Source organism: Leucoraja erinacea, chromosome 8, assembly GCF_028641065.1.
Source record: "Leucoraja erinacea ecotype New England chromosome 8, Leri_hhj_1, whole genome shotgun sequence".
Taxonomy (NCBI): Eukaryota; Metazoa; Chordata; class Chondrichthyes; order Rajiformes; family Rajidae; genus Leucoraja; species Leucoraja erinaceus.
In genome coordinates, this window is record NC_073384.1 from 15,131,801 (window position 1) to 15,238,480 (window position 106,680).

A 106,680-nucleotide genomic window follows, 5' to 3' on the forward strand; every position below is an offset into this window, starting at 1 on the left:
TTTGGTCCAGGAAGGCAGAGGGGGGCGCTGAGCGAGGTGGCCAAAAATGACGGCCGTAGGAGGCGGCGTTCTCTCGGAAATCACACCATAGCGAGCCAAAAGCGGTCAAGATCAGACTTTTAGTAATATAGACTAAGTGGAGCGCTAACATGGGTGTTGTGGGTCAAAGGGACTAGTTTCCAGAGGGCTAGTATGGACATTGTGGGCCGAATGGATTCTTGGGCTGAGGGCTCAGCCACCCAAGCCTGTGTGCTGGCAGCACACTCACTCACGGCTGGTGGGCTGCCAGTTGACTCACGGCTATTCCTTGAAATTCCATTTCTTTTTTTTTTTAACTCAACATTTATTGACATAACAAAATACACATACAGACCAAACAAACAAAGAAACACACAAAAGACAATCGCAAGATGACAAAATACAAATCACCAAACCTCTATTAGCATCGCATCAGATCCTCTTAACATTCTATCACAGAAGCATCTTATTCACAGGCACCAGAGCAAGCTCATCAATTCATATCTTTAATCATTTTTGGCATTTGTAATATTACCGGTTTCCATATAATATTAAAGGCATCAGTCCTCAACTGGAGTTTAGCAGTTATACTTTCCATCAAGTATACATTTTTCAATCTTTCCCTCCACTGTTGAACATTTGGTGGCATTTCCTTTCTCCATAGTATCAACCAAAGATCCTAGAGGCTCCTCTAGGATCTTTGGTATCAACAGCATCACCCCAAGCAAATATTTCTGATTTTGAATATCTGTCGCTGCTGGGGTATCTCCTAATATGAAACAATAAAATGGTACCTAATATGGTACCAAAAAATTCCTTCCCAGCCTGCCTGAATGACTACCGTCCGGTGGCCCTTACCTCGGTAGTCATGAAATGCTTTGAGAGGCTGGTGAAGAATCACATCTGCGCCTTCCTCCCTCGGAACATGGACCCGTTGCAGTTTGCATACCGTCCGAACAGGTCCATGGACGATGCGGTCTCCCAGGTCTTGCACACCGCTCTCTCCCCATCTGGACAGCCAGAAGGGGGGCTACGTGAGGATGCTGTTCATAGACTACAGTTCAGCCTTCAACACGATAGTCCCCACCAGACTGGCCGGGAAGCTACTGGAATTGGGGCTCAACACCTCCCTGTGTGCCTGGGTCCTGGACTTTCTCACCGCCAGGCCCCAGGTAGTCAAGATGGGAGGGAATACATCTAAGTCCCTCACCCTGAGCACAGGATCGCCCCAGGGTTGCGTCCTCAGCCCCCTATTGTACTCCCTGTACACACATGACTGTGTGGCTAGGTTCAGCTCCAATTCAATAATTAAGTTTGCTGATGACACTGTAGTGGTGGGCCTGATCTCAGACAATGATGAGAAGGCCTACCGGGAGGAGGTGGCTGATCTAGCACTCTGGTGCCAGGAGAACAGCCTCCGCTTGAACATCAAAAAAACGAAGGAGCTGATCATGGGCTTTAGGAGGGCACATCATCCGAGGACGTACACTCCATTGAGTATAAATGGGGATCCTGTGGATAGGGTGAACTGTTTTAAATATCTGGGAGTCCACATCTCTGAGGATATTACATGGTCATCACACGCCTCAGCACTGGTGAGTAAGGCAAGGCAGCGTCTTTACCACCTCAGGCAATTGAGGAAATTCAGAGTGTCTCCGAGTATTCTACAGTGCTTCTACGCAGCGGCGGTGGAAAGCATCTTGTCCGGGAACATTACCATCTGGTTCGGGAATTGCTCTGCCAAGGACAAGAAGGCCATGCAGAGAGTAGTGCGTTCGGCCAAACGCACTGTGGGAACTTCACTCACCCCCCTGCAGGAACTATACAACAGGAGGTGCAACTCCAGAGCAAACAAAATCATGAGAGACCTCTTCCACCCCATGCAACGGTCTGTTCCAGCCGCCACGGTCAGGCAAACGCCTCCGTTACCATGCAGTGAGAACGGAGAGGTTGAGAAGGAGTTTCTTCCCAGAGGCAATTCGGACTGTAAACGCCTTTCTCACCAGGGACTAACTCTACAGAACGTTTTTCCTTCTATTATTTATTATGTAAAAGAATATGTGTGTTATGATTGTGTTTATAATTTGTTTGGTTGTTTTGTTGTTTGTCTTTTGCACAAAAGTCCGCGAGCATTGCCACTTTCATTTCACTGCACATCGCGTATGTGTATGTGACAAATAAACTTGACTTGACTTGACTTGACTTGACAAGCCAGTTCCAAAGGTAGATCCACTCCCAGAATTAATTTAATCTCTACCTGGATGTCTCCCCAGTATTGGTACAATTTGGGACAATCCCAAAAAACATGTGTGTGATCACCAATCTTCCCACATTGTCTCCAGCATAAATTTGAAGTGTTACTGTATCTTGCCAGCACTAGAGGGGTCCTAAATACTCTCATTTTAATTTTCCAATCAAACTCCCTCCAAGAGGTGCTGCTTGTCAGCCTATGGCCCAAGAGACATGTCCTTTCCCTTATTTCATCTATAATAATAATGGTAATTTCCAATTCCCATTTCTTTGTTTCTATAGTATTTCCTTTTGTATAGTCTTGAAGCCGATATAAATGGGATATCAAATTATTTTGTAACACTCCCTCTGTAGTCATCAAGAAAGTATTTTCCAAATTTGAAGGTAATCTACATATCTGCTCCCAATCTACATGTGTCTGTATGTAGTGCCGAATTTGGAGGAACCTAAAGAAATCCAACCCTGACAGTCCAAATTCATTCTGCAAGTGTTCATAAGATTTCAAGACTCCCCCACAAAAAAGCTGGTCCACAGTGCCCTTTATCTGTCCAGTTTCTAAATCCCTTATCAGTTTTGCTGGGTGTAAAATTAGGACTAGCAGCTATCTTCATTGCTCTAGATATTGAATTAAAAATATTTAATTGCTTTCTGATAGCTAACCATGTTTTCATTGTGAATTTAATCCAATCGTTATCTACTTTTAATTTCTTCCAATTAACTTGAGTTAGAAATGGGAGCCCAGCCAGGGGAATACTAGGACATGCATTTTGTTCTATTTTCACCCATCCCATTTCCTCGTCGTTCGTTAACGATGCTATCAAGGTTCTCAGCTGCGCTGCCCAATAATAATATTTAAAGTTGGGCATATTTAGGTCCCATTTTTGTTTTGATAACAACAGTGTCTTAAGTCTGTCTCTGGGTCTCTTATTTTGCCACACAAATCTTGTTAACTCTTTGTCCAACGCCCTAAATGCTGCGCCTAGGACCCCTACTGGTAAAGATTGAAATAAGAAAAGCAGTCGGGGCAAAATGCTCCATTTCAAGCAGGGTGCAAGGCCACCAAATTCAATTGCAGTTTCTTACCACTTCAAGCAGGGTATAAGGCCACCAGATTCAAGCGCAGCTTCATACCATTTCAAGCAGGGTGCAAGGCCACTAAAGACAGCGAGTCTTGCCCTCTCCCTCCTCCATCTTGCAGCGACTGAGCCAAGCCCACACTTCTGGGTGTTATAGTCCCTCCCCCCACCAGAACAGGCATAGCTTTCATGGCGTGGTTGACGGGAGAGAGAATCACAAACATTTTAAACACAACTCTTTTATTTTTCATCGATGGGAAAAATCTTTGGCGCCTGTTGAGCGGAGGGGAACTCTGAGTATGATGGCCAAAAATCACAGCCGTACGTGGTAGCATTTTTTTCTAAAATCAATATAAAGCGCAAACAGGAAGTGGTCAAGATTAGACTTTTAATTATATAGAAGGCAAGGAAACTAATTAGGCAAGGCAACTTTATTTATGCAAGGCAACTTCAATTATGCAACACAGTTTTAGCATTTCCAAACCAAAGGCAACACAGCCTTAGCATTTTCAAACCAAAGGCAACACAGCTTTAGCATTTCCAAACCAAAGGCAACAGCTTTAGAATTTCCAAACCAAAGACAACACAGCTTTAGCATTTCCAATCCAAAGGCAACACAGCTTTAGCATTTCTAAACCAAAGGCAAATCCTCTTGTCCTGCGCAGGGGAGGGGGATTCTGAGTAAGATGGCCAAATATCGCAGCTGTAAGTGGCAGCGTTTTTTCTAAAATCGATATACAGAACAACAGGAAGTGGTCAATATCAGACTTTTAGTAATATAGATTATACAACTGAGAGGGAAAGATAGATCAGCCATGATTGAGTGGCGTACACTTGATGGGCCGAATGGCCTAATTCTGCTCCTATAACTTATGAACCAGATGCTTTGCTCGGCCTTTTCAGAGGAACTGAAGAGTTAATCATTTTGCTGTGTTCCAGAGTCAGCCTGGGTAAGGACAGCAGATTTCCTCTGTTGTTTGGGCATTAATGAATTTTGTGGGGGTTATCAAAATCTGTGCAAGTTTCTTTGACTAAGACTACATCAAGACTAAGACTGTTAGTTTCTAATTAATACCAGATTACTTAATTGAATGAATTTAATTCTACAATGGTCATGGTGAGATTTGAACTCTTACCTCTGGATTGTTTGTCCAGGTATCCGAATTATGAGAACGGTAACTCAGCTATTATGCCACCGCTGAACTTGTAGTACCATACCAATATTATTTTTATTTCTGGCTTCCAGCATCTGTTTTTATGTTGTGGTGACAAATATGTGACTGCCACTAATAAATTCAATATGAAATTTAGGGGAAACTTTACTGAGAAAGACGTGAAAAGGCAGAACTCAAAACCACAAGAAAAAAAATTAAGGCTTTTGGCATTTGTATACTCAGTGGGAAAATAGCCATCAGGCTCGGACAAAACTCTGAACATTAATAACCCATTATCTGTTATTTGCACGTTATCAGTTTATTTATTCATGTTTTTTGTAGCCAATGCCTACTATGTTCTGTTGTGCTGAAGCAAAGCAAGAATTTCATTGTCCTATCAGTGACACATGACAATAAACTCACTTGAACTTGAACTTGAGATTAGTGAACAATAGTGAGAAGAATGGGAGTACATGGGGATAGCTAAGACAAAATTATGAGGACATCATTGTGCAACAGTTGGACCACGTGATGTCTTTCTGTGCTGTAAAGTCCCATGTATTAAATGGAAGGAACTAATACGACACAGTGACTTAGTACACAGATACAGTTTCCACTGACATTTATGATAATCTTGAATATACTGTGTGAAGAAGTGTTAGAAGCAAATTCAGAAAGGGAAGCTGGTGTGGAGGGGCCGCCAAAAACTAAAGGGGACTCAGCGTCGGGGGGCTAAGAAGGAATTAACCCATTTTGTAACTTTTTCGGTGCCTTTGTGGTGGCTCTTTTGTGTACTTTGTATGCAAAAACAAAGACTTTCACTGTACCTAGGTACAATAAAGTAAAATCATCATCAGAAATATCAGAAGATAATGTTTTCCTACCTGTAAAAAACAGGACTATCGAAGAAGAACTTCGAAGAAGACTAAGTGGCTTCCTATTTTAAAGAGCAAGAATGGGTTAACATGTAAACATCTTTATGTGTAATTCAATGAAACCATTCTTCCTGACAATGCCAGCACCCATTGTCCAGCCCCAAATACCTTGAACAGAGGGGGCAGCCAAGAGTCAAGCACATTGATGAGGTCCTGATGAATAAATAAGGAGAAACTATTATCATCGATGAAATAGTCAGTAACAGACACAAATATTTGGTGATTACAAAAGAACCAAGAATAAAATGAGGTATAAATTTTTAAATAGTAAGTTGATGTCATCTGGAATCTACCAATGGATGTTGGCTGCACGTTCAGCAGTAACACTGAAAAGGGAATTAAATAAGTACTTGAAGTGGAAACAAATTACGGAGCTATGGAGAAAAAACATAGCAGCACAGTGTGAGTTGTGAATTGTTCCACCAGAGGCCAGTGAAGGTACCATGAGCACTGGTCTGTACTGTTTTGTTACAGTAATTTCTGTTGAATAACTTCGACCTGGAGATTGGGCCTGCAAGTCTGTTCGTTTCTCGGCTTGGTCTTAAGACGTTGTAACTCAGCACTCCCCAATTTCTGGTTCAATATCTTTCATGTCAAGCTGAATAACCTTGCAACCCACCTCCCCGCATTAGTCAACTGCAGTAAATAAATCATAGAACTTCTTTAATCTTTGCCAAAAAAACAAATGGAAATCCACCGACTTTCAGCCACGAGGAAAGTGAACTTTGCGACAACTAGGTTTAAATTGTATTAATATTTACACTTATTAGGATATACAAACTACTGTATGAATGAATTAATGCCTTCATGCTCTAGGTCAAACAGCTGCAGCTGTATAAAACTTGGGTCAGGCTGCACTTTGAATACTGTGTATAGTTATGGTTGCCACACTACGGGAAGGATGTGGTACATCAGAAACAGTGTAGAGGATATTCACCAGGATGTTGCCTGGAATGGAGGATCATTCATACAAGGAGAGATCAGTAGGCTGGGTTTATTCTCACTGGAACGTAGAAGGCTGTGGGTTCCCTTGTAGAGATTTATAAAACTATGAGGGACACAGCATCAAGTTTGAATATTTGAAAAATGTCAAGAATTTAGTTTGAAGATAGACACAAAAAGCTGGAGTAACTCAGCGGGACAGACAGCATCTCTGGAGAAAAGGAATGGGTGCCGTTTCGGGTCGAGACCCTTCTTCAGACAATTTAGATCACTAATTTTACTGTTGATAAGCTCACAATTTAGCAAAAATTTCAGGAAGTGGTATAATTACGGCAGGTACGGGATACTGAGTTGGATGATCAGCCATGATCATATTGAATGGCGGTGCAGGCTCGAAGGGCAGAATGGCCTACTCCTGCACCTAATTTCTATGTTTCTATTGTTTTTCACAGTTAGAATCCAAGGAATTGGTTGTCTTCATTCCTTCTGAAGTGGGGATGGGGGGGCTTGACATTGTTTCATGATTGTTTCCTGACATGAAACAGCACCTATCCATGTTCTCTGGAGATGCTGCCTGACTCATTGAGTTACGCCAGCACTTTGTGTTCTAGCAAGATTCCCGCATCTACAGTTTCTTGCAACTTGTTATGGGGAGAAGGCAGGAGAATGGGGTTAGGAGGGAGAGATACATCAGCCATGATTGAATGGCAGAGTAGACTTGATGAGCCGAATGGCCCAATTCTACTCCTATTCCTTATGACCTTATGTCCATGAATACTTGCTGCCCTGATGATTCTCAGGATTTTGGTCATGTTCTTTCTCGACCTGGTCCTGGATGCCTGTCCACTTGATACAACCAGTAGGTTGTGGGCCGAGCATCGAAAATGTGACTAGAATTTAACTTTTGTGACTCACGTCTCGGAACTACATTAAATTTTGCACAGATGTAGATAAAATATAATGTAGAAGGAAGTCATAACTTGTCAGTGCCAAAAGTTGCACATAAACTAATTAGAAAATGAGATTGTAAAAGTAAGCACCATCTAGTGTCCAATGCCCATATTACACCATGGGGGAGCCAAATTCCGTGCTGCTGTCTATTTAAACCATATATTATTATATCATATATATATATAGTATCTTGCTTGCGGCACCGCCCCCTCCCCCCCCCCCCGCTCTCGATTAAAGCAGATGCATTGGGGGGGACAGACCCAACGAGTCTGCACTTGGTCTAGTATTATATAAAAATAATATGATGAATATAATTGTGTGTATTTTGAATGAGACTGCCGTAGAGGTCCGGCTCCTGAGCCAGCATAATTAATGGGTGAGGGCAGTTCCTGTGGGTTCCCCCGTTTAAGGAACCCCACTGACTGCCAGTGTGCAGAGTGGGGGTCACGGCCATAGTGGGACTGGGGCAGTGCCAGGCTGGGGGGCAGTGCCAGGCTGGGGGACAGACCTGTAAGAGTAAAAAGTCTTTATGTGTGTGTGTAAAAAGAGTATGTGTGTGTGTATGTATGTGTGGATGGATGTGTGTGTGTGTGTGGATGTATGTGTGTGTGTGGGTGTGTATGTATGTGTGGATGTATGTATGCGTGGATGCATGTATGGATGGATGTGTGGATAGATGAGTGTATGTGTAGATGGATGTGTGAGTGGATGTGTAGGTGGATGGATATATGTGTGGATGGACGGATTTATGGGTGTATGTGTGGATGTATGTGTGGGTGGATGTATGTGTGGATGGGTGGATGGATGGGTGGACTGTCGCACTGTCATTCACCAGCATGCCATAATCACAAGTTATTCACTCATTTTTTAAATAATTCAACACAATAAAAATAACACTCCCCATTAAAAAACTTTATATAATCATTTATTTCCCCAATATTTTGGTTTACATTTCATCTAATCTTCATCTGAATATTCTTCATCAGATTCCAAATCGTTTGTAGTAAGAACATTTCTGCAGTCAAAACACTTACATAATTCTGTACATAGCACACCATGCTGTTGATATGAGCATCTTCCTTTCCTTGTACTTGGCTTCTCACAGCTTGTTTTCTTGCATGAACAGTATGTTAATTCTAGCAACGTGCTTGGGGCTGGAGGCCAATCAGCCAAGTCAATGTCCCATTTACCACCTACAATTCTCCACCCATGTTCCTTTGGACTGGGAATTTGTGGAAACTGTTCCAGACATTTTGAATGTACAGCAGCCTGGTAAAGGGATGAAAAGTTAAATAAATCAACATCCTCAAATATATATTTTCATTGTTCAAATCATATGACCATAAATAAAGAAATGTTGTTTGAGTCATTACCTTTCTTCCTTCACGACCTTGCTGTAGTTTGATTTATTGTTGTTGCAGAAGTGGCGATAGCACTTGGCATGGTAAAGGGCCTGTCCCACGATGCGAGTTCACCCAAGAGCTCTCCCGAGTTTAAAAAAAATCAAACTCGTGGTACCTCATCACGAGTATTTTTTTACTCTTGGAAATTTTTCACACTGTTGAAAAAACTTCACGAGTTTCCGCGTTTCCCGAGTACCTGTCGTTAGCACTACGAGCCGCTACAAGACATCCACGAGCTCCGACGTACCCGCTACGTACATTCTACGTAGTTACCATGAGTTTGATTTTTTTTTTAAACTCGGGAGAGCTCTTGGGTAAACTCGCATCGTGGGACAGGCCCTTAACCCGGGATACACTGCTGCCTTCTAATAACAGAAGATAAAATGTGTCAGGGAGTATTTTGATGTTTTATATTATGTAAGACAATATCAACATATCATGTACGCATGAAATATACATGTCCGCATGTCCAGGTAGATGGCATGGCAAGTCAGCAAATGATCAAATTAGTGTTCATTATGTGGCACAGTGCCTACAGTGCATGTCCACACAAAACATTTTAGTGTGTGAATGTGCATGGGGCTCTGAAGAGTGGCGGGGCAGAGGCTACAGAATAGATACAGAAAGAAAACATCTCATAGTGCATGGACTTCAATTCCATATAACCATATAACAATTACAGCACGGAAACAGGCCATCTCAGCCCTACAAGTCCGTGCCGAACAATTATTTCCCCTAGTCCCATCCACCTGCACTCAGACCATACCCTCCATTCCTTTCCCATCCATATACCTATCCAATTTATTTTTAAATGATAAAATCGAACCTGCCTCCACCGCTTCCACTGGAAGCTCATTCCACACAGCTACCACTCTCTTGAGTAAAGAAGTTCCCCCTCATGTTACCCCTAAACTTCTGTCCCTTAATTCTGAAGTCATGTCCCCTTGTTTGAATCTTCCCTACTCTCAATGGGAAAAGCTTGTCCACGTCAACTCTGTCTATTCCTCTCATCATTTTAAAGACCTCTATCAAGTCCCCCCTTAACCTTCTGCGCTCCAGAGAATAAAGACCTAACTTATTCAACCTTTCTCTGTAACGTAGTTGCTGAAACCCAGGCAACATTCTAGTAAATCTCCTCTGTACTCTCTCTTTTTGTTGACATCCTTCTATAATTGTGCGACCAAAATTGTACACCATACTCCAGAATTGGCCTCACCAATGCCTTGTACAATTTTAACATTACATCCCAACTTCATTAAATGTCAACCTCTTCTAATGTTAATGAGACTTACTGTAAGTTACTACCGTAGATAAATTAGTTCAAGTTCACATACACCAATTGATTTCAACATAAACATCCACCATTTCTGAGCATTTCTCACAGCGATGGAAGCAAATAAAGGCAGTAAATCTTCCTTTATTCTCTCGTGGTCAGTGCCTTAAAACCTCTGCAGTCGCCGCTTCGGACGGCACTATGTAAACCGCCCAGACGGGTGGACAAAGACCTGAGAAAACAAGGAGACAAAGGGTTTAAGATAAGGAGAGAAGAGGCATGAATTGTGAGGCCAGAGGCAGGGATGCAAGTGGGAGATTAACCTGCAGAGTTCAACTGGAGATACACGCCTGTGTTTGACATAATCAAACCATGCACAATACAAAAGAACTCTGCCTGTAATGGACAAGTGTTCAGGTCTCACAACCTGTTGACTTACTTGTGGCCAGTATAGTTATCATTGCACATAACATTGCTCAGTGAAAGCACAAGCTTCAAGGTCAGAGCTAGTTGCTTCAAACTGTTTTTGTTGCAAAGAACCAGATAACAGCGGAATGCAGAAGGAAGCCAGTTAGCGGTCACTGGATCTTTTGAAGAGCAATCCATTGGTCCTAATCATTTTCCCACTTATCTGTGCAATTTCATTCAGAAGGCCACTTACTGTATCAATATCCTCTATCAGGCAGTGAATTAAAAATGCTAGCCACGCTCTGCCTAATAGATGGTGAGTATTCTAAGATTTGGTACATAATCAAATGCTTTTTGCAAGTCCACAAACACCATCAGCTGCACTGCACTTGTCCATCCTGTTACCTCAGAGAACTGAACCTAATTAAACTAGGTTGCCATTAACAACCTTATGCTGATTTAATTATACTTGCTTGTCCAAGACAGTATTAGTTTTCATCCAGACAGTTGTTTCTGTAAAGCTTTCCTATCACTTAGATTGAACTATAATTGCTCAGTTAATCCTTATCAACCTCTTCCAACAGAAGATAGCGGACAGGAAGAAACAGATTTTGAAGCAGAAATATTGTGACTGCTGGGGTGCTAGTCACAAACTTGGTTGTGGGAGTTCAGCTGAGTATTACTGACTAAGTTGAAGGGATGGAATCCATCCAAGTTTGTAGGTGATAAAAAGTCTGGTGGGAAAGCAAAATATATGGATGCAAAGAGCATGCAAAGGAATACAGACTGGTTAAATTGGGCAAGATGGAATATTAATATGAGAATTTTGAGGATATTCACTTTGGTCGGTGGGGGGCGCTGCAAGTCGGTTGCCCTGCCAGCAGCGTGTTCGTTATTTCGACTTTTTTTGTTTTTTTTGGTGTGTCTAATGTTAGTTTAGGTGTCTCTTGGTGAGTCTTGTGTGGGGATTGGTGGGGGGGGGAAAAGGGGGGAACCGTTTTTGGTCGCCTCCTCGACGGAGAGGTGACTTTTTCCATGTCGCCTCCCTCGCGGCCTAACAGCTTGGATTGGAGCGGCCTTTCCCGGAGTCGGGCCCGAAGCATCAGCAGCAGGCACAGCGTGGACATTTCCATCATGGAGCGGGCGAACCCTTGCGGGGGGTCGCCAGAGAGGAGTGCAGACAACTGGGAATAGAAAGACAATATGAGTTGGTCTTTGTTACAAGAGGGATGAAGTACAAAGTCTTGCTGCAATGGTGCAGGATTTTGATGAGAGTTTCATTTTCTGCATCTAAAGTAGGATGTACTTGCCCTGAAGGCAGTACTTGCCCTGTTAAGCCCGTCCCACTTTCACAACCTAATTGGCGACCTCTGCCGAGTTTGCCCTTGACTCATACTCACAGCATGGTCACCACAAGGTCGTAGGTCACTCTTCCTCATGCTCGTGAGTGGTCTCCGCGTACTCATGGCCTCAAATAGGTCGCGGGGCTTTTTCCAGCCTGATAAAAAATGTCCACGAGTAAAAAAAAGGTTGGCATGGAAAAAATTGATATTTTGTACTCGTAGGTAGGTCGTAGTAGATTGTGATGGTAGTCGTAGGTAGTCGTAGGTCGGTAATTGGCCCGAGAAAAAAAAATGCAAACATGACATCATTTTATCATGTGATCATTTTCCACTCGTAGCTAGTCGTAGTTGGTCTTAGGTGTGGAAAACTGAGGTCGAGGGGGTTCGTAAGAGGTCGTAGACATAGTCGTAGGAAGTCGTAGACATAGTCGTAGGTGGGCTTTTACTTCGGAGAGCCAACACGACCTTGACATTTTTTGACATTGACACTAGTCTAGAGTCTTCTAAACTTGTGGATTAGGTCATCCAAGTGGGACAGGCCCATTAATCAATTGCTAAGAGGACAATTTTTGAGAAGACTGATGAAGAATGGCCTTTACTCGCTGCAGCTTAGAATAACAATAGACAATAGGTGCAGGAGTAGGCCATTCGGCCCTTCGAGCCAGCACCGCTATTCAATGTGATCATGGCTGATCATCCCCAATCAGTACCCTGTTCCTGCCTTCTCCCCATATCCCTTGACTCCGCTATCTTTAAGAGCCCTATCTAGCTCACTCTTGAAAGTATCCAGAGAACCGGCCTCCACCGCCCTCTCAGGCAGAGAATTCCACAGACTCACAACTCTCTGTGAGAAAAAGTGTTTCCTCGTATCCGTTCTAAATGGCTTACCCCTTATTCTTAAACTGAGGCCCCTATTTCTGGACTCCCCAACATCGGGAACCTGTTTCCTGCCTCTAGTGTGTCCAAACCCTTAACAATCTTATATGTTTCAATAAGATATCCTCTCATCCTTCTAAACTCCAGAGTGTACAAGCCCAGCCGCTCCATTCTCTCAGCATTTGACAGTCCCAGCTTCCTGGGAATTAACCTTGTAAACCTACCCCGCACTCCCTCAATAGCAAGAATGTCCTTCCTCAAATTAGGGGACCAAAACGGCACACAACACTCCAGGTGTGGTCTCACTAGTGCCCTGTACAACTGCAGAATGACCTCTTTGCTCCTATACTCGACTCCTCTTGTTATAAAGGCCAACACGCCATTCACTTTCTTCACTGCCTGCATGCTTATCTTCATAGACTGATGAACAAGGACCCCCAGATCCCATTGTACTTCCCCTTTTCCCGACTTGACGTCATTTAATCTGCCTTCCTGGTTTTGATACCAAAGTGGATAACCTCACATTTATCCACATTAAACTTTATCTGCCATGCATCTGCCCACTCCCCCAACTTGTCCAAGTCACCCTGCATTCTCAACATCCACTTCCATTGAGGCATGCACATTTCTAAGAGGTATTGACAGGCTACTGTGAGAGGTCGATTCCTCTAGCTGGAAAATCTAAAACGAGGGAGAAGTCAGGCATTTATTATTAAGCAGAGAGTGAAAAGAAGAAATATTTTTACATTGCAAGTGGTAAGTCTTTGCGATTTTCTCCATTAGCTATTGGACTTAGTGCTTTGTGAAGCAGGGAATTTGCACTACAGCAGCCATGGTATTGAAAAGTAGAGTAGCCTGCAGGGGTCATTGCCCTACTGCTCAGGTTCTTGTTATGATATATTCTCATTTGCAATTCTCTTGTCCTTTGAGACAACATCTGTATCTGTGGAGAAAGATTGTGGCAGTACTTTTGCAACTTCTAACCTTAATTCCCTTCTGACCTTGGATGTATCCCAGCTAGACAGGATGACATCCACTTTAATACTCAAATCCTTTCTTTTTTGTGTCTTGTCCACATTGTAGCAATCTTTTCATTTACAATAGCTTTGGCAAAGTGATCTTCGTGGGTGGGTGATACTTCGAATTCCAATCCTGCTTCTGCCACTACCAATGGATCTCCATTTTTAACCCATCATTCCCACTAACCTTCTAACCTTTCAAGTTATTATGCCTCCAACAGACTTTCAGATTTCTTTTTATGTTGACCGCAAATCTATTCTTGAGCTCCCATTTTTGTCCTCATTTGCTTTTTCACGTGTTTTCCATGTTCAGTCTGATTTCCCGCTTTGTCCACAATGACGATATGTTTCCTATCTTCAGCTGAAATGGCCGGTATTTTATTCACAAGAGCCACTGCTTTGGTGACTTAAGCGCAGTATGCCTTGGTTGGTCAGGTTTAAAAGGTACTGAGGCTGTCATGGGTGTCAAGCAAGAAAATCCAGCATATATGTAATGGTGCAAAGGTAAGGTTATTACTAGCTGTATTACAGTGGACAGGTGAGTTGGAGCACAGTATGGTAATGCAAAACTGACAAAACTGGCTGGAATCTATTACATTCTGCAGATTAGAGAAATGCAGGCCATCATGACACGTTGATCAGAAAGATTAGCAGGTGTCAAGTGAATCATAGTACCTGTAGTGCATAGACATATAAAAGCCAAGTAACCTCGGTCTCTTCAAATGATACAACGATAAAACCAAAGTTGAGAGATTTATATTTTCTACAAAACATTCATACATTTAAAAACAAACACTGACACAAGAAATCATATGGCACACGATATAGTTAAGTTCAATGCAAATTATAATATTGGTTCCCTGCTTATGAATTTTATCCCTCAGGAAATGAACTCCAGCACTTTATTTTCATGGTTTTTAACTGGCATCAAATTATTTGTACATCGACACCTTTGATATCTTTTTTCCAGCCCCATTCAGACATTTCTTTCCCCAAGTATGTTGTATCAATCTTCCCACCAATATATAGCAATTCATACATTGGACTTAATTTGCCCCTCTCTCTCTGTCTCTACCCCCTCTCTACCACCCCTCCCTCTCTAGACGTTCCTGCGAGTTGGGGGCTATGCGTCAGTGGATAGGGCAGGTTAGTGTAGAAATAGCAAGGTCTATGACAGAAATATTTCAAATGTCATTAGAACCGGGAATAGTGCCGGAGGATTGGCGTACTGCGCATGTTGTTCCATTGTTTAAAAAGGGTTCTAAGAGTAAACTTAGCATTTATAGACCTGTTAGTTTGACGTCAGTGGTGGGCAAATTAATGGAAAGGATAATATATATAAGCATCTGGATAAACAGGGTCTGATTAGGAACAGTCAACATGGATTTGTGCCTGGAAGGTCATGTTTGACTAATCTTCTTAAATTTTTTGAAGCGGTTACTCGGGAAATTGATGAGGGTAAAGCAGTGGATGTTGTATATATGGACTTCAGTAAGGCCTTTGACAAGGTTCCTCATGGAAGAAGGTTAAGAAGGTTCAATTGTTGGGTATTAATTGGGGAGTAGCAAGATGGATTCAACAGTGGCTGAATGGGAGATGCCAGAGAGTAATGGTGGATGGCTGTTTGTCAGGTTGGAGGCCAGTGACTAGTAGGGTGCCACAGGGATCTGTGTTGGGTCCACTGTTGTTTGCCATGTACATCAATGATCTGGATGATGGTGTGGTAAATTGGATTAGTAAGTATGCAGATGATACTAAGATAGGTGGTGTGGATAATGAAGTAGATTTTCAAAGTCTACATAGAGATTTATGCCAGTTGGAAGAGTGGGCTGAAAGATGGCAGATGGAGTTTAATGCTGATAAGTGTGAGGTGCTACATCTTGGCAGGACAAATCAAAATAGGACGTACATATTAAATGGTAGGGAATTGAGGAATGCAGTTGAACAGAGGGATCTAGAAATAACTGTGCACAGTTCCCTGAAGGTGGAATCTCATGAAGATAGGGTGGTAAAGAAAGCTTTTGGTGTGCTGGCCTTTATAAATCAGAGCATTGAGTATAGAAGTTGGGATGTAATGTTAAAATTGTACAAGGCATTGGTGAGGCCAATTCTGGAGTATGGTGTACAATTTTGGTCGCCTAATTATAGGAAGGATGTCAACAAAATAGAGAGAGTACAGAAGAGATTTACTAGAATGTTGCCTGGGTTTCAGCAACTAAGTTACAGAGAAAGGTTGAACAAGTTAGGTCTTTATTCTTTGGAGTGCAGAAGGTTAAGGGGGGACTTGATAGAGGTCTTTAAAATGATGAGAGGGATAGACAGAGTTGACGAGGATTAGCTTTTCCCACTGAGAGTAGGGAAGATTCAAACAAGAGGACATGACTTGAGAATTAAGGGACAGAAGTTTAGGGGTAACATGAGGGGGAACTTCTTTACTCAGAGAGTGGTAGGTGTGTGGAATGAACTTCCAGTGAAGGTGGTGGAGGCAGGTTCGATTTTATAATTTAAAAATAAATTGGATAGTTATATGGACGGGAAAGGAATGGAGGGTTATGGTCTGAATGCAGGTAGATGGGACTAGGGGAGAATACGTGTTTGGCACGGACTAGAAGGGCCGAGATGGCCTGTTTCCGTGCTGTAATTGTTATATGGTTATAAGGTGGGTGGTTAGTGTGTGTGTATGTGTGTGTGGGGGGGGGGGGGGGGGGGGGGGGGGGGGGGGTGTGTGTGGGGGGGGGGGGGGGTGTTAGTGTGTGTGTGTCGCAGCAGGCCCCCCCCCCACAACCGCACGTTGAGGGGACGGGACCCAACGGGTCCCACTTGGTCTAGTATATTATATAATTGTGTTTTGTACAATATTTCTTAAGTGTTATCTGTCCCATGAACTTGTTGTTATCCACAAATTTTTGAAGTGTATTTTCAAGTCCAAATTACATACAGCAGGGGTTCCAGCTCAAATCGTTCCAGAATATCACTCCTCACATTTTCCCAGATAGTGGAGCAGCTGTTAACCCCTTCTCTTGTTTGCTGTTCTATATTTAGGATACTATTTAATCTGCTATGTGTCATCCGACTCCAGAGGTATTGACAGGCCACTTTCTTTGGCGTGCAGATTATGCACAATCTTGTCCAGTCTTTCAAAGCATTATATCGAATTATCGTATCCATGGAGCTTTTTTTACAAGTATCTTGTTGGTTAAGCATGTCCCTTTTGACTTCCAACAAAGGGCCAAATGGCCTCCTCCTGCACCTATTTTCTATGTTTCTATTACATTTTTGGCCTGGAGTCAATCCTATAAAAATCACTGATCTTATTTATAGATTCATACTCGTGTATGTGGTGGTTATTTTGTCCTGATTTCGATTGCTCCCATGATAGCAATTCCATTTTACTGCCCTTTGCCTGGTAATTGTTTTCCCTATCCCAAAGAGACACAACATTTCAAAGGGAAGACCAACATTTATAACTCATCAGAAAATGAAACAGTCAGTGTGTGACTGCAACAAGACCGTTGCAACATTCTGGGATGGGCTGATTAGTAGTATAAATGCTATTGTGTTAGAGCAATTTCCAACAAGGCTATGTGTAACCACCTACCTTTGCAGTTCATTGGCATTACCATTGCCAAATCTCCCACCATCAACGAGTCACCACTGATTAGAAACTCAACAGGTCCAGCCACAAACAGCATGGCTGCAAGAAAATATCGGAGGCAGGTTATCCTGTTCTGAATAATTCAACTTCTGCCATCCTAGAGCCTATCTACCAATTCAGTTATGTTTAGTTTAACATCTACAAGTATGATGGAATACACATAACTTGTGGGATGTGTGTTGCTCCTACAACAATGAAGGTGGTTGACACCATTGGGGAAATGGAATGCAATTGATTGGCACCAACCTAAACATTTACTTCCAAGATTGCATAGTGGCTACAGTGTATACCTTAAACAAAATGTTCTTACCTAGGGTTTCCTAATAGCAGCCCCAAATGCATCATTTCTTACATCAAGGTAATCGAAGGCAGCAGGTGTGTGGAAACATCACCTGCAAGTTCCCTTCCAAGTTGCACACCATCCTGACTTAGACATAAAAACCTCAGTTTCTGCATCTTACACTTTAAACTCCTTGCTCAATGGTATTCACAAAACATCGAGGTAACTCAACCCCATTTTCTCTAGGGCATTAGGAATATTCAATATATGCTAGTTATGCCAATGATTCCCATGTTTCAAAATTGAATAAAATGACAGATCTGTGTCCACTATTACACAACTTAATGGCGAGGAGCAGGTTTGTGCCCATCAGTGCTATACTGTGTTATAAAACATCAGATTAGTTTCCACTAGTGTGTGGCGCTGTATAACATATGACCCATGTCCACCAGTACAGTACACCAAGACCGACATTTGGGTATGAAACTGGATCTGGACTTCTGTACAGAAGATCAAACTAGCTTCTAGTTATTTCATAATAGGCCCCAGTGCTGAATGGGTAAATTAACCTATCCTATCTGAAGAAGGGTTTCGGCCCGAAACGTTGTTTATTTCCTTCGCTCCTGGATGCTGCTGCACCCGCTGAGTTTCTCCAGCATTTTAGTGTACGTTCGATTTTTCAGCATCTGTAGTTCCTTCTTAAACACTATCCTATCTAGTTCCCTTTTGAAATCTCTAAATAATTATTTTCCACCACAATTAAAATTCCAGATCATAACTAGTTAAAATTGTCCCTTTGTCAAGGTGCCGCATGACTGGAAGGATAGATCGAATGGGATCCAGGGAGAGCTAACTAATTGGACACATAATTGGCTTGATGGTAGAAAGTAGATGCTAATGGTGGCAGGTTTTTTTTTCTTACTGGAGACCTGTGATCAGTAGTGTCACTCAGGGATCGCTGCTAGGCCCATTGCTGTTGGTCATCCATATCACGATTTAGACAAAATGTAGAAGGCATGATTAGTATGTATGCAGATGTCACTTAAATATATAGTAGAGACAGTAAAGAACGGTAATAAGAATTACAGTGGGATATTAATCAATTGGATGTGGATCAAGGCATGGCAAATGGCGAACAAATCAAACAAGTGAGATGAGTTCCATATTGGGAAGTCAAGCAAATCTTCTGAAAGTGAGCAGACCAGAATTGCAAGTAATATTTGAATTGTGGCCTAATTTGTGCTTTCAAGTTAGAAGTATCTACACCACCTGAACTTTAAAGTTCAACAATCTCCCACTTTTGTATTCAGTGTGTCATTTTATGAAGCCCTCTATATGCCTTTAATAATCATTTTCAACCTGCCCTGTCATTTAAAAAAATTTGTATGGGTCTGTACATCTACTTTAGGGTATAGTGTCTACCCTATACTACTTTAGGGTATAGGGTTTCTTTACTCCCTTTAGAACTGACATTTTGCCCATTCCATCTATTTCTGTGAATGTGCATCACTTTATGGGTTGTTTTGATTTTATTGTACTTTACTACCATTATACTGTCTCTAATTAGAAGAGATTCCCTACCCACGTCTTTGTTCTTTCTAAATGCCTTACATCTTTCAGTACTTAACTGCCGGTCCATTTCTTTAAATAGCCACGTTTCAGTTATCCACATCTGGCTGCTTACTTTGAATTATTGCTTCCAGTTCCTGTTTTGTTTTGGAATCTGCACACATTGTTACACACGCTATTTAATGTTTTAATTAATTCTTTCACAAAATTCAATTTTATGTCATTTCATGGTAATTATATATTATTATAATTATAACTGTCACTCCTGCCTTGATCTCTTCAGCCACAAGCGATACTACTCCAGCCGAGGTTTGGAGCAAGCAGCCAACAACTTGGATGCATCATCCATGGTCAGTCATGACCGAGGGGGGCCTACGACAAACTATATATAACTATGTTTTTTTGGCATTACCTTCAGTCTCATCCTTAATTCTTATTGTTTATGACTCAAGTTATTTTCTTCAGATTTTCACCAATCACTCTGCAACCTGTGCATCCCTACCCTGAACAAGTCTTAACCAGAACACTATTTAGCCTTTGTTAGAATACTGATTTATTTACTGTTACAAGGAACCTGATGATACAAATCTTTTCTGGCTCAGTGATAGTGTATGACCAATGGTTACTAGTAAGATAGGTTCAGGTGGTGTAGATACTTCTAACTTTAAAGATACAACCATATAGTAAATATAACAACTCTTGCTTACATCAGTCTTTTATTCATGCATTCCACTTCCAATTATGAAATCAAACTCCCAAAATAGTTAGTTGAAATAATCGATGTAATCTCTGTTCCACGTCGCTTGAGATGTTTAGGTTGATTATCGTCACATGTACTGAGTTACAGTGAAAAGCTGTTTTGCATGTTATCCAAACAGATCAGATATACCATACATAAATCCAATCAAGTCAAACTCAAGTACAATAGATAGAGCAAAGGGAAAGCTACAGAGTGCAGAATATAGTTCGCAGTATTGTCGTTCTTCAGTTCCATAGACAAAATCCAATGTCCACAATGGGGTAGAGGTGAATCTGAAGGACTGTTCAGAAGACTGATAACATAGGGGAAGAAGCTGTAGATGTCTGTAAGAGTCATTGGAGACCTGCAGAATTACCTCGGTTTCCTCTGGAAGTAGAAGTGTTGGTGTTCTTTCTTCACTGTCGCATCAATGTAGTTGGTCCATAACAGATTGTTGGTAATATTAACGACAAGGAACTTGAAGTTCCCAATCATTTCCACCCATTAATGCCGATTGATGCATGTATCCACTAAGCGTCTTGAAGTCGATAATGAACTCCTTTGTCTTGCTGACATTGAGGGGGAGGTTATTATCCTTACTCAATGTTACTAAGTTCTATCTCCTTTCAGTACTCCATCTCGTAATTGTTCGTGATTCGGCCCATCTCAGGGGTGTCATCCGCAAACTTTTATATGGATTTAAAGCCGAATTTGGCTAGAATTTGGTATGGAGAATAGAATATTAAGTACACATTCTTGTGGTGCACCGTGTTGAGTATTATTGTAGAGGAGCTGTTGTTACCAATCCTTACTGATTGCAGTCTGTGGGTCAAAAAGTCGAAGGACCAGTGGCAAAGGAGGGTGCAGATTCCTTGGTCCAGGAATTTGGAGATGCTTTTGGATGGCATTATGGTATTAAAGGGTTAACACCTTCCGGTTTCTCAGCGTCCTTATCTCTGCTGATATCTCCTGGACAGACAACATGACAGCGGTCATCAAGAAGGCTCAGCAGCGGCTGCACTTCCTGAGGGTTCTCAGGAAGGACAACCTGGACTCTAACCTACTGCTGACCTTCTACCGCTCGTCCATCGAGAGCCTGCTGACATACTGCATTACAGCATGGTACGGCAGCTGCACTATGGCAGACAGGGAGAGGCTTCAGAGGGTAACTAGGACAGCACAGAAGATCATTGGTTGCCCTCTCCGCTCCCTGATGGATATTTACACCTCCCGCTGCCTTAGCAGGGCAAAGAATATCATCAAGGACAGCTCCCATCCTGCATTTGGACTGTTCGACCTGCTGCCCTCTGGAAGGCGCTATAGGTGCATCAAATCTAGAACAAATAGACTCAGGAATAGTTGTTTTCCGAAAGTCATAACTACTCTAAATTCACACATGCACTGACTTCACAGCCCAACACCCGGACTTCCATCTATTCTATCCACGTACTGAAATTTGGAACTGTAATGTGTATTGTAACTGTAATTTTTAATATTTTTTAAATTAAATTTTTTTTTTAATATAACCTTTAAACATCTGCCTAAGAATACTACCTATTCATCCTTCACCATTTTGCCTTTATAGATATGTATATAGCGCCGCAGAATTGTGCACCTATCCCCCCCCCCCTTTTTGTCTTGTTTTCTGTTTCTTGTTTTCTGTACTAAATTATATGTATGCACTGAGTCCGAGCTGCTTTTAATTTCATTGTACATGTATAGTGACAATAAATGGCATATCTATATATCTATATCTATCTTAAAGATGAAGCTACAGTCGATAAATAGGATTCCTTGTTGTCTAGGCGTTTCAGAAATGGGTTTTATGTCAGGGAGATGATGTCTACTGTTGACCTGTTGCGACGGCAAACAAACTGTAGTGGATCAAGGCTGCTGGAAGACTGGAGTTAATATGCGCCATGACCAGTCTCCCAATGTACTTCATGCTGCTGGATGTCAGTCACTGGACGGTAGTAATTAAGGCACGCAACCTTACTTTACTTTTGCATTAGGATGATAGTGGACTTCTTGAAGCAAGTGGGGTCATCAGAAGATTGAGAGCTTAAAGACATCTCAAGATGTCTCAGATTCTTACGTCTGCCACAGTAACCGTTGGTACAGGCACACCCATGATTGGCAGGAAGGTGGCATTCCTCCACCAACCTTCTGCTCAAAGTGGGCATAGAATGCATTGAGCTCATCAGGAAGGGACGCATTATTGCCTGTGATACTGCCCACCTTTGCTTTGTAGCCCATTATAGTGTACAAGCCTTGCCACAATCTATGGGTAACCATGTCATTGCCTCAGGACTCCAATGTGGTCTGAAATTCCTTCCTGGCATCCTTAATGGCTTTGCAAAGGTTGTAGATACATTTCTTATACCGCTTGGGATTGTTTGACTTGAATGCTGCAGACTTGGAATTCACTTGTGAGTGGACCTCATGAAGCCTGTAACAATAGTGGCATATTCATCTAGGTTAACTGCAGAGTTCTTGAATATGAACCAGTCCACCAACTCACAGCAGTCACAAAGGATCTCACCTGGTTCCTCGGACCAGCACCGTATGCTTTCTGTACTGGATTCTCTCGCTTCATGTTCTGCTTATGAGCAGGGAGTTTTATAAGAGTTCTGCTTATAAGCACAGCCAGGTGATCAAGTCAGTATGTAGTTCCTGTAATCTCTGATTAACTGTATTAATCAGAGCTATGGTTTTGAAACCTGATCCCTATTTTCAGATACTTCCTTACTAAAACCTCTTTTACCTATAATTGGTTACAACATAAACCACTTCTTCCTCTACCTTTTCAAGTTAATTTTAACATTGCCCCAGGACATCTCTTAACTGTATTCCCATGAGTGAATAGAGCTAAGGGCATTACCAGAGCCCCCGCACACCCACAATTTGGACTGTTTATACTGCTTAACTCTGGGAGGAGGTACCGCAGCATGAAGAGCGGGGCAACCAGGTTCTGCAACAGCTTCATCCCCCAGGCCATAAGATTACTGAACAATCAACAAAACCGAGGGTAGAACTTTTTAAATATCGACACTTTTTAAAAACTTTTTATATATATTTATTTTACAGAACCATGCACATGAGGCATTTTTATGGACGCACCTAGCACTTTTTACTATTACCTGATTTTGGAGAGTCAAATGCAACAAAATTTCGTTCAAGGTGCACTGTGTCTAGGTGTATATCTGAATGACAATAAAGTTTTCATTCATTCATTCATGAACACTCTCCATGACAGATATATCATCAATTCACCGAATTGAATAATTCTCAATTCATCCTGCTCTCCTCCCCCACCCCCACCATCCATCCATCATCAAGGATCTTCACCATCAGCACCATGCCCTCTTTTCACTGCTACTATCGGGCAGAAGATACAGAGGACTGAAGTTGCCCCACCACCAAGTTCGGGAACAGCTATTTTCTTACAAAGGTTAGGTTCTTGAATCGACCTGCACAACTTCCATCCTCCATTAGCAATGGTGCACCATGGACCACCTCTTGTTAGAGCATGACTTTTATTTCCTCATCTTGTTTTGTACTGATGTCTTTTTTCCCCCCAGTCTTTTTTCTTTAAACTGGCAGAATCTCTGTAATTTTCATTCATCATTTATTTTTCTGTGTGTTGTTGGAGTCTCTCCCACTGATGCTGCTGCAAGCAACGATACGATATAACTTTATTTATCCCAGGAGGGAAATTCATCTGCCAACAGTCATAAAAGCACAAAATACATGAAACATGAAATTAAAGTGACGAATGGAAAAGATTGGGGATGTGCAAAGATTGGTGGGGGGGGGGGGGAAAGGAGAGTCAGTCTCAGTTTACCGACTCCTTATTGGACAATTGTGACCCTTTGTTTATTTTGCACAACTTCAATCACAAACCACCAATGTCAGAAAAGTTTTAAGATTAAATCAACCCTTGATTTTAAACATAATTTGATGACTTCTGGATTGTAATAATAATAATAATAATAAATTTTATTGTCATTGCCCATCAGTGCAACGAGATTTAGTATGCAGCTTCCAACCGATGTCAAAAAATAAAATAAATAAATAAACGGTGCGAAGTGACCATCTGAGGGAGACAGTCCAGATGGTCAGCTCTCATAGAAATGTGACCTATCCATGCTTACATACAAATCTCTGGTGATAGATGCCCTAGCCCACATAGGATTTTGCTAGGCCCTAGCCCACTTAAGGGCCTGTCCCACTTTCACGACCTTATTCACGAACTCTGCCAAATTTGCCCTTGACTCGTACTCGCAGCATGGTCATCACGAGGTCGTAGGTAGGTCGTGATGCTAGTCGTAGGTACTCGTGGCATCAAATAGGTCGGGGCGTTTTTCTAGCCTGATTTAAAATGTCCACGAGTAAAAAAGGTCGTGAATTAGGTTGTGAAAGTGGGACAGGCCCTTTAGGTATGCTGCTGCTGCTGGCACCAACGATGGCTGCCACGGTGTACTGCTCCTTGCTGTTTTGTATGTGTTTGTTCGTTTGTGTCGTCTGTGAAAACCCTACCAAGATTACTTTCACGAGAGAGGTACTCATTAACATCGGACATACATACCTCCAAACATCGTTCCGGATTTCTCTCACTGGCTGGATTATTTGGACATACTCGTCGGCGGGGCTGCAGCTGCGTTCCAGGTTTTGAGATTGGGGAGGACCCGTGGGAAGCGCTCGGGAGCACTCACCCAACTCCGGCGACGAGGATCACGCACACCACTCCCGAGCATATTCCTGGCAAACGTACGTTCTCTCAATAACAAAGTGGACGAACTGCAACTTCTGTGCCGGACAAACAAGGACTTCTCTCGAGCCGCTGCCCTGTGTTTCACCGAGACCTGGCTGTGTGAGTCGACCCCGGACAGCGCGCTGCAACTGGCTGGCTTCCAACTTCACAGAGTGGTTCGCGAAGTGGAGGCAGCGGGGAAATCAAGAGGCGGTGGAATTTGCTTCTATACCAACCAGGACTGGTGCAGTGACATCACGGTAATGTCAAACCTCTCCTCTCCCAACCTAGAATCCTTCTTTATAAACTGCAAACCCTTCTAATCTCTGAGGGAATTTAACTCCTTTATTCTCGCTGGAGTTACATCTCCCCCATGCCTGCGTACGTGAGGCGCAAGCGCAACTCGCTGACCAGGTAATGAGGGTAGAGAGTGATTTCCGAACTCCATGGTCATTGTTTTGGGGGACATTAACAAAGCTAACCTCAGCCGTGACCTGCCAAAGTACAGACTTCAGGTTACCTGCCCCACCAGAGGGGAGAGAACACTTGCCCTCTGTTACACGTCAATCAAAAACATATATCGCTCGGGTGGGTTCCGGGCGGGTCTGGGTCTCTCTGATCCAAACTCCAAACTCTCCAAGTTGACTGTGCCTGAACGCCCCTGTCGGTGGATCACCAGCTTCCTGACAGACAGGAAGCAGCATGTGAGGCTGGGAGAGCATATCTCGGACCTCCACTGACTCCTCTGTCAAGCTTCTCAAGTTTGCAGATGACACAACCCCGATTGGACTGATCCAGGATGGGGAGGAATCTGCCTACAGGCTGAAGTGACACAGCTGGCGTCCTGGTACCTTTGTAACAACCCGGAGCTCAATGATCTTAAGACAGTGAAATTGATTGTAGACTTTAGGAGAGCTCCCCCTCCCCTCACCCCACTCACCATCAACAACACCACAGTCACATCTGTGGAGTATTTTAACTTCCTGGGAACCATCATCCCCAAGGACTTTAAATGGGGGGGGGGCACCATCGACTCGACAGTCAAAAAGGCACAACCGAGGATGTACTTCCTGCAGAGTTGAGGCAATGTCGGTCCAATTTTATACGGCAATCGTAGAGTCTGTCCTCACCTTCTCCATCATGGTCTGGTTTGGTTCAGCCACCAAACACAACATTCGGAGGCTGCAGCGAATAGTTCGATCAGCTGAGATGGTTATTGGCTGCAACCTTCCCTCCATTGACGAACTGTACACTGTAAGGGCCAGGAAGCGAGCGGGTAAGATCATCTCTGACCCCTCTCACCCAGGCCATAAACCCTCTGGAAGGCGACTCGGGACTGTCAAAGCTGCCACAGCCAAACATAAAAACTGCTTTTTTCCATGAGTAGTAGCTCAATAACCAAAAATATGTACTCCTTTTGCCCTGGTATTTTAGTTAATTCCCATGATTAATCGATAATGATTTATTATTAATGTTTTATGTGTCATTCCTAACTGTTACTGTATGTCATGTTGTCACTTGCGGGCGGAGCACTAAGGCAAATTCTTTGTATGTGAATACATGGCCAGTAAACTTATTCATTCAACTGTTGTTACCACCAATCACGAGATTTGAAGACATCCAATGACTGCTGCTGCTGGTAGTTACGTAGGATATGTAACTAGTATTAAATACAGATCAAGGGTTTGAAAAACATTGAGAATCTAGTGTGGGTCAAGAACTAAAGTTCAGTTTGCATGAGAATCAATGAAAAGCCGGAAGATTAACCAAGTGAAAATCTGAGAGGGACCAGAGTTTCCCTTAATTTAGAGCCTAGGAGTTGGTGAATACCACAGGAAAACAAGGCAATATGGTTCAAGCAATGTAGGCACAATGACCTGTAGATGCTGGTTTACAAAAATAGACACAAGGTGCTGGAGTAACTCAGCAGGTCAGGCAGCACCCGCTGAGCTAGTCCAGCACTTTCTGTCATTTATAGTTCAAAGCACTATTTATAATTGTGCTAAGAAATACAATGATATTGCAAAAAAAAAGTTCTAACAAACCCTGGAATAAAAAAGCAACCACAACAGTCTAAAAAGAAAAAATCATAGTATTACAAGCATAGCTTGTTACAAATGTGGAGTTTCCATTCCAAGGAGCAGATTGCTAAGAATGAGAGACGAGAGAACAAAAGCTATTCAATAGACATTTGATTAAGAAATGGGAATCATTTTCTGTTAAGTCATGAAAGGGTAGGCATCGCTTCTCTCAGGATGAGCTGAACCTGAACCGGTAAAACGAATGAAAGAATATTACAGTGATACATTTCTCCTCAATTTTAAATCCAGCACAGTGTGATGCAGTTACTTTTGTTTGCTGAATGCCTCAATCCATATGTAGGAATAAAAATGCACAACTTTCTCATGAACTAAGCCTAAGAACATGTGATCAGTAGAAGTAGAAAAAAAATTATACTAACTCACCAGCGACATTATAATGTCAGGGCAAAAGTTCACGTTGAGGCAGAGATAAGTAGAGCCATTTCTTGCAATACCTGGTCCTAGGAATGATCGTTGTGACAGTGTAATATGAGCTACATTCTGTATCCACATTGTTTTGTATCTGCCCAGGATGTGTTTGATGGGACAATGTACCCTGCACTTAACAAGTGCTGTAACTTCCTTGCATTCACTCAATGACAGTAATATGATGCGCACATAATTCTAAGTTATATGTTTGTTGTACTCTGAGATCTCACTTGGTATACCCTGTACAGTTGCGACCGACATATGATTAAAAAATCTCAAGGCATGATGCAGGATGAAAAAAACAACTATTTATAGCAAGACTGAAAACATCATATTTTCTACCCTTTAAGAAATAATTAAGAGGGCACAGGTTTCAGGAGAGATGGGAAATGTTTGAGAGGGGCAATTTCTTCATGCAGACGGTTATATTTAAACAAGTACATAGGTTAGGTATGTTACCTTCAGCGGCGCTGCAGATCTGTTGCTGCCTGTGTGCGCGACTTTGGCGCCTTTGAGAGGAGGGTGGGTTTAAAATGCCTTGTTTCTCCAGCCTGTTCAAATTGATTTCTGTCAGGCTGTTTAGCTGCTAAAGTATAATCGCTTCGACTGCCGTTTTATTAAGCTTCTTTTAAACTGCACTGAATATTTTACGAACAGGAGTAAATTAAAAATAATCTTCTACCGTCAACGCCGACAACGGGGATGGATTTCATGTACGGGACAGGTAAAGTAAAGCCGTTTATTTTATATATAAACTTGCTTCTAAGGCTCAAAATCAAAATTTCACGTTGCGAAAATGTCATTATGTAAATATACGAACCGGCAGTATTTTTCCTGCCATTATGAGGTTTAAATTCACCGCAAATGCAACGTTCCAATCAATCGCATTCCACAAAAACCCACTCGCAAGATGATTTAAATGGCCATTAATTTACGGGAATTAAACACTAAATTCCTTCCATTTGGCCTATAAATTCATGACAATTAGATTTAAAAATCATGTTATATTGTGTTATTGTGTGAATGTTATTTGAACACTTAGGCTATTTGAAAATGTTAACTTTTTTGTAAGAAATGGATAGATGTTTAGATCTAGTAATTGAATTTTGTAATTAGCTACAATTGGGTAACTAACTCATTATATGCTTTAATTTCAGGTTATCCAAGTAAGATTGTTTCATATTTGTTTCAGAATGCTTCAATCTATAATAACTGAAAATGTCATTCAGTTCTCTTAATTTTTAAGAAAGTTATGGGCTTTTGACTGTCCTTGATCACAGCTTTTGTGTTAAGTCAATGGAAAAGCAATAGGGAACAAGATGCTAATTTCAGAGTATGAAAATGGCCATCACTTTTTTAATACTGAAGATACGAAAGTGAATTAGGTGTCAAATTAAACTTCTTTTTATGCTTTATCTGGGGATAAATTGCAGACTTGATTTTTAAAATCTCAAAATGTTGTAACATTGCTACAGAGGTAGGAAAGGTTGAGAAGGATATGGGCCAAATGCAGGCAAATGGGATCAGCTTGATTAAGCAACTTGGTCGGCATGGAAGAGTTGGGCCTTTTTTCTGTGCAAAGAAGTGGCTGAAGAGTGATTTAATAGTTTTCATTAAAATTATGAAAGGGTTAGGAAGATACAGAGTATGCAGAAGAATAAAACTGAGGCCACCAAGAAGGTCATGCTGAAATGACCTTTGTACCCAGAATATAACAAACATATAAAAACACCTGGAATGAATAAAAATGACAGAGATGTATTTAAGGGGAAGCTAGGCAAACATACAAGTTTTGAAAATGAAAGGTTATGGTGATAATTTGGATTTGAAATGCTAGGAAAAGGGTTTAGTGGTGCTGAACACTGGGTGGACCATTTGGCCTGATTGGTTTGTTTCTGTTTTGTACATTCTATGTACTATTAATTTGCCTTGTCAATAGAAAATGCTTTTGTTACTAACTTTGTGGAAGAAGGAAAATATAATAAATAATCTTTCATTTTATCAATCTTAAAGCTGTACAGTGCATTCAAATAGTTTATTTCCTGGCAAATCACAAATGTGAATACAATCCCGTGAAGACTACAAAATGCCCCAGTCCAAATGTATTTCCTTGGATGTTATCTTCCATTTGAAGATCCAAAAGTCTAGTAAAATGAGCTAGTGTCTAACTTGATTAGTATCTTTCTCAGAATGTTAAAATGCAAAATTATCTATTTACATTATTAAATGTAACTGAATAAATCCTTCAATATATATTTAAAAATGCAGATATAGTAGTTAAAAAGTGTCTTACCTGCTGGTACAGCAGTTGGTAAAGAAACTTAAAACAAAATAAAATCATGCAATAGCATGAAAAGTGTAAGGCACATACATCTGCCTGGCAAAGACTGACTGCAATTGTGAATGTATTAATCTAATCTCCAGAACAGATCCAGAACTGCAGCTTCTCCTGACCAGATTGCAGATCTTTGTGAAATGTCCAATATAAAGGATGCACAGAAGCCCCATTAAAGTAGCAAGATGTAATCATCCATAAATGTCTTTCAACCATGTGTCGTCATCTTCGTTACGTACATGGTTAGTTCCTTCCACTTCAGATGGAGTCACATACTCTGTAGATGGACCTCTGCCTCCAGTCTTCAGGCCAAATTTTCGTTTCAATAAATGGAACTGATCCTTGACATAGTTATAAAAGTCATACTCATACCGCATTCTTTGGAACAACACTTTAAGAGCTTCCTGTGATGGTTTTTGTTTCTTCACAGTGATTGTCCCATTTCCAAGTTTTCTGTACTCTGTGATGGAAGCATAAATATTTTCAGTTGTTCTAAGAAAAAGACAACTCGCATTTATTAAAAATATTGCAATAAATATAGCATTTCTATACTGGAATTGTTACGTTAAATTATTTCTTTGCCAATTGAATGATTTCCAGATTTCAATTTTTTATTTCTTGAAATAAAGCAAATGTACCTCAAAGCACGTGGAAGAATTTCCAAAGTTACATTTGTGTACATTTTGATGATAATGTCACATAATGCATTGTACAATGTGACCAACATATACATGTTGTAGGTATAATAAGATGTACCAAAGAGGAAGTGATGATATAACAGCTAGAAGGAGGAGGGGAAGAGTGGCAGGTAGGGAAAAAGAATAACGTAGGTTGAGAAAATGGTTGCATTTGTATAATGAATTTAAGTTTTTTTAATATTCTAAAACACCTCAAGAGCAAAATTAAAATATTGTGATACTAAAGAGGAAGATATTGATGGAAAGAATGAAAGTTTGGCCAAGTATATTTTAGGAATATCTTAAAAGAATAGAAAGAATGGAGAATAAATTCCATTGTAAGAGGCCCAAATGCCTGAAGGCATGGCAAGATGAAGTATGAGAGAAATGATTTCAGAGGATCCAGACTTACAGGGAGTTAAAGTTGGGGAAGGTTCTTGTTTTTGGGTGCCAACAAGACTTTGGACAAGCAATAAGATAGGGTTGAAGTGAGTGAGAGATGGAAGATGAAGGGATCAGTTTTGGATGAAGGATAGAGAATCAGGACAAAGGTGGAATTATAGGTGACAGGATGACATTGATAAGTTGGGAAGATGGACTGAGAAATGGCAGATGGAATTGTATCTTGATGTGGGTAATGTGAACCACTTTGGAAGGACTATCATTTATATAAGCATTTGAAAAGAAAATCCGATTTGGGATAGTTAGCATGGTTTTGTATATGGGAGACCATGTCTCACATATCTGATCGAGCTTTTTGAAATAATCAAAAAGGTGGACAAGGGCTAGCCTTTGATAAGGTTCTGCAAGGTAGGCTGCTTTGGAAGGTTAGATTGGATGGGATCCAGAGAAAGCTAAAGAAAGAAATCCAGAAAGACTGGATACAGATTTGGCTTCGAGAAAGGAAGGTGATGGTGGAAGGTTGAAGGTGATGGTGGAAGGTTGATCAGTTGGGCAAGTGGACTGAGAAATGGTTAATGGAGTTTAATACAGATAACTGTGAGACGTTGCATTTTGGGAAGTCAAACCATGGCAAGACCTTCACTGTGAATAGCAGAGCCCTAGGGAGTGTTGTAGAGCAGAGGGATCCAGGAGTGTCGGTACGTAGTTCCCTGAAGGTGGCGTCACAGGTCAAGATGGCTTTTAGTAAATTGGCCTTCATCAGTCAGGGTATTGAGTACGGAAGTTGGGATGTAATACTTCAATTGTAAAAAGTGTTGGTGAAGCCGCATTTGGAGTATTCTGGTCAGTTGTGGTCACCTTGCTATAGGAAAGATGTTATTAAGCTGGAAAGAGAAAATTCACAAGGATATTGCCAGGACTTGAGGGTCTGAGCTAACGGGAGAGGTTGGGCAGGCTAGCACTTCATTCCTTGGTGCAGGAGGAGAAGCAGTGATCTTATAGATATGTATACAATCATGAGGGGAATAGACAAAGTGAATGTGGAGTCTTTTACCAAGAGTTGGGGAAAAAAAGTTTAAGGCGAGAGGGGAAAGATTTAATAGGAACCTGAGGGCAAGTATTTCCACACACAGATGATGGTGATTATATGGAACGACGACCTGCCAAATGAAGCAGTGAAGGGAGGTACTATAACAATACTTTTAAAACATTTACATTTGCACATGTATATAGATGGAAAAGATTTAGAGTGATATGGGCAAAAAGCAGGTAGATGGCACTAGCGTAGATGGGGCATCTTGGTCGGCATGGAAAACAGGGCCTGTTTCATGCTGTATGATTATTATTAGTAAGGAGAGGGCATACACAATGAATAGTTGGGCTCTCAGGAGGATTGAGGAACAACTGAACCTTTGTGTACAAGTCCACGCATCTCTGAAGGTAGTAGCATAGGAAGATAAGGTGGTGAAGGCTGCATGCATGATACTTGTCTTTAAGAGCAGGGAGGTTATGGTGCAACTTTATAAAATATAGGTCAGGTCATAGCTGTAATACTGTGAGCAGTTCTGGTTGCCACACTCATGTGTGAGGACATGTGTAGGAAGGAACTGCAGATGCTGGTATAAACCGATGTTAGACACAAAAAGCTGGAGTAACTCAGCAGATCAGACAGCATCTCTGGAGAAAAGGAATAGATGATGTTTCAGCTTGAGACCCTTCTTCGGACACCTGTCTGTCCGAGTTACTCCAGCTTTTGTGTCTGTGTAAGGAGGACATGATTGTTTCTGGATGAGCTGGGTTCGTTTTTCTTGGAGTGGAAGAGGCTGAGAGGGGACCTGAGGACCAGAATATAAGGGGTAAAATGAGCGTAGATAGGACATTTTCTCTTGCATGGCAGTTTTATCGAAAACTAGGCATAGGTTCAAGGAAGGTTGAAACAAGAGGTTTAGAGGGGGGGAATAACAACATTTACTAAGCCATTGACCAAGTGCTGGTAAATTAATATAAATAGATATTCGATTGTTGGCATGGACACAGTGGCTGAAAGGCCTGTTTTAGCCTGTATGACTAACAAGACCCAATAGAAGAAACATGAGACCAACACAAATGTCATTAGCTGTCCAGTTGATGTTTTCAGATTCTTAAGTGGTTCATTAACCATGTTATGATTTTGACCAATTTTTCAGCTGATGGGTATAAAGTTGATCTTTGCTATGGCACATTACCTACCGCCCCTTCAGACATCATTAGGTGGCCAGGCATTCTGCTGTGCGAGCAACTTCCTAACCGTTTGCTCTCTTGTGAAGATGCTCTTTAGTTCTTATGACCAATATTTTCTTTGTTATCAGATAAGGTTTGTCTGATTGTGCTGAGCAACTTCATTCAAGAGCTACCTAATAATCCGATGGAATCTTGTGAATGACAGAATACAAGGCTCTTTGGCACACCTATGACAAATCTAACTTTTCAACTAGAGTTGTCAACTGTAATCTAATTTCTCTGCCTTTTAATATTTCGTTCAATTATTCACCTTTTCAAATGCATCCAAATTCCAAATATTATAGATATTTAAATGGAGATGCAAGAAACTGCAGATGCTGGAAACTTAAGCAAAAATACTGGAGATGCTGGAGGAACTCATTGCTTCAGACAGCTTCTGCGGAGAGAACGGATAAACGACTGCATCAGTCTGAAGAAGGGTTTTGGCCCGAAACGTTGCCTATTTCCTTCGCTCCACAGATGCTGCTGCACTCGCTGAGTTTCTCCAGCATTTTTGTGTACCTATGGATAAACGACTATGATAAAACGACATTTTGGGTTGGGACCCTTCCTCAGACTGATTGGAGTGGGGAGGGGGGGGGGGGGGAGAAAGCTGGAAAAGAGGTAGGGGTGGGGCACAGCCTGGCAAGTGATGGGTGGATACAGGTGAAGGGGGTGTGATTAGCAGATGGGTGGAATAAGTGAAAAAGGCTGGAAGTGAAAAAGAACAAAAGGTGTCAGATGTGGTAAGAGAAGGAATGAAATGTAAAGTCAGAGGGAGGGATATGGGTGGAAGAGTAGAAAGTGGGGGAGGGGGAAATCAAAGGGAAATGTGGGACTTGGGGATGGGAGATGAATCTTATGATGTTGGGTATGGGGTAGTAGAACTGGGGTAGTGGAACAATGTAGTGGAGGGGGCAGGGAAAAGTAGGTGGGGTATTGCTTGAAATTGGGGAATCTATGGTCATATAATTGGGAAGGAAGCTACCAAAGCAGAATATGAGAGGCTGTTCTTCCAGTTTGCATGTGGCCTCACTCTGGCAATGGAGGAGGCCAAGGACAATATGGGAATGGGAATTGTAGTTGGAGTTAAAATGGTAACTGGGCGCTCCAACTAGCAGAGTGCAAGTATTTGGTGCAAAAGTTGCCTGGTCTAACCCAGTGGTTCCCAACCTTTTTTAGCTCATGGCCTCCTTGGGCTCTTAAATTTTTCTGTGCCCTCTTCATTGAACCTGTGGCCTCCTAAATCCCCCAAAATGTCTGTGCCCCCCCCTGAAATTTGCAATGGCCCCAGGTTGGGAATCACTGGTCTAATTGATGTAAAGAAGAACACATCAGGAGCACCGAATGTAGTAGACTAAGTTGTAAGATGACCACGTGAACCTCTGTCTCACCTGGAAGAACTGCTGCAGTCTCTGGATGGAAGTGGGAGAAGAGGTGAGGGGATAGTTGTTACATCTCTTGTGGGGAAAGGGCCTGGGGAGGGACTGCGTTTGGGTGTGATGGGATGAGTGAACCAAGGAGTTGTGGTTTTTATGGAAAAAAAACAAGTAGGGATGGGAAGATATTTGACTGTTGATGGGATCACATTAATGTGGTGGAAATGTTAGAAAATGATGTGTTGGAAGCAGAAACTGACGGGGTGAAAGGTGAGGACCATGGAAACTCTAAACTTGCTCCATCTGAGGGGATGGGGCAATAAGAGCAGAACTGCAGGATATGGAGAAGACACGTGAATGTCTTATTCAGGTCCTCGAGTGGAAAGCCTTGCCTTGGAAATAGATGTGACAGTGACAGAGAAATTGAGAGTGAGGAGTGGCTTCCTTGTAAGAGGCAGGGTGGGAGCTCATGTGGTAAAGGTCGGTTATTTGTTATGGAGGCAGAGATCGAGAAAGGTGTCAAAGATAGTCCAAGTGAATTGAATTTGAGGGCAGGGTGAAGTTAGTAATAAATTTGATGAAATCAATGAGTTCTGTACGGGTGCAGGAGGCAGCCCGTTTCAGTTGTTGATGTAGCAGAGAATGAGTTGGGGTATGTTTGTAACAAGGACTATTCAACGTAACCAACAAAGAGACAGGTTTAGCTGGCGCCACATGTGAGTGTCATGACCATAGCGTTGAATTGAAAAAAGTGAGAGCTGTCAAAAGAAAAGTTGTTAAGACATGGACAAATTCTGCCTTGGCAGGAGAGTGTTAGTTGAGGAGAATTGATTGGGTCTCTGTTCAAGGAAGAATTGGAGGGTCCAAGGTCTTCCTGGTGGGGAATGTAGGTTAAAGGGAGGAGATGGGGGCCTTAGAATTGAAAGCTATTGAAGTGGCAAAGACATGTGAGGTGTCTTAGATGAATGTCTGATGAGACCAGAAAATGGGGGACAAGATAAAAATAGAGTTATTTGGAGATGAGCCTTCTACTTTCCTCTCCTTCATATGCTCATTTACCATCTCCATTCCCACATTTTCCTTTTATTACCCCTCCCCTTCCCATCCCATCCCGTTCCATCTATATCACGAGTTTACATTTCACTCCTCCTCTTCTTTGCTTAGCTGACAAGCTTTTTGATTCCCTTTCATCTCTAGCAGTTGGCACTTACAACACTTATCTGCCAGTAACCCCCCCAACTAATATCAAGCTATCACTTGGCACGTTTTGACCCATCCCACCTCTCTTTTCCAACTTTCCCCCCACAATTTCACTGAGTCTGAAGATGGATCCCGACATGGAATGTCATCTGTCCATTCCCTCCACAGGTTTTGCATGACTTACTGCATGACACCACCAGTTGGATTGCAACCTTGTCGTGGTCAGGGAGCTTGTGTGTCTCAGTGACCCCTAGAGCTATGCCCATGGGAGATTTGTCTCCTGTTAGGGTCTCCCATGCTGGACAGATCGAAGGGTAGAGGCGAGACGAAGCACGATCCACTAGTCCTCCAGGTTGGAGGTTGAGCACAGGGCTAACAACCCTGTCTTGTAAAACAAATGTGTTACGGAAACAGCAACTGAAGGAATCAACAGAAGTGGAGGACCTTCGATGCTGCCTTACATGCCAGGAGGCATAATAGGCAGTAAGTAGGTAAGTAAATAAGTAAGTACTGCATGACACCAGCATTTTGTTTTTGATAAACATTTATATAGTCTCTTTCCATTTTCATATTTCAAATGTTTGCTGCATCAAATAAACCTAATTTCATTAATAGGGAACATAGCTATTACTGATCAATCAACTAATGATAACCATCTACTGTTTATCATGAAATCTTTCATAATTGGGAAGTGAACAGACTGTTCTGTCACAGCACTCTCATTCCTGTGGGCTCCTTTCCAATCCTCTACTTTTCATATTCTTGCACTTATCTGCAATAATTTGCTGTTTGAGCTCACTTCCAGTGATCTGCATGCTATTAACATGACCAGTGCACTTATCTGGAATCTATGAGTTCCAATCCAAAACAAAGAAGACATGAAAAATAAATGGCTTATTCACTTGAAGAATCCATTACTCGGATTGTATTTTTCCGCGGGTGTTTCTAAAGTAGATAGCGCAACCTTTAACAGTTAAACCTGGATCTCTGATATGTTGTCACTGCATGTGGACTTGTACAGTTACAATGGATAAACTTGTGCCTACTGAACAACATGTTGCCTCTGCTATCAGGTGACTGCAATGGCAACCTTTCTGTTCATCTTCCCTTAAATCAAGTGACAGTGAAAGCAGTCTGCTTGATTGTTCAAACTAGCTGACACTGCTGCAGCCTTTTACTGCTGATGTGAGAAAAACTGCCTGGACTCTTGAAACTTATTCCATGCAGCGAGGCAAGCTTATTATGTGAGGCAACAGTTTGACTATCCTCAATGAGCAACAATGCTCCAATTTGCATGGAGAACATACCGCTACAGTGCTTGCATAATGGCACAGATCACTGTAATTACAGTGTGTTGGAATCTATAGAGTTTGAAATCGCTGGACAAAACCACATCATTAACAGTGCAGTAACTGCACTGATCACAATTTTCCGCTTGTATTTCAACTTAGCTGTTCTGCTAAATCCTTTCAAGAAAAAGTTACTATTTTAATGTATGATTTCCAAAATTACACCAGTTGTGGACCAGTAAGAGACAGGATCCACAGGTGCCTCCATTTGTAAATAACAATTTCTTAGCCAAAAAAAGGAAAAACATGCAGATGGTATTTAGAAGTTTCCACTATTGCATGGAAACAAACCCTGCCACGATTCTTTGATTCAGAAGGTAGTGGGTTTAAATCCCACCAGATCTTAAATACTATGGCCTTAGTGCAAAGCTGAAGTGTTGCATTATGAAATGCTGTACAGCTGGTATTGGTCAACAGTCATTATTCAAATAAAACCATTAAACTGGTTAATTTGGTCTTTAATCTCATTTTGTAAACTGGTTGATGTATTCGCCCACATAACAATATCAGCTGCATTAACATGCAACTCAATATTAATACAAATTCTTTTCTTCATAAGGTGAAGATAAGAGAGGCCATTTGGCTCATCTACTTCATCCTTAGAGAAAGGTTCAAGACCATTGCAAGTCAATACTTAAGTGGAGTTAGAATGATTCTTGAACTTCTGTCTCCACTTCATCCACAGAGGGCTTTCAGGAATTGAATGCGGAAAGTGTTTCTCAACAATAATCCCGATATTGTCATTCAACAGTTTGCATCTGTGCCCTCCTGCTTTGCATTTGTAATTTAACCTGTAACAATGCTCAGGATTAATCTTTTCCATGTCAGTTAGTGTCTTCTATACCTCAATAATTTGCCTACTTTCAAAGGCTGAAGGGTCCAGTTTTTCCAACCTTTGCTTATAACTCAGTCCTTTGACACCAGGGATCAGCCTCATGGCGCTTCTCTGCGTCGCTTCCATGGCTTGGAGATTTCCCTTGTGCCTTGATAAACCGAAAATAAGACAATCACAAAAAAAAATTAAAGGGCTGGTTAGTGTGGAATCCTCTGCCCTAGAGTTTTGATAAAGCAGAGTTCACAAATCCCTTAAAGGGAACTAAATAGTCGATTGCTCTGAAAAGAGGAAAGAAAAGGCACAGAGAATAGGAGAATATAGTAAATCCAGGGACTAAGGATACTGCAACCTGTGCAGATGTTAATAGGTTTAATGCCCACTGACAACCTGGCAATGAGGACTAGCTGAGCCAAGAACATTAATACATTTAAGGGAAAGACATGATAAAGAAAGAGATAAGTAAATGGTGTAAGACTTTTCTTTTTGACTAGCCTGGCAATGTCGCTCACATCTGAAGGCCAGTCATCCCGCCCAATTCCTTGCCATTATTATTCTATCTATGTTTCATCATTGGAGCGCAGCAGTGAAGTATTTATTTCCAGCATTTGTTCTGGGAATCTGAGCACCAAATATATACCAGTTTACACATGCACAGATTCAGTGACTCCATTTATTTTAATGGGAAACATCAACTCTGAAGGAAATGGCCATCAGATAATGGGTGAGTTAATTAAAATAAATCAATAATTTATTTAAATGTATTTTCTAATGTTTTTAAAAGTTGTAATTCTTAAAAAAATACTTTAATAATATTTTAATATTTTTCATTATTTGGCAAGGACGCATTTTTTTTCATCAGGGATATCCGCAAACATTTCAAATTATGCACTGCTTGACTGCAAAATTATTTCTAGGGACAGGCCTTGTAATTAAAGTGGTAATTCTCTGCACTTAACTTGATCAGCAGCCAGTTTGGGTTACCACGGCAGGTGAGTAATATGTGGCAAGCTTGTGCATCTTGCTGCCCACTGAGGTGGGCTGGACCAAACCAAAGCATCCATGGGCTGCATGTTGTGCACAATTAAAATCAAAGACATTGATGATTTAAATGAACCTGCCAGTGGAGGTGGGCAGGGCCTTAGCTCAGTATCAGCATCAAGTCTAAGTGGGTCAAGTAATTGGACATTCCTTGAAACTATGTTATCCTCTGCTGTTAATTCTTGAAGTAGCAATAATGTTTTGAATAAAAGATTAAACTGAATGTTAAGTCAAATGTAATGTTCATCTTACTGACAAAACATTGAAGTTGTGCATCTGTTGGCCAGCTGTTGCTATACAAGTAATAAAAGCAAGAGAGAACAGAAACTTGGATGGTGTCACTTTCAGATCCTGTTAATGTTTCAGAGAGAAGGCACACAAACAGCACAAACTTGGAAAGGTTCTAACATAACGTCAAATACCACAAGAGTTGTACACATTCCCGTAAGAATCAAGGAACAACCAGGGTGTATAATTATATTATCACCAGGCCATTTATCCAAATATTCCAATTTTTAATTAGAGCAGTTTGGGTATTTGAAAATCAGTCTGAGCTGAGGGAGAGGTTCACCTGCACCTCCTCCAACCTCATTTACCCAATCCGCTGTTCCAGGTGTCAACTTCTCTACATCGGCGAGACCAAGCGCAGGTTCGGCGATCGCTTCGCTGAACTCTTCCGCTCAGTCCGTCTTAACCAACCTGATTGCCCGGTTGCTCAGCACTTCGACTCCCCCTCCCATTTCTGTCCTGGGCCTCCTCCATTGCCAGAGTGAGGCCCAGTGCAAATTGGAAGAACAGCACCTCATATTTCGCTTGGGTAGCTTACACCCCAGCGGTATGATCATTGACTTCTCTAATTTTAGATAGCCCTTGCCTTCTCCCTCCTTCCCCTCCCCCTTCCCAGTTCTCCCACAAGTCCAGTCTCCGCCTACTTCCTTTCTTTTTCCCACCCCCCCGCCCCCACCGACATCAGTCTGAAGAAGGGTCTCGACCCGAAACGTCGCCAATTCCTTTTCTCCATGGATGCTGCCTTACCCGCTGAGTTTCTCCAGCATTTTTTGTCTACCATCACTGTTCTTGTTGATCCACATTGGTTCCCAGCATTACCTCACATTTAAGATTCTCAATCTTGTTTACAAATTCCTCCAAGGTTTTTACACTCCAAATCTCTGATTTCCACCAGATACCCATTTAAGGGCATGAAGATATGGACTGTAAACTGGACAGTTACGGGGTGGGAGACAATAATGGATATATGAGGAATTAAGGTAGAGTGCAAGAGAATGGAGTTGCAGCGGTGTAGCTGGGGCGAAGGGGAGGGCAGAGAAGTTAGACAAAGTTTGAGGGAGGGTTTGTGGTTAATGCAAGTTCTCAGTTATGTTAGCTTAAAGATATCTACGAGTTCAAGGTGGCCACAAGGACTAACAGAGGTGAGGATTGAAAAATATATATATTTTTTTGCCCATGGCTACAATTTATTGCCCATCCCTAAACACCCTTGAGAAGTTGGTGATGAGCCACTTCCTTGAACTTTGTTAAAGGCCTGTAACAAGGTTCCCCATAAACGGTCGGCCACTTATGTACATGGAAGTACCTTCCTAGAGGGCAGTGGATCTCTGAAATTCTGTGGTATTGGAGGCTGGATCATTAGATATATTTAAGCTGGTGACAGGCAAATATTTGCAAGATCGAGGACTTGAGGTTAATGGACACCGCTATTTTTGTGATGGTACGCGCCAGCACACCGCACTAATACTTCCAAAAAGCTAAAAACGACCTTTTCTAATGTTTTTAAGTCATCAAAATTAACGCGCTAAAAACTTTAAAAAAAATAAAATTGATTAGTTAAATTTGGCAGTTAAAGTCCCAAAACAGCTCAAGCAGCTTACAGGACAATGTTCTGCCATAGACACCAACAGCAAGGAACAATATGCAATCTGGCACCACTTTATCTATGAAAAAAACCCACTCGTTATGGGAAACTGGCATAGAAGAGCTGAGGCTAGCAAAGATCAGCCAATGGATCAGCGAATGGCCGAGCAAGTGTGAGGGGCATGGTGGCTGACTCCTGCCCCTATTTTCTTGCGTCTGATAGCTGGAACTATCACATAAACAAATTTGCCAATTATTTTCAGTTGTGAGATGGGCATTACAGGCAAGGCCAGCAACACTGTCCAAACCTTGGTGCCTTTGAGGAAGATATCTTGTTGTCTGCCTGATCTGCTACCTGATGCTGCCTGATCCACTGAGTTACTCTAGAACTTTGTGTCTATCTTTGGTATAAACCAGTTCCTTCCTACACATCTTGTTGGACTACTGTAGGAACTGCAAATGCTGGTTTACACCAAAGATAGACACAAAATGCTGGAGTAACTCAGCGGAATAGGCAGCATCACTGGAGAGAAGGAATGGGTGACTTTTCAGTCAAGACTGGAAATGCCACCTATCATTCTCTCCAGAGATGCTGCCTGTCCCACTGAGTTACTCCAGCATTTTGTGACTTCCTTTGATGAATTATTGCTTTCTTTCTGATGATCATACCCCCATTAAGCTACAGGACAGGAAGTTCAAGAATATGCACCCAGCACATAAAATGTTTCGATATTAAGGGGAGCGTGTAATGCAGGATGAGTGAAAGGAAGTGGCAATGAGGCAATTTACCAGCTATTATATAACTGAAGAGCAGAGCATGACCAAATGGGCTACTCTTGCTTCTATGTTTCCTAAAAATTATTATTTTAAAACCAAATCCCAATAACTTTGAACTGTCCACTGCTCATTGAGCTTCCCTTGATTTCACTCCAGGTAGGCGGAAGAAGAACCCTTCTAAACTTTCGAATTTGAGCTATGGTTTCTTTAATTTTTTAGTAATATTTACTCAAAATTGTTAAGCTTTACCGATAAACTACTTGCGGGAAGGCCTCCCGGGAAATTGCGCGTAAAATAAAATGACATAGATCCAACTATCCAGTCTATGACTTTATCTGGATCCAAGACAACATTTCTGCTCTCCTTGTATCTGATCCCATGCCACCAAGTAAATGTCTTGAAATTACAAGCCAGCAATCTTCAATGACATTTAACGCAACTCCTTTTAAAGCTGCAACCAATCTCAAATCCACCACCATTCTATGTTAACACCGGCTCCAAAATGCTGCAAGTGAGGACAAAGTTCTTTCTAATTTTGAACTACAATCGACTCTTTCAGATTTTGGGTTGGTACTCACTGTCCCCGAAAAACAAAGCTTGCTTCAACTTTGTACTTTCATTACATCCTCATGTAAAGTAATCCACCCACAGTCCTGAAATCCCATTGGATCGGCATGTGGCTTACTTTTTACCATTGTTATCTGCAGGATTGCTCTCTGTCTACCCGTGAGGTTGACCATGTATCACTCAGAGTGTGGCTAGAGCCAAGGTCAAAGGAAGCTAAACCATACAAGCTAAGAGCCCGAGCTCTGGTTGCAGACCTGGTCAACAGAGCAACACAAGCTTAAATTCACCGGGATCTGGTTCCTGTGCTCCCTTTAAACTTACCGATTCAGTGAAAAAATTATACGTGTAACATGTTATAAAAAGTGTGAAGTAAAGGTGTGTTTTGATAATAGAAGTAACATTTAATAGTCTGGAGAAGTCCTCAGGGTGCAGGATTATCAGAGTTTTTATGTAATAAATTCTTTCAGCATATTATTTTATATATAAACTAGTTCCCCAGGTCTTGTCACCCTTCAATTAATGTTTTCTAATGCATTTTACATTTTTTGGCGTTACTTATATTTCTCTATCTCCACTGTAAATATCATTTCTGACAGAAAGCCTTTGCTTCTGCGTAGGCTCACCAACTTAATACATACTGTACCAGTACTGTACCAATGCCATAGTGTCAAACAGAAACCTTACTGTAGTTAACGTGAAGCATGGCACAAGTTCTTCTAAACTTCAAAAAAAGAGGAAAAATAAACATTCTATCTGTGGCATGTTCTATAAACTATAGTATGGGTTTATAAAAAGTACTTGTTAAGTTTTAGCAAGAGACAACATAAACTTACATTCTTTCCAGAACTATTAACACAATTTCTCCTCAGGCACAAATATCAGCTTCTTGATATTTCCAAACCTGGAACTATTGCCTCTAATATAACATTTAGGTATGATTTACGATGGCACAAGAACTGCCTCATGCAAGTCAATGTACAATGATTCATGAGATATCTGATAAACTGGAAGCCTTTCTTTCACATATAACTCACTTAAAAAGGCCAACAAACGCAAGATGTACTGCCTTACAATTATGCAGAAAAACACAAGACATGATCTTTGGCTACTTTTACAATTTTAGTTTAGAGATACAGCGAGGAAATGGGCCCTTCGGCCCACCGGGACCTGCCGACCAGCGATCCCCGCATATTAACACTATCCTACACACACCAGGGACAATTTTTACATTTACCAGGCCAATTTACCTACATACCGGTACGTCTTTGGAGTGTGAGAGGAAACCGAAGATCTCTGAGAAAACCCACGCAGGTCACGGGGAGAATGTACAAACTCTATACAGACAGCACCCGTAGTCGGCATCGAACCCGGGTCTCTGGCGTTGAAAGGCAACAACTCTACCGCTGCGCCACCGTGCAGCCCTTGCATAATTAAGGGACACGGGGCGGTCAAAGCTCATCTTTTGATTCTCTATACAGAGACATTTAATCATGATGAATGAAGGCGCATACTGAATTTTCCTTCAATAGCTTAAACCCCAGATCAGATTGGGCTATTGTGGTCAATTCTTGCATTCTAAAACTTTTGAAGTTTAGAAAAAAGTTTAAAAAGTTAAATCAACTAATTCTGAAAAGGATGTTGTTGTCGAGACATTCTCACATGTCAAATTCAGACCATCCTATTATAATATTGGACTTCCTTTTCCAAGAACACCACCTCTCCAACTCAATGACTGCTCTCCTACTTTGCTTGGGAGCTGCTTGATCATCTGGTGTCTACCTTGGTCTGATTTATGCTCCTGTGAACAGCCATGCAACATTAAAGAAATGCTTAAGATTTCCGGTGCCAAAAGTGTTATGAAAATGTAGATTATCATCAACAATTATCCTGAGCGAGAGAGAGAACAAAAGTTGTCTTTTGCTCAAACTTTTTTTTAACTCCACAATTAGCATCAATTTGGGTCGGCTGGGAATATATCACATAAATGAACTTGCCATTTATTCTTAATTTTCATTTTAGGGCTCTGGTTGTCCATGTTCAGCTTGCAGACTCTTGCAACTCAAGTCAACTACTTGGCTCATCATTTCTCATTGTTGAAAACTGATATTTTAAAATATGATATGCATTCTTCTCAACAGTATAAAACCCTCACAAATTATTCTCAAATTTTCCAGGCAAAGAGTGAAAATTGATAAAGAGCTAGTGTGTAGATTTGCAACATTTGCACAGAACCAATTCTACATCAAATAAACATCTGTGTAGGAACATTCAAGTTTAGTGAGATGTGTTAGATAAAAACAGTGACAAGATTACCTGTACTGTGATAAAGAGTACTGGCATCTTTAAAGTAATGAGGTAAGAGTCGCTCCAGTAAAAGAAGGACGTCTTCAAGCTCTTCTAGAATTCCTACAAGTAGGTAATTCTGATTCATGTTCTCTTTGGCTCTCTGCAGAGCCCATCCCCCTGGGTCCCTACAAAAGGATGTAATGACATTGAATTAAAGCATAAAGAGGACAGTGCATTAAGATTGAATATTAGTTTGAAAATTGAGTCACTGTAATTAACAAAACAAAAAAAGTACAAACAGGCTATACTGCCCATGTCTCCATCATGGTGATTTTTTTTTTGCAGGTAAAAAGTTATGTATATTCCTGAAAATCCACAGGTTGACCTTTTAAGTCAAGAGAGTTTATTGTCATGTGTCCCTGATAGGACAATGAAATTCTTGCTTTGCTTCAGCACAACAGAACCCACTGGTTTGACTACAAAACAAATCAGTGTGTCCATATAATGGAATGAAAATTTTAGATTGCAAGATTTGGTCAGATGGAATTCATAGATAAATCATGGAAATCTTAGTCAAAAACAACAGAAACAACCCTTCAGTCAATCAAGCTGCCCATAATGCAAAGATTTGAAAGGTCTGGATAGAGTGGATGTGGAGAGGATGTTTCTACGACCAGTGGACATAGCCTTAGAATAAAACGGATGTACCTTTAGGAAGGAGATGAGGAATTTCTTTAGTCAGAAGGTGGTGAATCGTTGGAATTCATTGCCACAGAAGGCTGTGGAGGCCTTCAATAGATATATTTTAAGGCAGAGGTTGATATATTCTTGATTAGTATGGGTGTCAGGGATTATGGAGAAAGCAGGAGAATGGGATTGAGAGGGAAAGATAGATCAGTCATTGAATAATGGAGTAGATATAGTGAGCCAAGTGGCCTAATTTTACCCCTATCACTAATGAACATGAACATTTACATAAATGTTACATTCATGCCTTGGAGGGCATCTACTACATGCGGTGCCTCAGGAAGGCCGTCAGCACCTCACACCCTTGTAATAGTCTGTTCGAACTCCTACCTTCCGGCAGACGTTACAAGGCCTGCTACGCCCGCACCTCCAGACTCAGGAACAGCTTCATCCCCAGAGCTATCGCTGCTCTGAACCGGCCCTGCTGAATCCCCACCCCCCACCCCCATAAACTGTATTCATGCACATCGACCCGGCACAGACATATTTGCACTGTTTTACTGTTCTTTTTTAAAATATAAATCATGTTTCTTGGGGTACCTAAATTTTATTAGTTGTTTAAGTTATGAATATCGGATGGAAGCTGCATACCAAATCTCGTTGCACCTATGTGCAATGACAATAAAATATATTAGTATTATTATTATTATTATTATTATTATGCTATGACATTCTACCCTACACAATCTTAAATTCATCGTCATTTATAGGGAACTTTATAAATTTTCTTCAGAAAATGTAAATAACATTTATAGATAATAGTCAACTATTATCAACTACCTTAATCGGTATTTCTTCTTGCACCTTCAGTACCCTCCTCGAGAACACTTCACTCATTTCAACTTGCCAATATCAATCAATCAGTATTATTCTTTGGGATCCCTGCCTCAATCTATTGTGACCCATTTATTCAACCATCATAGTTAATCAATCTAAGCGGTGGGAAGGTTTGTTAATAATAAACATTTTAAAAATACTGAATTTGTCTCACCTGCATTTGGGATGCTGCCCACAAAAATATGGGATAATGTAGAATACTCTTGGGTTGTTGCATTCAGCGTAATTTTCTAAAATGCAATCATTGATATCCTACAGAGAAAGGAGAAAGGGTTACAGATGAAGCAATGCAGAATCATTGAATAACACACATCGCAGGTCAATGCCATTAAGTGTCTTGCCTCAGTGGTGGTTTGGGGGGATAGTTATCAAATTGACCTATTTTCTAGCACTTCCCCAATGTACTGCAAATTCTTCCCGTCAATCTGTTTTGAATTGTTTTCATAACCCTTTCAGGCACTGCATTCTAAATCACAGTAAAATGCAGGGCTAAAATTATTTATTTGTGTCACCTCTGATTTCTCAGCAAGTATCTCCGAATTGAGCGTGGTTTGTAATTCTCCTCTGACCAGAAAGTTTCCCTAAATTACCAAAAGCATTCACAATGTCATACTTTTCCTCTTACAACTCCAGCTTCCCCAAACCTTCGACATCCTTTCTGAAGGCTAGAACTGACCACAACATTCTGTTAGAGGCCAATATACACTTTGGCTACAACAGCAACTTCTTTTAAATAACAAAACTGGTTTCTTTACTGACCATATACAAATGTAATTTTTTTAAAGTGCCGGTACATATCTATATTGACTTAAATGTCTGAAAGATTTTCATTGAGTTTTGAATTTTGAATCCTTTATAAAATAATTATTAGATATATAAAATACACAGTAATGTTGAAGGGAATGAGTACTTGTATCTTATCTTACTGCCGTGAAAGCATTCAAATCACGATTAGAAGTGAAATATATATTTAAAAAAATATTTGTTCAAAGGATGTGGGCATCGTTGGCATGATAATCAGCAATATATTCCCCATACTTGAACAGAGTGCCTATTGACTACACAGTCAACCAATGCACTGCAGGTCGGATGGAGCCTATGGCTTCAGTCACATCAAAGAAAAGTGATTGTACATAAACAGTCAATTTATTCAGTAAACAGTCTATTTAAAGAGTGAAGGAAATGGAACATGACAAACTACAGTAGTCTATCTCAATAAAAGAGGTTATTTCATCGGAAAAATGCAGCGTAATTATGTGCATGAATCTGCAATATGGTCATTAACAGACAGGGAGTACTCAACAGGGAGTGGTATTATCACTGTATGCAGCTACACTGCAATTCTCTTCTGAACACAAGTGATAGGAGCAGGAGTAGGCCATCTAGTCCTTCACACCTATTGCACCTTTCAACAAGAGCTAATCTTCTAACTCAGTGTCAAATTCAAGCACATTTACCATATCCCGTTTCCTTAATTCCCAGAAATATATCAATTTCCATTTTGAATGGTATAATGAGTGAATCTCTATGGTGCTCAGAGTAAATTAACCCTAATCACACAAAACAATCTCCAAAATGGCTTTTTCCATTGTTGATCTAGAAAAGCATGTTTTTCTAGATCTAGAAAAGTATATATTCCATTAAATCACCATCCTTTTTACCAGGCCAGACTTGAATGTCCAATTTATATAGAAACCCAATCTCGCCCACGTCACCCTTATAAGGGGCTCCAATTTCTGTCACACTCTATATTACAACTACAGCTCGATGATCTATATTTGCTTTTTTTTCCATACAAAGTTTAACCTAAATGGTTAAGTCCAGGTAAAAACATAGAAAATAGGTGCAGGAGTAGGCCATTCGGCCCTTCGAGCCTGCGCCGCCATTCAATATGTTCATGGCTGATCATCCAACTAAGTATCCTGTACCTGCCTTCTCTCCATACCCCCTGATACTTTTAGCCACAAGGGCCACATCTAACTCCCTCTTAAATATAGCCAATGAACTGGCCTCAACTACCTTCTGTGGCAGAGAATTCCAGAGATTCATCACTCTCTGTGTGAAATTTTTTTTCCTCATCTTGGTCCTAAAAGATTTCCCCCTTATCCTTAAACTGTGACCCCTTGTTCTGGACTTCCCTAACATCGGGAACAATCTTCTTGCATCTAGCCTGTCCAACCCCTTAAGAATTTTGTGAGTTTCTATAAGATCCCCCCTCAATCTTCTAAATTCTAGCGAGTACAAGATGAGTCTATCCAGTCTTTCATCATATGAAAGTCCTGACATCCCAGGATTCAGTCTGGTGAACCTTCTCTGTACTCCCTCTATGGCAAGAATGTCTTTCCTCAGATTAGGAGCAAAACAAGACGCAATACTCCAGGTTTGGTCTGACCAAGACCCTGTACAACTGCAAGAACCTCCCTGATCCTATACTCAAATCCTTTTGCTATGAATGCTAACATACCATTCGCTTTCTTCACTGCCTGCTGCACCTGCATGCCTACTTTTAATAACTGGTGTACCATGACACCCAGGTCTCGTTGCATCTCCCCTTTTCCTAATCGGCCACCATTCAGATAATACTTTCCTGTTTTTGCTGCCAAAGTGGATAACCTCACATTTATCCACATTATACTGCATCTGCCATGCATTTGCCCACTCACCCAGCCTATCCAAGTCACCTTGCAGCCTCCTAGCATCCTCCTCACAGCTAAGACTGCCCCCCAGCTTCGTGTCATCCGCAAACTTGGAGATGTTGCATTCAATTCCCTCGTCCAAATCATTAATATATATTGTAAATAGCTGGGGTCCCAGCACTGAGCCTTGCGGTACCCCACTAGTCACTGCCTGCCATTGTGAAAAGGACCCATTTACTCCTACTCTTTGCTTCCTGTCTGCCAGCCAGTTCTCTATCCACATCAATACTGAACCCCCAATACCGTGTGCTTTAAGTTTGTATACTAATATCTTATGTGGGACCTTGTCGAAAGCCTTCTGAAAGTCCAGATATAACACATTCACTGGTTCTCCCTTATCCACTCTACTAGTTACATCCTCGAAAAATTCTATAAGATTCGTCAGACATGATTTACCTTTCATAAATCCATGCTGACTTTGTCCAATAATTTCACCACTTTCCAAATGTGCTGCTATCCCATCTTTAATAACTGATTCTAGCAGTTTCCCCAATACCGATGTTAGACTAACTGGTCTGTAATTCCCCGTTTTCTCTCTCCCTCCCTTTTTAAAAAGTGGGGTTACATTAGCTACCCGCTAATCCTCAGGAACTACTCCAGAATCTAAAGAGTTTTGAAAGATTATCACTAATGCATCCACTATTTCTGGGACTACTTCTTTACGTACTCTGGGATGCAGCCTATCTGGCCCTGGGGATTTATCGGCCTTTAATTCATTCAATTTACCTAACACCACTTCCCGGCTAACCTGGATTTCACTCAGTTCCTCCATCACATTTGACCCCCGGTCCCCTGCTATTTCCGGCAGATTATTTATGTCTTCCTTAGTGAAGACAGAACCAAAGTAGTTATTCAATTGGTCTGCCATGTCCTTGTTCCCCATGATCAATTCACCTGTTTCTGACTGCAAGGGACCTACATTTGTTTTAACTAATCTTTTTCTCTTCACATATCTATAAACACTTTTGCAGTCAGTTTTTATGTTCCCTGCCAGTTTTCTTTCATAATCTATTTTCCCTTTCCTAATTAAGCCTTTTGTCCTTCTCTGCTGGACTCTGAATTTCTCCCAGTCCTCTGGTTGGCTGCTTTTTCTGGCTAATTTGTATGCTTCATCTGTTGTTTTGATACTATCCCTGATTTCCACCGTCAACCCTTTAAGAATCAATTGCCAGTCTATCTTCGCCAATTCACGTCTCATACCTTCAAAGTTACCTTTCTTTAAGTTCCGGACCCTTGTTTCTGAATTAACAATGTCACTCTCCATCCTAATGAAGAACTCAACCATATTATGGTCACTCTTGCCCAAGGGGGCACGCACAACAAGACTGCTAACTAACCCTTCCTCATTACTCAATACCCAGTCTAGAATAGCCTGCTCTCTCGTTGGTTCCTCTACACGTTGGTTTAGAAAACAATCCCACATACATTCCAAGAAATCCTCTTCCTCAGCACCCTTGCCAATTTGATTCACCCAATCTATATGTAGATTGAAGTCACCCATTATAACTGTTTTACCTTTGTTGCACGCATTTCTAATTTCCTGTTTGATGCAATCCCCAACTCCACTACTACTGTTAGGTGGCCTGTACACAACTCCCACTAGTGTTTTCTGCCCCTTAGTGTTTCGCAGCTCTACCCATATCGATTCCACATCCTCCAAGCTAATGTCCTTCCTTTCTATTGCGTTAATCTCCTCTCTAACCAGCAACGCTACCCCACCTCCTTTTCCTTTCTGTCTATCCCTCCTGAATATTGAATATCCCTGGATGTTCAGCTCCCAGCCTTGGTCACCCTGGAGCCATGTCTCTGTGATCCCAACTATATCATAGTCATTAATAGCTATCTGCACATTCAACTCATCCACCTTATTACGAATGCTCCTTGCATTGAGACACAAAGCCTTCAGGCTTGTTTTTACAACACTCTTACCCCTTATACAATTATGTTGAAAAGTGGCCCTTTTTGATTTTTGCCCTGGATTTGTCTGCCTGCCACTTTTACTTTTCACCTTGCTACCTATTGTTTCTACCCTCATTTTACACCCCTCTGTCTCTACACTCACACATTTAAGAAACCCTTTCCCTTTAACTCTATCCTCGACTCTCCCATTTGACACCCCACCCCCCTTATTCAGTTTAAAACCACCCGTGTAGCAGTGGCAAACCTGCCTGCCAGAATGCTGGTCCCCCACCTGTTAAGATACAATCTGTCCCTTTTGTACAGTTCCCCCTTACTCCAAAACAGATCCCAGTGATCTAAGAATCTAAATCCCTCCCCCGTGCACCAGTTCCTCAGCTACACATTCAGGTCCCGTATCTCCCTGTTCCTGCTCTCAGCACGAGGAACTGGAAGCAAACCGGAGATAACAACCCTGGAGGTTCTGCTTTTCAGCATTTTTCCGAGCTCTCTGAAGTCACGTGGCAGAATATTCATCCCCTTCTTTCCGACATCGTTTGTGCCGACATGCACTACCACTTCCCTACATTTTGAGAACTTAAACCTCCTCAAAAGAGGGATCAACCATGGTTATAAAGTGCTGAACATATGCGATTCAGTAGACTAGAATACGAACAAAGGGCACAAAGTGTCGGACACTGGCTGAGGAAGGGTCTTCACCTGAAACGTCCATGTTCTCAAGGGATGCTGCCTGATCGCTGAGTTACTCTAGCATTTTATGTCTTTTTTTGGTAAACCAGCATCTGCAGTTCCTTGTTTCCACATTAGAACAAATGGCCTTGTATTAAGATATGGGCATACAAACAGGTGCAGGCCATTCAACTGCTTGAGACTGCCATCATATCATCTCATGACTTCTCTGCATTCAAACCCTTTTATGGGCCTGTCCCACTTAGGCAACTTTTTAGGTGACTGCAGGTGGTTGCCGGGGAGTCGCCTTCATGGTCGTGAGGAATTCCCGCATTCTGGAAACTAGTGCCGGTCTCATTATGGTCGCCGCAAATGTTTCAAGAATGAGGCCGCCATGGAGATTAGCGAGAATTCTTGTGCCGTAGGTGGGTCGCCAGGAGGTCAAAGGTTCTCGTAGGTTGTAGCCAGTGCTGACCGGTGAATATCATTGGCTCATTGGGGAAAAAAAATGTTAGCAGTAGTTTTCAGAACCAAGGATAACCGACCGGTAATATTAAATGTCCGCCAAGCTTCATAGCCTTGTATCTCTGGCTTCTTAAAAGTTGTCTGGCTTCTTAAAAGTTGTCTCCACTCCTTTTTCCTTCTTCTCCCTCCTCCCCCCACCTCTTTTTTAAAGGACTTACCGTACACTGTGCTTTAGCCGTATTAATTATAGCTCCAACCTTCCAGTTCATCGCTGTGTGTCTGTATCGCCTTGTCTTTGCACAGTGTGAATTTTACTCAGACAGTGCTCCCCCCACTTGCCCTGTCCTTGCCTGCATAACAGGCTGCTGAAGGAAGCGATGTGTGTGTGTGTGTGTGTGTGTGTGTGTGTGTGTGTGTGTGTGTGTGTGTGTGTGTGTGTGTGGCCTGAAAAATTGTCTGTGGGACAGGCCCATTACCATTCACTTCCCCACTTTTGTTGAGACTGCTACTAAATTTGTGGTTAGTCCCTTGAAAGTATCAACTGATCCTTTGCATGCACAGTCTTTTCAGGAGAGAGTTCTTCAGATTATCTGAATGGTGTCAGATGAGGAAAATGGGAGGTGCAACAAGACCTGGGTGTGCTGGTAAATCAGTCACTGAAAGTAAGCATGTAAGTACAGCAACTGTGAAGAAAGCTAATGGCATGTTGGCCTTCATTGCGAGAGGATTTGAGTTTAGGAGCAAGGAGGTTGTACTGCAGTTTTACAAGGCCCTGGTGAGACTGCATCTGGAGTATTGTGTTCAATTTTGGTCTCCTAATTTGAGGAAGGACATTATTGCTTTTGAGAGAGTGCAGAATAGGTTCACCAGGTTAATTCCCAGGATGGCGGGACTGACATATAATGAAAGAATGGGTCGACTGGGCTTGTATTCACTGGAATTTAGAAGGATGAGATGGAATCTTATAGAAACATAAAAATCTTAAAGTATTGGACAGGCTAGATGCAGAAAAAATGGTCCCGATATTGGGGGAGTCCAGAACCAGGGGTCACAGTTTAAGTTTAAGAATAAGGGGTAGGCCAATTAGGACTGAAATGAGGAAAAACCTTTTCACCTGGAGAGTTGTGAATCTGTGGAATTCTCTGCCACAGGAGGCACTGAAGGCCAATTCACTAGATGTTTTCAAGAGAGGGTTAGATTGACCTTTTAGGGCTAAAGGAATCAAGGGATATGGGGGAAAAGCAGGAACGGGGTACTAATTTTAGATGATCAGCCATGATCATATTGAATGGCAGTGCTGGCTCGAAGAGCCGAATGTCCTACTCCTGAACCCATTTTCGTTGTTTTCTATGCTTCTATTTCAATAATATTAAAGAACTTTAAGATTAAAGGTTTTTAGCATATGCCCTTTTAGGAATTTTTACAATAGCGGCTAAAAGATTTAATAGAAGTTCAGGAGGAACGTGCAGTCGCTACTAAGCCCACGGCTCCACTCCCAAGAATTGTTTGCAAGTCAGAAACGTGGCTGCATATGAAGTTGAAGCACAGTATAAGCGCTGGTCTCCCAAATGCTAAATTGTATGAATGGGCTCCACACAAATCGGGCATCCGTAAATTGGGGCGGATCTGTACTGCAAATTAGAGACTGCTGTAATGAGGAAGAAGTGGAGGAATTTGGGTTATTTTCATCAAGGGCAGGGGGATGAGATTACAAGAACAAGTGATATTGGGAAAGTAAATTGGGCAAATAAGTTGTACCGTGAGTGATTAATATGGGGAAAGCATGTCTTATCAAATGAAATTGAAACATCTTTTTTATTTTAATAGCTCCAACAACCCCTTCCCCCTCAGAAACATTCAGAAATGGGGAATGAACCCAAGTTGGTAACCACAAAAGGCAAGATAAGCTGAATAGCTTCCTGTTTCACCAAACCAGTTTATTTGCTGAAAAAAGTTACAAAGTGCTGTCCTGTGGGTTGGACAGCATCTCTGGAGAACATAGATAAGTGACTTCACCTACCCATGTTCTCCACAGATGCTGTCGGTGTCTGACCCGCTAAGTTACTTCAGCACTTGATGCTTTTCTTTTGTAAACTATCATTTGCAGTTCCTTGTATGTCCCGTTTATTAAGTGGGTTGCTATTAGTCTCCAACCTATGTGGCGATAAATGAGACATGCTTCAAGTTCAAATCTCATATTAGAATCATTGGCGCAGCAGTAGAGTTGCTGTCAGAGACCCGGGTTCAATCCCAACCACGGATGATAACTGTCCGGAGTTTGGACGTTCTCCCCGTGTTCGCGTGGGTTTTCTCCGAGACCTTCGGTTTCCTCCCACACTCCAAAGATGTACAGGTTTGTAGGTTAATTGGCTTGGTATGAATGTAAGTGTGTGTAGGACGACATTAGTGTGCGGGGATCGCTGGTTGGTGCAGACTAAGTGGGCTGAAGAGCCAGTTTCCACGCTGTATCGCTAAACTAGACTAGAATTTTGAGTTCATGCATGAAGGCTTGCACGACAGTACAGCATAAAAGGAAAGATACACTGCTAGTGCATTTTTCAGACGAGACAGAACATCTATACTCTCAGGTATTCGTAAAATATTCTATGGTACAATTCTAAGAACAGCTGACTTTCCCCAATTGTCCTGCCCACTAACTTCTCCAACAAACTTGGTATAATAGATTATATTACTATCTGATGACCACTGATGGAACTTCACCATGCGTGAGTTAGCTGTCACACTTCATACTGTGACTGCACGTTGAAAATACCTTGTTGGTTGGAATGCCCCTTGGGAGATCCCGAGGCTGTGAAGGGTATTGTAGTCGTAGAGCTTTCAGTCTCTTCAAAAAGTTGGCAATGAGTTTTGCTGTTTTAGATGACTACACACAAAATATGAATTGGCAATATTTTTTGCTGTTTTAGATAATTTCATACAAAATACAAATCTATCAACTTGGTAAGCTGCAACAGAATTAAAGCAAGAAAATCCCGTGACAGAAACAAACTTACCAGGTATCGTTCTTCATCTTTCATCCCTGGTGTTCGAATTTGATGATTTAGTTCAGATCGCCAATCCCCAAAACGTCGAAAGAAATAGTTTGACACAAACCGATTAATTGGATCCCTGATTATGTTGATATGTACAGGCTGCTCCAATCCAAATCTAAAATCAGAAATGTGCATCATAATTGACAGAACTAACACAAGCCTTACAAGTCTTATATGTCATCTAAAATCAGAACAAACACTTAATTGCATCTACTGTAATTCCTTGTGAACTACTGTGCATAAATTTAATACATTGGTGTAACAACCAAATCCCTATTAACCTTCTCACAATCAAAAATGTATTCTATAATTGGTGCTATCAAAACTCTCAATGAAAGAACAATAAGTGTCTCATTAGAAATACTATTTTCATTAGAATCAAGCTACAAATATTCCTAGTATATCATCTTGAACCTAGAAGATGTGATTGAATAAAGAATATAGTGCATTATCTTACAATGCTCGAAAGATATAATGATCGGCAGCTCAGCAACCGAAATACTGCGACCCATGCAATGTCATTATTTTTGGACTTAAAGCACAATAGGATGTTACTTGGCCCACTGTGCCCAGATTAAAACTTCCATTCTGTTGCCACGATATAGCATGTTTTGCATTGTCAAATTATTTATCCAAATTCCTTTTGAAAATGATAAAACAACTTCTACCTTGCTTTCACGCCATGTGTTCTAGATCTTACGTATTTTTGGCAAGTACCTGAAGATTTTGTTTTAGATTTGTATGTATGTCGAACAAATGGAGGATGATTGATGAAATGTGCTTCTTGTTGACGGTAACACAGCTGCAGAAAAAGTCTCTCTCAATAGACTTTTAAGACATATTGCGCATTCAATTTCTTTGAAATGTCACACAAGTGTCACGTGATAACAAATACTGCTTCAGCACAAAATAGTCAACATTATACTTTTTTAAATGAACATTTATGAAGGATCAAATTTCAAGTTGGAATTTCCTGCCTCAATTTCATAAACATGTGGACCTATGAAAATGAAGCCGTTTCATTCCTTTAGCTTAGTGGGAGCATGTTCATTTCTAAGTCAGTAGGTCATGGATTTGAGCTCCACTACTAATACTGGAACACAAAATTCCGCCTACTCAGAGGCCACATCATCATTCTGGTGAAAAGTCTCCTGCCTTCTCAAAGGATCCTGGCATTATTTAAAAAAGGACTGTGTGTTATCATGTGTTTCATTGTAACTTGCATATCCACGGTGCAGTTATATAACAATAAGGATCCAAGTGGTACGTGCAGCTGAATCTCAACGGAACTGTGGTTAATTTACCTTCACCTCAGGCCAGAAAGTGACTGGATTTACTGACTTGATTGCCATTTGTTGAATTGGCAGCTGGAATCTTCCAGGTGTTGCCTCAGCAACCGCCCTCTGGAAGTCACCCAGAGTACACTGAGATTTTTCAGCAAATCACACCCGTTGAACTGAGTGGTAAAGAGTTTCTGGTTAAGTGAGAGCCCTGGGAAGCAATAGGCTCTTGAGTTTAGTCTTGGTCTCGGGTCGGAGGAAAGGGTGGAATATTATCACATTAAATTCTGCTCTCAGAATTCGCCACGATTGACATTCGTGAAAAAGTTGACTTTTGCTTTCTAGTTAACATGCATCAATCAGCAAAGACAGATTTTTTTTCCATGATGAGGCTTCTTACAAAAATGCTTTATGGTTATTTGCTCCTGATATTATTGTCCTTATACGGTCCTTGCACCGTTGTGAAAGGGCTCCTTTTGTAACAAAACAAAAACTCCCTCATAACTACAGCTCTCATTACCAGCATTATCAATAAAAACTCAGCACCCATCCCATCTCCTTTCAATAACTTGCAAAACCCAGGTAAATGGCGAAGATAAAAGTAAACAGTCACATAAAGCATTCACGTTTCATCTAAAAATTGATGTCTCCATTCTGCTATCAGAGAGGGGGAATAAAAAGTATCAAAAAAATCCTAACATATCCATTCTTAATTCTATCGCTTTCCACCTTATTGTCGATCTTCCCACTCTTCCTTTCTCCAACCAATGAGGAAACAGGCTCCAATCCAATGTCACCTTTACACGTTTCTGGCTTCTGCTGGGCTCTGTGGCTCTCTTGTTCACTTCATTTGTTACACTCCTTTTCTAACCTGTGTCCATTATTTCTCCTCTATTTAGCCTGTGCACCTTGCTGCATTAAAAGCCAGCTTCTTTATAGCCTACTTGTCCAGGAATATTTTGTACGTATAGATAATATTTCTGTACAGATTATGGATTATGGATTCATCATAAGGAGCACTGTGAACAATCTCCATACTGCATATAAAAATATAGAAAAAGCTTAACAATATAAAAAAGGACAAGTAGTGTTTCAAAGATTGAATAGACTGGGGCTCTTTTTTTTTTAATTGAAAAGGAATGAACCAAAAGGGATCTTGAAATGTGTGAAACTCCTTTGGAAGTATTGACATGGAGAACATGTATGCATTGGCTGTGGAATTCAAAATTAAGAGTTATAAATACCAGATAGTCAGTAGAAAATGCAATAGGAAAGTAGGCAGAAACATCACACAGATGAGCCTCATAACTTCATAACACAAAGTGCCAAAACAATAAGCAGTGACCTATAGTGCCCTCCATAATGTTTGGGACGAAGACCCATCAATTATTTATTTGCCTCGGTACTCCACAATTTGAGATTTGTAAAAGAAAAATCACATGTGGTTAAAGTGCACATTGTCAGATTTTAATAAGGGCCATTTTTATACATTTTAGTTTCACCATTTAGAAATTACAGCAGTGTTTATGCATAGTCCCCCCATTTCAGGGCACCATAATGTTCGGGACACAGCAATGTCATGTAAATGAAAGTATTTAGTACTAATACCATGTTTAGTATTTTGCTGCATATCCTTTGCATGCAATAACTGCTTGAAGTCTGTGATTCATGGATATGACCAGTTGCTGGGTGTCTTATCTGATGATGTTCTACCAGGACTGTATCACAGCCATCTTTAGCTTATGCTTGTTTTGGGGGCTAGTCCCCTTCCGTTTTCTCTTCAGCATATAAAAGGCATGCTCAATTGGGTTCAGACCGGGTGATTGACGTGGCCACTCAAGAATTAACCATTTTTTAGCTTTGAAAAACTCCTTTGATTTGGCCACTCAAGAATTAACCATTTTTTAGTTTTGAAAAACTCCTTTGTTGCTTTAGCAGTATGTTTGGGATCATTGTCTTGCTGTAGAATGAACTGCCAGCCAATGAGTTTTGAGGCATTAGGTTGAACTTGAGCAGATAGTATGTGTCTATACACTTTAGAATTCATTATGCTACAACCATTAGCAGTTGTATCATCAATGAAGATAAATGAGCCAGTACCTTCAGCAGCCATACATGTCCAGGCCATAACACCCCCACCACCGTGTTTCACAGATGAGGTGGTATGCTTTGGATCTTGGGCAGTTCCTTCTCTCCCCCATACTTTGCTCTTGCCATCGCTCTGATACAAGTTAATCTTCATCTCATCTGTACACAAGACCTTTTACCAGAACTGCATTTGCTCTTTTAAGTACTTCTTGGCAAACTGTAACCTGGCCATCCTATTTTAGTGGCTAACCAGTGGTTTGCATCTTGCAGTGTAGCCTTTGTATTTCTATTTGTGAAGTCTTCTGCGGACAGTGGTCATTGGCAAATCCACACCTGACTCCTGAAGAGTGTTTCTGATCTGCCGGAAAGGTGTTTGGAGATTTTTCTTTATTATAGAGAGAATTCTTTTATCATCAGCTGTGGAGGTCTTCCTTGGCCTGCAAGTCCCTTTGCAATTAGTAAGCTCACCAGTGCTCTCTTACTTTTTTTTTTTTTATTTATTTTTTATTAGAAGTACAATGAGTTACAGTAATACACACCACATATATCTTATTACATTTGTTGTACCCCTTCATTTTTTGAGCTTTAAGCAAGATAGAAATAAAAGAAGTGAGGAAAGTGAGAAAGTCGTGAAAGTGCAGGGAAGTGTTGGAAAAAGAAAGCCCATTAGAGAGAGAGTTAGAGAAGAAAGTTAAGAAATAGACCCTAGAAAAGAAAGAAAGAGAAACAATTGCTCTATTATAAAAAAACTCCGCAAAAAGCGATATACCAACCATATTTTTCACCCCCCGTTACCAGATCCTGGCACCATTTATTTTTTAAATTACTATTGCACCTTATGCTTGTAGTAAGTTCATAAATGCAGACCACGTCTTTTGGAAGTGGTCTGCTTTGCCTGCGAGGAGGAGTCTCATATCTTCCAGGTGTAATGTTTCGAACATGTTTGAAATCCACATTTTTATTGTTGGTATAGGAGCGTTTTTCCAGAATTTGAGTATAAGCTTTTTTTCCCGTTATTAGCCCGTAATTAGATAAACACTTACTATATGTGCATAAATGCTCGATCAACGTAAGACATACTCTAATTCAATTCAAAACATTACATAGACTATACTATTCAAAAACCAAAATAAATAAACTTTCCCTAATGTCTCACCCATTTGTGATAAATGTCAGTCTCAAGAAGCTACCATGGCGCACTCTTTTGTTTTTTGTATAAAAATCCAAAAATTCTGGAACAAAATACTTGAAATCTTCACAAAACTATTTAAAATAAAACTGATACCAAAAGCAGAATGGATTATTTTTGGAATAATGGAAGGTAGCCCTAAACTAAACGCGTTTCAAAATAATTTATTTAATTACGGGCTCTCTTTCTTCTTAATGATGTTTTAAACAGTTAATTTTGGTATGTTTAAGGTTTGGATGATGTCTCCAACAGTTTTATTCTTGTTTCTCAGTCTCATAATGGCTTCTTTGACTTTCATTGGCACAACTTTGGTCCTCATGATGATAAACGCCAATCAAAGTTTCTAAAGGTGATGGAAAGACTGGAGGAAAGACTGGGTGCTGAGAGCTCTTTTAAACCTGCATTATGGAGGCAGTTAAACACACCTGAGCAACGCCTGTGAAGCCATGTGTCCCAAATATTATGGTGCCCTGAAATGGGAGGACTATATATAAACACAGCTGTAATTTCTACATGGTGAAACCAAAATGTATAAAAATGGCCTTTAATAAAATCTGACAATGTGCACTTTAAACACATGTGATTTTTTTTCTATTACAAATCTCAAATTGTGGAGTACAGAGGAAAATAAATAAATTATGGGTCTTTGTCCCAAACATTATGGAGGGCACTGTATTTCATGGAAATATGAAGTGTCTCAGAACGATACTGTCAACTTCTAAAAATAGATATTGAATGCACAAACTTCTGACTCAGAGGAAAGAAAACTACCAACTAGCCAAAACTGACACTTTCGTGATACCAGAAGATTAACTGTTTGTTAGGAGTCCACATCACTTGTGGAATTTTGTTCAGAAAAATCCATTATTATTAGAATTTTTTTTATAACTATGCCAAACATAGAAAACAGTTGGCTTGTTTTTTTACCTTGTAAAGTTGAGGAAATGGACATGTCGTGTGTACAAGTATGGTTGTTCTCCAATGCTGATGTTATTTACTAATTCCATCTGCAAAATTAAAAGACAGTCATTATGATACCATTCAGCTCCTAACCAAGCGCTCGCAACTTTCCTACAGCTTTTGCAATAATTTCATCACTAGCTTTCAGGACTGTGAGAAACACATTGGGAATACAGTTGCAGATACATGTAACTTGTCCTTTGGCACTTTCCTTGTTTCTCCTAACCCACTTGCCCAAATGACCCATTCCTTAGCCCATAACTCTCAACTTTGTTTTCTGAATTCCTCAATTCTATTTCTAATAATTTGCTGACCACACAACTTCCTTTTCCTGGAACCCATCACATATGTATTGTTAACTCCACTTCCCGATTCCTCTATATTTCAAATTGCGAAAGATTGCGCAACCGTATCCTGCCCACAAAAATTCAAGTAAATTTAAATCTAGAAATTACCACCCAAACAGGTGACTTTTAATAATCATAAGTACTGTTGATAGAGCATGATTGATGAACAATATTTCCTGCTCAGCTTAGTCCAGTTTGGATTTTGTTGGGACCACTTAACTCCAAATCACACTGCAGCATTGGTCCAAATACTTGCTACATTCCAGAGATGAGGTGAGATGAACTGCTCGAGATATCACAAAAGGCTGTCAAAACTGAGATCAATGAGCTTCAAGAGGAAAGTACACCAATGGACTATTTCCTTCACTCCATAGATGCTGCCTCACCCGCTAAGTTTCTCCAGCATTTTTGTCTACCCCATCCATCCCATACTGAACCCCTTCATTCAACATCACTGACATCCCCCGTGCTCTCCCCTCACAATTTTACCTACTCCAACCAACACGTACTAATTCACCTACCTCAATCCATCCATTCTGCACCGACTGCCTTCTAACCCCCACCACCCCCACCCCTGCCATCTATCCACCCCGCACTGATTCACACACACCCCTCCCTGACCCTATTGTCCTGGAAATTGTTTTGGAGCGAACATTGACTATGTTTGATAATGGAATGCAATCAAATGTGTTTTAATTTCCAGTGTTATTATTGTTTTAATCCATAAAGATGGATTAATTATATTGTGAACACGTGGAAACATTAAAACCGCAGTGTTCAATTGTCACTGCTACCGTTGACACATTATTACAGAATTCATTCAGAAGAGATAATATATATAAGCATCTGGATAAACAGGGTCTGATTAGGAACAGTCAACATGGATTTGTGCCTGGAAGGTCATGACTAATCTTCTTGAATTTTTTGAAGATGTTACTAGGGAAATTGATGAAGGTAAAGCAGTGGATGTTGTCTATATGGACTTTAGTAAGGCCTTTGACAAGGTTCCTCATGGAAGGTTGATTAAGAAGGTTCAACTGTTGGGTATAAATGCAGGAATAGCAAGATGGATTCAACAGTGGCTGAATGGGAGAAGCCAGAGGGTAATGGTGGATGGTTGTTTATCGGGTTGGAGGCAGGTGACTAGTGGGGTGTCTCAGGGATCTGTGTTGGGTCCTTTGTTGTTTGTCATGTACATCAATGATCTGGATGAAGGTGTGGTAAATTGGATTAGTAAGTATGCAGATGATACCAAGATAGGGGGTGTTGTGGATAATGAAGTGGATTTCCAAAGTCTACAGAGTGATTTAGGCCATTTGGAAAAATGGGCTGAAAGATGGCAGATGGAGTTTAATGCTGATAAATGTGAGGTGCTACACCTTGGCAGGACAAATCAAAATAGGACGTACATGGTAAATGGTAGGGAATTGAAGAATACAGTTGAACAGAGGAATCTGGGTATAACCGTGCATAGTTCCTTGAAGGTGGAATCTCATATAGATAGGGTGGTAAAGAAAGCTTTTGGTATGTTAGCCTTTATAAATCAGAGCATTGAGTATAGAAGCTGGGATGTAATGTTAAAATTGTACAAGGCATTGGTGAGACCAAATCTGGAGTATGGTGTACAATTTTGGTTGCCCAATTATAGGAAGGATGTCAACAAAATAGAGAGAGTACAGAGGAGATTTACTAGAATGTTGCCTGGGTTTCAACAACTAAGTAACAGAGATAGGTTGAATAAGTTAGGTCTTTATTCTCTGGAGCGCAGAAGGTTAAGGGGGGACTTGATAGAGGTCTTTAAAATGATGAGAGGGATAGACAGAGTTGATGTGGACAAGCTTTTCCCTTAGAATAGGGAAGATTCAAACAAGAGGACATGAGTTCAGAATTAAGGGACAGAAGTTTAGGGGTAACATGAGGTAACATGTTAACATAAGTCCGGGTAACATAAGGGGGAACTTCTTTACTCAGAGAGTGGTAGCGGTGTGGAATGAACTTCCAGTGGAAGTGGTGGAGGCAGGTTCGTTGGTATCATTTAAAAATAAATTGGATAGGCATATGGATGAGAAGGGAATGGGGGGTTATGGTATGAGTGCAGGCAGGTGGGACTAAGGGAAAAAAAGTTGTGTCGGCACAGACTTGTAGGGCCGAGATGGCCTGTTTCCGTGCTGTAATTGTTATATGGTTATTGGTTATTTTAACGGCAAATCAATGCTCTTAATATGGAATATCAGTACTGTAGTTATTTAATGAGCAACATTCACAACTATAAGTACGCATATATGTTACCATGGTCCAGGATTTATTGACACAGGTTGATCATACGTTGAATAATTCAACCACATTTTTGTTAGAAAGTGGAAAGAACTAATAGAAATTGTATTAATTGCAATGTGTAAAAAGAGTTGAGATACTGTCTTATAATTTTGCTGCATGTCATTGTGGGATATATCATGTCTTGATTGGTGAATGTTTAGTTTGTGACTTTATTTGAAGCAGAAATAATATATGAATGCTTCATTGAGTATAATTCCGACTGGTAACTATGCACTTCGTCCGAGCACATTATCGCACGCGTCATGCAAGCCATCTTAAATGACCACCTAAACTGTCATTTGGCAACCTAAAAAACTGCCCAGGTTGCCCGGCTGACAACAGGGAAAAAAGTTAAGCGAGAGCCCTGAAGGTAGATGCTGGTGGCTGTATAAGATCAATCATTCTAGTCCCAGGACATTGCTGTTGGAGCTCCTCAAGGCTGAGTATTAGGCCCAAGCCAGTAACTTCATTAATCACCATTCTTCTATGTTAAAGTCAGAAGTGGGGTTGTTGACTGAAGGCACAGTGGTTAATTCTATTCACAATTTACCAGAAACTGAAGTAGTCCACAGCTGTTTGCAGCAAGCCTGGACAACAACCAGGCATGATCTGATAGGTGGCAATCACACATCATGTAACATTCACGCCACTAAAAAGCCAGACTACAATCAACTTCACCAACAGGAAAGAATCCAAAGACCGTTTGGTGACATTCAATGTTACTATATTGATATGCTCTTTTATTATCCTTGGGATTCTGACACTTGTGGATTTTGGACATTTTCGGACAAAAAGATTTTTAGCGTAGATGGACGGGCGGCACATCCTCAACATTCCCGGGTGACCGGGAGACTCCATAACCAGTTAGTTTGGAGGGATTGATCGGGGTCCAGGGGGTTTAATTCTTAGTCCCCTACTGTCGGCGACTCCCAACCTCGCGGAGCTGGGGGCTCCGTCCAGGCCGCAGGGCGGCGCCGGTTGGAGCTCCGACCCCGGCAACTCTACCCCTGGCTGCGAGGCGCTCCAAATCCAGCGCCGCCCGCGGCCGGACGTCCCAGCTCCGAGAATGTCGGGAGTCGGCGGCAAAGTGCTGGGAGAAACCAGCGGGGAGCGGGCAATGCCTTACCGGGTCGCCGTGCGGCAAGCTCCGGCGCGCTGTGGCGCCGACACACAACATCGCGGAGCATCGCTGGTTCCTGCCGCGGAGCTTTTGTCAGGCAACTCTACCCCTGGCTGCGCGGCTCCAAATCCAGCGACGCTCCGCGATGTTGTGTGTCGGCGGCCACAGCGCTCCGGAGCTTGCACGGCGACCCGGTAAGGCATTGCCCGCTCCCAGCGCTGCGACGCTGCCGACTCCCGACATTCGCGGAGCTGGGGCGTCCGGCCGCGGGCCGCGCTGGATTTGAGCGCCTCGCAGCCAGGGGTAGAGTTGCCGGGGTCGGAGCTACAACTGGCGCCGCCCGCCGCCCCAACGGCCACAGCGCTGCACAGCTTACTGCACGGCGACCCGGTAAGGCATTGACCGCTCCCCGCCTCTCCGACCAGGTAGGGGACTAAGAATCAAAGCTCCCTTCTTCCCCCTTCACATAAAAAGCCCTCCAAACTAACTGGACTAACATTTGCAATGATTTACAGATAAGCGTCTCCCGGTCTCCAGGGAGGAGGCAGCCACTACAGTAGTACAGACCTGGGTTGCTCGTGGGTCGTTTTGGGTCACGTTTGGCGCCAAACGCGAGCTTTGGTGCGCAGACGACATCTGGAAAAAATGGCCGGTTTTCGGAGCTTTTCGGTTTCTGGAACACCGGATAAAAGGTTGTGCACCTGTATATTGATATGCTCTAATTATCAATATTCTGAGGGGGTGATTGTCAAACAAAAATTCAGCTGGACGTCACATCCTCAACATTTATTTCCTCACCAGCATTTGATTCAGTGTGTGCCACCTGTAAAATGCACTGCAGGTATTCACCCAGGCTGCAGCAACAGCACCTCCTAAAATTGAGGAATCTACTAATAATGCAGGCTAATGCCCCTATCCCACTTAGGAAACCTGAACAGAAACCTCTGGAAACTTTGCGCCCTTGTGTGCGGTAAGGGGATCAGGGGCAGTCTCCCTACCTGCTTCCATAGGGCAGACCTGAAGGGAACACGGTAACCTTGGGTGGGGCGCAAACTCCAGAGGTTTCCGTTCAGGTTTCCTATGGGATCAGGGGCATGGGCATCACATACTGGAAACTGGTGGTTTGCAGGCACTCGAATCCTGACCGAAAACGCGTGGCCCACTCCTGGTTCAAACTAAATACTGGAATTTGCTTTCATAAGTTTCTAAGATGCAGTAGTTTGGGAAGATGGCTTATCACAAACTTCTCAAGTACAATAATTACTGTGCTTGCTGGTAGTATCTACACTCTGAAAAAAACTGAGTACATTTAACAAAAAAATATTCTCAATCTATCTGCATGCCTGACATAGTTAATCACACTGTGTTCCTAAACTGCTCCATGGGTGTCCAGCTGGATGGGACCCAAGTTGTCTGGTTCCATTGTTCCTTTCCAACAGATGCAGTTGTTTTTTAAGAATCATCAGTAATAATTTCTCTCATTCCTTCATTGTTATCTCTACCATTTTCCAAGGATTAGCACTGGCCCTTTCCTTCTTCTCGTATACATATTGTATCACGACAATCTATGAAAACAGAGCACCAGTTTCCACATGGACCTGGTGTTGCTGAGCCCCATCTCTCAGATTGCTTGTCAACTTGAAACTGGAAATAGAAACTTCCTCCTCTAAACACTGGGATGGCCAAAGCCAGTTTTAATCTCCCTCTCACCACCATTTAATTGTTCTGTCACTTGTAGCTATGGTGTCAGCTACCAATGACCTAAACACAGAATTCCCCCAAACTTCACTGCTTTCTCTCTTTTTCCTCCATTCGTAAGCGATCCTGGAATTTGGTGCCATTTACAGTAAGAAATACTGACATTTCATCTGGAACTGTTAGTATTTCTCAGCATGTTCAGGCATGTTCTAAAATGCTTTTTGTTTAATGGTTCACGTATTTTCCTTTTATGTTTCTGCTATACTTAATCATAGCAACATAGAAAATAGGTGCAGGACGAGGCCAAAAGACAATAGACAATGGACAATTGGTGCAGGAGCAGGGCATTTGGCCCTTCGACCCAGCAGTGCCATTCAATGTGATCATGGCTGATCATCCCCAATCAGTACCCCGTTCCTGCCTTCTCCCCATATCCCCTCCTGCCTCTAGTGTGTCCAAGTCCTTAAAAATCTCATATGTTTAAATGAGATCCCCTGTAAACCTTCTAAACGCCAGAGTGTACAAGCCCAGATGCTCCATTCTCTCAGCATATGACAGTCCCGCCATCCCGGGAATTAACCTTGTAAACCTATGCTGCACTCCCTCAATAGCAAGAATGTCCTTCCTCAAATTAGGGGACCAAAACTGCATGCAATACACCAGGTGTGGTCTCACTAGGGCTCTGTACAACTGCAGGCCATATCCCTTGATTGCACTAATAGAAACATAGAAAAGAGGGCAATCATAAGCAGTTATTTACTATTTAACTTAAAATACGAGCTCAAGCATTTCACATTCTTTAAAAAATAGACAAGATGAAAAAACAGATCTAATTCAATGAGTCAAATGGCCAAATATTTTGCACATTTTGCTTTGGCGGCCAAAAATAAGCTTTCCTATTGGTTCCGATACTCATCTCACCTTCCATGATTTTTTAGATGCTTGCCTCAAAGGCAGGACACATTCCTTGAGATGGCTATTATTAAAAGCTCCTCACTTAAAAGCAGCAGACAACCCACCAGTTACCAATCGCAGATACCCAGCTGAAGCATGTGGAGAACATGGGATCTCTTGTAATAAGGTGGATGAGTTGAATGTGCAGATAGCTATTAATGACTATGATATAGTTGGGATCACGGAGACATGGCTCCAGGGTGACCAAGGCTGGGAGCTGAACATCCAGGGATATTCAATATTCAGGAGGGATAGAGAGAAAGGAAAAGGAGGTGGGGTAGCGTTGCTAGTTAGAGAGCAGATTAACGCAATGGAAAGGAAGGACATTAGTTTGGAGGATGTGGAATCGGTATGGGTAGAGCTGCAAAACACTAAGGGGCAGAAAACGCTGGTGGGTGTTGTGTACAGGCCACCTAACAGTAGTAGTGAAGTTGGAGATGGTATCAAACAGGAAATTAGAAATGAGTGCGACAAAGGCAAAACAGTTATAATGGGTGACTTCAATCTACATATAGATTGGGTGAATCAAATTGGCAGGGGTGCTGAGGAAGAGGATTTCTTGGAATGTATGCGGGATAGTTATCTAAATGAACATGTAGAGGAACCAACGAGAGGGCAGGCTATTTTAGACTGGGTATTGAGTAATGAGGAAGGGTTAGTTAGCAGTCTTGTTGTATGTGCCCCCTTGGGCAAGAGTGACCATAATATGGTTGAGTTCTTCATTAGGATGGGGAGTGACATTGTTAATTCAGAAACAATGGTTCTGAACTTAAAGAAAGGTAACTTTGAGGGTATGAGAAGTGAATTGGCCAAGATTGACTGGCAATTAATTCTAAATGGGTTGACGGTGGATATGCAATGGAAGACATTTAAAGACTGCATGGATGAACTACAAAAATTGTTCATCCCAGTTTGGCAAAAGAATAAATCAGGGAAGGTAGTGCATCCGTGGATAACAAGGGAAATCAGGGATAGTATCAAAACAAAAAGATGATGCGTACAAATTAGCCAGAAAAAGCAGCCTACCAGAGGACTGGGAGAAATTCAGAGTCCAGCAGAGGACAAAAGGCTTAATTAGGAAAGGAAAAATAGATTATGAAAGAAAACTGGCAGGGAACATAAAAACTGACTGCAAAAGTATTAACATTTATAGATATGTGAAAAGAAAGAGATTAGTTAAAACAAATGTAGGTCCCTTGCAGTCAGAAACAGGTGAGTTGATCATGGGGAACAAGGATATGGCGGACCAATTGAATAACTACTTTGGTTCCGTCTTCACTAAGGAAGACATAAATAATCTGCCGGAAATAGCAGGGGACCGCGGGTCAAAGGAGTTGGAGGAATTGAGTGAAATCCAGGTTAGTCGGGAAGTGGTGTTGGGTAAATTGAATGGATTAAAGGCCGATAAATCCCCAGGGCCAGATAGGCTGCATCCCAGAGTACTTAAGGAAGTAGCTCCAGAAATAGTGGATGCATTAGTAATAATCTTTCAAAACTCTTTAGATTCTGGAGTAGTTCCTGAGGATTGGCGGGTAGCAAACGTAACCCCACAAGGGAGGGAGAGAGAAAACGGGGAATTACAGACCAGTTAGTCTAACATCGGTAGTGGGGAAACTGCTAGTCAGTTATTAAAGATGGGATAGCAGCACATTTGGAAAGTGGTGAAATCATTGGACAAAGTCAGCATGGATTTACGAAAGGTAAATCATGTCTGACGAATCTTATAGAATTTTTCGAGGATGTAACTAGTAGCGTGGATAGGGGAGAACCAGTGGATGTGGTGTATCTGGACTTCCAGAAGGCTTTCAACAAGGTCCCACATAAGAGATTAGTATACAACCTTAAAGCACACGGCATTGGGGGTTCAGTATTGATGTGGATAGAGAACTGGCTGGCAAACAGGAAGCAAAGAGTATGAGTAAACGGGTCCTTTTCACAATGGCAGGCAGTGACTAGTGGGGTACCGCAAGGCTCAGTGCTGGGACCCCAGCTATTTACAATATATATTAATGATCTGGATCTCCAAGTTTGCAGATGACACTAAGCTGGGGGGCAGTGTTAGCTGTGAGGAGGATGCTAGGAGACTGCAAGGTGACTTGGATAGGCTGGGTGAGTGGGCAAATGTTTGGCAGATGTAGTATAATGTGGATAAATGTGAGGTTATCCATTTTAGTGGCAAAAACAGGAAAGCAGACTATTATCTAAATGGTGGCCGACTAGGAAAAGGGGAGATGCAGCGAGACCTGGGTGTCATGGTACACCAGTCATTGAAAGTAGGCATGCAGGTGCAGCAGGCAGTGAAGAAAGCAAATGGAATGTTAGCTTTCATAGCAAAAGGATTTGAGTATAGGAGCAGGGAGGTTCTACTGCAGTTGTACAGGGTCTTGGTGAGACCACACCTGGAGTATTGCGTACAGTTTTGGTCTTCAAATCTGAGGAAGGACACTATTGCCCTAGAGGGAGTGCAGAGAAGGTTCACCAGACTGATTCCTGGGATGTCAGGACTGTCTTATGAAGAAAGACTGGATAGACTTGGTCTATACTCTCTAGAATTTAGGAGATTGAGAGGGGATCTTATAGACACTTACAAAATTCTTAAGGGGTTGGACAGGCTAGATGCAGGAAGATTGCTCCCGATGTTGGGGAAGTCCAGGACAAGGGGTCACAGCTTAAGGATAAGGGGGAAATCCTTTAAAACCGAGATGAGAAGAACTTTTTTCACACAGCGAGTGGTGAATCTCTGGAACTGTCTGCCACAGAGGGTAGTCGAGGCCAGTTCATTGGCTATATTTAAGAGGGAGTTAGATGTGGCCCTTGTGGCTAAGGGGATCAGAGGGTATGGAGAGAAGGCAGGTACGGGATACTGAGTTGGATGATCAGCCATGATCATATTGAATGGCAGTGCAGGCTCGAAGGGCCGAATGGCCTACTCCTGCACCTAATTTCTATGTTTCTATGTAATGCTCTTCAGTGTTAAGCGGATATTAAAAACAAATGGCAAGTTATTGAAACGAGATAAGCAAGGAACCACTGCATAATGCCTGAGGAACTGCACCCCGTTTATACACATTATACACCTTGAGGAATCCAATATCGAAACAAGATGTTGGATCTCAGCAACACCATGCTCCTGTGCAAACTGGTGCTCCGTTTACATAGATTGTCATGGGGCAATATGTATACTGCCAGCGAAAAGTGCCAAATAGATTCAGAAATTCCATTCGTAAGTAGTTCTGGAATTTGGTGCCACTTACCGTAAGAAATACTGGCATTTCATCTGGAACTGCTGGCATTTCTCAGCACATTCAGACATGTTCTAAAATGTTTTTTGTTTAATAGTTCATACATCTTTTAAGTCTCTAGTGTACATAATAATAAGCAATTATTTAGCTAAAATAATTATATTTTACACGAGGCTCAAGTCTTGCATTTCACATCCATTAAAAATATTGAAAATGGAAAATAGATCCAATCGATTAAATTAAATGTCCAATATCTTGCATATTTAGTGATATAATTAAGCGCCACCACTATTCCTTTGCTGTAAAGATTGCAACATATTGAAGCTGGTTCATATTAAAATACAGAAATGTTTGCGCAAAGTCTATGCCATGGGACGTTTTCCACAATGAATACCTGGAAACTCTCTGGATTTGATAGTCATTAAATTCTCTAAATAAATAAACTGCTATAGCATTACCACCCCACGGGTGTCAGGGTCAGTTAAATGTAAATGTTTCCAGACACTCTCTGTAAGCAAGGATCAGCAGCTCCAAACAACAGCTGGTTTATCAGCAGGTTTAAATACTTTGAAACAGAACAATATGCATCATGTCATTCAGGCAATAGATCTAATTAATTATCTAGCTGACATATGATAATAGCCTGCGTTTAGCTGCAGAAAAAAAAACAACAGCCAACATTATACATGGGATGGTGTTACTTATATTAAATTATAAAAGATGAAATAGTGGCATATTTGAATAGCAGTAGCAGGATCGGTCTGAGTCAGCATGGATTTACGAAGGGGAAATCATGCTTGAATAATCTTCTAGAATTTTTTGAGGATGTAACTCGGAAAATGGACAAGGGAGAGCCAGTAGATGTAGTGTACCTGGAATTTCAGAAAGTATTTGATAAGGTCCCACATAGGAGATTAATGGGAAAAATTAGAGCATATGGTATTGGCGGTAGGATGCTGACATGGATAGAAAATTGGTTGGCAGACAGGAAACAAAGAGTAGGGATTAACGGGTCCCTTTCAGAATGGCAGGCAGCGACTAGTGGGGTACCGCAAGGCTCGGTGCTGGGATCGCAGCTATTTACAATATACATTAATGATTTAGATGATGGGATTAAAAGCAACATTGGCAAATTTGCAGATGACACAAAGCTGAGTGGCACTGTGAACTGTGAAGAGGATGCCATGAGGATGCAGGGTGACTTGGACAGGTTGGGTAAGTGGGCAGATGCATGGCAGATGCAGTTTAATGTGTATAAATGTGAGGTTATCCACTTTGGTGGCAAAAACAGGAAGGCAGATTATTATCTAAATGGCGTCAAGTTGGGAAAGGGGAAAGTACAACGGGATCTGGGGGTCCTTGTTCATCAGTCACTGAAAGTAAGCATGCAGGTACAGCAGGCAGTGAAGAAAGCAAATAGCATGTTGGCCTTCATAACAAGAGTTGAGTATAAGAGTAAATAGGTCCTTCTGCAGTTATATTAGTGAGACCACATCTGGCGTATTGATTGCAGTTTTGGTCTCCCAATTTGAGAAAGGACATTCTTGCTATTGAGGGAGTACAGCGTAGGTTCACCAGGTTAATTCCCGGGATGGCGGAATGTCATATGTTGATTGAATGGAGCAGCTGGGCTTGTATACACTGGAATTTAGAAGGATGAGAGGATATCTTATTGAAACATATAAGATTATTAAGGGTTTGGACATGCTAGAGGTAGGAAACATGTTCCTGATGTTGGGGGATTCCAGAACCAGGGGCCACAGTTTAAGAACAAGGGGTAAGGCATTTAGGACATAGATGAGGAATAACCTTTTCACACAGAGAAACATAGAAAATAGCAAGAGGAGGCCATTCGGCCCTTTGAGCCAGCACCGCCATTCATTGTGATCATGGCTGATCGTCCCCTATCAATAACCCGTGCCTGCCTTCTCCCCATATCCCTTGACCACTAGCCCCTAGAGCTCTATCTAACTCTCTTAAATCCATCCAGTGACTTGGCCTCCATAAATTCACAACTCTCTGGCGGAAAAAGTTTTTTCTCACCTCAGTCTTAAATGACCTCCCCTTTATTCTAAGACTGTGGCCCCTGGTTCTGGACTCGCCCAACATTGGGAACATTTTTCCTGCATCTAGCTTGTCCAGTCCTTTTATAATTTTATATGTTTCTATAAGATTCCCCCTCATCCTTCTAAACTCCAGTGAATACAAGCCTAGTCTTTTCAATGTTTCCTCATATGACATTCCAGCCATTCCAGGGATCAATCTCATGAATCTACGCTGCGCTGCCTCAATCACAAGGATGTCCTTCCTCAAATTAGGAGACCAAAACTGAGCACAAAACACCAGGTGTGGTCTCACCAGAGCCCTATACAACTGCAGAAGAACCTCTTAACTCCTATACTGAAATCCTCTTGTTATGAATGCTAACATTCCATTAGCTTTCTTCACTGCCTGCTGCACCTGTAAGCCAACTTTCAGTGACCGGTGTACAAGGATGCCCAGGTCTTGCTGCTCCTCCCCCGTACCTAACCTAACCCCATTGAGATAATAATCTGCCCCCTTATTTTTGCCGCCAAAGTGGATAACCTCACATTTATCTATATTATACTGCATCTGTCCACTCACTTAACCTGTCCAGATCACCCTGCAACCTACTAACATCCTCTTCACAGTTTACACTGCCACCCAGCTTTGTGTCATCCACAAACTTGCTAGTGTTGCTCCTAATTCCCTCTTCCAAATCATTAATATATATGGTAAACAGTTGCGGTCCCAACACCGAGCCTTGCGGCATTCCACACGCCACTGCCTGCCATTCTGAAATGGACCCGTTCACTCCTCCTACTCTTTGCTTCGGGTCGGCCAACCAATTTTCTATCCATGTCAAACCCTACCCCCAATACCATGTGCTCTAATTTTAGTCACCAGTCTCCTGTGCGGGGCCTTATCAAAGGCTTTCTGAAAGTCTAGATATACTACATCCACTGGCACCCCTTCATCCATTTAACTTGTCACATATTCAAAAAATTCCAGAAGATTAGTCAAGCATGAATTTCCATTCATAAATCCATGTTGACTTGGACTAATCCTTTTACTGCTATCCAAATACCCCATTTTTACCTCTTCAATAATTGACTCCAGCATCTTTCCCACCACCAAAGTCAGGCTAACTGGTCTGTAATTCCCCGTTTTCTCTCTCGCTACTTTCTTGAAAAGTGGGATAACATTAGCTATCCTCTAATCCACAGGAACTGATCCTGAATCTATTTAACATTAGAAAATGACCACCAATGTGTCTACTATTTCTAGAGCACCTCCTTGAGGACCCTGGGATGCAGACCATCAGGTCCAGGGATTTATTATCCTTCAGTCCCATTAGCCTACCCAATACTATTTCTCGCCTAATGAAAATTTCTTTCAGTTCCTCTACCCCCTTAGATCCTCTGACCTCCAGTACATCTGGGATATTGCTTGTACCTATTCCGAAAGTACCTATTCAACTATTCTGCCATTTCCTTGTTGCCCATAATAATTTCACCCGTGTCTGCCTTCAAGGGACCCACATTTGACTTTGCTACTCTTTTTCCTTAACATATCTAAAGAAGCTTTTGCTGTCCTTCTTTATATTCCTGGCCAGCTTCCCTTCGTACTTCATATTTTCAGCCGTATTGCGGATGACACTAAGCTGGGGGGCAGTGTTAGCTGTGAGGAGGATGCTAGGAGACTGCAAGGTGACTTGGATAGGCTGGGTGAGTGGGCAAATGTTTGGCAGATGCAGTATAATGTGGATAAATGTGAGGTTATCCATTTTGGTGGCAAAAACGGGAAAGCAGACTATTATCTAAATGGTGGCCGATTGGAAAGGGGGAGATGCAGCGAGACCTGGGTGTCATGGTACACCAGTCATTGAAGGTAGGCATGCAGGTGCAGCAGGCAGTAAAGAAAGCGAATGGTATGTTAGCTTTCATTGCAAAAGGATTTGAGTATAGGAGCAGGGAGGTTCTACTGCAGTTGTACAGGGTCTTGGTGAGACCACACCTGGAGTATTGCGTACAGTTTTGGTCTCCAAATCTGAGGAAGGACATTATTGCCGTAGAGGGAGTGCAGAGACGGTTCACCAGACTGATTCCTGGGATGTCAGGACTGTCTTATGAAGAAAGACTGGATAGACTTGGTTTATACTCTCTAGAATTTAGAAGATTGAGAGGGGATCTTATAGAAACTTACAAAATTCTTAAGGGGTTGGACAGGCTAGATGCAGGAAGATTGTTCCCGATGTTAGGGAAGTCCAGGACAAGGGGTCACAGTTTAAGGATAAGGGGGAAATCCTTTAAAACCGAGATGAGAAGAACTTTTTTCACACAGAGAGAGTGGTGAATCTCTGGAAGTCTCTGCCACAGAGGGTAGTTGAGGCCAGTTCATTGGCGATATTTAAGAGGGAGTTAGATGTGGCCCTTGTGGCTAAGGGGATCAGGGGGTATGGAGAGAAGGCAGGTACGGGATACTGAGTTGGATGATCAGCCATGATCATATTGAATGGCGGTGCAGGCTCGAAGGGCCGAATGGCCTACTCCTGCACCTAATTTCTATGTTTCTATGTATTGCCCGTTTTATTTCCTTCAGTTGTCCTATGAAAGTTTCCCAATCCTGCGTCTTCCGGATTATGCCCAGAAATTCCTGCCATTGCTGTTCCACCGTCATCCCTGCTAGGATCCCTTTCCAGTCTACCTTGGCCAGCTCCCCTCTCATGCCTTTATAGTTCCCTTTGTTCAAGTGCATCACTGACACTTTTGATTCAACTTTCTCCTTCTCAAATTGCAGATTAAAACTAATCATATTATGATCACTAACTCCAAGCGGTTCCTTTACCTTGAGTTCCCTTATCATATCTGGTTAACCATATAACCATATAACAATTACAGCACGGAAACAGGCCATCTCGACCCTTCTAGTCCATGCCGAATGCATAATCTCCCCTAGTCCCATATACCTGCGCTCAGACCATAACCCTCCATTCCCTTCCCATCCATATAACTATCCAATTTATTTTTAAATGATAAAAAACGAACCTGCCTCCACCACCTTCACTGGAAGCTCATTCCACACAGCTACCACTTTCTGAGTAAAGAAGTTCCCCCTCATGTTACCCCTAAACTTCAGTCCCTTAATTCTCATGTCATGTCCCCTTTCATTGAACAACACTTAATCCAGAATTGCCTTTTCTCTGGGCGGCTCCATTACAAGCTGCTCTAAGAATCCAACTCGGAGGCATTCTACAAACTCTCTTTCTTGGAGTCCTGATCTAACCTGTTTTTCCCAGTCTTCCTGCGTATTGAAATCCCCCATCACCACAGTGACATTACCTTTGTTACATGCCAGTTTTAACTTCTGCTGGAACTTACACCCTACATCTGGGCTACTATTTGGAGGTCTGTAGATGACACCAATTAGTGTCTTCTTGCCTTTACAATTCCTCAACTCAATCCACAGTAATTCTACCTTGTCAGCCCCTATGTCTTCGCTCGCAAGGGACTGAATTCCATCCCTCACCAGCAGAGCTATCCCGTCTCCTCTGCCCACCTGTCTCTCCTTTCCACAGGGTGTATAACCCTGAATATTAAGTTCCCAGGCCCAATCCTCCTGCAGCTACGTCTCAGTAATCTCCACAATGTCATATCTACCAACCTCTAACTTTACTTTTTATACTTCGCGCATTCATATACAATACTTTTAATTCCTTACGCATCTCACCTTTCACATCGATATTATACTTGGCCATACTCAGCTATCCCTTTGTGAGCTTCAAGAGAGTTGCGAGTCTATGGAATTCTCTGCCTCAGAGGGTGCTGGAGGCTGGTTCTCTGGATGCTTTCAAGAGATAGCTAGACAAAGAGATAGCTAGACAAAGCTCTTAAAGATATCGGAGTCAAGGGATACGGGGAGAAGGCAGGAACGGGGTACTGATTGTGGATGATCGGCCATGACCACATTGAATGGCGGTGCTGGCTCGAGGGGCCGAATGGCCTACTCCTGCACCTATTGTCTATTGCTGGTCAGAATGCAGGTAGAGCAGTGTTCGGTTCTCATCACCGTGTTACTCACCCACTGATACATAGGCCCCAAGAGTTGCAAACTGTTAATTAGCCTGGATATCATAGTCAAGTGAGTTTTCTTCAACAGATAGAAACTTGGGAAGTGTGTATCTCACCTGCTCATTTTTATTTGGCCTGGTTTTGTTGTGAATGTCTGAATTTATGAGGGTGAAATGGTTCTTCTCTGCTAGAACCCTCAATAGCTGCACCACCGTCCGGCTTCCGCATTTTCCAACTCTGTTGTAAACCAGCTGGCTGGGGAACGGCATCACCTGAACAAATGAAAAAAGGTAGATGTCTAAATAGCTGCTGCACGATTGTCCCCGTTGTGATGATATTGCAGTCAGTTTGGAGCTCTGCAGGCTGCAGTTGTTTCACCCACAGGAAGAATTTCCAGACACACATACATAAAGAGACAATCACCTATCTAGTGTACAAGTGTACAATGCAACACAGGCTATCGAACAACACGAGGGGTGGAATTCCTGGGTAATACTTATCCTTTCCATTAATATCGCAAAAGTTCCTGAGCACCTATTGCAACCAGATGTTGTCAACGTGGGATGTTGAAAATTAAAAATCTGAAAAATCCTTAATTGCCTCTGTCCTTTCACCCAGCTTTTTTGTATCTGTAGTGGCAGGGCTCAAAAGCATAATTTGTTGGGCTATCATTATTCTAGTTCTCCCAATGCTCCACCAAAAAATTAAAGCAGAAACCATGATGTCCCCCAGCATCACATGTAACACACATCGGCCCCATCATTCAAATAGTGAAAAAAGAACTGCAGATGAGATGATCTTGAATTACTGGAGCAAGTCTTCGTGTGAGTGCCTCTGGCGAAGATATGGAGTTCAAACCCTGCCCAAGTCAGTCTCAGCTACTGGCAACTCTGGTCTCAAATTGTGGATTGTGAGACATTCCAAGTGTATGTGTAGCGGGAGCCCACAGTTAGCTTCTACCACACAAGACTAGCAACTGTTTGAGCAAGGAAATGTTTTGATTGTGGTCACAGTATGGCCTGGCAGACTGTTGATCAACCAGAAAAACGTTCGAGGAAAGCTAGACTTTAGAATCAATTATACAATTTCTAATTATGGGGATGAACCAAGTTAAGAGTGCAGTCAATGCCAAAGAAGACAACAATGATTGAGATGGCATCAATAAACTTACAGAATAGATCAATGATTCAACAATAATGAGGAATACATTTGGGAGGAAGAAGATGGAGATCATTTACAAGTTGAGCTAAAGTAGGTGGACAAAGGAATCTCAAGTCAAAATATTTCATGTCCGAAAACTCTGCAAGCAAAGCAAGCATAAAGGTTTACTGAAAAAGGGATCAAATTGAAAAATTAAAGTTCTGCTAAACCTGTACTGAACCTTGATTTTACCTAATTTGCACAAATGCAAGGATAATGTATAATAGACCAATCTGTTGTCTATTGAGAGAAAGCTGCTTAGGGGTAACCCAAGATATTTAAAATTATGAAATGTTCTTATGAAGTGGATGCAGGCAGAATGTTTCCACCTGTGGGGAAAAAAACATAACTAGAGGGCATCAGCGTAAGCAATTCACCAAGAAATCCAACACAGAATCCAGAAGAAACATTTGATTCAAAGAATGGTGTTCATGCGGAACTTGCTACCTCAAGGAATTGAAGCAAATATTATGAAGGTGTTCATGTGCAGGTGACAATTAAGAAGGGAACAAAGATCACAGTAATTGGGGTGGGATAATACATACAAAGATATAGACTAATTGGGCCAAAATATTTATCTCTGTACTGCATAACCAATGAAATGAAAAGAATCAGTCCAATTGCCACTCAATCTGTACAAAGTGATACCCTGCAAAACATTAGGTGAGGGCTAGACACAATTCAGACTTTTGACAATTTCTCCTCCCCCAACAGTTACCGACAATACACAATCCTCACTACCACTGCACTTGCAGAATTGCAGAAGTTCTGAAGAGGGCTAGAAAAATGGTAGGTTCTTTTCTGTAGTGTTCTTTACTCTGAGGGTAAGAAATGTAGAAATTTCCCCATTTCCCCCAACCTCCTGCCACTAAATGCTCACGAGACGGCTTTCAAATGTCAGACAGTGTTTGAAGCTTTACACAAGCAAGATTACTAAAACTGACGCTATTAATACCACAGAAGATCACTGTGTCACTTTTTGAGGATTGAATATTTGATGTTGACACAAGAGAGCCACAGTTCCATGACTAACCTAATGTGTATGGCAAGCCAACCTGCTTACCAAACACTGTGTCTCTGTTCTGATCAAGGCACAGAGTTTGCATACCTGCTGTTTCCAGAACCACTATGCTGTATTCATACTAAGGCCTAAATGAACGTCTTTATTTGAGCCAAGAACCAGTGCACATACAGAATATGTGACTATGTTAATGTAAAAACATGTCTGTTGAAAAACAGCAGCTCACTAAGGCAGTATTATGTGCACAACCAGATACTACTATACAGACTTCGACTCACCTGAGGCTGAAACAAACCGAGCGTTATTCTTTGGCTGGCACTAAGAAATTTATTATTTCCGAATCGAATTTTGCTTGTTTGTTATGATAAAAAAAATCCTAATGACAACATTTCCATCAGCCTCTACCGTATGTACAAGACGCGTTTTAGGAAACAAATTTTCATTTATAACTGGAAAGTGCTGACAAGGAATAAATATTGATCATTTACTTTTCCTTATTCATGTCCTTTCTGTTACACTTGCTGACCCATTTGATTGAGATGCTGCCCTTTACTTTTTTTGATATAAGGTAAATCTACTTTTTATAAAATTAGTTTTTTATAATTTTTTTAAGATTCCTTGAGTGAACAGTACCAGAATCCTACAGTAGGCACAATCCTTCAAACTGAACCAGAGGTATACAGCATTCCATACTACTCTACCTCTTACAACCATCTGTTTCTCCAGTTAAATATTTACTCAACCCTCTCTTTAATGCGTCTACAGCCAGACGCTTCCACATATATTTGCTCAAAAAGTGCAGTAGACTTCAGTAAAGTCTCCCATGAGCCCATTCCCCAACATAAACATTCCTCAGTTTCTCTTGGTTTTCTATAGAATGGCAATATATGTGTAGTACAGAGGGACTACTGCACTGTTGGAAGTGCAGTCTTTTGAATTAGTTATTCAACTGAGGCTTCTGTTTGTTCTCTCGTGTGGTCATAAACGTTCTATTATGCTATTTTGAAGAGGAGCTGGGAATTCGCTGTGGTATCTTGGTTCAAACAATACTATAAACAAATCATATTATCTTTAGCTTATATGTTGTGTGCTACGTACAACTGTTCATCGCACCAGTTGTATTATAACAATGATTAAGATCCAAATTCATTTTTTTGAGATTTAACTTTTTGCAATGCCAAGAGGTTGAGATAGGAAAACTTGCATTTACATAGACCATTCCTTCCCTGCAAGGACAAGCAAGTAACTTGCACAAACTTCCCTGTGCAAGCGATCTGGGCCCTTGGCTCTGGTAAAGTACCTGAAAAAGATATTTACATATGGGTATTAAGGTAAACAGTTGTAGATAAGAAACTACTTGGGAGCATGGACAATTAAGTGGCGTATACTATGCGCAAAATTTCTGATATTTTGATAATGTACCATACGAAATACATCATGCAAAATTAGGATGTCGTATGAAAGGGAAGACAGCAAAATTATTTTTTTTACAAAATATCCATCAATGGAACATTGCCTAGCCAAATTTTTCATGAATATTACCTGTGATGTGAGTTGAAGATTGTGAACAAGCATGATGAAGAATATTAAGGAAAGACACGAAATGCTGGAGTAACTCAGAGGGTCAGGCAGTATCCCTGGAGAACATGGATAGATGATGTTTTGGGACCGGATCCTTCTTCAGACTGATTGCAGGGGTGGCAAGAAGGCTAGGAATGTGGAGGTGCAGGACAAAGCATGGCAGGTCATAGGTAAGAACGCAAGGAGGGGGGCGGGGGGGGGGGGGGGGGGTGATAAGCAGAAGCCAGAAATAAAAATGTATAAGATAAAAGGGTTAGAATGTTGTGGATGTGAAATTAGAGGATTGATGAGGTGCATTTTTCTTTACTCAGAGGGTGGTGGGTGCCTGGAACACGCCGCCAGGGGTGGTGGTGCAGTCAGGTACAATAGGAACATAAGTACTCGTTTAACTGTTCTGCCATTTCCTTGTTTACCATTATAAATTCACCTGTCTCTGATTGTAAGAGACCTACATTTGTCTTCACTAATCTTTTCCTTTCTACATATCTAAAGAAGCTTCTAATGTCAGTTTTTACATTCCCCGCAAGCTTTCATCCCCCCCCCCCCCCCCCCCCTTTAACCCCCCTTTATCCTCCTCTATTGTGTTCTAAATTTCTCCCAGTCTTCTGGTTTGCTGCTTCCTCCGGCCAATATGCCTTTTCCTTGGATTTAACACTATCATTGATTTCCCTCGTTAGTCACAGTTGAGCCGCTTTCCCCGTTTAATTTTTTCACCAGACTGGGATAAATAATTTTTGGAATTCATCCATGCGGTCATTAAACCTTTGCCATTGATTCTTCACCATCAACCCTTTAAGTATAATTTTCCTGTCTATCCTAGCCAATTCCCGTCTCATACCTTCAAAGTCCCCTTTCTGTTAGTTCAGGACCCTAGTCTCTGAATTAACTGTCACTTTCTATCCAAATGCAGAATTCCACCATATTCTGGTCACTGTTGCCCAAGGGGCTTTGCACAACAAGATCCCTAACTAATCCTTCCTCATTACATAATACCCAGTCTAGGATGGCTTGTACTCCAGTCGGTTCTTCTACATATTGGTTTAAAAAAACATCCCGTATACATTCCAGGAAATCCTCCTCCTCAGGGCTGCTACCAATTAGGTTGGCCCAATCTATATGCAGATTAAAGTCACCCATGATAACTGCCGTACCTTTGTACACACATCCTTAATTTCCTGCTTCATGCCATCCCCAACCTACTGCTTGGTGGTCTTCATACAACTCCAACAAGCATTTTCTGCCCTTGGCTATTTCACAGTTCTACCCATACCAATTCTACAGCATCCAAGATGATGTCTCTCCTTGCTGTTGCATTAATCTCCGCTTTAACCAGAAATGCCACCCCACCTCCTCTTCCTTTTTGTCTATCCTTCCTGAATATCGAATACCCCTGCATGTTTAGCTCCCAGCCTTGGTCACCCTGGAGCCATGTCTCCGTAATTCCAACTACTAACTGCACATTCATTTCATCCACCTTATTACGAATGCTCCTCGCATTAAGGCACAAAGCTTTCAGGTTTGTTCTTCTTATCTCCCTTCTACCTTTTGCTCCTGTCCCTCTGTCGCCTTCCATTGGTTCCCATCCCCCTGCCCTGTTTGTTTAAACGTGACACTCTCTTTCCCGTTAACTGCACGTACGCTTCCACGTTGTTGACTCCAGCCCCCCAGTTTAGTTTAAACCCACCCGTGTAGCACTAACAAACCTGCCTGCTTGCAAGTAACTGGCCTAATTGCAAGTGCCACCTATAGTAGAAACTTTCATCTCCTTTTGCACACGTGCTTCCTAACTTCACTCCTGAAAGATCCTGTTCTCACTTTTCACATAATACACTAGGAGAAATTATTCTCCGTATCCGTGAAGAAAATAATGTCAGCAAAACTTGTGACATATAGAGGTAAAATCAGCAACTCTCATTTTTGCTCAAATTTTGAAATCCATCATAATTCTAATTTTTGGCTATTAAGAGCAAACTAAAATCACTGCTATTGCCACACGCTTTTCTAGTATTTCCTTTTTAAGAATTTTGCAATTTCCCATCTGCTACCGTTATCTGCAGACAAAACCCAGTGAAATCAAGATTCCTCTGAATTCTTGTCTTAAATGATATTGTCTTCATTCTGTTTGTTAAGTTTCTGCTACCCTTTTGCAGTATCCTTTGTCATCCAGTGAAGTGATTTCAATCTTCAATTGCTTTGAGATGTTGCCACTAGGATATTGTTTACAATGTACATATATTTCTCAAAAACTTGGTGTCATCGCAATTTGTAGATTATACCAAGTGGATCTGCAAGCTAATCAAAAACAGATGGATTGGAACAGTCAGATAAGGAATGGCAGAAATTATTTTACAATGCACAAATTGAAATATAATTGCTGAACAACATCACTGTGGTAGTTTAGAACTCAAGACGAATTTGGTAGTGTACCTCAAGTAACGATCTTTTTTTTTTTACATACCAACCATACTTAACGACACTACTTTATCGGTGGCCATTAATCCCTTCAGGGCTAAAGTCTGGGCCTTTTGGGATATTTAAAGGAATAACTTTGCTACAAACTCATTGACAGATAATGCAATTAAAATTTAACCATAATTATCCACAAATTTTTAGTGTCTTTTAATGTGAATGTCCGTCCAAAGAACATCTTTCATTAGTCTTTCTTCTCTGAAAATGGTATCAACCATTAGAAAGCCAGGAAGTAAGAAGCAGAATAGAATTAGTGTTGCGTTCAAATGAATACTGACGTCTAAGAAACGTAGGTATGAGTAGAGAAATTAAAATTTAACCATGTGCTAAGTAATGCAGGCCAACCTAGCAGGGAATCCTTTCAAATTAGTTAGATATATTTATTGTCATATACACCAGCTGAGATGAAATCCCTTATTCACCTGAAGTGCAGAGTAAACAGTGTACATAGAGTAATGATAAATACAACATTAAATATAATGATGAATGCAGTGACAAAGCAGTTACTTTTTGATGATGATCAGGCACATTTTAAGGCTGCTGTGGGGTGGCAGCCACAAATTAACAAATTTAATTCAATACAAAACTTGGTGAGATTTGAACTCATCTGACTTGACAGTTCAGTACCACGTCAAGGATAGTGGGAATAGTTGGGACACCCAACACCAGAAAAGGTGACTCCATTGCATCGGAAATAAGCACTTTCAAATCAATAGTAATAAATGTTCTATTTCAGGTTCAGTGTCAGCGAGGGATTTGACGGACTCTCATCAGTGGGTGTTTCGTTTAATTATTGCAAGTTGGCACAAATGTGTCTGCATAACCTGACACTGATAGGTTTGACCTGGTGCTTACAGTGGCAAGTGGAAAAAGCAATGGCCTAATGTAATCTCTCAATTTCAAATCACTGATGTTAAAATGAGCAGAAACCAGTCAATAGCAAGGCAGATCACAGGGTGGTTTCACCCACCAATTCCAGTGGGAGTCAAGTCTTCTTTATGTCTGCCAGATTCAACATCAGCTGCAGGATGTGGGTCTCAATTGCAAGGCCAGCATTTAATATACTTCTGTAATTCCATCTCAGAGTGGTGGTGCATTGGGAAGTGGTGCTAAAGAAACCTTGTTAAGTTGTGGTCATGGGCCTTGCAAATGCAACCATGGTGTAGGGAATATTTAGAACGGTGGATAGACAGCAAACAAATTGACTGCATTTTCCTGAATGGTGTTATGTCTATGTGGCATTGAGCTGTACTCGTCAATCCAAGGAAAATGAAGAGTATTCCATCACAATATTCACTTGTACCCTTTAGGTGCAGGAAAGGCTTTAAGAAATCAGGAGGGGGGGGGGGAAATCACAAGATAGAACATAACAAAAATGTCAGAAGAGTCCCGACCCAAAATATCACCTATCGATTTTTTCCAGAGATTCTGCCTGAGTTACTCCAACATTTTGTGTCTCAATGTAGAAAGTCAAGTTTCTGACCTGGTGTGTAGCTACAGTTTTTACATGGCTTGTGCTCTTAAATGTTTAAACAAAGACGGTGTCTGGATGTTGATGGTTGAGAAGTATGTGATGCTACTGTATTTGAATACAGAACTGGTGGTTAGACTCTTAGATCAGACATACTGATTATTTGTCATTTGTGCTGTACAAATTGTATGCCAATTGATTGCGCAAACTTGAATGTTATTTGAGTCTTGCTGCACAAGGGCTTGGGCTGCATCATTATCTGAGGAACTGAACAGCACGTTTTTATCAGTGGGAATCCCTACTTCTCACATCACAATGAAAGATGATCATTGACTAAAGAGTTAAAGATGGCTTTGTCCGGGATACTACCCTGAGAACTCCCACTACACTTGCTCTCTGAAATCTCCAAACCATTTCCCTATGAGCTGGAAAATTACATCCATGGGTTTGTACCAGACAGGTGAGCTTTCTAAATTGTTTAAGAAGGAAATGCTGGAAAATCGAAGGTACACAAAAAAACTGGAGAAACTCAGCGGGTGCAGCAGCATCTATGGAGCGAAGGAAATAGGCAACGTTTCGGCCTGAAACGTTGCCTATTTCCTTCGCTCCATAGATGCTGCTGCACCCGCTGAGTTTCTCCAGCTTTTTTGTGAGCTTTCTATATTGTTCTATAACAATACTTTTTACCTTTATACGTAACGGTTTCCTCTGAACAATGAAATAGTGCGAGTGCATCTTAATTTGGATAGCAGTTAAGATAAAACAAACCAACACGAATACTGAAGAGTAGTGTAAAGCTCCTGTTAGGTTTGTTCCTGAGTATATTACCCAGAACAAATAGCAATATTTCAAGGCAGCACAGTGGCGCAACCGGTACAGCAACTGCCTCACAGAGCCAGAGACTCGGGTTCAATCCTAACCTCAGGTTCTGTCTGTGTGCAGTTTGCACATTCCCCGTGACCGCGTGGGTTTCCTCCAGATGCAACAGTTTCCTCCCACGTCATAAAACATGTGGGTTTGTAGGATAATTGTCCTCTATAAATTGCTCCTAATGTATAGGGAGTGTATGCAAAAGTGGGATAACTAGCATGAACGGGTGAATGATGGTTGTTGTAGACTCGGTGGGCCGAAGGGCCTGTTTCTATGCTGCCTCTCTAAACTAAATGTAGCATAACCACTGTTCCATACTGCTCTTTAATATCACATTGTTTTGCTTTAACTTATTACTTTTTGCCAGTGTACAAATTGACTAAAGCATTTGCTTCTATCACCGTATTGTTAAAAACACTAAGATGTTGACATTCAAATGCTTTGTGTTGCCCTGAGAACATGGAAGGCACGATATTGATGCAAGACCTACCAACTCAAGCAAAACACATACTGTTGGAGGACTTTGTGTTTAAGAAGGAACTGCAGATGCAGGAAAATCAAAGGTAGACAAAAATGCTGGAGAAACTCAGCGGTTGAGGCAGCATATATGGAGGGAACAAAATAGGCAACGTTTCGGGTCAAAACCCTTCTTCAGACTGTGAGGGTGGGGGGGGGGGGGCGGGAGGAAGAAAGGAAGAGGTGGAGCTAGAGGGCTGAGGGAGAGCTGAGAAGGGGGGCAGAAAGTAAGGACTACCTGAAATTAGAGAAGTCAATGTTCATACCGCTGGGGTGCAAACTGCCCAAGCGAAATATGAGGTGCTGCTTCTACAATTTACGGTAGTCCTTAATGGGTCTGGCAGCATTTCTGGAAGGAAATGGACAAATGACATTTCGGAGATAGACACAATATATTGGAGTAACTCTGCAAGTCAAGCAGCATCTCTTGGGAAAATGGATAGGTGACGTTTTGGGTCGGGATCTTCAGACAATGTTTCGTGTTGGTTTCCATCTTCAGACTCAGGACTGCCCTGGTAGGCCCATTATTTCTGCCTGCTTCACCAAACTCATCTCCTTATACCTCAGTTCTATCTGGTTCCTCCCTCCTTCCCAGTTCTTTTCCAATTACATCTGGAATGCATTCCACCACTTCCAATCACTTGGCCCCTATTGTCCACGATGTCCAGTCCTTTTCCATCGCTATTCCCCTTCTGAAAGACCTGAAGGCCCTCCACGTCATCCTAGGGCAGAGACCTAACCAGTGCCCCGTCTGGCAGTTGTTGGCCTCATTCTCAACAATTTCTCTATTGATTCCTCTCCCTTTCTAAAAATTCCTCCAGGAAATGGGCATAGCTCAAGATTCCAACAGCTACAGTCACTCGTATATCTACCTATCAACTCACTATGATCACGGTCCATGATATGCGAGTGCAATACAATTCATTTATTATAATTAGCATAATAAATGTTTACCCATTATTTTCAGCAGTGACTTAGCTCAATTAAATATTATAGTGTTGCTGCAAAAGATGGGAATATTTCAATACAAGCCTTTGAGAACGAAGAACAGAAAATGTTAGAAATATTCCATTGGCTAGGTAATATTTATGGGGAGGGAAACAATTTTAGGTTGACCAATACAACTGGAAAAAGTTAGAAAGGAAACAAGTTTTAAATTGCAGAGAAAGGGTGAAGGGGCAGAGAGGACAAAAGGGAAGGCCTATGATGAGATGCAATTCATGAGCAGTTGAAAGGCACAAGCAATACTGTCTGATCAGATCTCTGGCATTGGCAACGGTTTCCCTCTGGATTAGTTGGGAGAATATTTGCCATTTGCTCTAAATGGAACAGCAGAATTACCCTTTCTTATAATTTGAATTTACCTTTAAGGCTTGATGATGATACCCATCCAGAAAAGAGGAACTGCCTGTAAAAACAAAACAAAAATAATTATTAATCTGCTACAAAGAACAAATGAAACACAAACACCCTTTAAAAAAAAAAAGGCAGGATTAAAATAATCAGAACACATTGTGAGAATTCTGAAAAGGAATCACAGTTTATGAAGAGTGCAGATTTTGTTGAAGGCCAAAAACAGTTCTTTGATTATATAAGCTCTTGAGGACAGATCTGCTGAATTTATTCCCACAGTAACAGTGAATGCCACATAATGACAGTCTCCCCAATTATATGTCATTTAGCTTAAGAAGCATGTGCTAGCTTTGTGATTTCCCATTAAGGTCACAGCCACTTCATCAAATGGATAAGCTAAATTCCTTCCTATATTTCATCCAAATTTCTGGACGTTTCTAAGTGTTTTGGGATCAAAGTGCAGAATTTGGTTTGACCTTTTGTCGAAAAACAAAATCCACTGGTCTCACAACTGACATCAAAAGAGTCATGGGAATATAACGGCCATGAACTTGACATAATTTAAATTGGTCTTAAATTCATCATTATGTCACTTGGCATGCTTGGAAACTTTAAAAGCTGGCCTGAGCTTTGGTGTATTAAATTGTTCCCTCATGCTAAGAGAATTTTGACCTGATGCTTTTCCTTATCATCTTCCTCACTTTGGTAAATAACATAATGAAATGTTGATTTTAGTTTAGTTTAGAGATACAGCACGGAAACAGGTCTTATGTCCCACTGAGTCTGCACCGAGCAGCAAACCCCGCAGGCTAACGCTTTCCTACACACACACACGAGGGACAGTTTGCAATTATACCAAGCCAATAAACCTACAAACCTGTACGTCTGGAATGTGGGAGGAACCTGGAGATCCCAGAGAAAATCTACGCAGGTCACAGGGAGAATGTACAAACTCCATACAGACAGCACCCGTAGTCAGGATCGGACCTGGGTCTCTGGCGCTGTAAGGCAGCAATTCTACCACTGGGCCACCCACTATTGTGGGGTACTTCAGGTTTCAAATATGAATCACACAATAATCCACTTCAAATTATTTTAGAAACTCGTGGTCTGAGACATGACACTTGCAACTGACCTTGAAGAATGTGTCCACAAAGAACTGGCAATCTCTGTGGCAAAAACACCCCATTTATTGACAACTGTAACTAGTCTAAGAGTAAACCTAGCAATTATAGACCTGTTAGTTTGACTTCAGTGGTGGGCAAATTAATGGAAAATATACTTAGAGATAATATATATAAGCATCTAGATAAACAGGGTCTGATTAGGAACAGTCAACATGGATTTGTGCCTGGAAGGTCATGTTTGACTAATCTTCTTGAATTTTTGAAGAGGTTACTAGGGAAATTGACGAGGGTAAAGCAGTGGATGTTGTCTATATGGACTTTAGTAAGGCCTTTAACAAGGTTCCTCATGGAAGGTTGGTTAAGAAGGTTCAACTATTGGGTATAAATGCAGGAATAGCAAGATGGATTCAACAGTGGCTGAATGGGAGAAGCCAGAGGGTAATGGTGGATGGCTGTTTATCGGGTTGGAGTGGGGTGCCTCAGGGATCTGTGTTGGGTCCTTTGTTGTTTGTCATGTACATCAATGATCTGGATGAAGGTGTGGTAAATTGGATTAGTAAGTATACAGATGATACCAAGATAGGGGGTGTTGTGGATAATGAAGAGGATTTCCAAAGTCTACAGAGTGATTTAGGCCATTTGGAAAAATGGGCTGAAAGATGGCAGATGGAGTTTAATGCTGATAAATGTGAGGTGCTACACCTAGGCAGGACAAATCAAAATAGGACGTACATGGTAAATGGTAGGGAATTGAAGAATACAGTTGAACAGAGGGATCTGGGTATAACCGTGCATTGAAGGTGGAATCTCATATAGATAGGGTGGTAAAGAAAGCTTTTGGTATGCTAGCCTTTATAAATCAGAGCATTGAGTATAGAAGCTGGGATGTAATGTTAAAATTGTACAAGGCATTGGTGAGACCAAATCTGGAGTATGGTGTACAATTTTGGTCGCCCAATTATAGAAAGGATGTCAACAAAATAGAGAGAGTACAGAGGAGATTTACTAGAATGTTGCCTGGGTTTCAACAACTAAGTTAGAGATAGGTTGAATAAGTTAGGTCTTTATTCTCTGGAGCGCAGAAGGTTAAGGGGGGACTTGATAGAGGTCTTTAAACTGATGAGAGGGATAGACAGAGTTGATGTGGACAAGCTTTTCCCTTTGAGAATAGGGAAGATTCAAACAAGAGGACATGACTTCAGAATTAAGGGACAGAAGTTTAGGGGTAATATGAGGGGGAACGTCTTTACTCAGAGAGTGGTAGCGGTGTGGAATGAGCTTCCAGTGGAAGTGGTGGAGGCAGGTTCATTGGTATCATTTAAAAATAAATTGGATAGGCATATGGATGAGAAGGGAATGGAGGGTTATGGTATGAGTGCAGGCAGGTGGGACTAAGGGGAAAAAAAATTTGTTCGGCACGGACTTGTAGGGCCGAGATGGCCTGTTTCCGTGCTGTAATTGTTATATGGTTTATATGGTTTACTGGGATCCCTGGCTTCTAGTGCTGTGATGTCATCTGACTCAGATGCCAATCAAAATAGAAACTGCTGAAAACACTCAGCGGGTTCAGCAGCAACAGTGAAATGAGAAACCTCGTTAAATGATTCAGCGTTGACTGAAATTCACAGTTGACTGAAAAATTAACTCTACGTCCCTTTATGTGGATGCTGCCTGACCTGATGAGTGTTTCCAGCTTTTCTGCTATTACAAGACTTTTCCATTTACAGTTTTTATTTATTTCAATGAAGAACTCTCATAGAAAGCATCCTTGGCACTTCTGAGACGCCGGCTCTGTCGCGCTGGTTGTTCCCCCGCTGCTGGAAAAGCAGCGGTTGAAGATCCGATGTTTGGCTTGAGGCAGCGTGACAGAGCCGGGTCGGGCACCAACGGTAGGGGAAAATGTCGGCGTATTTCGAGCAGAGCCAGGCGTCACTGACAGATTCTGCTTGTTCTTGTCCCACCGAACTTATTTCCATATACCTCGACTCCATCCTAACCCCCCCTTGTAAAACCCCTCCCTACCTATGATCAAGACACTTCACACGCTCTTCGTCTCCTTCATGACTTCCGTTTTCCAGACCCCCACTCCCTCATCTTCACCACTGATGTCCAGTCACTATACACCTCCATCCCCCACCAGGAGGGTCTTAAAGCCCTTCATTTCTTCCTCGACCACTGAACCAACCAATCGCCTTTTACCAATACTCTCCTCCGCCAAGCAGAGCTGGTCCTTACCCTCAACAACTTTTTCTTTGACTCCTCCCATTTCCTCCTAATCCAAGGCATAGCTATGGACACACGCATGGGGCCCAGCTATGTCTGCCTGTTTGTAGGGTACATCGAACAATCTTTGTTTGAGGCGTACCGTGGCCCTATCCCCGAACTCTACCTCCACTACATTGACAACTGCATTGGTGTTACCTCCTGCACCCATGCACAACTCACTGACTTCATCCATTTCACCACTAACTCCGGCACTCAAATTCACCTGGACCATTTCCGACATCTCCCTACCGTTTCAAGACCTCACCATCTACATCGCAGGTAACAGAATACTGACCGACATCTACTACAAACTCACTGACTCCTATGGCTATCTGGACTACACTTCTTCCCACCCTGCTTCCTGTAAGGACTCCATCCCGTACTCCCGATTCCTCCCTCTACACCGCATCTGCACCCTGGATGCGGTGTTCCAAACAAGGGCATTGGCAATGTCCTATTTCTTTAGGGAACAGGGGTTCCCCTCTTAGACTATAAATGAGGCTCTCACCAGGGTCCCCTCTATACCCCGTAGCTCCGCTCTCACTCCCCATCCCCCCACTCGTAACAAGGACAGAGTCCCCCTTGTCCTCACCTTCCACCGTACCAGCCATCACATACAACATATAATCCTCTGACATTTTCGGCACCTCCAATGGGATCCCACCACCGGCCACATCTTCCCATCTCCTCCCCTTTCAGCTTTCCACAGAGACCGTTCCCTTCCCTGACCGTTCCCTCCCTGGTCAATTTGCCCCTTCCCACCCAAACCACCCCCTCCCCTGGTACTTTCCCTTGCAACCGCAGGAAATGCTCCACTTGTCGCTTTACCTCCCCCCTTGACGCCATCCAAGGACCCAAGCAGTCTTTCCAGGCGAGGTAGAGGTTCACCTGCACCTCCTCCAACCTCATCTATTGTGTCCGCTGCTCTACATTTGTGAGACCAAGCGCAGGCTTGGCGATCGCTTCGCCCAACACCTCCGCTCAGTTCGAAGTTTTTTTTAATTTTTTTAAATTTCAAAATAGACTTTATTCAATTGATAAATATATACAATTCATGACCCATTCGAACAACAAATTCATCCGACATTTTCGGAGACTATACAAATTTTTTTCAGTACAATATTTTTACATTTGTCAAATTCCACTAAAACTGTCCCCCACCCATGCCACTCTGTGGCCCCTGTCCAAGTAATAAATATATACAACGTGTGCACAGTTCGAAAATTCCATCCGACATTTTTGTAGGCTATATTGTTCAATACAGTTTATGTCTTTTAAATTCCACAAAAATGTCCCCCACCCGTGCCACTCATGTAGCCCCCTGGTGTGGGATACCTTCCCTTAATTTAGTTTGAGGGGCGTCTCCACCATACCGTGCCCCCCATGTCCAGCAGCAGAAGGACCCTAGACTGTGGCCCTCTCCCACCGAGCCTTGGCGTTGGCTGCATCAAGCTTCAGCGAGTCCCTTAGCACATACTCCTGCAGACTGCAGAGGGCCAGTCGGCAACATTCCCTGACGGACAACTCGCTCTGCTGGGTGGTGAGCAACGCTCAGGCAGACCAAAGAGCGTCTTTCACCGAGTTGATGACCCTCCAGCAGCACTCGATGTCAGCCTCTGGATGTGTCCCTGGGAACAGTCCGTAAATCACAGAGTCCTCTGTGACGGACCTGTTCGGGATAAATCGTTCCAGGGACCCTTTCATACTTCTCCAGACTCTTTTTGCAAATCCACACTCTGCAAAGAGGTGGGCAACCGTCTCCTCTCCATAGCAGCCGTCCCGAGGGCAGCGTGCGCTGGTAGTGAGGTTCCGAATGTGCAGGAAGGATCTAACTGGGAGGGCTCCCCTCACCGCCAGCCAAGCCAGGTCTTGGTGCTTGTTGGTCAGTTCTGGCGATGAGGCATTTTGCCAGACAAGCTGGGCAGTCTGCTCTGGGAACCACACCACCGGATCCATCGAGTCCTTTCCCTGCAGTGCCTGCAGGACATTCCGTGCTGACCACTGCCCGATGGACTTGTGGTCAAAGGTGTTGGTCCGGAAGAACCTTTCCATAGACGACAGATGGGGCGGCAATGTCCAGCTGACTGGCACATTGCGTGGCATCTGTGCCAAGCCCATCCTTCGCAACACCGGGGACAGGTAGAACCTCAGCAGGTAGTGACACTTGGTGCCCACGTGCCTTGGCTCTATCACACACAAAGGTGGCCATCAGGGTGAGTGCGACGTTGGGCACGCTTTTACCCATGTTGTCTGCCAACTTGTACATTGTGGCCCGTCGCACCCGGTCCATCCTCGACCCCCAGATGAACTGGAAGACGGCCCGGGTGACCCCCGTGGCATAGGAGTGAGGGACAGGCCACACTTGTGCCAAGTACTGCAGCCCCGAGAGCACCTCACACCTGATGACCAAATTTTTACCGGTTATGGAGAGGGAGCGTTGCCTCCACAGTTCCAGCTTCTTCCCCACCTTTGCTATCCGCTCCAGCCAATTCTAGTTACTCGCCTCAGCCCCCCCGAACCAGATCCCCAGCACCTTCAAAAAGTCAGGCTTGATGGTGAAGGGGACGGAAGATCGGTCGGGCCAGTTGCCAAAGAGCATGGCCTCGCTCTTCCTGCGGTTCACCCTGGCTCCCGTGGCCGACTCAAACTGGTCGCAGATGCTGATCAATCTGCGGACCGACCTTGGATCCGAGCAGAAGACGGCGACATCGTCCATGTACAAGGAGGTCTTGACTTGAATGTCCCCACTGACTGGCAATGTCACTCCTCTTATCGCTCAGTTCGAAATAACCAACCTGATCTCCCAGTGGCTCAGCACTTCAACTCCCCCTCCCATTCCGAATCCGACCTCTCTGTCCTGGATCTCCTCCATGGCCAGAGTGAGTCCCACTGCAAATTGGAGGAGCAGCACCTCATATTTCGCTTGGGTGGTTTACACCCCAGCAGTATGAACATTGACTTCTCTAATTTTAACCAGTCCTAGCTTTCTCCCTCCTTCACCTCCCTTTCCCAGCTCTCCCACAGCCGACTGTCTCCGTCTCTTCCTTTCTTTCACCCCCCCACAACCGTCTGAAGAATGGTCTTGACCTGAAAACGCCACCTATTCCTTCGCTGCCTCACCCGGTGTTTTTCTATGGGACACATTGGTAAATAACTTAAATTCAGGTCAATTCAAGTGATTTTCCTAATTACAGTAGAAAGTTGACTTAAGTGACAGCAACCTTGAGATTTCAGTGTCACACTATATGCATAGAGATCCTGAAATTGCTGTTCAGCATAATAGCACAAGTAGTTTTATTGTCATTCATACTTCAAAATCTGAACTAGAGCCTCATCGGAATGAAAGAAAGAAAAACAGAAACACAGATTCAGAATGGCAAACAGTCAATGCAGTTATCCAGCACTGTGGTAACTAGCCAACATTCACATTGTAATAGTTTTAATCCTGTGATATTTTCTACTTGTATAAACAATGTGGTTTTTACTGTAATAAATTCTTTGAATAACACCAGCGACTGTCAGGTTTCAGTATGTCTTAGGAGTACATTGTTAAGCAGAAAAAAATGATTTATTTTGTGCTTTGATTACATGGATTTTTAAATTTCAACTTTCCCATTCATTTGAGATAAAAGACATTCAAAATCATTTGAAAAAAAGCAATTTGGACAATTTACTGCAATACCATCTGAAATTTTACACTGAGGTCTCTGGATTGGTACCTGAACCCACTAACTTTAGAGGGAAAGAGCCAGAGAAAAGATGATTGTGGGAACTAGAATACCCTACAAATTTCTGTTCACATGCAGATCACTACTGGAGCTCACATCTGTTTGCAGTGATTTTATTATTTTTTTAAAATCATGTTGTAAGTATATCTTACGATCAATTCCCATTTTGGTTAGATGTCTTCACAGTTGAATAGCAAATAAAAACAGGAAATTGTGTGTAAGTGGGGGGGGGGGGGGGGGGGGTGATTGCAGAGGAAAAGCTAATTAGAAAAACAAATTTTAAAGTACTGAAAAGATAATTGCGATTAAATGTCAACAAATCCCTTGAGCCTAACGGTGTATATCATTGCGAGTTTTAAAAGGGGCAGCACAATTGGTTTTGGTCCAAGTATATATATATTTTTTAAATCAGGACTAGGAGTTCAATACCACAGGATATGAAAGATTTCTAAGATATTGGGAAAAGGGGAGGTGAAGGGACAACAATTTACGGAAAGGACTGTTTACAGCTATCAACAAAATATAAACTTCCATGTAGATGTCAAAGGTTTAATTACACTAATGTTGGTTTACCGGGAAGATGGAAGACAAAATAAGTCAGGAAAATGAGCAAACATTTCCAGAAAATGCATAAACATTTATGGAGCCTTTCGACTATCTGAAAGTTAATTGCCCCAGAGGAGGTAGGCAAACAATAGTAAGGAATGGAATCCTTAAAATACACAGACGACTTTTATCTAAACCTTTCCGAAAAATTCCAACAAGACAGAGTTCATTATTGGATCCAGGAAAAGGATATGAAAAGTGATAATACAAGTACAAATAGGGGAACAACATGTTAATAATAACCGGAATACAGCAATGCTTTTAGACAATAATCAAGGACAAGTGTGATCAAGGTAGAAAAAAATATTTTTTTTTAGGGCCAGAGAACAGAAAATAGAGTGGACAATATCAGAGGGCGGCAATTGCAAGCATTTGAAGTGTTGAACTGAGTCCAGGAAAAAAAAAAATATTCTGCCAAAAAAACAAGCTCAAACTAAACACCATTGAGACATAAGCAATGAATAATGGCAAAAGGAAAAACCTAGAGCAAGAAAAGACGGGACACCAAGTACAAAAACAACAGGGCTGCCCAAAGTAAGAAAGAATATGAAGGGATTCAGAAAATTAACAAAACAAGTGCACAAAAGAAGACTATTAAATGTAATTATTATGGATCATAAAACAAAATTGTAAAATGTAGCACATGCAAATAAAAAAGTAAAACTGGTGTGAGAATAGGGATCAAATCACAATAATCACTTGCAATGCTTAAGAAGTTAACAGGGTGGTAAAGTAAGGTTCAGATTTGAAAGTATATTATCATATTTAAAATAAAATTAGGGTATAAAACGCAGGGATCAAACAGAAGACATGCTCATTTTTAAAAAAATCTAGAGATAGTGTAGGTATTATCACATATTCATATAATCATTCATTAGGTGCAGCAAAGAGGCTTGGTAGATAAAGTGCACACAAGCTTTGGACCAGTTAGCTCATCAGCGATAGGAAGGCAGTTAAAAAATGGAAACACGGGTGGAAACTAGTAACAACGAAAAGTCAGCGTGGATTTTAAAAGAGCAAGTTTTACTTGCCGAACCTCATTGCATTCACTGAGGTAGAGTAAGTATGGATAATGTTGCTAGGGTAAATCATCTGGATTTCCAAAGGACCTTAAATAAGATGCCGATAGGTATAATGAGTGCATGCCAATTCAGAAGAAATACACGAGAATAAATAAATAGCTGGCTTCAAGCCAAATCCAGAAAGCAAAAAATCAAGGTAAACGTAAACTGTTTGGAATGGTAGACAGAGAGTCACAAAGATTGAGGCTACTCCAAACTTACAATTTATATTTACATCTTCGACTTGGGAACCAAATCTGATTTTTAAACCTGCAAATACCACAATGCTGTTATGTCTTGACCATATTATTGCAACACACTCCTGGATATGTTAACTTGTTTAATCCTTCAATAGCTTGAGGAACTTTAAACTTCTGTTCGTTCATTACACGGATGCTCAATGAACTACTCTGACTCCCACTCAAAATTATTCAATTAAAAAATTCTTAACATCGCTTTCAAATCTATTTACAGTCCGGCCTTATCTGTGCAACTTCCTCGAGTACTACAAGCCAGCAAAGTGCCTGCATTTGCCCAAATGTATTTCTTAATCATCCTTAAGTTTGATTATTAAATCATGGCAACTGCTGCAAGTAAGAATTCCATTGTTCTATCTGGGACATATGACAATAAACACTCTTGACCATTCAAGACCCTAAGCTCTTTGATAATCTCCATAAATATTCATGCTGCTCTCATCTCTTGAGATATTCCTGAAAGCGTACCAAGCCACCTGCCGTCTGGTTATGTGGATCAGCGTTGACTTTTGATTGTTAGCTTTCCTCCTGATACAGGTTCATAATGCAAGTTCCTGGTGCAATGTGCAAGGATTGTTTCAGGCTTGGTTGCAGCAAAAAGAGTAGGAATAAATTTGTCATTCTCAGGTTGGCAGCTTATAAATGATGGAATGCCATTGGATCAGTGCTTCGATTCAATCTACAGCAGTCATGTAGATGAGGGCGTGAAATAAAATGCATCCAAATTCACTTAAAATGATTTAAAAATCTTTAAGTATGATGGAAAGATCAAAATGATATGGAAAAGCAAATTGAATGGATAAAATGTTTCCAGATGGTGTGCAATATGTAAAATGCAATAATATTTACTCTGGTAAAAATAGAAAATGCATGTACAGTGCCCTCCATAATGTTTGGGACAAAGACTCATCATTTATTTATTTGCCTCTGTACTCCACTATTTGTAACAACTTGTCACTAAACACCTCCAAGACCAAGGAGCTGATTATTGACTTCAGGAGGTTCCACAATGGAGAATACGCCCCAATCGCCATTTACGGGGAAAGTGTGGAGAGAGTGTCCAGCTTTAAGTTTCTGGGCACTCACATTTCAGAGGACCTCACATGGTCCACCAACACCGCTGCGCTGGTCAAGAAAGCACAGCAACGACTGTTCTTCCGGAGGACATTAAAAAAGACTGGTCTGCCCCAACAGCTGCTGACAACGTTCTACCGCTGCACCACAGAGAGCATATTAACATATGGCATCTCTGTGTGGTATCTCAGCTGCACGGAGGCGGAGAGGAGAGCTCTTCAGCGCGTCGTCCACAGAGCGCAGAGGGTCATTGGGACAGAGCTACCAGCCTTGGCGGGCATCTACCACACACGGTACCTCAGGAAGGCCGTCAGCATCCATAAAGACTCATCACACCCCTGTAACGGACTGTTTGAACTACTTCCCTCCGGCAGACGTTACAAGGCCTTCTACGCCCGAACCTCCAGACTCAGAAACAGCTTTATTCCGAGAGCTATAGCGGCTCTGAACCGGCCCTGCTGAGTGCCCCACCCCCCCTGGACTGTCTCCCTCGGATGGTCACGACACACAGCTTATTTATTTATTTTACTTTTCTTTTTCATCGGTTGGAGCTGCATACTAAATCTCGTTGCACTGACGTGCAATGACAATAAAATATTATTATTATTATTATTATTATTATTATTGAGATTTGTAATAGAAGAAAATCACATCTGGTTAAAGTGCACATCGTCAGATTGTAATAAAGGCCATTTTTATACATTTTGGTTTCATCATGTAGAAATTACAGCAGGGCATTTTTATTTCGGACTTTCAACACCTGCAATATTTTGCTTTCCTACTGTCTAAGAATGTCCTGTTGCTGAGTTTGTTTAAGACTGAGGTCAATTGATTTCTGGACATTATGACAATCAAAGGATACAGTGATATGGTTGGTACGTGAAGGCAGGAGATAAAGTCAGCCACAATCTTACTGAATGGCAAAGCATGCTGGAGGGGTGGCGGGGGGGGGTCAACCTGCTCCTATTTATGTTCATGGTTATAACAACTATAATTAAGGTCATATGCCAGTGTATAGCTATATAGGTTTCATTTATAAACATATTTCAAGTTTCTCTGCTGGGAAACTGAGAGGGTATATGACTAGGAAGGAACTACAGATTCTCCTTTAAACCGGAGTGTATAGCTTGTGTAATCTGCAAGACCCTTGAACGCAAATAAGTGAATGTTAATGATACCCTGCCTGCGGAGGCACCTTGTTACAGATTAGCTTCTGATTGAAATGCTGCTACCCTAGTTCAGAAACACAAGCATTTGAGAACAGAACGTGCAGGCTTGATTGAGAATAACCGTGCAATAGTGCAGAAGGTGAACCATAACATTTTGCCCTTCAGGCTGCACACAGCTGTTTTAAAAAAAAGCTTATTGATCTTGGAATTGTCGAGAAAATTTTAAGATTTAACTGCCGCTGTTGGCAACCATTAGAATCCAGTTCAAAAAACATATTTACTGTATTTGGAATTTCCCCAAAATCTGGGAGCGTTAAATATTCAATGAATGAATTTAACTCAGTGTAACACACTGCCAAGCTTTCATCGCTGATGCTAATGCCGCAGAATACTGGGCATTCAATGGCTCAGCTCCGACACAGAAAAAGATTGATATTACAGACTGAGACAGGAATTACAACTTCAGGTGCTGTGCACAAATATTTACTTTTTGTACTCGCTTTTCTAAAGCAATGGCCAAGGAGAGCCCCAGGAAAAATGGTGGCAAGAAAAAGCCACCTGTAGTAGTAGAAAAAGGTTTGAGTTTGTGCATCGATGGATGCTGCAGAATTTTGCAAACCAACTGAAAGCTTTCCTTTGCACATTTTGCTCTCCACATAGACCTCCCATTCTGTCCCTTTCTTCCCCACAAACCCAAGACATAGTAGAAACAAGGAACTTTACAAAAAAGGACACAAAGTACTGGAGTAATTCAACGGGTCGGGCAGCATCTCTAGAGAACATGTATTGAACATGTTCTATGTTTCTATAGGTGACGTCTGGGGTGTGCCTTCTTCAGATACAGACAGGGTAAGGTGCCCAATGGACTTCCCTATTTTTATTCTGCACCACTGCTGGTTTACACAGCAGCAAGAGTAGGAGTAAACGGGTCCTTTTCACAATGGCAGGCAGTGACTAGTGGGGTACCGCAAGGCTCAGTGCTGGGACCCCCAGCTATTTACAATATATATTAATGATCTGGATGAGGGAATTGAAGGCAATATCTCCAAGTTTGGGATGACACTAAGCTGGGGGGCAGTGTTAGCTGTGAGGAGGATGCTAGGAGACTGCAAGGTGACTTGGATAGGCTGGGTGAGTGGGCAAATGTTTGGCAGATGCAGTTTAATGTGGATAAATGTGAGGTTACCATTTTGGTGGCAAAAACGGGAAAGCAGACTATTATCTAAATGGTAGCCGATTGGGAAAGGGGGAGATGCAGCGAGACCTAGGTGTCATGGTACACCAGTCATTGAAGGTAGGCATGCAGGTGCAGCAGGCAGTAAAGAAAGCGAATGGTATGTTAGCTTTCATTGCAAAAGGATTTGAGTATAGGAGCAGGGAGGTTCTACTGCAGTTGTACAGGGTCTTGGTGAGACCACGCCTGGAGTATTGCGTACAGTTTTGGTCTCCAAATCTGAGGAAGGACATTATTGCCATAGAGGGAGTGCAGAGACGGTTCACCAGACTGATTCCTGGGATGTCAGGACTGTCTTATGAAGAAAGACTGGATAGACTTGGTTTATACTCTCTAGAATTTAGAAGATTGAGAGGGGATCTTATAGAAACTTACAAAATTCTTAAGGGGTTGGACAGGCTAGATGCAGGAAGATTGTTCCCGATGTTAGGGAAGTCCAGGACAAGGGGTCACAGCTTAAGGATAAGGGGGAAATCCTTTAAAACCGAGATGAGAAGAACTTTTTTCACACAGAGAGTGGTGAATCTCTGGAACTCTCTGCCACAGAGGGTAGTTGAGGCCAGTTCATTGGCTATATTTAAGAGGGAGTTAGATGTGGCCCTTGTGGCTAAGGGGATCAGGGGGTATGGAGAGAAGGCAGGTACGGGATACTGAGTTGGATGATCAGCCATGATCATATTGAATGGCGGTGCAGGCTCGAAGGGCCGAATGGCCTACTCCTGCACCTAATTTCTATGTTTCGATGTTTCTAAATAGACACAAAATGCTGGAGTAACAGACGGTCAGGCAGCATCTCTGGAGAAAAGGAACAGCATTGTAATTAGGTAGACTGTTGCCTGGGCATTCCACTGCCCTCAATGGCCAATGCCCAACAACGTTGAGGTGGCTTCTGGACCATATTCCCACACAGGGACTTATACCTATAAAAACTAGGCAACACTTGCAAATGGTTTACTCCAAATCTATTATTAAGTAGTTATCAGTCATTTAATTAATTAGGAAACAACTGCAGGTGCTGGAAATCTGAAATAAAACCACAAAATACTGCAAACACTTAACGTCAGACAGTATCTGTGAAGTCTAAAATAATTCTAACCACTACTATCACATTATTTAAATGTCTAACAGTTATCACAATGAATCGCAGAGTTATTAGGTTGGTTCAACCAGAAGATACCATATCGACTAATTCTGACACCAGTTAGGTTGATTTTGTTCTGTTATTTACCACCTTATATTACTATTCCTGACATTGATTCAAGTTCCTACTGCATAGAACCAAAATAGTAACAGAGCACACAATCTCTTTGCATCAGCAAGGCTGAATCAGCACTTGGGTCACGTAATTACACCACTCCCTTTCTCTTCACTCAGCCACGAGACATCCATCTCCTCACGTACACAATCAATTACAGTTTGAATGCTACCATTATATAAAAATCCATGTAAACAGTAACCATAACAGTTCACTGCGCTGAAAAATCTGCACCCCTTCCTGTTCTTTCAGCAATTATCTTAAATCTATTTCTTGTGGTTACTGACCTTAATGCCAGTTCAAATAACTTCTCTATGTCTATTCGATTGAGGCCATCTCAAAAATGTTAAAAATGATTTGTGCAATAATTGTGGTTTTACTCATAGTGTGGACTATGCTTCACGACTCCGGTGACCCAGATTCAATCCTGCCCTGCAATGCAATCTGAGTGGCTCAACGGTAGAGTTGCTGCTTTACAGCACCAGAGAACTGGGTTTGATCCTGACTACGGGTGCTTGTCTGCATCAAGTTTGTACGTTCTCCCTGTGACCTCCATGGGTTTTCCCAGAAAGCTCCAGTTTCCTCCCACACTCCAAAGATGTGCATTTTTGTAGGCCAATTCGCTTGGTATAAATATAAATTTGCCCTAGTGTGTGTGTGTGTAGGATAGTGTTAGTGTGCTGGGATCGCTGTTAGCGTGGACTCGGTGGGCCGAAGGGCCAGTTTCCGTGCTCTATCTCTAAATTAAATTAAACTAAAATTAGCAAAGATGGGTTGGATGGATGGCTAATTACCCATTGCAAGTTGTCCACAGGTGGGTGGTGGAAAGTGGGGAAGTTCAGGAGAATAGGTTTAGTATAAATGGATACATGATCATTAGCGCAGAGTCAAAGGGCTGATGTGCCTGGTTACATGCTGCATGGGTCCAATGGAAATTAATTCTTCCCTGAAGACCACATTATCTTTAGATTAAATTGATTAATGACCTTTACAAATGGTTTAATGACCAAATCGCAAAGGCCTTGCAACATGCCGGGTAGCTCTGAGGAATAATCAGTCCGAAGGGCCAGACCCGAAACGTTACCCATTTATGTCCTCCAGAATTGCTGCCAGACCAGTGGAGTAAAGGGCCTGTCCCACGAGCATGCGACAGCATGTGACTGCATGCGGCAAGCGCGACCTAACGTGGTTGCTTGAGCCGTACGGCCTCGCGGGGCCAGTCCCACTTCGATTGCCGGAGATGTATGGAGTTGTGTGGAGCTGGTCCCGACATCGCGCGAGGCTCCGAAAAACTGACACTGTCCGAAATTTCCGCGCGGCAACGGCCTGCCGGCCCGCAGCCGCATTGCCGCCGTATACACCGCCTCGACGGGCGTGCGCAGCGTCTCAACGCCGTACGCCTAGCGCGAACTTCCCGCGGACTTCGCTCGAACTTCACGTCAACTCGCCCTTCATCACTCGACCTCCGCGAGGCCCCCGCTTCCGGTTTGGTCGCGCTTGCCGCATGCAGTCGCATGCTCGTGGGACAAGCCCTTTACTCTAACAGTTTATCATTTTTTGTTGTAAATCAACATCTGCACTTGCTTGTATCTTCAGGAACAATCACAGACTGGATTTTAATTTATTTTGATGGGTCCACTCACACCACCCATCTGTTTAAGGTATGCGGATCACTAATAAACAACAAGGCAAAGAACCCAGAAGCAAATTCTTTGTATCGTGTGTGACAAGTCTCAACAATTGGTGGAGACTGGAGCGACGGAGGAACAGAATTATTCCTTCAGCATTTTTATTTCCATTTTGAAACTTTTTAAATGGTTAAACTTTTGAAGATATAATCTTCTTCCATAAAGGATAGGGGCGGGCAAGTAGCAGCTGAGATGTGCTGAAGACGACCTTGGCAATAGGTTGAAAAGAACTACGTGGTTGATTGTTCATGTGGCCATTTCAGTCAATATAGATCTGTTGACTCAAAGAGCCATTGCACTGCAGAGACAACATGTAATGATGCTCGTTGCTCAGGAGAGCTAAAAACTGTTTATCTTCTGACAAAATAGGGGCATTGTCATAGAATGTGTTAGAAGTTTTTTTTAATGTTCCCTGCAATTGCAGCACTAATTACCCAAAGCATATGTGATAGGAGCAGATTTAGGCCATTCGGCCCATCAGATCTACTCTGCCATTCAATCATGGCTGATCTATCCCTTTCTCTTAACCCCATTTTCCTGCCTTCTCCTCATAACCCCTGACACCCGTACTAATCAAGAATTTATCTATCTCTGCCTTAAAAATAACAATTGAAGCAGTAAAAAAATAATCTATAAAATGTTTCAGGTAAAAGTAATCTATTGCTCCATTGGTTCAGCAAGTTCCTGCAAGATTTGCTTAAAGTACAACTTTAATCTACTTCATATGGTCACTCAACACTAGCTAAAGTAAGGAACTGAGTATTTGCAGCAACATTGCGCAGCGGTAGAGTTGCTACCTTACAACGTCAGAGACCCGGGTTCGATCCTGCTTTAGCAAGAATTGTAAATCGTCCCTAGTGTGCAGGATAGTGCTAATGAACGCGGATCGATGGTCAGCGCGGACTCAGTGGGCCGAATGCCCTGCCTCTGTGTGGTATCTCTAAAACTAAAACTGGTAAATTGATTGGTTAAGTAAAGTATAGATTCATATAGCACACAAACAAGCTTATAAGCCCACCATGTTACTGCAGACCATCAAATTCCAGCTGTCAGTTGATATCCAATTGGTTGACTTATTTTCCCCTAGATAGCTCTTTGGTTGGCAAATGATGAATTGGTAAGAGAATCACAAGGGCAATCTTTTAGCGTCTCAATAATCAGGAAAAGCACCAATTACTGTTAAAAAGACTCTGAGGTGCATAAAAGGAAAGGAGACAGCCAGTCCCAACAAAGTCAAGGATTACAAATTCTGGGTACATTTACGTCGTCTCGTTTAAGAAAGAAGATCCACTGGTGTTGGGTACTATGGCTGGTTCATCACCTTGCAATACCAAACAAAAACCAGGAGCAACAGTGATCAAGTCAATGTGTTTACAGGTATTGAAAGATCAATTTTCATTCGTCTCAACCATTTATCTCGTAGCTTTTTTGACAAGTATGATCAGCTTATGAAACATCATAACCAAGTTGTGCTATTCAGCAGAGTTGTTCTTTGTCAACCTTGACAAATGGATAGGGGCTGAAATAAGCCCATGGTTGGGTGTCTAGTCCATCAGTATGGGGGTTAGTTCAGGTGGTTTATAGAGTTGCCTCTGTTGTTAAGCAACAGCAATATATTAGGTCCACCATGTTAAATTGGCCACTGCCAAGGAGGGCCAAAGCAGAGGGAACAATCCAAAGTTTTTAAAGTTAGGGCGAAGAGAGCAAGTGGACCAAATGCTGCTGGCCCATTACCTAATTGTTCAACAACTAGCACAAGTTACGCAGTGTCTCGATTTTAAACTTTCAGTCATTTCAAACCTCCAAGTCACACCCCACCTATGACATCGATCCAGGCCCCACAATACACCTAGGTTTTATTCATCATAAAATTAAGTTGCTCCATCACCGGGTGCTGCTTTCAGCTTTTCAGCTCTCCATCTTTAAAATTCCCTTTCTAAAGACCTGACTCTCAACCTCGTTCTTTCTCAAAAGATTCTTTATTACTTCACTACTCAAGCTATTGGTCATCAGCCTGATGGGTTTTTATCTGTTGAGCATTATTTGTTTAAATCAGTAATGTTCCCATGAAGCCGTTGAATTTTTGTTCTGTCAAGCAACTCTATACAAAAGGGAAAGTATTATTGTTGATAGCCTCTACCTTTCTGCTCCTCACATCGAACATTCTTGGTATCAAAGTCCTTCATTAGTTAAAAAACTTTCAGTCACCCTTCTGCCTTTTATTTACCAGGAAGAGACCTAACTCTTTTTATTGCTTTCCTGATAAATACAGTTTGGGGATCATCACCAACTTGCACATTTCCGGTGCCTATATATCCTTTTAATACGATCAGACTGCACACAATATTCCAAGTGTGGTCTATCTAACATTTGGTCCATGTTTACCACAAGTACTTTCCTTTAGTTATTGAAACTCCAATGTTGTTTGCTTTTAGCAGTTAGAGTACAAACTCCCAGACCCCTTTATTCTTCAAATTATTTTCTAAATAATGACCTAATTTTCATTAACAAAATATAATAATTCAGACATGTTGAAAATCATTTTCTAATTATTCGCTCAGTCTTATTTTGTCATTTAATACCCATCTCCTTGTGTTAACCATCTTTCTAATCTGATTTTGTCAGCAAATTTAGAAATTATAATCCAATAACCTAAATATTTGATAGGTATTTTTAAATTCAAATTAAGATCCCCTGTCATCATAATGGGAAACAGACAGTATTTAGCTAAAATTAGTTAAAAGGTTTTTTGCACTGGGAGATGGCAGCATGAGGAATTTGCTATGAGAAATAGGGATGGCATAAAATAGAATTTTATTCTAATGAGGAAAATTTAAAAGGGGGGCAAGAACAAAATACTTTCTGTGAACGGATAAAAATATGACATATAATCGTGTTGCGAGAATAACCTGTGTTTAATAATCTAGAAATTACAGAATGGCTGAAAAAATCTCCGCAGCATGCTTTTGAAAGTACATCAACCTGACCTCTCGAGAATTGCTGCACGTCCTTACTGCGTCTTGCTGTCACTTACTTTTTCAGATTTTTCTATTGTCTACTTCCTCCCCCTTTATGTCCATGCTCACATTATAATGCCGAGCAATTTGTCCCCACGGCCACCTCCGCCAAGCGGCCGGTATTGTAAACGATGCGAGGCGAGGAGCATTCACGCGATCCCGAGCCAGACGCTCTCACAGTCCTGGGATGAAGGTTGCCAGCGTTTCAGCAGCGCTGAATGTCTCTGGACCGACGCGGGCCGCTAGATTACTGGCATTACCCTATGATTCCTTCACCACCTCCTAGTTCGTTCTTCTTGGTCAGCTTACAACCCAGCAGTATGAATATTGATTTATCTAACTTCAAGTAATCTTTGCTAACCCTCTCTCTCTCTCTCTCTGTCCCTCCCCAACCCTCGTTCTCCTAGTTTCACTGTCCTGATTCATTTTACTGATTGTATGCCTTGTTGTCATCTTCCCCTCAGTTAACAACGACCCACTGTACATTTTCTTGCTCGTCGTCTGCTTTGTTGTTTTCATACCTTACCCGTCCACATCTCCAGTTTTCCTCTCCCCTGTCTCTCAGTCTGAAAAAGGGTCTCGAACCGAAACGTCACCCATTCTTGCTCTCCAGACTCACAGCGTTACTCCAACATTTTGTGTCTATCTTTGTTCAATATCCTCGGGTGGCAAGTCGGTCACCTTGCCCATCATCACCTGCACCTTGACACCCACACATATCTGCTGCCTTTCACATCCCCTCTTTGAGGAGTTGGGGAGGCGGAAAAGGGGAAGAAGGGGGAGACGGAGAAACGGGAGAAGGAGAAAGAGAAAAAGGGGAGAAGGAGAAAGGGGAGGAGGAGGAGGCGAAGGGGGAGAAGGACTGCGGGGCGAGCAGCGGCTGTAGTGCCAATGACAGGAGCCCCGCTCGGCCGAGTGAAGCCTGAGACCCGGGCGATGGGTGGGCGGTCGATCGACAGCTCGCCCCGGCCCCCGTACCCGTGGCTCCCCGCCACCTACCCAGATACTTGCGGAGCTCCAGCAGCAGGGCCGGCGCGCCGCCGTTGAGCTGGTAGCAGAGCGAGGCGAGGCTCAGCAGGAGCACCGAGGCCAGGCACAGGCCGTAGTCCCGCAGCGAACACTTGAGCAGCTTCCTCAACACCATCATCACCCGCCTCACCCTCACCGATCCTCCTCCCATCGGGCTGCCGCCCCGCCGCCGACTGCCCGCTCGCAGATCATCGGCAGCGGCCACCGCAGCGCAGCGCCCAGAGCTCAGATTGCCAGGCTCGAGCCCCGCCCCGTCCCGTCCCGACCTCCTCCGCTCACAACGCCCCCTGCAGTGCCGGCTGCAGCACCGCACCTAAACCACACCCCCCACTCACAACGCCCCCTGCAGTGCCGGCTGCAGCACCGCACCTAAACCACAACGGCCCTGCAGTGCCGGCTGTAGCACCGCACCTTAACCAGACCACCGCACCCTGACGTCCGCGCTCCAGGCAGTTCCTCCACCAGCTGCTGCTCCTACAGGTACACAAAAATGCTGGAGAAACTCAGCGGGTGCAGCAGCATCTATGGAGCGGAGGAAATAGGCAACGATTCGGGCCGAAACCCTTCTGCAGGTTTCGTCTCGGCTCCAGGCTGGACCTCGGCCCGCTGCGCCCCCTGCAGCCCCGCCTGTCAACAGTCAACAGTCAAGAGCTCTGCTCTATGATCTTTGGTCAAGAGTGTTTTCAAAGGTTTTTTAAGCCCCTGTCCCACTTAGGAAACCTGAATAGAAACCTCTGGTGACCTTGCGCCCCACACCAGGTTTCCGTGAGGTTCCCAGAGGTTTTGGTCACTCTCCCTAATGGTCGAAAGTGGTTTCCGTGTAGTCGAGGCTTTTTCTATGTTCCTGCGATTATTTCAACAAATTCAAAACCGGCCTCGACTAACAATA

General features: G+C 42.0%; 1 protein-coding gene across 2 annotated transcripts; it reads right to left on the reverse strand.

Annotated features, from left to right (window-relative positions):
• Positions 1-29,170: 29,170 nt before the first annotated feature.
• Positions 29,171-106,043, reverse strand: usta (uronyl 2-sulfotransferase a). Of its 2 annotated transcripts, XR_008723833.1 has the most exons (9): positions 105,762-106,043; positions 86,293-86,336; positions 75,917-76,072; positions 59,999-60,078; positions 54,476-54,629; positions 45,869-45,966; positions 44,158-44,315; positions 37,600-37,738; positions 29,813-29,949 (listed from the first exon to the last, which is right to left on the reverse strand). XR_008723833.1 is itself a non-coding variant. In XM_055639028.1 (8 exons), the coding sequence occupies exons 1-8, from the start codon at positions 105,940-105,942 to the stop codon at positions 29,681-29,683; spliced, it is 1,140 nt and encodes a 379-aa protein (XP_055495003.1). In that variant the 5' UTR covers positions 105,943-106,043; the 3' UTR covers positions 29,171-29,680. The 2 variants fall into 2 exon arrangements, 1 of the variants encoding a protein (XP_055495003.1); XM_055639028.1 differs by lacking the exon at positions 37,600-37,738 and having other exon boundaries at positions 29,171-29,949.
• Between the last annotated feature and the right edge of the window lie 637 nt (positions 106,044-106,680).

Excerpts from the sequence above, each read along its gene's own strand:
- usta (XM_055639028.1), bottom strand. The coding sequence starts at position 105,942 with ATGGGAGGAGGATCGGTGAGGGTGAGGCGGGTGATGATGGTGTTGAGG. Across the intron at positions 86,337-105,761 it reads GGAGCTCCGCAAGTATCTGG|GCAGTTCCTCTTTTCTGGAT; the intron begins GTAGGTGGCGGG and ends TTGTTTTTACAG. Across the intron at positions 60,079-75,916 it reads GGCCAAATAAAAATGAGCAG|ATGGAATTAGTAAATAACAT; the intron begins GTGAGATACACA and ends TTAATTTTGCAG.